Consider the following 116,196-nt stretch of genomic DNA (forward strand, 5'->3'; position numbering starts at 1 on the left):
CGCGAAATCGCGGGATTAAGTCGATTTCGACATATCGTGTTCTTTTGATGACATATTTCGCTTTTTTGCCCATTTCCCACGTGAAGATTCGTCATTAGTGACGACATGACACGCGTCGAAATGTTTGATGACTAAATATCAATTCAGGCACTGGACGCCGGAAATGGACTGATCAAAGATTGAATGCGGCATGAATATCAAACAAGTCTCAGGGATCGAAAATTTGTTTGATGTGCGCGTAATTCATTCACAGCTGAGAAGTCACCCTCATCTTTCAGGACTGTGAATTTGTTGATGGGGTTGGGCGGGCCAATCCAAAGTAACGAGAATGCCCGCGGGCTGGGAGCCGGTCACATGCCAGCTGATGTGGCCAACGAGCTACCATAACCACAGGGGCTGGTATCAGAGTTGCAGCTAATGTAAAAACGATAATCTGTTAATCCAATGTCTATAGTATAGAATACTATAGACAGTGTATTAGTAACAGATTATCGATAGCTGTTAATCCAATGTCTATAGTATTTTTCGGACATTGGACTGTGGTCGTAACAAAATCAAATTCCTTATTTTTGTACGTTATGAAACATTTACTTCATTTCATTCAATTTTTGCATGTTCTTATATACATTTCCGCGGCCTGGTTGTTGTTTTATCCTCATAAATAAAATAAATTGAATTTAGTACTTTCGAGGCCGCGTCCGGGAATTAGTGTGGCTGCTAGAAATATGGCTGCTAGAAATCCTGGATGCGATTTTGGTAAGATAATTTTTGCTGTATTCTTCTCCTTATCGCCGTCGAATGCATGCTTATTTTTCAATTTCGTACGAAGATATACGATCTGAGGCATATACTACGGTATACGATTCATGTCATTGGAATCTAAGCCTTCAAAACAGAAGGAACAAAACTATCCGGTCAAACATGTCAAACAAGACAAACTATTTACAGATGTATACAATTTCAGGCGTGAATATGTACTTTTCGGAACTTTGATGAAACTCATAGCCTGAAAATTCCTTTTTTTCTGTATGATTGTACAAAATGGGAGCGACTGTAGTTCAGGTTTCCCTAATGCCAATGGTTATGTAACTAACCTAACCATAACAGTAACACTGACCACGCAGTCGAAGGGTGACCTTTACTACTACTACACTGCGTCTGCAGTTAGACCACAAAATGTGTCATTGTGGAAGGCAATAAACAAACATGAATAAATTAATTGAGGAAGGCCCTATATACCTTACATTGAAATTTTCTATTTAGCTGCTATTTATTAAGTTGCGATAAATTTCTTGTTTAGATCCGACATGGTTCGAATCAGTAGATATAAATCTTCCTGCGGTGAAGAGAAGAGCGGCGACTCTCGGCACAAGAAGAACTGTTAAAAAACAGTGGCAGGTAGCTATAACACTGGGCCAGAATGGAATCTTCGAGGCGTTCTAGCAGTTTATTAACGAAAAGTGATATTTGGTGATATCTTGATATTTGGTTTGTATGTTTTGTTAGAAAATGCCATACTCTACAACTTTGCTATTTATATTGATTACAAAATATGCATAGGTAGCAATTGTGAATGTGCTCTCTAATTAGGTACAGGCCAATTCGCCTTTGTGTGATCCCAACTGGTAAAGAATATTCACATTTTAAAAATTTCATCGTGAACAAATGTGAAGTATGCAGGCTTTCTTCAGTGAAACAGGAGTGCAAGAAAAGAAATTTGAAAATGAGAAAATTGGACGATGCACCAATCTCACAACTGTTATTATTATTAGCATTGGTTGACGTCTATGACGTCATGCCAATGCTAGTAAAATGGATCGAAAATAGTAGTACGAAAAAATAGCGCCGACTCTTCTCATTTTCATAGTAACTTCAAATTGTCACTCCGTTCACGTAAAACATTAGAAACAGCTGAAAATGACTAAAAAAAATGTTTCAATTATTCCCCACAACATAGCGTCGCCAGATTTCTGATTTAATGGTCCAAAAAGTTATTCAATCGCATTTTTCTCGTTCATTATCTGGTAGATGAGAGCGGGTTAAACAATCGCGTAGCGATATGTCCGCATTGACATTGGCAGTAAAGATTGGGGAACAGCCTCTTCTGAATAGAAAAACTATTAAAAATTATGTACCTCCGGTTTATAAATATCACAGTGTTTGGATATCACTGTTATTCCAACTATCAGTATCCATGGGATCATTTGGGATTAATTCTCGTATGTGATCGTGCGGGAATGCCTTTACTAAAGTAAAAACCATTTCACGATGACACGAAACATCGAACGGTAAACGGTAGGCTACCACCATGATACGATATCACCAATAAAGAAAGATCATTTTATTCAATTTTACCAGAGTTGTTTATTGGAGGAAAATATCATTGTTAAGTACGCCGAGAACAACCATGTTGTATTATCAATCATTTGACTGACATAGTAAAATTTGATTCGGCAATATTCTAATATAAGTTTTCGTTTAGGACGCCCTACACGCCTGCTGCGCACTCATGAGGCGGTAGCACCCTCTTATGCACTCGGCAGAGATTCGCTTTGTAATGCGCGCCGGGAAAAAATACCTTTTATTATCTTGTCCATGCGTTAAACAACAGTGATTGAATTTACGCGTTGTTTGTCGTAAATTGCAATATTGCCATGGTTATTTGCCGCTGCTGTAGTTTTTTGGAATTAAATCGAGCGGCCTCTGTAGCTCAGTGAGATAAGGTGTGATGCTGTTGAATCCACTATCAATGCTCAGTTACAAGTGGGTTCGAGTCCTGCTTGCTGTGAACAGTGTGCGGGCATCACTTCAAAGGCCGTACCGTCGTGAGGTTAAATAAACAATCCAATAGGAATAGTATTGGGAAACCAAGATCCAAACGACGTACGTAAAGCCAAACAAACAAAAAGACAAACAAACAATCATCAGCCGGCCTCAGTGACACCAACGCCGGCATCGCTCTCTGTGACGTTTTGCATGCGTACATGCATCAGAGCTTGGAGCTCTAAGATCAGAGGGTCTTGCAATTGCATTCAGAAAAATCGTTCTGTTTTTGTTTTCATTATTCAGTGGGGCCTAACAGTTCATGCGTAAAAATGGGTTTTTGTATCCAAATCTTGAATGATATAAATATCTTGGCTGGGACATGATGGAAAACATCAGTTTAACTAGTTTCGTCTTTTTAACAGAATCGCATTAATGAGGTTTAACAGTACAAATAGCCTAGGCTAAATCGTTCGGCAGAAAATAAATTCATTTTCAGGAATAAAATCGTACTAGACAAATAGACCTTTAAGTCTGTGGTCCTCCCAATCAACATCGTCATAGAAGATTTGCCGGCAGATGTAAAACATTATAACCACTAAATACCACAGTATAATCTACCAATGCTTCAAGGCACATGGGCCTCTTGTTTCGATTGTTGCCCAGGCTCAAGGCCAAATTTGTGAAATTGAACCTTGTGAAATTGATAAGTTTTTCTAATAGTTGGTAAAAAATAATAATACTCCGGTAGTATTTATGAGGCTTGTGGCGTTACATCCAGCCAGGCTGCTCATAGGCACTCTACAGATATCCTTCCGTTGTATTTGATACCCAGCTGTATCTTTTAAACCCAACAGCCAACTCCCTGGGGAGAAGTAACTTGGGAGGTATCTATCAGGCCAGGTAGCCATTTAATCCTGTGTTTGGACAAGCAACGAGGAAAAGTGTCATGTGCTGTTAGGGTATTTGCCCGGGGACTCTATGGTGATGTACGCAATTTAAATGACCCAACGACCCTGCTTAAACGTTGTTTCGTTTCATTTTCAGACCGCTTGGCTGCTTCGCGCTGTTACGTGCATCGATCTCACGACCCTTTCTGGCGATGACACGTGCGCGAACGTACAACGACTTTGTTACAAAGCCAAACAGCCGATCAGAGAAGATCTACTCAAATCATTAGAAATGACGAACAAAGGTAAGATTTGACATTTAGCTCTGTGTTTGTGAATTATAGAACCACAAAGCTCCGGTGAAAGTTGTTTCCAATGAAACGGGCGCTATACCAATGTTTGACATTATTATCATCTGATGCAGCCATCGAATATATTTTCTTGATTAAGTGCAATCAGTTGTTCATCTTTAAATATATCCTATCCATCTTATGGGCTTGTCCAGGGAAGTCCTTTTTCATTCCTCGACCCACTGAATGCCACATAAGATATTTTATGTTCGGGGTTTCTTAGTTGTAATTTGAGGAGCGAGACGAGAAAAGGCCCTTCAACCATTAAACTCTGCCACCACCAGTATCCAGTATTCTATTGCATGAACCCTGCAGGCAGTGAAAGTCCGACATCGTAAACTCCTGGGCCCCTTAAAAGAGCACTCCTGGACCCATTTTTTGTTGTCCTTTAATTAAATTTCACTAATTTGTTAGTTTAGGATGTTAAGTTATCCACAATATGACCAGATCCACACTGGTAAACCCGGTGCCCATATCCAATTTTGGAATGTTTTCATATAGAAAAACTCACTAGCTGACTAATTATGCCCTACGAAATTAATGACTAGTGGATTTTTGAATTGAAATCATTTCATTTGATATCTCAATGTATGACGTCAACCGATGAGCACCGACAGGTTCCGTAATTATGGTACTGATGTTATATATATTACAAAAAACTCCAAAAGCATCAACTTATAGATTATAATCAAACTTATTCATGATTTGTAGGTATATCTTGTGGTGCGGTTTGCGTCTATCCAAATCGTGTACCCGAAGCCGTGAGATTTCTAAAAGAAGCCGGAGCTAGTCACATACCAGTTGCATCAGGTATCATTACCGTATTACGAGTATCGATCAAATCTACGAACCTGTATTCCAGGAAATTTATTCTGTCAAAGTTTGTTTTAACGACATCCTATCATTTACAATATATACCGATGCCTACTTTGGAGTGGCGTGGCCTAAAAGTTAAGGCGTTGGCTTCTCAATCGAGATGTCCAGTGTTCGAACCCCGGCTATGCTGTAGTGTCCTTAGGCAAGGCATTAATTCACACTTGCTACCGGCTGACGACGCCTGATCGTGATTTGCTGATCGGTGTTGTATCTCCCCAGGGAGAGTAAGACTGCTATGGAATGGTAACAGAAGCTGGGTAATAATAATCAGGTTTGACAGCGCAGCTGAACTTTGTACACAGGTACATGGAAAGAGGCGCTATCAAATTTGTGTTTATTATTACTTAGCACCAACATTTTTCCAAGAACTAAGTGCTACCTGACCTTACTGAAATTCAATAAAGATATCATTGTGCATACGTAATGCCTAGTTTCAACTATGGCTTTTTTATTGACTTCTAAGCTGTAGTTGTTACCATAGAAGTTACTAAGGGATTTTGATAACTGACTGAGTTGAGAAATGAAACAATTCACTCAGCAATTAGAAGGTGCTATGTTGTCTCCTAAGAATTAGTATACAAGAGCAACAGGTTTAAGAAGGTATGGTAATAAATCATATCACACGGTGCATCTTCTATCTTCAGTGGCAACTGGTTTTCCAGCCGGTCAAACTCCATTGCAGTGTCGTCTCGCCGAAATTCGCTGGGCCGTGGAGCACGGTGCTAAAGAGATCGATATCGTGATAAACAGGACGTATGCTTTGGCTGGTAACTGGAGAGGTAAGTCAGATGAATCAATTATGTATGAGTACTTTAACCCATCTAGTGTATTTTGTTGTTTCACTGATTAATGCGATGATCGAGTGGGTCCTGCCTGCCTGTGCAAGTTTATGGTGTTAATTTGAAGCCTGGACCCATCCCTTAAAACACTAAATACTTCTGACCATTTACAAGTTGTGCTCATGAAGGCTTCACTAGTGTTTGTTCCGGGAAACTAACTTGAAAACTAAGCTTCAATGGTATTATTGGAATTATGATTTTCGAATTGTAGAAGGCCATATACTATAGGACTCGGGGGTAGTGTATCTATATGGCCTTTTACAATTTGAAATTATGGATGTGGTCAGCATTCAAATTGTCCGAATATATTATGGATTTCATGACCTGGCATTTACATATTTATAGGAGTGTATATTGAGGTAAAACAAATGAGGGAAGCTTGTGGCGAGGCTCATATGAAGACAATACTTGCTACTGGTGAACTAGGTTCACTCACTAATGTTTACAAGGCTAGTATGGTGTGTATGCAAGCAGGTTAGTACCGTCTACTTACTGTATTCTTCCAAGTGGTTGAATTAAGAGAGTTCCTTTTTGCATCGTGAATATTTTATGTATTCAGGGGCCGGATCCATAGTCGAGACTTATCCAAAAGTGGTCTTAAATCTTAAGACTTGTCTTAAGTTGTTAGATTAGCTATAGAACGAAGATAGTCTTCGACTGGTCTTAAGTCTAAGCCATGACTATGGAACCAGCCCCAGTAAACTTTGCCCTACTCAGTAGCATTGGGACTGAATATATCACGGAGTCGATCAAATGAATTGCAAATCAGGCAATTGTTAAAAAATTTACAGATTTTACCAGTTTTCTGATCTTCTTAGCTGGTAAACAGATAAATTTTACCAGTCCAAAGATGGCTGCTTTCTTGAAATTTTATTTTCACTGTCCAATCATTCTTGAATAGAACTGTAGTAAGGTTGGGTATACTGCAGCTTGAGTAACATGTTACGGTAATGTAAATGAGTATTGAATGAATTTTTTGTCTCTTCAGGAGCTGACTTCATTAAAACATCAACAGGCAAGGAAGGCGTTAACGCTATTCTTCCAGTTGGAATTGTCATGGTTCGCGCAATTCGAGATTTCTTCCAAAGAACTGGATACAAGGTACATCTGAATTTATCGTAGTCCTTCCAGTCTTATCAGCAGTTTTCGTGGTCCAGTCATTCTAGCTCAAAATCGCCTTTACAATCCCATCCTCCCTTGCCGGGGATTCAAACTTCATGGTATCGAGGATTTCGTACCATTCACAGAATCATGATCGATGCTATCAGATTTGAATAGATTAGGTCCCCATAAACAAATTGCCTTTCACAAAAAGATCAGAACCCCAAGTGGAAAATGTCCTTCGCTGTTTTAGCTTTCATGAGCTGGATTTATGGATCGCAGTTTTAACATTTTACTTCGGTCAGCGATCAGACAATATTGCAGTTAGATAAACGCCGGGGTCAGTTTAAACTGGCTGATATTGCGAAACCAGCCCATGAGGCTTTAGCACCTCAGATATAGATATTTGTTCCGAGTACACTTTCGCCAGCTCGGCCTGTATTTACCGGTACGCTATTTTTACGCCGCATTTTTTAGATCGGGTTCAAACCAGCCGGTGGAATACGTTCGGCTAAAGACGCGTGCACGTGGCTGTCGATGATGAAAGAGGAATTAGGCGACGAATGGATGCGCAACGATCTGTTTCGAATCGGCGCCAGTTCGCTGTTGACGGACATCGAACGGCAGATATTTCATTGCGTTACCGGACGTTATGCGGCCGCTCATGAACTGGCGATGGCGTAACTTGCCCCGAAAAATACTAAGGCTGCGGTAACGTTGAATCCTGCTGTCTTCTATCATTTTATGCGATGTAAACTGTAGGGGTCAGTTTTATAGACTGGTATTAACTTTAACCCAGGGTTAACTCAATTGAAAATGAATTGAACCGTGTTCTGTACAATGATCTAACCCTGTCGCTGCGTGCGTGCTTGCACTGCCAGTGCGTATTACATTTTCATTAAGAAAATCCGAATTTACAATTTCGTTGCATACAAAAATTGTCTCACATGCGTTTCTAATCTTTGCTGTGTGCTCTATGCAGGTTAAACGTTACATTAACAAAATATTTGGTATCAGAAACGTAGAGTATGAAAGGCTTAGTTGCAGAGTGGTTTAATAAAGCCATCAGTTGTTGGTCTTGTCAATCCAAGGTTCATTGGTTCTAATCTCGGAGGCAACAGAGTCTCTTCTCTGGTCACTCGCCCCAAAAAGAAACATCGAACTCAGTAGACACTGATATTCCAAACGTACTCTAGGTCTATGTATTTTGTGTTGTTTGTTTGAATGCCGTATTCATTTTGTTTCCATCAAAAGGTTTGCAAAAAATGTTCTAGAATCTTTGTTCCAAATCACAGTCATCCCATGAGATACAAAAATAATTCATTGTAACCGCAGCCTTATAAGAGATTGGAATGGTTCTTGTTTTCTTGATTAATTATGTTACCCTTGCGAATATTGAATTGATTTGATTGATGCGAATGTTAAATTGACTTGATTGCTTCTTGGTAGAACTTTAATTCTGTCTTTTGTTGGGGGGAGGGGGTGTTTGTGGCGTGCCAAATCTTTGTCGTCATCTATTCTATAACACATGATTTGTTGTTACAATGATGAAAATTTTAAGCTAAATCTCAGTTCTTACTGCAGTAAACTCTCCCTTACTCTGTAGGGTTGGAAATAGAAGGCTTTTCTAAAAATATGTTAGTGAAATTCGCCGACTTGGTCCGTACCGAGTAAGGAGAAGTGTACTGACTGTACTAGCATGATGTGAGGTGGATGAACCGTTACTGGTTCCTGGTTTTACGTAATCCGTTAATTAGAGACAGTATTATTTTTACACAATTGTATGTGCTATATACATATCTATCTAATATCTTCTGGTATAATGAAATAAAGACGTATACATGTTAACCACGTTCAAAGTACGTATTTGCGTTATAACTTTCGTTGGAACAGATAAAGGTTGATCGTGTCCTGCTTCTCAAATCTCTTCTTTTCGCTGTTTGAACGTTCTCGGTATTTGCTTTATTACTACCGCTATTGCTGATCGAGATAAAGGCTGGTCGTGTTCCGCTTCTCAAAAATTTCTTCTTAGCACTGTTGGAACGTTCTCGCTCAAGTTCCTTATCACTCGATGGACCTTTAGATTTACCATCAAATGGATTGTAGATGCCACCCTATCCCGACACTCTGAATAGGCGATCGTCTAGACTTCACGCTACTTTGAATGTTTGAAGATGTTCCTGGGGATTGGTACTTGTACACATGTAAGTCGTGCTGCTATGTGATATTACATGTACATCTCATCGTAATACATGTGTATGTACTTCTAATCGTAAAAGGGTAGAATCGTGGCTTCTTTATAATGTTTTGGATTTGGTCCCAAAACGTATGTAGTAGGAGTACATGTAGTAGTTGTGTAGTAAATAACAGCAATGTAGTCTTACGTCTCCATCTTGTAGATTCGTCTGTTTATTTCTCGTGGCGTAAAAAACAGTTTTTGCAATGAAAAGTCTATTTCAACTGGACATCCTGTAATTGACCCGATATTGTAGTTCCTTTTAAGCGATTCCATATTAGTTCAATAATACTCTTCTTGCACGACGTACATTTAAATTACAGTAAACCTTGCCTAAGTCTGATCTTTTGGTACCAAGAAAAATCATCTGACTTAGAAAAAGTCCGAATTTGAATAAGTCAGATTTCCAGGCTTTTTCCGAAGGGAAAATCGGGAAAAAATCAACATTCATCGGATATGAGCGATTATCTGACTTTCACCGATCCGACTTAATACGCAAGGTTTACTGTACGTATTCGTGTATCCGATCACGAACCCTAACCACGCTGAGACCTACGAGCAATTATCTGTTCAGATAATTGCTCGTAGCTGAAACCACGTCGTAAGGTTTATAAATGCGGGTGCTGATTTCGTCTCAAATAATTTTTCATTTGAGAAAATTCTATGGCTTTCTTAAGTAGAAAGTTTGACAAACCATAGCAACCGCGAATTATAACGACTCTCTCTAATCACGTGGTATACCTTCTTGATTTTTTAAAAGGATTCTCACTATCCCTCGCTACTGCACATTAGTTTGGAGCATAATTCCGTTAATCGTCCATAAATCTTTCTAAGGGGCTGTAGTGCCATTACACGAACATCCGATGCATCGATAGAAAAAAATTATCAACAAATGGATCGCGATAAACGAACTATGAAATGCGACGAGTGCGATGCAGATCCGAATCGGTCTCAAACCCAGGAGCAACAAATTGCCGAATTGACACAAAGACTAAAACAAAACGAAGCCGAAGTTGTAAGTTTAAAGAAGCTTCAGACGGCTACTTGCGAGGACTTAACGGCAAAAATCGACACGAAAAATGTCGAGTTGGACTATTTCGTGAGCGAGAAGAATGAATTGTCCGATGAGATATCAAGTTTACAAGCGCTTATCAATGACAAGGACGAACTTATAGCTCTCATGGACGAACAAATAAATGAGTTAGAAGAAAGTAACGGTTAGTTCAAGCAGCTCAGGAAATATGGACATTTCGTCTTGTTTTGAGCCCAAAGAACTTCTGGTTAGGTGACACATATAGGCATGCAAACCTGGGTGAAAATGATTCCGTTTAAGCCCAACGCTTAAAAAAACGTTTTGCGAAATACGTTTTGTGAAAAACGTGTTTTCTGTTTCGGCGAAACAAATTTTTTGCCGTTTACGTTGGGCTTTAATGTTGCCTACGTCTGCATGTCGACCTTTTACCACGAACCGAGATATAGGCCCCTACTTCACCCAGTCCTGAAAGTGGCCGGTTCGCGGCGCTCCGTATAGGCCTACTGAGTGTTCTAAGAGCTCGCGTCGATAGCGATATACCACTAACACTAAGGTTCTCAAAGAAGCCTATACATGTACCAGGGTGGCCACCTACCTGGAAATCAGGAACAAGTCAGGGAATTTGTTGAGATTGTTATAGGCCTATAGAGCGCGCGTAAGATCAAACAGTTTCCGTCTAAGCCTTATGTATTTGACTGTGTTAATTGATCGGAAAACAATGTGCATGTCAGGGAATAGTCAGAGAAAAGTCAGGGGAAATAGCAAATCAAACTGGCCACACTGATGTATGCTAAAATTATATGACAAGAAAACATTTCCCTTATGTGCGCGTACTCGTTATTCCTGCTTTCACCGTTTCGGTTATGATCCACTCTTCTTCTATAGACGAGAAAGGACGAACGATTCGAGCTTTGGAGAAAGCGTCGAAGGAGCTGAAAAATTACAACGCTCAATTGAGTATCGACAGGAAAAATGTTTGCGAAGAAAATCGTAAAATGAGAGAAGAAATAGTCGGGATAAAACTCGAGAAAATGGAACAAGAGATAATAAACAAGAAACTAGCCGAAGAAGTGAACCGACTGACGGACAAAACCAGATCAAAGACGGGTGAAATCGCTATCCAGATTTTACGTATATTTGTAGCAGAATTTTTAGAATATTCTCATTGAAAACGTTTCATCTTGCAGGTAGATGTGGAGGCGTCGTCACCAGCGAGAGCGCGTCGTCTTGGAATACATGCTCCAGTTCGTCAACCGGATCTTCGTCATCACCGACGTTTTCATCGGCCGAGAACGTGTCCATCGAAGAAATGATCGCCTGCTGCAGCGAATCGGATAGCCCGGAACAATCCGTGTTCGAAGAATTGGAACGTTTGGTTTTCGAGGAAGACGCGTGCGGCGGTGATAACGACACGACCTCCGCGTACTCGAGTCTCACTTTGTCACGGACGCAATGTAATTCGGATGATGCCGAAGGTATTCCCGCATTCATGAACGAATACTACACTCACCGCACCGAAGAAGATACGGATTTGGATCTTGATACTTACGTGTTAGTAGATTCTGTCGAGTGCGATGTAGAAAAGCGATATGACGACGAAAACTCTGCATTATTCGATATTTCCTCGCCTAGAACGCCCGATTTTGGATGCGGTTGTTTTCCGAGTAACGAGGTAACGATACGGTATCAGTCGACGCGTAACCTTTCTAGCATTAACGCTGATTCAAGTGATAATGTCAGTCTCGGTGTTTTTGAATTGTCAACCGACGCAGAAATTGCCGCAGAAAATTCAAAAAGGGAAAAGTTGAGAAGGGTCATTAAATTTACCGATGGAATTTTGTCTGACGAGCTAAATTTTCTGATCTTCCACCGCAAATTAGACATCTCTGTATTTTGAATAAATAAAAATGTGATTCCTGCGATTCAGTTTCGGAAATGTCTTCTGTAGTTTTTCTCTAAATTTTGGGATCCTTCACCTTTACCTTTAGGCTAAAAAAATTGATACCTCGTTTCTCATTTCTGCTTAGCTTAGCTTAAACGTTGACCCGGCCGACCGCCTTTCTACCAGCATACATAAATGTTTTAAGACATTATCAATTTTACCATAACGGTCGCGGCAGCTATAGAAATGAACTGACTACAAATTTCATTGCATTTTACAAGATAGCTCGGACATTCATCCTCCTACGGCAGGGATTCAAACCTGATGGCATCGAGATTGCCACGGTTCGTGCCGTGGCTGAGTGTAGCGATGCCATCAGGTTCGAATCCCTGCCGTGGGAGGATGGGACGATTAGGCGCGAGAAACAACGTTTCATTTTATGTTAGCCTTAGGCTATATCTGTATTTCATGCTAAATCGACTGAATAACTGGATTTGTAATCTAATGAAAAGCGATTTCAAGAAAGAATACTTTTTTATAATGGCTTATATTTTCAACATGACTCCGCACAAAATAATCTAATGCGACTTATACTCGGCATTAATCGAAAAGTTTAATTTACAAAAATAAATCATATTCGGCGAGTGATGAAGTCGTTGAAAATGCGTCTAACGTCAGTACTGAAACGAAAGAAACAAACAATATGGGTTGTCGTGCAGAAAATGCATGAAAGGGGAACCTACGACCTGGTAGAATAGCCACAATGAAACATAGAAGACGATATAATAAAAAACAACTATTTACAAATTAAAAGTATTAAAAACCGATAATTTATTGAATGGAAAGATACAAAAGACACGACATTTCGATCCCATCCTAGAGATCATTCCTGACGATGATCGATAGCGTGAGATCGAAACGTCGTGTTTTTTTAATACATTTTTTTCTTTCAATAAATTATCGGTTTTTAATACTTTGGATCTATAAATAGTTGGTTTTTATTATACCTACGACCTCATGTAGCAATCGAGGATTCCGCTTATGGCAGGCGAGGAACCACCAGGTTCGCTAGTAGTTACTCGGTCTTCCGCGTTCAATTTCTTCTACATTTGAACTTTTTAGTAGATAAATCAATTATTAATGAAAATATACCGATATCTGAGTAGAAAAAATTAATTCATTGTATATTTGTAGGTCCTGTGATAATAGGCCTGTATGGATTCGGGATCCTAGAAATCCAGTTCAAAGTTTATTGAAAATAAACTAATATTGACAACGTTAGACTTATCGCTCGTCACGCCAGCTGATGGGATAGCTGAAGTAGTGGTCCCTTATTGCTTTCCATCACAAAGGTCACTTTGTGTACAGGTCCCAATAGCCCACTTAAAAAACAACAGTCCCGCGTGCTCCGCGAATTTGTTAAAGAGCATTCGTGCATAAGGGCTCTGGGAAATCAAAGATGGTCATTAATGTTAGCTCTTTTACTGGTTAATAATGCGACTATTTATTGTGCGACAGCTAACCGTTTTTTAGAGCATTCGTTTAAATTTGGCCCACTCCCGTGGGAGCAACGCTGTGTGGCAATAGCTCGACGTGGCTGGTATTTCGATATAGAAGTGCCTTGTGTGATCGTGTTTTAATAAACGTTGTTTGCTGTTGTGCAAAAGCGAAAAACGTGCCGCTTACAATTAATGACGTTATATTAAGTTCAGCGCGGGCCCTATACACATCGGCCGATAGCGGGACAACCGCGAACCTGATTATCGCTCGATGGTGTCAACTCATTTGGGACAGAAAAACACAGAGAGTAAAACACAAGATGCGATTACCATATATTCATGAACGTTAACGAAAAGTGACTGAAAAATTTGGGCTGTTGAATAAACGCCAACACTCGAATTACGTATCTGAAACGATGTTCCCCGCGTGCGGAATATTGTTTGCTTCACTGTAAGAGGATTTTGATAATTCAACAGTGTTGTGAGGCATAATCAGAATTTCCAAAAAATGACTCGTAGCATGAATTGAAACGTCAAAATCCTCTTACGGTCTTTATTCGCGTGTGTTTCCTATACCGGTACGATAGAATTTTGATATACGGAGAAATAAAGACATAGAATGTTAGACAGAAAAAAAAACAACATCGATTAAAAATGAATATCGACAACTTACGTCAGTTTATCACAAAGTTAGTCACAATACGTACGCATGCTATACATGTTAGGATGAAAATTATTGTTTTTCCTTCGATGACGAAGAAGCACATACATTTCTTGTCATTCGTTGATATTCGCGTGTAAAATTATATAAACAAATAAAAGATCGATGCAGCTATATATTACTTTTAATTCATTTGGACTACAGCGAAGGCGCGTGGTATATATGTATATATATTTGGTGACATCACGACACAAGAGGGAATTGAAGCTGTGAATTGACTCGCGCGCATTTTGGAATAGATTCCGATTTCTAAATCATCTACGTATACAAAAACGTTACAGTGTCGTAATTGAATGCATATACTTTGTGAATTATCATTTTTACCATGGGTTAATACACGGTGGTGGGCGTTACACGTACGGCAGCAACAATGAACAATTCATGACTAGCGTGCATACGTACCGTTAACGTAACCTTTGTCGGTGTGTTGAGCTACTTTTTACGTACCATGACGCATACACACATTCCATTTCCTGTCGGTCGACACAGAGGCGGACATCGATGCCCCTTTCTGGCTCTTTTCTCGACGAGATTCGCTATTTGGTTTTTCGCACGGTTTGGCTCGAGCGATTGTTCCCTCCAACCAGAAACTGCGCGGCGAATAGAAGAGCAAACATTATCGTTACCTATATTGTTGTAGGATTACCTCCATCTAACGCAATGTCTGTGTATAGAATCTGAGAGGTGTTGGGCATAAGTTGATAGAAGCCCAAGGATATGCCCGCAAAAAAACTGGTTTTAACGTAGCGTTAAAACGAAAAGTTGGTTTTAACGCAGCGTTAAAACGAAAAACTGATCCTGACGATAAAACGATAAAAGACCACATTATACCCAACAACTCGTTTTAATTGTGAAGTTAAAACGGAAATTTGGTTCTGACGTGGTGTTAAAACGAAAAGTGATAAATGTAGAATGAATTGGTGGAGATCGAGTGTCATATTTCTTTTCTGATGTTACTCGCCAGTCTATTTACTTGAATGATATATGTCAATAAAGTTTAGGTTATTTAAGAAATACGCACTCAGTTTTTTGATGCCCATCAATCTGGTTAAAAGATTGTTAAGTCGCGAAGTGGATTGATCAGATTTGACAGGATTATCAAAGCGGTTTAGGAATTGGTATTCGTCGTTCTGTAGTTCGTTGCTAGTTGTTCTTGAATCGCCATCGTCTGGCACCAACGGATAATCTATAAAGGATGAGAGAAATATTTCAAACATTTTGCAACTTAACGGGCCGTGCATAAAGTATGTACGGGCGTAGGGGAAGGAGTTTTAGAAATCCGTACAAACGCGCACAGGGGGAGGAGAGGGGTGAGCTCAAGGCGTACATGCTTTTCTTAGGGGGGGGGGGGATAAATGTTTATTGTAGGTAGTTTGTGCACGAAACACAATTTGATTTTTACAAATATCCCTTATATTTGTTGGGATTTCCTGGGAATTCCCCACTCTCGGTCTTTCACTTCGTCAATACGTACATCGTCGTCGGAGCTCTGATGAATGCTGGTGAATTTTACCTTTTTTAAATCATGGATCCTGAAAAGTTCATTTTTACAGGGAGGGGGTCAATCATGAAAGTATATTCGCAAGAGGGGGTTATAGAAACACGGAGAGAGAGTGTACATGGGGAGAGGGGGGTTTAAAATGCCCGGAAGTCAAGCGTCAGCACGGCCCCTTACTTTTCGTATCTGGACATGTTAATTTAGATATGATAGAATATGTATCATATGAACGTTGTAATCTTGATTGGTCTTGGTTGAATTTGGCGCCATTTTTGCGGAAGACCATATGACCATTTGTTATGAAGTCGAAATTTCGACTTTATAACTCGAAATCAAACTCTGAATTTTTACTTCGTAACTCGAAATTTTGACTTTAGACACATGCGCGCACGCTATATTGTAAAATTTACACTATAGCACAACGAGATAATTTTAGTCCTGATTTTGATTTGCTTTTTCAATTTAGATTTTCTTTTTCATATTCCCCGGTATTATCCAAGTGCACAAGGCTTTATTCCCTCTTTGTACAGTTAGTTTATGTATATCATGTCATATATGTTTATACCAACGTCGTATTAGAAATCCATCAGCGAAATGCCACCGCGACAGGCGGGCGGATATAAGGTCGACTCACCTCTACCTGCAACGCGACGCGATCGGTTGAAACCGGTGGTGGTAATGGGCGATTCGGTCGACTGCTAAGCGATCGTCAGCAACGGTTTGCGAACTAACAGTTTATATCAGTCGCAAGAGGAGCGTTAAGCGGCCCCGCACACTAGCGTCAAAGCCGCCACAACAAGTAAACCGGCGTTAAAATCACCTAGTGTGCGGGGGCAATTTTCAGGCGTTTTTGCCGCCGATATCTAACATGTTTGATATCTTTAGACGCGGTGCGGCAAAACGCATGGGTGTGCGCCTAATTCTCCGTCAGTGCCGCAGGATTTAGCCGAATTTAGCATGCGTCGAGATCATATTAACTGCGACTGAAAGAGATGGTCGCGTCGCGTCGTGTCGCAGGAATAGGACACTGTTATTATCATCATCATCATTATTTGTGACATGCCAATGAATTTGGCGTTGAACGTCGAATGTTATTTTGCTATTTGGAATGTTGTATAAAATTCGATGAGTACCTTTATGCCAACGTTAAGATACATTTAAGACACACAGAACATGACAGAAAAATCTTGTATTCGGAAACTTCCGAGCACTTTTTCTATTCCAATGAGCGAAGTATTGTGTCTGCAAAAATAGCTAACTCCATAGATTTCTAATATTTCTTTGACAAGACATTAAGACACACAGAACATGAGAAAAAAATCTTCTATTACAATGAGAAAAGTATTGAGTCTGTAGAAATAGCTAATTTTAATTTTCTAATATTTTATTGACAAGTATTTGTGAACGTCAAATGTCTTGTTTTTGTGAATGGGTATATATGTACTGTTCAATGCGGGTTTAAAGCTCGCCATTAACTGGAAAATGATAATAAGAGATGGATTACAGAAGCCAAAATAAAACACGATAAGGATGTTGCCGATAACGTGGTATCCAATGATCGTGGCGGAAGTTTCGTGGCAATAAAGCCATCATTTCTAGTCTATTTAATCAACTAATGTGAACATTGTGAAATGTTTAACCTTAACTCGCTTATAGCCTTGCATAATTCGTTTCTGCACTGCCTACAGAAAGGCCAGCGGGGCCAATTTCTTCGAGATTAATTTTCGTCGTTTTTCAACGAATTAGAAGATTGTCAATTTTTGCAACGACGGTAGATTCCACCTTCCTCGATTACGGACGAAAAGCACTCCTGTCAGTGAGTCTATACGCTAACCGAGTTGGTGGAGTCGACTCGTTTTCCATTTTTGGTATTTGCTCGCACAGTTGTTTAACGTAATCCGATGCAAAGATACGATGATTTCAGGAATTGCAGCCAAGTTATTTGATACTTGTTAACATTAAAAACACGAGAGATACCGGTATCACGTAGTAATACTGATTTTGATATATTTACATACGACAGGCGTTAAATGGCAGAGGAGATAAAGAAAGATGAAGCCTCTTTACTTTATCGATTAACTCAATGTCACAATTAGTAATGACAATCATAAGTGCGAAATTTGATTACAAGCGAAATTTACAAGGGAAAGAGAAAACCCAATAACTATAACACAATATTTTGATCGTTGGCGGTATACGTAAGAAGTAGTAAGTAGTAAGCGATGGATATCCAAGTCCAGTTTCACCAATTGGCTAATTTATGATCTTTCATCGACAACCTGCTCATTTTCGTTCAATGACTTCATCAATTGAGTTACTTTGTGATGATAATCTTGGTGAATATCAGACGCCGGAAAGATTAGAAATTGTGTAACTGAGTAACAAATTTTCCTGTTGCATTTGATTTGTGAATGTCGATGAAAATATGAATACGAAGAGAAGAAGCATTTCCACGTGGAAGAGATTGGCCGCGGAAAACACAAATGGCTCTGAATAGTTAACACGGCATTTGTTAGCGCATATACTCACCCAGGTCGCCGCATAAGCAGGAACTATGGTCAGTAACGTACTGACACGCTAATGGACAAGGCAATTCGCCTGAAATTAGGAATGACAACAAAAAATGTTCATTAGATAAACTACACGGCTTCCTTATTGCACAAACGCTTAATCTCCGGTCCTCGCGGAGCGCTCTGACAGCCGCAGAACTGCAACTAACCAATAAAGGAATTAACCGCATCCGCACCGGCGCAAAATTATGAACGTTCATTGGCGACCTTACAAAGCTTCTCGGTCGTTTATAATGATCACTTCGGATAAATCGTTATATAACGCGCGCTAACCTAACTTAATACAATCATCGCCGCCGTTGCGACGGTAGAATAGAGAAAAATGGTTTTATTTTTTTCGGCGGCGCGTTCGCTAATTTATATTTGTTTCATTTTCACGCATCCGTATAGAATTCTGATCAGATTCGCGATCTCCTAGATTTACGACATATTGATGATGTACGTTGTGACGCCTGACGTTCCGAGTAACGCATTTGTTCACTAATGCAGCTAAGTTTTATGGTCAAACAACTTCGAAATTTACATAGTTTATGGGCACGATAAATACAACGATAACAACCCGACATATGATGATAATATTATCATTTGATGACGATACCATCTAGATTTGCATATTTTGTTATTTTATCCATATAAACCGCGTCGGTGCTAATTTTGACTCGGCGATACCTGATGCATCGGAGTCATTTTACAAAATAGGAAAGCGACCCGAATTAGATTATCCGACAGGACAATTTCAGTTGTTATTCTAGAGAGCAATGCACGCCTGATGAAGGCTAATAGACTTTAACCGAAACGTGGCTCGAAATATATTTATCGAAAACTTTTCACCTTTGGCTGAATTTATTGCGCGATTTCTCTCTGATATCCATCTAACACGGATATATCTGTATACTATAGTAAGTTCTCTAACGCGTAATTCACTGAACATCTCACGTTTACCATGGGTCACGTCGGGGCCTATAACTTATCCACAAAATGCAAGAATGCATGAAGGGGTGTATCCGAAATCATCAGTGGGACCAGAAATTTGATCGATCGTTCGGCAATTCAATTTTCATTGTTCAACCTATTTTCATGGTTATTCATATCAAATAACTCCTTCTATTTTTTCATAGAACACATTGCCTATAATATTGTAATTACTGCATTCTTCGTATTCCACTCTTTATATCTACCCGTCCATTGGAAGGGTATTTGGCTAGTTGTGTATGTTCTTGACTCAAAATTCCAGATGTTGTTTAGTTTATGAATGGAATGAGAAACGCGGTAGAGTCTAATAGTCGCAATCATGGCAAAAACGCCTAGAAATCCACAGAACGCACGTATACAGTGTTTCGAAATTGTTAGTAAGCGTGGTAACATTTTCGGCCATGAATAATGCTCGAATTGAAGTCTCGAGTTCATGATTTGAAATCTAAGATCTCCTACGTTGATTCACGGACTATCGAAAGTTAATGGAATCAGAAATTCTTACCGACTTGAGACTAGACACTGCGTGACTAGCAAAAATGACAACTGTTTAATTCCAACCGCTAATTGACCATCCCGTTGCTTAATCTAATCATTTGGTCTCATCTCAGATCTAATGAAATAAGACCGGCCTAGTACCATAACGCCATAACTAAGGCTCAGTCCACACATGAGCCTGAAATGGACTTACGTAAGATAAGTTAAAAAACCTTGGTCTTGAAACTAGGGTCCGGTTGCACGGCCATATAGCTGCACTGGTCTTAGTTACATGCAAATGAAACCATAACGTCTGCCCAAATGGCCCGTGAATGATGAACCGCATCTGGGTCCCTTTCAGTGCTGACTTATTAATACCCTAAAGTGCTGGAGATAATTTGAAAATTTTTAAAAATTCCACCCTAGTGTGTTGAATAACGGGAATACCACTATAGTGCGTCTACACCGCGGCGGGGTGTATCGTTAGTTACTAGTATTTCACTATGTTTGACAGGTGCTGCCATTTTTCAATAGAGATAATTACTAATTACATCAATACACCGCAGTGCAGTGTACTAGCAAAATCCATCACCGATTCATACACCGCACTGCGGTGTAGAAGCACTGAAAGGGTTAACTTGAAGGCTTTTAGCTCGCTTGTTCGCTTTATAACGTTCTAGCCCAAATCCATCTGCACCCAGTTCCCCAGTCGCGAGTTAGAATTTACTCATAGTCGAAATTAGTTCATTTTCAATGAGCTTATGCTTGGCCAAATGTAACCCGGAACTATAGAACTGGGTCTTGATGGCAAGTCATTGTTTATAATTAAGCGTGGGCGTTGTTGTGGTAACACGCACTTGGTGACAACAACGAGCCATTTACCATTAATAAGCAAAACAGTTGAATTTCACTTAAACAAGTTAATTATCGGAAATGAAATGGGAAGCTGTCAGTCATCAACGCGCTTTGATACAGAATATATATCGTGGGATTTGTATATTTGATTGGAATACACAATCATAATTTGGTTCATAGAACTGCATAGTACTGGAATATTTAAATTCCACATCTATATTCAACAATTCACAAAATATGCAAAATATTGACACGTAGACATAAATTTATTGGGTTCAAGTGCTGGAATATGAAGTGATGGAAAAGGGTCGTTTTTTATACTAGTTGTGTGTCGAAATTATTGGGAAAACGTGACATTTCATTGTAAAAGCTACGTGCCCACACGACATACGTTGTGTTGATACAGACGATTCCCACTTTGGATCGTATTTCATATTTTTAAAAGCATAATATTCGCTTGCATTTCCATATTCATAATCAAATAAAACTCAACGGATTCAACATATATACAAGTATATCTGAACTCACGTGCCGAAGTTATTTCTATCAAACCTGAAATGAAAAACGAGATAGAAGTCGAATCATCATTTCAGTTTTGTGTTTTCTTAGAATGAAAGCGAAATCTTAACGAACATTCGTCAAATGAATAATTCAGATATCATATTTGGTCCGAGTGTATAAATTCCTATGAGAATTATCATATATGACTACCCGATAAAATGAGTATTGTCGGATACAAAAACTGGATTTCTCAGATCAGTTTCTTATACAATTCGGGTACTTTAAAGCCAGTCAATTACCCCATATCTTGAGAGATTCTGGTGACAAGACTTCGACAGAAAATATTATCGGGCATATACATTCAGATCTCTCCATAAAAGTGTCTATCATAGCCAGTGAATTATCATTATAATAGTAATTAACCTCACTTGAGGGTACTTCCGTAGTTTAAAACTTTTCCATTAATTATGCCGTTTGAAGTCAATAAGCTTTTTCTGTCGTAACGGTCTCAATTGCCACATGTAACTTACAACTTACTGTGTAACTAGATTATGAGGTAATTTCGTAAAAAAACTGATCGAAAAGTCTTTCGTTTTATCGTATTTATCAAAAATATTTGATGGAGTTGGACAATATCAACTGAATTGCACATTCCATTCAGTATATCGTTAAACGCTTATGAAAAAAATCAAGATATTTACGTACGTACCTATGAATACGATTGCTATAAGGCATCCAGCAGTTGTTTGTGTCCAAAATCCTCCTCGATTTAACAAATCGGATCGTCTAGCCGGTGAAAAACCACCAACCTTACGATGTTCTTTGGAACAGTCAATATTTGAACAGTTTCTGTCGGCAAGCATTTCAGCAATAATTTATTGTAAACTTATATTAGCGTCTGCTACCGGTGGCGGAAAGTATCGACAGTTATATCCTGACCGCGTATGATGCACCGCACACGCGTCAGCCAAGTTACTTACAACACCGTGGACCGATGACGTCACGTTATTGTTCTCGACGAGCTTCCGTTGTGTCTGCAGAGTTCCTCAAATCACGAATCGACATATGGCATTCGCGGTCAGATTCTGTCGTAATGAGCGACAATCTCAGAAAGTTCTTACACCGCTCAGCGAATACATAATATGTATTGATGATATACTTATGTTTCGTTTCGTAACAATCTAAAAGCAGGTTTTTTGGCGCCAGGGATAGGATTGTCGAGGAATGAAGTGGAATGAAGATGATCTCAAGAAATGCATACATCTATAAGAAATAGGGCTACAAAAGATACCTCTTTGTTTCTCCTAGTCGGCTGGTTCATTTTGTAAACTCCAATAAGGTTTTTAAACATTTCATTTCATTATAGCTGCTGGGTCAGTTATGGATAGCTTGATTATGATTTTTAAAAAGAGTCAGGGTAGATAGGTGGGCAGCCGGGTCAACTTTTTAGCTCAGCAGAATGTAGAAATAAGGTATCATTTTTCTTTAGCCTAATCATATTTTGTTACCCCATCGAAGATATTCGTAACGGTATTTATATGAATGATTAGTTATATTGATACATTTCTTATACTACGACTAATCGTCAACTCAATAACATTTCTGGGAATAGCAATAGAATTATCAATTCACGAAGTGTCGCACGCTCGCGCTGATGAGGTTTGTGACAGAAAAAGCTCGTTTGAAATCAGCAGGAGTTTCCAGTACGCGCAGTTACCGTACACATGCGGAAACTTCCGTTGTCCGTCCAGTGACTTTGGCAATTATCTTGACAAGTTATTTCCGAAGTCGGATTCTGAAGCTTACGTTCTCAATGGCGATGTACTCTAAATCTGAAACATTTGTACAATGGAAACCACTCAGGCCGAATAGTTATTTAGACGGGATCTAGGCTTTGAATTTGCGATGGGAAGTTATTTCACAAGCTTTCGATATACGCCATTGAGGGACCAGGAAATATTTCTTAGAAAACTTACGAAAACGATATCGAAATGGATACTATAATATATTTTGGGTTTCTCTCTGGGACTTGTTTTTAGAAAACTCTTTTATCACTTGTGTGAGCCTTTGTGGATATATGTCAGACAATTCTTTTCCAAAGTCCTAATCAAAGCTGCGCGAAATCTCGACAAATGTTTCATCTAATCCGCTGTTTTCCGTTTGCCATTCTCAATCATCATCGTTAATCACGCAGGCAGGTCGAAGTGTGAAGAATAAAAATCTACCTTTTTGACTAACGATCATTGGACATTTTGGGTCGTTAACGAACAATGGGGCATTTTGGATCGAAAGATGGTCAGTTTACATCGCAATTCTCCTATTTTGCGCAAAAGGCGTTAGAAGCCCTGATATGTAATGCCTAGTTTTTGAGTAGTCGAGATGTCATCATACTGAACGTAGAACAATAGAGATAGAAACCTTTTTTTTTTAAATCAGAATCGCCCAAATTAATTTCAGCAAAGCATTTCTCTTCCGTTCAGGATGTTGACCGATACTTACGAAAACATATGAGAAAACCTTCTTCAACAGCATCTGTTTCGTCCACCGAAATGTGTTGTTTACGCGCGGTGTTTTTCTTCCAGGAAATCACACCTCCCACCCACAACAATTTCCCTCCGATATCGGAAATCGTGATCAGCCATCGCCGTGCATTATATAACGTAGCTGATCGGCTAAGTAAGCATAAAATAGATTAACCGGTCAGTATAATAGTTATCATTTATTGCCCAGTATAATATAGTCAAGGCAAGAATGATGTATGGTATAAGGTGATGTAACTCGAAAAACGAAAAAAAAAACCCAAAATATTCCTGAAGATGACTTAGGATATAGACGAAACGTTGAATAAACTACTTGCTTAAAGAAACATTCTCGGACCTTATTTTTTCTCGTAATTATTGTGGGAATCGCTTTATGTAAACTGTAGCGAGGCTTCCGATTATGACCGTTCTGACCGACTGGCGCCGGGTGGTATCTCGTGAGACGTTCGGGGCCACTATAATTTGATCAGTCCAAAATTGGTCGGGAAATGAACGAGAATTGACGGCAAATGAATGACGCCGTTATATAGGCGCATGAGCTAATGCCGGCCAGTCGATTAATCAGCGATAAATAAAGATATTGCGTGGTGATAAAGCGATACGGTAACACGGCGTATAAACACTAACCGGCGTTTATGAAGTCGACAACTGACACCGCGGCCATCTTTATTTGACGGGTAACGCGTGACACATAGAAATCACGCAATTCACCCCTCGGATCGAGGATCATAATTAATCGGCCAGACTGGACACCCGTTTGCTGGCCGTCACATCGACGCGACAAAATTTGTCGTTTTTCATAGGAAAAACTCGAACCTTTCCAATCCGGGGTGGCCACTTTTCTTTTGACTGGCTTTTCCCTGACTATTCCCTGACAGGCACGTTGTTTTCCCTGATTTTATCTGCTAAAATTACCAATTAACACAGTCAAATACGTAAGATATAGACGGACACTGTTTGATTTTAGAAAAGATTCCCTGACTATTCCCTGACTTTTTTGAGAAAATTCCCTGCGTTTTCCCTGAATACCCAGATTTCCATGTAAGTGGCCACCCTGCAGCCTAATGCCGTTGTATTCGTTTTCCCACCTGGTGACTATTTAATAGGCTAAATGGGCAATGTTTTTACATTCTGGATCATACCCAAAATTCTCATTAATCCGTGATATGGTCACCGCAATATATACGTATTACGTGTTTTCAGCCGTAAGTCTACTCAAAGATAACGACCTAGGAAAAATCTGTGAGTGACTATATTTGTTTGACGGAAATGACGACCGATGCATGAATAAAAGATGACTTTCTATCGTATAATCTGTTCCCCTTTTACTCACTCTTGTCAGGCGATATCAATAACAGACGACGCATCTATCCTAAATTCAAGCAACTTCAGCATCATTTCCTCTACTGCAATAACATTTGCCTCAATTAAGTCAGAACTGTTAAGCTGGGTCCACACTGCACACCGCACTAGCGAGTTTCTTATCAATGGTTTTTATGGTTATTATCAAATCGAAAGTAAGTGTAGCTTGTTCAGTCACAAGATATTCGTAAAAATTAGATAAGTGTTTGAAGTGTTGAAGAGGACCTGCCTCTAGTGGAAAACTGAAACAATATCTAATTTTAGTTGCCGTATTCTTTTTAATATGTTAGTCTTAAGTGCTTTTTGATGCCGTAAAAACCTTTGAAATAATTTGTTGATACATTTATAACTACTATGCGTTATTCAAGAGTTTCTATCTGAGTCAATGTGCACTACGTCATCAGTCTTGGCGTACAAAATAAAGAAAGAATACAAATGTGATTAATGGCGTTCATTTTGCAATTAAATACATATGTTTCATGACTTGTATATTATATTGAATGAATTTGTATGCCTTTTTTATAATCGATTTTAATGATTTTCATGCGCCATCGATATTGGGGATGGCCTGGTTAGACTGGTTACCGGTCAATTGAATTCAATTGTCGATATGTTTAAATTCAAAATAGCTTTATTGATCCTTAATTTTATATCATGTTCATTCATTGTCAATTATATTAAGCAATATATCTATATACGTCCTATCTTCAAGACGTCAATTAACTTTCAAGTTAGTTTTCTTGTCTATGTATAGTAACCCACAGTTTAGTTTTCTAGTTTAAATCAGAGGCGTGACAAAATACGCCAACAACGACCGATATTAATCAATATTGCAGACGTGTTGACGATCCATTAATAAGATACAATTTAGTAGGAACTCCCTGTCCACAGAGAATGCTATGACAACAGTTTTCTTTTGTGATTTAAATATCATATAAACGTCCAAACTGTATTAAAAAAAACTGTCTCGAAAATTAATCGATAATGATGACAGTTAACTACATACAGTAGACTCCGCCCAAGTCGGAACCGATCAACTCGGATAATTTTTGAAATATTTCTTGTGACAATGAAATGTTTACGTAACGTCCAACTCGGGAACATTTTTACGGTCCCAAAAGTTTTGACTGAGCGAAGTCTACTGTATTTCTTTTAATATGACTTTTTAATAGTCTTATTTTTTGCTTTATTTTCTATTTCATTTCTATGTTTGGTTCTTTCGCATCGACAGTCGTAAATATCAATGAATACGATATGTCTCAATGACCGCAAAATTTGAAAACAGTCTACGAGGCGATGAATATTTGATTCTGTATTTTTCTGCAAGATGATATTTCATCGAGAAATCGAAAAGAAAAGATATTCAAAAAATGCCTACAATAAGCTTCCGTACGTATTGGACAAAGGCTTGTAACGAAGATGAATATCGCCGCCATTAGACCATCACTAGACTCTATAAATCGATATTCTCGGAAACTGAGTGAAACAACAATCATTCTTCCAAAACAGACATAAGTACCATATATATTATTGAAAAATCCCAAATCGTGTTAGAGCATGATATGAATATCATAATGAATCTGCTGCGCTGAGAGGGCATCGAGAATTTGACATGGATGGAAACGCAGTATACGTATTCGCTTAAATGTGTTTCCTTAAATATCTGTCAATATCATTCACACAGTTAGATATTCAAAAAGTTCAAAATATATTTCCTTAATTGTTGTGTTAAAGCTGTATATATGTCCACTTCATATTTCTCAAGTTTATTCATACTGTTACAAAAATGCATTTCCCTTTGTACATTCTAAAATAATATTTGTGTTGTTTTAAAGCTTTATCACTCTGGCAACCAATGAGGAACCGCAATATCTGTCTGTTGATTGTAAATGTTTCATATTTTTAAGTCTTCCTCCATGTACCATTGAGCTGGTTGAAATGTTAATAAAATCCTATTCTAATCCTTATGTTGTCACAACTCATTTTCAATTAACTTTGATCTGGATTTTTAAGCTCCCGAATCCATATATCATCACAGGACCCACGAAATATACAAAAAATCCATTTTTTCTACTCAGATATTGGTATAGTTTTCATAAATAATTGATTCGTATAAGAAAATGTTCATCCAGGCGAAGGCGAAGGCGGAAACTACTACAACGAAACTGGTGGATCCTCGCCTGCCATAGGTGGAATCCTCGAATGCCACAGGAAGTCGTATGTTCCCCATACTATGCTCTATAAATATTAAGGCGTATTAAACTAATTTCGAATTGAATTTGAATTTTGAGTTATCACCATTCAAGACCGTTCAATTCCGTAAATTTAGACCAGTGACTGTACATGCTTTATTCTATGAGCATAATTCAGGTAATTACGTCCTATGTTTGATGAGAAAATGAAAGATACAACGAATCGATCGTGTTTTGTCGAATGCAAACGTATGAAGGAAATTATTCGGTAAAACTTCTCTTTTTTTTATTCGTGAGTGGTAGTCTTCATGACGTACACATCTAAAACATATCTTGCGAAAACGATTGAATTAGATAAAGTGAATACGCTAGGTTGTATTTGTCTCCTCTATATCGGTTAGTAGATTGTTTGAATTATTTTCTACTGAAAATAGATCGAAAGATCTACATTGACACGTTGATAGAATTGATGCAAGCGGAGAAATGTATGTTCGTATTTTTAATTCGTATTGAATGGGGTACCGGCACCGCTACTGTGGCAATCGAGGATTCCACTCATGGCAGGCGAGGAGCCGCCAGGTTCGCTAGTGGTTACTCAGTTACCGCGCTTCAATTTCTTCTACATTTTAATCAAATTCGAATCAACTTTTCTCATCCGCAGATCTTTTTTCATTAAAACTATACCATACACTCATTGGGGACGCCAATCCTATATACATACTTGATGACTTGTTTGACAAAATTTCCATTTAGGAGCTAAAAATCCAGTGAAAAAGAACTAATTTTCACTATCTACAACCGAGTACATTGTTGCACCATCTGGTGTGTGCCGGTACCCCATTACTGAGTTACTGGAAAATCGTATATTTAATACGTGTAGACCCATTGCCTCTAGTCCACGGTAGACTTTATGACGGGGGCACTATACAAACACAAATTATCTAGTTACATTTGTTCAAGTTTTTATCTTCTTTGCTGATTACGGTGTTCAAGTAACTCGTGAACGCTCAATCAGATACCTTTTTGTTATTCTCTTTCATAGCAGATGCACTCCTTGTCGCTGATAGGAACACACAAATATTTCGACGGATCGCCAGAAACGATGCATTCTCGATAAGAAGGCTTCGCGTTTTTGCCTATGCCTTTCGAACCTGCTCCAAATATCGCCAATCGTCGGCCCGATTTGCATTCGCAAACTGTACGGCCATTTTCAGTTTTTACTCCAGTACAGTAGTTGGGGCATTCTGTGCGCGCTTCACGAAACCGGCGAAGTTTTCTCGGTCGTTCTATTGAAATAGAAAATGACAGATGACTAAGTATAATATAGAAATAAACCAGGTCGAAATACAGGTCTCAAATTATTCATCTTTCGAAGCACGTAAAAATCACCCTCCCTCGGTGGTGATTCGATCCTGATGGCATCGAGAGACTACGGCTGAGTCTCGCGATGTAGCATCAGGGTCAAAGCCCTGCCGAGCAAGGATGATAAAAACAAATGATTCTTAATAATGCTGCTAACTTAGTCAGGCTGTGAGTCATAACAACCAATAAAAAGACCCTGACATTCTCTTAAGAACCAATAGGGTTACACTGTTACTTGCAGTTGGGACGTAAAACTTTAAACTAAGCTGAACTGTGAATTAAACGTCATGAATACGGCTACATGTGTTACCGGCTAAGGTAAAATCTAGCAAGGAATTTACTTTAACCGATAGCTAAAAATGCGCAGCCGGCCTTACATCATAACTTCGGCACAATTTCAAATAGATAAAAACATATTGAGTAAAATTCCACAATATACAATCAAAAACAACAGCTATTGTTATATTCCTGACGTTTCTCTGACAAATACTTTTTTCAGATCTTTCAAAAGCCTTTTATTCACTTAATATAACTAAACTCTTAAAAATTTGCATTGTTATGGTATTAGAAGGATTTCACTCACGTGGTTTCGTAGTTACTTAGATAAAAGAAAGATGTACGTTAAACAGAATGGTGCGAAATCAAATATTTATTATATTGAGTATTGAATCCCGCAAGGTTCGGTCTTTGGACCACTTCTCTTTCTTTTATATACAAATGATCTTTGGAAATCACTTCTCTTAGATTTCTTTAATGTATTCTATTCGCTGATGAAATATACTACCATTAGTATTACTGGTAGAAATATGTGTACAATTCCCAAAGATGTAAATACTTATCTCAAAATACTCATTGGTTCTCCGGAAACTCACTCTAAATCTAATCATTAAACCTTTTCAATTCGATCTTACTGAAGCACAGCCTTCATACTTGTACTGTGTCCTTCATTATACTGCCTGTTACGTCATCACATCCGATTGTTTGGTTTATAAATTGTGTAATATTGTACCGATAAGTACGCCAGTAGTTTTATTTGTAAATTACCTCTGAAGTATAATGTAAACAAATTCACATTCAAATTCAACTCTGAAGATGGGTGGAAGTTAGTCGTCGAATAAACACTATAATCCGTGTACACTGTAGAAAAATGAAGAAATCCCACACTTCGAATTAAATTATACGATAGAATTTATCATTTTGAAACCGCAACGTTTCGGCTGTTGACTAACAGCCATCATCATTTGTAGCTGCAGCTGATTCGGGCCATAATAGAAAAGAATATGTGATTCATTCTCCACCACCAATTATGTTTGTTATTTTACACCAGACGAAAATCCGTCTTAAAGTCGTTTAGATAAAGTTTCTTTTAACGTATTTTTCGTGTCGTCTAACAATTATTGGATATTGAGGACTCGTATTTTCATAACAGGACCCCAATCAGCCACTCTGTAAAACTATGGATTCAGCAATAAACTACGTCATTGAAATTGCGAATCCTACGACATAGGTTTTCGCGTATTTCGAAAAATCATAACTTAAACGAAACACAAGTGTGTAAGTATTTGTGTAATAACGGAACGTTAGGTCAACATATTCTCCACGTTTCGTATGGTCGGTGAGAGGATTTTTACATACACCAATCTTGAAATCCAAGTCCTTAAAATTGCATACGTAGGTAATGGTAATAGTTACGCAGATTAGTGGGTATCGACGGTATCCAATGACTCGCATCCAGTTCGTGTGCCCCGAAGGGAATATCTAAATTTGAATGTTGAATGTGAATAATATTTATCCATTCGTATATGTATCGTATGACTTATGTTTTATACCAATGAAAATCAGGTTTAAGGTATTTATGTCGTTCTACAATCTCTGTTATCTAATCCAATAAATGAGGTTTTTTAAAGTCTGGTTCTTTTTATCTTTTCGGAGCCATTTTTCCACCCTCCTCGGGAATACCGGTAATCGTTTTAAAACCACTAACTGAGGAACCTTTTTATTAGAAACGATCCTCGCAAAAATCTCCTGACTATGTTTTAATTGCGAAATACGTCTAGCCGGCCGTCATATCTTAAAGGCTTGTGAAAGGCTGAAAAAATTGATACCTCGTTCCTCCTTTCTGCTGAGCTTAAAAGTTGACCCGGCCGGCCGCCTATCAACCCTGTACATAACCTTTTTTAATCATGATCAAGCTAACCATAACAGACCCGACAGTGATAGAAATGAACTGATTTCATTGATTTTCAAAATGACACGGCCGATTAGGAGAAACAAGGTATCCTTTCTGTTTAGCCTAAAGAGAATGTTAAAAAAGAAAGTATATTTTGTCAACGGTACACCAGACACTCGCATTATGATATCATATGATATGATATGTGTCACGCACCCTGCATTTTTCTCGTATGTGCTTAACAACCTGCGACCGCTTGCAACGCGATGCGATCGATTGCAAGGGTCGCAAATAGGAATCAGGGCGCTCTACAACTGGCAACTATCTAGAAGCGACGAATTCGATCAACTAGCAGCGATCGTCCGACAGATTTTTTCCAGTTGCGGTGACCTGAACACGTATTTACGACACGTTTGTAAGCGACAGCGACGGAAAAACCATCCGTCGCTCTTTAGCTGCTAACTTTTTCAGTAAAGCGTCATAGCGACCCTCCACTATAGCGCCGCGTTTTTGTCGACCTGAGCGCTGCAACCGATCGCAGCCGGATCGCGGCTAATCTACGATCACGTGATTGTTCAAAAAGGTAGTATCAGTTCGTATACCATACACCCTGGTTTAAATATAGTCATTTTCTATACGTCTCCAAGACAGATTTGAAAAATGACTATTTTTCCTTGTATTTAAAGGCAATCTGGACCTCTTACGTAGATTAGATACTTCTAGGAAATATGTTATTCACATTTTTCTGACTATATTCTGGAATACAGTGGAATATAGCTTGGATCCGCCCCTGAGTTTTTTTTGCGATATATGGTATAAACATAAATGAACTTGAATATATACTTCCCTTCAAGGGAAGTTGAAATAAAGATCTGTTTCGTAGACGAATCATTTTCTGGGTAGGACACTAAGCACAATGATTTGAAGTCGCTGTACGGTTTTTATTTATTTTTCTAATCATTTATCGAGATTGTTGGTATATCGTAACCGTTAATCGGTCAAATGATCAACGACTGTAGTTAGTGATAATGACGGTGACCTGCAACCGATCGCAACCAGTCACTGGCAGTCGCAAAGCTGACCTACACCAGCCTTGTTTCAGGAGTATATATGTCAAATAAAGAAACTATAACTTTTTTGATGAAATTCTATAGTATAAGTTCGAATACACATCTGAATTGATGACTCTTAGTCTATTCGTTTTCTTCGAACCAAATTCTGTACATTCTGAAATCAATAACTCTAAAGAAACGAACGCGTTTTGCAATGTCGTCTTGTACCGTCCAGAAATCTGTGCATGCCCGTGTCGCTGATTTTACATTGACGCCCATACTGTATTTCATCTGAACCTAAATCATCCTTTCAAAACGATTAAATAATTGAAATGAAAATTGACTCCTTCCTATAAGCTTTGAAAGATAAGCGCAAACTATGTGGTGGTACTTGTCATACAGTCGTTGCAGACCTCGCGTTACGATCGAAGGGAAGGTGGTTTGTGCGCGCGTGTAGATTTCATCTTCGAATATCTGGCGAAATCAACATACTTACTTTTCAATAGATACCCCGTACTTCTACGGGGGGTTATCAAGTCTTCGGAATCCACGTCTTCGTCGAGAAAACCGTTTATACGTTTGTCCATACCATCCGGATACTGCCGCCTCTCCACGTTTATATGTCGGCTAGCCTCGACCGGTTCCAAATCTAAAATTAGTTTTACATTAGAAATAAGGATTGCTGTCACTTCTAGATTTTGCTCCTTTTTTGTATAGACTTAATTATCAATACTATTTTAACCAAAAAAATTGTTTCATCTTTTATTTTACTTTACTTTATTTGACAAACTCTTGGTCTTAATATGAGTGATATATACAGTACATAAAAAAGATACATTATATGCGACGTACAGTAGGTGAAACCTTATCAGATATTGGTTTACATGCGAGTTATTTTTAAGGAAAAGTGAAAAATCTCATAATGTTACCAATAAAAATACACAATTTACGAAGTTCGGCTGTCTCTGGTTTGCATTAATAACTTATGTTTGAAAAAGGTTGGGGTTCGTATAAGATTTGCTGTCTAGATATAATTCCCTGCTATCATTTAAATATGTACAGTTAAAAAGGTAGTGAAATTCGTTGGGCGCTTATTTTTTAGCAGTTCGAAAACTTAATTATGAGGTTATTTGGAAGATCAGGGACTAGATTGTTTTCCAGGAGTAAATCAGTTTTGAAACTAGCAAGATATCAATGAAAATATATCTATCAATAATTCAATCCATCCAATTCTGAAACTATCACAATTCACTAGTTCGGTGAAGCTGATTGACCACATTTCAGTGTAACTAAACTCGGCTATATATTTGATCTCATTGGGTATATATGTATATTGGCTCGTTGATGACGAAGATGGATAGTTAAATCTATTTCAGCGCGTATTATATTTCATTACGGCGAAATGACAAAATTCAGTTTTCAGAGACAAGCAATAAATCCTATTCACATGCACAATGATGAACTGAAGTATGAATTTCGCCAAACAATAAATGCGTACATACACATACATACATACCTCTGGAACATTCACAAGAATCGCCATTTATCTTTTCAAAACAACCTAATGGACACAAACCTAGAAAAGGTATCGACATGCGATGTTGAAAAATGTTGTTTGAATATTCATACGTTAACCATGATCCACAGCGTTTCCACGATATACACCGAGTACAGTACATATGGGAACGCGGTCGGATTGTCAGTCGCCACGAATGTTGTGAAGATGATTTCGAAAGATAATAAAACCGTGCTTCGTCTTCATAACGCATGATTCCGGGCACAAGTTTTAAAGAATATTCATATTAAAAAAGAAAAAACATGCTCGAGTGCCAGAATGATCATCAACCCTGGCACTTCTAAAAATGAAACGATCTTCTCAATATTCAAATATGCATACATATCGGGCATGACACATTCTATTCTCAAAACGAAAACGCAGAAAAAAATGTCAACATGCTTGAACACTATACGGTACACGCGGAAAAAGTGATAAATCATGCTGGTGTCAATGATTCATTTTACGAAGGATTTTTCATTTTCACGCTCGCAGTGAGGATCATGCAAAATTTCAAAAATGTTTCAATATATTAAATGACCTATCCATTACAGTATTTTACCACCGAGTCACGAACACACACAAAAATAAGAAATTTGCACTTCCATTTGGTATGATCGGCATGGGATCGATATGACCAAAATGGAGTATTAGTACCATGGGAACGATGTTTCGTGCGTTATTGTTATTCATTTATTTATTTTATAGTGGCATGTTCATTACATATGAATATAATTAGAAAGTAGACATAGAAATAGTAGCCAGCCCTAATTCAGACTGATAAGTTACTTCATACGAAATGATTAAACAGAGTATGTACATTCAAAAAGAGTTTACCTACAGAATTAATGGCAGTTACACTATAGGAGATAAAGACGAATTTCTTTTTGACTACACAGCAATTAAGAAGTTGGAAAGTACGAGTTTTTTCATCTTTTTTTCAATATGTAATTTTGCTAAAATTTCTAATTTTCTGTCATACAAGTGTAGTAGACACTTTGATAAAGAATAAACAACTACTACATAATTCGCGTGATCGAATTGAAACTGTTTGTGAAGGTGATAGAAATGATCGGTAATTTTCAAACTGAGGACATTCCATGAAAAAATTAAATTCACTTTATAAGCACTCTGTATAAACAAGTTCGCCAGTAACAAAGTTGCCTGGTGAAAATGAGTCAATCGAATCAGTTCTCTAAATCTTGTCTTTCGGACTAATAAAGGCTTCCGATGCACTTCATAAAGTTATTCATAAATTTATTTTTTTCTGTGAACCTTTCCACTATACGGTGTGTTTGAGAGCATGACAATGAGAAAGAAGGTAATACTCAGACAATATCTATCAATACAGTTATAGCATCAGTAATAACAGAAATCTATCCTATCTTCAAAAGGTAGGATTTCTGCCTGATTCTTGATTGTATCTCGTATAACCTTTGTAACTATAGGATACGACTTCGTTCAAGCCTAATTAAGCTTCTCTCGGGTATTCGCAAAATGATAATTCTTTAATTTTGACCAGCTTTCAGAGTCTTTAAACGGTATTCCATAGAACGTTCGTATAAATCTTATTCATACGGAATCAACAGGGTTTTGGCATCACAACTGACACCGAATCTGTACGTGTTAAACGCCTACGGTCTGTTTTCACGCGTTATAGGAATCTTCACCAAATGATACGCATCATACGTAGGTCTATGCGTTTGGTCAGACAGAAAAAGAATTTTGATTTTGATAATGACACGAATATTTTAATGGAGAATGACTTCCGATTGCCCAGTGGTGAACTCCCCAATAGACACGGATGGATGATGTCCATTAAAGCGGTGTGTATCATCTCGTCAGAGTCACTTTCATTACTGATGAATTAATAATCAGAACGGCTACGTTAAAAGCATTGCCTCCGTTTATAATCACAATGTGGATGTAACGCTTAATTTGAAAGTTCATATTCACAACCGACGCGCATTAACTTTACACGCATCTTTTGCAAAATCCACTGCTGTATTTCCCTGAGGGCGCGCGTTGAAATTTATAAATCATCCGAATTCTGTATATGTTAAAAGTTACTGACAAGGCTAAAAACTGATCCCTTGTTTCTCATTTCTGCTGAGCTTAAGAGTTGACCCAGCCGGCCGCCTATCTACCCTGTACCTACTTTTTAAAAAATCTAATATATATGAACTAATTACTAATTCTATTGCAAAGTGACCCGACCGTTTGGGAGAAATAAGGTATCAATCGATTTCACTCTGGCCTAAAACATCAGCAGGGTACTCGTATGGACTAAGTAAAATACTCTTCTTCGGGGAGGTTCGAGTGCTACATTACATTAACGGACTATTTAATTGCTCGTGCGGGTGGTAATGTACCCGGTATACGAATTAAAAATTAATCAGCTCAAGCGCTTTTGCTGTCGGATTCAGAAGATTTTGCTTGAATAGATATGAATGCCTAATAGGCAAATCGATGCACGAATCTAGAATACTAGAACGTATTTTCAATGCGAATGCCTTATCCTAATAGATATATTCGAAACTAATTGAAGGGTTGCTTTTCGGTGAGAAACTATAAGAAAATGATTCAAATCGATCCATTTCGATTCATTTCGGTTAGTTCATAAAGATATGAAAATTTGAGAAAAACATTGTGGCAGCTTCTCTACGCAAGCCATCTTATCTTCTCTACGCAAACCTTATGCGCGGTCGTTAACAGAGTGAAAGAAATTAAAAACTAGACTGAAGTCGGATTGGGTTTAAGTATTTCAGTGTGGCATGAGCCCAAATGTCCTATATGCATCGTAACAGTTGCCTGATGCTGTATAACAATATGTGCATTATTTGTTACATTAAAGTGGGTTTTTAAGATATCAAAGATAGGTTTTTAATTTTTCGTTTCGGGCTATGTAAACTATATCAAAGGACTGTAGACATTACGCGAGTACGAAAAAACCTGAATCCGTGTATAAACAACGCGGAAATCCCCTAAAATAACCATCATTAAGTCCATATCAATTTTGATTAATCAACCAATGATGTCTTCGCTTTCCCGTCGAAATGAACAACCAACGCCTAATTTCATATACATACATGCATGAATGATATTTCGAGCTAATTGGTTCGGTATTTGTGTACGTTTCGCGCGTCGCGGTGGAACCGAAAAATGTGGCAACTAGGCAAAAGCAACCAAGTTCAAAGATCGTGACTGATAAAAAGGCGTGTCATTCATTGAAAATGAATTGTAATAAAGTAAGGAAAATTATCTTGGATCCCATTGATATTTCTTGAGAAAGAGTTAGCCCTATTTTAAAACAAATATACCCGAAATTTCGCATTAGAATCGGAGACGTTCTACAAACGGAACGAAGCAAGAACATGACCTTGAAAAAAACATTTCTCTGAAAATTCATTTCGTTGCTGTCGTGTTTTAAAGTCTTCTTTCCTGAAGTGACCGTTTGTCTTCATCTCAATACAAAATACTTGATAAATAGAAAATTTTCTAGTCTGGGTCATTAGCATATATAACACCAACTAATAAAACTATCTTACGATTTCTAAGTATGACAACCCCATCATTGCCCGTGATTGCTATAGCATAGCATATGCTTAAACCGGTAGACGGCAAACTTAAAAAGTATAATATGAATTGAAGAACTTATTCTTATCAACTGCTTTTACTTACATACGACTTTTCTTTATTCCATCGAGATTATGTTATCGTTATATTACACGGTATAGATTTTTGCCCCGTGGGTGTTTGGTTGAAATTGATAGGGGGTTCTAACGAACGATGTAGTGCATGGAGCACGAGCTTTGGGCTGGTTTTTTGTGTGTAAAATACTGCAATGGAGTATATATAAAAATAGGCAGGCAATCGGAATTGCTCAGACTTACCTGCATCTGTGCTTTGTAGGAAGACCGCGTAAACTGCAATTGAAAACGAATTTTGATAGACACATGACACAGGGATTTTACGTACAATATTTCAATTTCAATCAGCGACGTTTTAAAAAATATCCTGCCCCAAGGCTTATATCATGAATAATGCATCGGCAGAAGTGTCATAGACGGTTACAAATCAATCATTTTAAAGGAATTGCCCGTTTCTACTTGAAAGTTGCACTTTTTAACCACGGCTCAATGCGATCAAATACTTTTTAAAATGTACGTCATAAGCGAATAAATCATAGTATATTACTTATCAAAGCAAGTAAACTAACTTAAAAGTCTATTGGTGCCTTGAAAAATAAGCCATATATTGCTCAATATTGTCGACTATTAATGATATAGTATGAATATGATATTAAGGATCAATAAAGTTATATTGGATTTGAATATATCGATAATTGAATTGACCGGCAACCAGTCTAGCCCCGATACATTGATGACGTAGTGCACATCCTCTCAAAAATAATCATCAAAATTTATAAAAAAAATAAGAGTTACGGAATATATATACCTACAAAATAAACGCCTAAATTCATAGTTGTGATCGTTATTTTGAAACGCCAATATTGATGACGTAATGCACATCGACTCACACAGAACCCGTAAAATAACGCATACTAGGTATCAATGTATATAAACATTATTGTAACGGTTTTCACGGCGTCAAGAATAGATTAAAGTATAGATTAAGTTCAAATGTATGTATGTATGTATGTATGTATGTATGTATGTATGTATATGTATGGCAAATAAAATACATATACATACAGAGAGCGGGGATAAGATGATAAATCAAACTCGACCGTGGAGTAAAATATTGCCGGATTAATAAAATACCGGCTAATACGCGAATCCGTTTAGACCAAATCGCGAAACGTTTTTGATTGCAGGCTTTTATCAGCGCAGATACACCTGGTTAATGAACTATGGCAGATTCATGAAGCTTTAATGATATGACCATAAAATCGCAGCGTGCATTCTGTACATATTAACAAACAATTTAAACGTCAACTTTCAACCGTGATATGTATACTGCAGTGGATACATATACCCGAGAAATCAGAGAAAAAAGAAAATTATCACTTCATAAAAGGAAATTTCGGTTAACCTTTTATGCGGTATCGACGCCCAGTGAAAACTATTGTTTCATTACTCGACGTAACTTCAGTCATTTTACTCTCCGTTATTTTCTTACCGTACTTTCTGTCCCGTATTTATTTATGCATTTTTCGCTCTTTTTAAACTATTTGTGGTATAATTCTATAAGATATATTCAACCGGACCTTGGGTGGATTTATATACGTTTCATAATTTTCTAACCTCGTGAATACCTAAATTTCCAATTTTCGAGTTTTTCAACGATATATTCAACTTCTGCTATGTGCGTTATAAAAAATCAGGGTACGCGTGGAAAAAATGTTTTTCTTCAAAAGCAGTAAATGGTTATAAACTATTCTTGTAAAATGGCATTTTCTACAATTTACCTAAAATGCATCAATAGTTCTATCTGTTAAAATTGGGCTTATCTATTTGTCTTTTTCTTCTAAAAAATGAGTCTAAAAGTCTAAAAAAATCTCTCTTGTATCGCTAATTTCCAGAAAAAAACATAAATCGCATCTCATGAATTCCTTATTTCAGTCTTTAGAACCGGTCTCTAGGTTGTTTGTTCAATAAAGTTAATGCGAAAAATATAGATTACTTCGATATCGATCCGATAGTACTTACCAGATCAGATTTTACTTAACCATCCGAAAAGTTGGGGGAACGGGGGGGGCGTTTTGTGGTAGCTGATTAAGGATTCAAAGTTTACACGTCTTGGTAAAGTTTATAGAAGCTAACAATATTGACGTGGCATGTCTTAACTATTCAGGCCTAAAAATAAACTAAATAATTTGGTTTGTTTCCAAATGGCACGCACTTTAAAATGCAAATTATCTATATGTCCCGTATAGGTAAGCTTCCTCAATCAGCATCATCAATGTATGGAATATTATGTGATCGAATGAATTTTCGTGGATTAAAGATGTTAGGTATATATTGTAGAACAGTAAATTAATAATCGAATTCAATCTACAGGCCAACTCCAAGTTCACACATCGTAATTCTTCCTGATATAACTGTTCGAAGGTATTTTTGTTTTCAATCATGACAGGTTCGTGATGACGTTTATGATGACACTCAAGATGATGAATTTCATCGAATATCCTGAACACGAAAGAAAAACGATCGCAACTTAAACCTAGAAAGCCCTGCGCTCATTTTCACCCACGCTGAAAGAAGACACCGCCACGAATACCGATATTTACGCATTTTTCAGATATCGCCATAAAAAGAACTTTAGATTTTAACTTTTCAACAACGACATCAATTACAATTCTAAATCCTCTGTATAATTTGTATAACTCGTTATGATTTCTTCGTAAATAAATATCATATTATTATCATCATAAATGAAAGTAATCTTAACAATACACCCTACCCGACAGGTTGTTCTGTAATTGCTATGAAAATGCTTTCAAAAGTTTGAAAAAGTTTTTTTACGCGATCATGTTTAGCAAAAGACATCTTAAATGAATATATACGTAAACCCCCACCTAAATTACGACGCAACTACGTTTGGCATCTCTTACCCCAAACTAAGGCGAATCCAAAAATCCATAGTTGTCTGTGTCTTATCATGGCTGTGTAGTTGGATGCGATGTCACTCCGTGCTCTCGTGTTTGCACTAAGTCTGATTTCCGCTTTATACGATGATACCGTGGCTAAAAGTGGCTCCCCAGAGGTCGTCGATTAACGTGCGCAGTGACACCCACCACACAGTGTATTCTACATATTAATGACGGAATTAAAACCCAACCATAATAAGTGATATAAGTCCCTCTGTATCAGGTCGAGTAATCATATATATATATATATATATATATATATATATATATATATATATATATATATATATATATATATATATATATATATATATATATATATATATATATATATATATATATATATATATATATATATATATATATATATATATATATATATATATATATATATATATATATATATATATATATATATATATATATATATATATATATATATATATATATATATATATATATGTATATATATATATATATATATATATATATATATATATATATATATATATATATATATATATATATATATATATATATATATATATATATATATATATGATTACTCGACCTGATACAGAGGGACTTATATCACTTATTATGGTTGGGTTTTAATTCCGTCATTAATATGTAGAATACACTGTGTGGTGGGTGTCACTGCGCACGTTAATCGACGACCTATATATATATATATATATATATATATATATATATATATATATATATATATATATATATATATATATATATATATATATATATATATATATATATATATATATATATATATATATATATATAGAGAGAGACTCACCATTCAGTGGATCAGGGTTGATCGTCACAAACACTGTAAAATCCATTGTTGCTTCTAAGCACTTTGAGCGAAGGCTTTGTGGGTCCATTCCCGGGGTAACAAGATGGAGCCATTCAAGGAGCAGAATTTGCTAAATAAAATTGGTATTTATATATATATATATATATATATATATATATATATATATATATATAAATACCAATTTTATTTAGCAAATTCTGCTCCTTGAATGGCTCCATCTTGTTACCCCGGGAATGGACCCACAAAGCCTTCGCTCAAAAGTGCTTAGAAGCAACAATGGATTTTACAGTGTTTGTGACGATCAACCCTGATCCACTGAATGGTGAGTCTCTACACCATCAAAACTTAAAGATTATGAAATTACTATTTTGGCTGAAATTATATTCGTACTCAGGCATAGATGTATGGACATTCTGGTCATTTGTCAGCCCAATGATCCTTCGTTCCCGAAAAATGATCCGCGACGAAACCGATATTCAGGCTGACAAATTGGAATGAACAGAATCTTCGTCGTATACGCAACAAAAATTAAAACGCACCGATAAGAAATTATTCTTCCCGGCCAGACAAGATACGTCGGTAAATATTTAGTTTCTCACAGACGTACACCATTGCGTATACCGCGAAAGGATCTGATTTCTAAGGTAAGTTTCATTCGTCGTCGCACGCAATATTGATATCAATTTGATGATGATCTTACCCCGCGTACGGCGTGGTGCACGGGTCACGCGACTTTTTGCGTTCACTTGATACAGTTTGTTGGTATTTTCTTATTTTACCCCGATAGGAACGAAGTTGACGTGACGGTTGAATCCAATTATCGAATTTGAAATAATGAACGTCGTGGTTACGCGATGCAAAACAGAAAAATGGGGTTGGCCACATTCCCACACGGTGATGTGTAGTATTTGTTACGAGGCACAATATATTCAAATATTCAGATAAAATACAAACGTATATGGTAGAAAACTAAGAATGTATACACAAAATATCGGCTAGGCAAGATAACCCCCAGTTTTAAATCAAAGTTCCGCATTTCCTTCCGAATTTTGGTTTTTTCATATTCTGGAAATTTCCTGATATTTTTGCCTTAAGCTCCAGAAAACGCCCGTCTCAAGCTTCGAATATAAAAAGAATAAGACTATTTAAAAACTTTCAAGCAATTTCAAAGATTCAGAAATGCTCGTTTGCCTTCGGTGCTTGGCAGATATACGGTGCGAGGTATATATATATTTGGCAAGTTCCGCTTTCATTAGTTCTAACCCCCTCTAAAAAATCTTAGTGATGCCCTTGAATATAGCTTTCTGGGGATTCATTTGTATTGCGAACCTGATCGGTTAGTTACCAAGGTGGTATACATTTTGTACATCATACCCAATGCCAGTATCAAAATAAGAGACCGACGCCAAAAACTTTTACCCAAAGCTGCAGGCGAAAACATCCATAACCAGTTCTAATGCAGTATATGTATATGTATATGTTGTAAAGATTAAAGAGGTTTGATATTCTCCGATTCTTAATCTTAATTCATGAATGAATCTTTAACCGGTGATCCGTACTTAATGTTGTGGCTCCGAACACGTAAGCTCCGCGGTCATCTCCGTCATACGTTTTTGCGAATAAGGTTTCTTATTATAGAGATATATTCGGCTGATATATCGTTACATTGCACGTCCGAAAGAAATAAGACGAAAAAAATGTCTGCGTACTGGTCCTTACTCGGTATCAGTCAACTCAGTAAATAGTTTGGTCCCTGGCATTCTCATTCGTATTCTTATCATATCGTATTGTTTATTATATTTTTTAGATCGCAAATAAATTGCAATCACAATTACAATTTAAATCAGTGAATTATATTATACTATTAAAATTCATTTGGAAAATTTGAGCCTTCTATATTCTTTTACTTCCGTTCCCTCTCCGTATCTCGTATTACTCGGTACCCGCTCAACCAAAATATATACTGTCCCCAAGGGTACTGAGTAAAGATTCATTTCTATCGCGGACCTTCGTGGGAAGGTTTTTTAAAAGGTCTTGTTCAAATTGAATTCATCTTCATAACATCCTCCATAATATATTTCCTGATTTCACTATTTTTTCATTTCACTAAACATTTTGTGTTAGAAATATAGCCTCGATCACAAGAGCATTTTCTACCCGGGCTCAATTTGACCCGTGCCGAATTTGGCCTGTAACAACTGTTCACACGGGTGCCAAATGGACATGTACCTATATGGCCCGTGTCAAATTTGGTCTCACCAAAAACAAACCTGCGTTCAGTGAGTTAGGAAAAACTCCGTTTGGCAGATACTTTCTAAGCATATATATACATTTTTTTCTGTATAGCCGTAATTACCACAAGCCTTGATCCCATGGTGATGATTTGGCCCGGGCCAAATTGGCATGGATCATAATACCCCGAATCAAATTTTAGCACAGTCAAATCATTGTGTGTGAATGGGGTACCCGCAAAACCGCCTATCCCGCCAGGTCGTCCGTTGTCAAAATTAGTTCATTTCAAATGAACTTTGAACAGGATTTTTAGACTCCCGAGTCCATGTATTATCACAGCACCCACCAAATACACAATACTTTCATTCTTCTAATTGGATATCGGTATAGTTTTCTTAAATAATTGATTCATTCAAGAGAAGTCCATTTAGATTTAATTGAAATGTAGAAGAAATCGAACGCGGACGACCAAGTATCTACACTAGCGAACCTAGGCGGATCCTCGCCTGCCATAAGTAGAATCCTCGATTGCCACAGTAGCACTGCGGTTCCGGAAGCGATTCACTTCGCTTTGTTTGAGCATTGTTAATGATGAATAACTCAATGAACGCAGGTCGGACTTCGCACGTTTTTCCGATGCCGTCACCGATGGAGGATCCGCGAAGTTGATATTTTTTGCGAGACGACACACCGATGATCTGTGGCAATGGGGCTTTTGTTAATTTCATAATTGCTATTTGCGAATCCGCTCTGTGGGAACTCTTTGATCCCCAGTGTTTGCGGGAAACGATTAAAAACAAATATGAAACGGCACGATCTTTCGCAGCGTGCTGTGACGCTAGTACCCCCTAGAGGTCCATTAGTATGAAATATTGTGCGATTTTCGGCGTGGTAATTTTGAAAAGTAACATTTCGAAATTCAAAAATATACTCATGTTAATGCATTTCGCCATTATAAATGCCCGTATAGATGTAGAAAGTGGAAACGAATAGATTATTTTAAAAGTTTGTTTTTTAGGCAGTTTAATATTCGAAATCGACTAGCCATTACGAAACTATACTAAAAGCGGTGGGAGTATGTAATATCGAGTGCATGCCTCCGAATAAAACAAATTCGTAACACCTACAATTCTACGTTAGCCTATGGAAATTGGGGTACGGAATAGATGACTTCGACTATAGTAGATGTTGTTTTTTTTTCTTTTTATCCTATTCACGAGATTATTCATAACCACTATATCTTTGCCCGTATTATATGAAGTTTGCTGTAGTTGTTGATGTCATCGACTGGACAGCTCTATGAATATCGTGATGGCCTATGACAGATTGTCAGCTGGCATTTGTCATGATGCACGATCTGCAAAACAAAAATCCTCACGCGCATATTTAGTGCAAAAAGGGATTTAACCTTTCTGCAATAAAGGATTCAGTAATACCTTTTAGCTGTAAGCGAAGATCGAGTAACGGAAAATGATTACACAATTCAAGACAAGACTGTACAAAAGACTGAAAGAATTTTCGTTACAAAGCCAAAATGAGAAACAACTAAATCTTTTATTTCAGATATGCAAGTCATAAGACGATATCAGATAAAGTTACATTTTTAAAAGTTGAAAATACACAAATCCCATGTTTGGGACACGTATGCATGTGCATTCGATTAGAACATTGACAAAGATCCATGGATTTGGGTCGAAAGCTCTGGCCGAGTTTTCTAAAAAAAAAATTTAGAAAATCTATTTTCGACGTTTAAAATTCTAACTTTATTAGATAACAAACACAGATGGACATATTTCGATCAATGGTATCAGATGAAATACCAAAATAAGCAACGCAAATGTGTAACAATTTTCCGTATGAACAAAAAATAACGTAAGAACGCGAACGTCATTCAATGACTTAATAGGCCTGTCACAAAATCAGAAAGTTCAATGTACCCATACGCTTAGATTACAGACATCGAAGTCACAGTCGATGGCTTACGCATACAGGTATCAATTGATCTCCTCAAATTCGAATGGGTTCACCAACAGATGTATGAGGACCTCGTCGTCTCTCCTTTGAAACAGCATCTCGCCCTCGAAATCTATAAGTCGTTGTTTTCGCGCTCGCATCAACATACCGACGAGCTTATTCGATATTTTCGTGTACGTGTCGAACAGAGTTCCGAAACGGATACACCACGTCCCGTCTCGTTGGCGCTCCCCGACGTCAGAGATGATCTCGCACAGTTCTATGATTTCGCGGCTGATATGGCTCCCGGCCTGTTGCCCTCTCCGCTCGGTGGATGACCCGGCGACTGGTTTGCCGTAATCGGGATCGTCTTTGGACAGTTTGTCCCGGTGCGAAGCGCCCTGCCATTCCGAAAACGGGTTGATCAGTTGCTTTTGGTGGTGCTCGTCGGCTTTCTTGTTCCACTGCGAAATTCTACTCGTTACGCCTTTCGATTTGCCGAGGGCTCTTCGATCCCAGGAAGTCGGCGCCGCCATAGTTCGTGTGTATGTATACTAAAAATACAAAATCACCTGGGGGTAAAAACTGCGCAATTATATAAGACTTTCATGACAAGCTGAAATTGGGGGAATTCCGAATGCCACTAAATGCTCCGTGTGAGGTATCGCTTTATAATAGAATTTGCAAATTTGTGTCGTTAATGAAAGTTCTAGAATCTGATATCGGCTGTGAGTAGATACACCCTACCCTCTACGTACACAGAAAGATCGTTCATGGCAATATCAATTTCAGTACGGCTGATAATCGGTTTCCATCGTGATGGTATTTTTCGACGATTGCTTTGTCATCGCCGAAATTCATTAGGCGATAATTCAAAGAACCGCCGAGAGCCGAATGACAATAGCAACCGAATAATAAAAAATGACAATCTAAAATACACTTTCGTTGTCAGGCAATTTATGAAAGTTTAAACAGTGCTACTCCTCCGCCAGAGGAGGTTTTAAATGTATATCAAAAGGCGAAATAATGGAACTTGCAATTATTGAAACGAAAAGAAATATGGAAAAACAAAATATTTAGTGTCCCTAATCCAGTTCGTAGTTCCCTGTTAGTCTCAATTTAGGCGATAAGAAATATACATTTCGGGTACAAATCCAGAGTTAAGATTTGAGATAAGGCCAGCCCACTGTTTGGCAAAATAGATAGTTGAAACTAATGAATTCATCTAATTCCTCGTTTATTTAATTCCTAGTTTATGTTCGATGGGCTAAGGAATAAATTTCTTCGAAAAAAAAAACTGGGTCCCGACGACGGTCATTTTAATCTGATCACTAATCTAATATACAAATGAAGACCGGTCTTAATGAGCATATGCCATCGAAAGAAAATTCGAACCAGTAGCATATCATTGGATATTTGTGAATATATCACATTTCAAAATAACTTTTATACGATATTGTATTAAGATGGCATATGCCCTTCAAGATCCGCGTCGTCTACTTTTTTTGAATTAAAGTTTGGCTTGTTAGGCACGAGTACAACGCTTACGCTAGTACGAGCGAAATCGAAAAGTTGCAGTTGGCGAATAGAATCACGAATCGTATATAAACAACGACTTTTGTGTTCACAATTAGATGTCAGGCAAAACGTCACCCCGTCAACTTTATAACAAACACTGGTGTTTTTACGTTAATGGAACCGACTAATAGAATTACAGTTCACGCGTTGCTACTTGATAATGTGTAAATTTGCAGGATAAATCGTCATGGGGCAAACATGTGTCATCATTTTAACTGCATTAAAATGCCCGAATACGCGTACAGAACGTGTCAGCGTACGTGAAATAAGTACACTTTTCTACGAACGCAGATAATTTGCATTAAATACAGCGCGCAATTAACCGCGCAAGCGAAAATTGATCTTTCAGGATTGTTTTTACTATTTACATCCCAAAACCCATTCGTCTGACGCTCTGGCAATGCATCTTCAGGGGCGGATTCAAGGGGAGGTTCAGGAGGTGCGCACCCCTCCTAAAAGTGTCAAGTTGCCTTGAAATTTACAGGAAAATGAAAATATCAAATCGATACCGAAAAAAGTTTAAATTCATAAGCTTCTTCTCTGTGTTTTCAAAATAATCAGTTAATGCTTTCCGACGAGTTTCGGGGTGCCTTTTCTATCATATGCCTTGTTTTGGGGTCGCACCCCACCCTGAATCAGACCCTAGATCCGCCACTAATCTTTAGCTAATTGGAGAGCAATTGGAGAGCGCAAAATCCCTGAAATTGAGACTTCCGTTGACCATTCCCGATATTTCCTAGAAATGCGATAAAAACCTTGAGTTACGTTGTTCGAATGTAAAGTCAAAGGAGTATATATCGAATTATGTTTTCGGCATGACAGATTAACCTGAAAAGCATCTCTTAGTCAACGTACCTTATCATAAATTTCATTTCAAACAATAGCGTATAATTTTCGAAATGTATATTTACAGGTGAAACTACTTAGAAAGCACGCCAACACAAAGGCTATTCGACATGCCGCAAGCTTCGGTTCTTCAAATGCGTTCTTAGTATTTGATAACCTAAGAAAGGGTTTGTTTTCGCTCCTGGCATGTCTAAGCTATTCGGCGATTTAGAAGGTTCTGGAGTCGAAAATTCTTTTCGATAGTCGCCCCGCAGGATTTTCATATATATGTATATACAGATGAAGACAAGTCGAAGAGGCAATTACACTATCAACGAGCCACACCCTCTCTCATTTGTTTTTGAATCGAAATATCACTCTTTTAATTGCTTTTTGATTCGACCTTTGAATAATGAATGAAGTTATGTTGACATATGAATGTGCGGTTTGCGAGTCAATTTTACAGATAGTTGGCTAGTCTTGCAAGACCGAAATAATGCGTGGCCTGATTACAATAACAGCTTTTTAAACACAAGAATATATTCATTTTTCATTTAATTCATTTCCCCTGAAAGAACGGATCTACCTAATACATACAATTTTAAAAAGAAAAGACTATGTGCATCGCTACTGGAAGAAGATAGGCTTACACCCCACCAATTTCCATGCGTATTACCGAATGACGACGGGTTTCTTCGGCTATTTCCATTCACCGACGATCGATATTTGAATGTGACCTTATACAGGAGCGTGTGGTTTAAGTGGACCTATGAACTACATGAGCACTTGGTTAAAGTTTGGGGTGGATAGTAGCCTAGGTCATCTAATATCCCAGGTACTGTGTAAAATAGAAAAGGATGACAACTCGTAGTCAGACACTTCGGATTTAGATTGGATATAACTCATAAAATATTTAAAGGATTTCAGGGGAACCCTTTTCTATTTAGATGGTACCTGGGTTATCGGATGAGCTGGGCTACTCGCCCGCAAACTTCAAATACGAGCCCCTGTGCAATTTCAGGCTTCTCGGGAATTACCCTGGACCCGGTTCCACAGTTGCGAGTTCAGAGTTTACTCATTGAAAATGAACTAATTTCAACACGGAGTTAACTAACTCACGACGGTGGAACTGGATCCATGAATTGAGATACTACTAGTTGAAAAATGTCAACCTTGGCGCTTTTCTTGACGGTCATACATTCACTTTGGTATATTCTGATTTAGAAGCTAGTCATTAAACATACGTAGTACCGCAGTCGCGTATTTTATCAATGGCTAAGAATATATATATATATGGTCTATATTCAATGCATTCGTAATTCGTAGGAAAAAATAGCTATGGTTATATAGAGAAGGTGATGATTTTCCATGTAGAGACACGTACGAAAGGTATTAAATGGCTAATCAGCCTCCGCTTGTTGGCGAGTTCAATCACCAGCTACATCAGCAGATTTCCCAGCGATCATCAGCAGCTTACAGTATTGTCTACATATTTTTCTGAAATAATCGGGTACCAGTATAGTCGGGTATATTTGTCGATCTATTCGGGATTAGAGGTGACGTGCTCGAATACATGTAATCGAATACAGTATATACATGTCAGTGCACAACATTCAAACGAACTCCCGCTTTTTCGAGACTAGTAAGGGCTTGTTGGAGTGCGAAAGGTCGGGACATATAAACTCACTGACTGCATAGATTTCAAAGACTTGCATCCAATATGTACTTTTGCAAGTATTTTTCCAAAGAAGGATGCATAAAGCCTTATTCCACACCTTTGTAACACTTATGTAAGAAATCAAAAATTAAATTCATTATCTTAAATATGATATGTAGAGCAAGTTCAAACAAAAAACCTCAACTGCTGACTCCCGCGGCATCTTTAACATAGATGAACCCTCTGGTATTTTCAAGATGTGATTTATTTCTCAAGTGCTTTCGAAACGACCAGATTTTTAAACCCCAAGAAACTTGATAACAGCTAAACCCATTACCAAAAACGTGTATCACGCGTAGCCAAATTTTGGTACGTAGCAGGCCCGTACCAGGTACTCCTAAGAGTACCTGTACGCCTATTGGACCGGGAGTACGACACGCCCAAAATTACATTCGATTTCTGAAAATTCATTTTTCAAATGCGGACCTTTTCGGATTTTTCGGCGGTTCCTCGTAACCTAAAACCCCCTCTCGCTACGGGCCTGGTCGAAAGTACGGTACACGTAGTTAGTCTCGTCCGTCGTGGTTCCTGAATAGGCCGTTACTCAGATAGGCCGTGGAAATACGTTTTGCCTGGTCTTTCCAATGCCCAGCCGACATTATCACTATCACCAGTACTGCAGGTTTATTATTACGTACCTCAATGTATTTACCTTCGTATCTTAAACAGCGTATATGTAATCACCATATGCATTTCTAACTAGAAATACGGCGCTGTAAATCTGGCATGAACTGCCATCTGCCTGCAAACATCCATACATCAAAACGCGCAAGGTTAACGAGTCTGACAAAACGAAAGTGCAAAAACTACTCAAAAATATCGGGGTCTCCCCAAGTCAAATTCTTTATATTCGTATTGAAAGGTAATGCGAAGGCCAGGCGCGGATCCAGAGGGGGTTTCCAGGGGTTCTTGAAGGAGATGTACTCAAGACATAGCGGGCGAACAGTACTACGTACATATTCGTATGTTTGGCCAAACAATATGCCGTAAAGGCCCCGATGATTATATTGTTGGCTTCGCGTTGCGAGAGTTCCTTCTTATTAATTGACGAACGAAGTAAAAGAGCAACTAACTAAGTTATCGAGTACAGTATCCTATTTATTACCGATAATTAACATCTAAGACATTGAAAAATTTTTAACATATGAATACAGATCGCAGTCAATAAATAAAACTTATTTCAGCGTCATCTAGATTCAGTCCTGCGGTGAAAATCTCGTATAGATGTGTGATACAAAGGAATACCTCGCAAAACCTGCGACGTTCCATCAATTATCTGCAAAAAATGCATATTCATCAGTTGCACTTGAGAAATAATTCTTTGTGTAGACTTTTGAAAACATGAATTTTTTGTCACTTTTGATTTCAATTTTTTGATTTTCAGGGCCCAGTTTTATACAGGTATAAAACCCTGGGGTTAACTCAATTGAGAAAGAATTGAGTTTGCCCTTAGTTTGAAGTTACTACTGGTCTAGAAAACCAGTCCTAGTATTAAGTCAACTTTGTGGTCCCAACCTTTTGCCAAACAAAGGAGAGTCTACTGAAGACACTATTTAGAATTGGCTCAAAACGTAGTCCCATAGCTTTGGGACTCACAGTTTTAGAAATGGACTTAACGTACGTTCAAGTATTCTACCATGGAACTTCCAAGTTCAAAATTCTAAAAAATACTAACTTGAACAGCGACGTAATCTCCAGGTTTCATCGGTTTAAATTCATCGCAGTTTTCTAGCGACGGAATCGTCTTCTTTTGAAATATGACTTTCGTATTTGCATCGTTTCTACCGGCGAAATCTTCAATGGATCGTTTACTGTCCTGAAAATACAAAGAAATCATGGTGAAAATTCATGTAATCGCTCAGCAAACTACTGACTAGTGTTTTTTCAACACAACTGTCATTACTTATCGGCGCATTCTGAACAATGGCAAATACAAAGCCACCAATAATGAAGCCAATCTCCAGAATAGGTACAGTCAATATACTGATCCCGATATACTGCCCTCCCATATACTGCCACCCCCGCCTACCGCCAATGTACATCTCAATACAAATACAGAGTAAAACACCCCCAATACACTCCATACTGCTAATATCGTTCTGCACTGATGTGGGCGGTATATCGGGGGTTGACTGTAGTCCAGTAGATAATATATGGAAGCCCTGAAGAACCAGTCTGTAGTGTATGACAGCTTAAAACAGCTTTTTAGATTACCAAGCATACAAGACTAATTTGATTTAGCATACCCCTTCTATAAGCACTAATTGAACTTGTCCGATCTGACGCTGATTCACGATTGTTGCATTGTCCCTAAACACATTGATCAACTCCATGAATCGACGGTTTTTGACGTCTTGAGGAACATCATCAGAAAGCTTGTGATAGGCGTGCGTTTTCTATAACAAAGATAAGGAAACGTTAGTTTTGTAGTATGGATAGGAAAACCGTCCGAAGATAATTAGGATACAACATTAATTAGATTTGTAAGACTTACTCCTCTCATGCTGTATGGAAAACAAAAGGCAAAGTTATATTTGACTAGTTTGATCAGATCAACTGTTTCTTGATGAGCCTCTTCAGTTTCACCGCAAAAGCCAGATATAAAATCACTCGATAATGACACATCTGTAAATACATGTATACTAGAAATTACATTCAAATTGCAGAATGCAAATACATAACAATGTAGAGTAACTGTATATCAACTGTATATATGGCTCGAGTCAAAAGGCAATGTGATTAAATGACTTGTTTTTTTAACTAAAAGAATACTAAAGTAACTACATGCACAATGTAACTAGGGGTCCAGGGACACCATGCCCACTTGGGAAGTGGTTTCAAATGCTCAACAATCTAACAATTTCAATATTCAAAGCCCCCTGGTGACCATTTACAAAAACAAATGACCTTAAAACTCACCACAATCATAGAACATGTCAGCAGCTACGATTTTGTAATTGATTGTGATAACAAAATATGCCTCGTTACCAATTTAATATGGAAATACTAAGTCATTCTACTATTCAACGCCCCCTGGTGACCATATTCAAAACCCAATGACCTCGAAACTCACCACAATCATAGAACATGTCATGAACTACAACTTTGCAATTGATCATGGAAACAAAATATGCCTAGGTACCAATATAATAAGGAAATACTAAGTTATCTACTATTCAACGCCCCCTGGTGACCATATAGAAAAACTAATGTCCTTAAAACTCGCAACAATCATAGATGATGTCATGAGCTACAACTTTCCAATTGATTGTGGTTACAAAATATTCATAGGTACGAATATAATAAAGAAATGCTAAGATATTGTATTATTCAACGCCCCTGGTGGCCATATACGAATTCCAATTACCTTGAAACTCACCACAATCATAGAACACGTTATGAGCTACAACTTTCTAATTGATTGTGGTAGCAAAATACGCTTAGGTATCAATATAATGTGGAAAAACTTTTTCCCACTTACGAATTAGTACTGGTGACACCAAGATGGCCGCCAATTGCGTCATAATTGGCTGATGAAAAATACCTGTCTCAGGTATAAAATATCCCTTTCCAAAGAACACCCATCACAAATTGTAATGAGAAATGGCAAACCAGTAGGAAGCTACAGGACTCAGAATTCGGGCCAAAATTAACATTTTTGGGCACTAAAAAGGTCATAGGACGGCCATCTTGAGTCCGACCGACCCAATTTTTGTTATGTTGATGGGCCCTGGGGGGATTCACATATATCCGAAAGATCAAGGTAATTGATCAAAGCGTCTTCAAAATTTCCCTCAAAAAGTTCAAAAATGTGTAAAAAGTGCTGATTTTGGCGAACAACAATGTCGGCCATCTTGATTCTGACAGGGCCAGTTTTTGGGCTGAAGATGTGTCTAGGGTAGATACATGTCTTACCCAAATATCAAGACGTTACCTTGAAGCATCTTCAAAACTTCCCAAAATAACTGCATTCCGTCTACGGACGGACGAACGGACGGACGGACGACGGACGAAAAGTGAACGCAATAGCCCGCTGGGACTAAAGTCGACTAAAAACGACTCGTTTAAGTAGATCTAAATATTACAGTAACTAAACTACTTGATCAAAACAGCTCAAGAGGCACACTGCAATGTGATTAAAGGACTTTTAAAAGAACAACCACATTAAAGTTACTAGAAATACTAGTATAAACAAAAATTTCAGGTAAACAACAATGTGGACTTTGGTGATCTAAACTAGACATGATGTACAGGTACATTTTACTTTTAAGATCATATAGGCCTAATGCATTTTACACTATGTCGATTAAGGATCTCCAACAAACCAACTTGATATTGTTAATGCGTGGAAAACTCCATTTTATGTCCATGGCTAGTCCAAGTTCTCAAGGTTTACAGTTGGATAACGTGGAGGGATTAGAAATTAGTTGTTTTCCTGTCAACCAAGGGCATTACACGTATTACAAATTTGGTCCAATCACGGTGTATTTGAATTTAGATTAGTTTTTTATTGAGGTTATCTACGTCTCATTACCTGGCAAAATATTTCTAATATTTTTAACCAATTGCACGTACGCTTCGCGCGTATAGCCGCGTCTCATCGCATCCAGAACTTCATTATTACCACTCTGAGCCGGCAAGTGGATCTGATTACAAATATTTTGTCGTTCTTTGATTAAAAACAAGACCTACAGGACAATTGAAATAAAGTTATAAGCATATATTGGTAGATTTATCTCCGCCTCATTAGTAGAGGTTGAGTAATGAATTCCTTTCAATGTTTCTGCAGGGGCAGATCTAGATCAGATGTTTGGGGGCTTTGAACCCCCATAAATCCGAAGTACAGAAAGTATAGTAATCCACTCAACTCGGATAACCATTTCTCGGATGTTTCTTTTTTTAGATATTCTTGTGACACTGTATATGGATTAAATGATATCTAAAAAATATTGGTCCGACTTGAGCGGAATCTACTGTAGTGTTGCTATCAAATTTTCCATCATTTTTAGAATTTCTAAATAAAAAATCAATGAGCCTCGATATCATAATTCAAAATTATCAATGAAAAATCTATAACCCCTTCCTAGTACAGCTGCATACCTGTCCCTTATCAAATTCACCCAGTACTGAAAGTGGCCGGTTCGTGGCACTCCAATACTGGGTGTAATAAGAGCTTGCGTGAACCAAGGGTCACGATTGAGCGATGTACCACTTGCACTAAGGTTTTCAGTGAATTGAGCGAAATACCAATTGCACTAAGGTTTTCAGTGAATTGAGCGATATACCACTTGCGCTAAGGTTCTCAGTGAACTATCAAAAAATACAAACCTCATCAGGAAAATCTTTTGGATGCGGGGAAGTAAACCGTATCCTCATTTCAGGGTCGACTCTGGATACGCAGTCCAATAAGTCGGAAAAACGTCGTCCGCCTTTCTTCGTTTTGTAGATAGTCCTAAATCCTTTACTAAGGTGTGTTTGATCGCTGTTTGTGACGTTGAATGATTCTGATACGGATGTGTCTCGATAACTGTTTACATTTTGTCCAAGCAGTGTCACTTCTTTGATACCCTGAAATAAAGCATATAAATGAAAATTCAGAATTTCTACTTCTACTTTAGGATACTTCTACATTTGACTATGCAGACTATCACCATATTGCCTTGGCCTCAGTCTTGGGCTGAAAAATGTCTTTGAATCAGTTAATCCAGACAAATCAAAAATTATATACATCACATGAAAATCAGAGGGTTCCAAGAAATTTGGGATAGTCACACCCAGCATTAAAGTATGGAAGTATTTAACTTATCTTTAATCTTAGGTAGAGAGTTGCAATAGTAAGAAATCCATAAAAGTGTAAACGAGGCATCCTTAGTTTATGCTTTCGTTCGTTATAATAAAAAGCATACAGTATTCAGCATAAGTATACACATTTGAAAATGAAGTTTATCTAGTTTACACTTTCATCAATATTACTTTATCAAGTAATATTTCTTTAGATACTATTGGGTCTTCTTTCACATAAAGTAAAACTCAAATTTTCAGTCCATTTGCTATCAGATATATCGTATCCGGCATCTTCAATACAAACTAAAACAATTCAAAATTCAAACCACTGTAAGCTTACACTCTTATTAAAACAGAACCCTGTTATTTTCTAGCTTTTTAATCACCCTCATTGCCATCGTGGTATCTGCACAATGAAGTAGATAATTCACCTGGTCTGAAAGTTGCTTTACTTCATCGATGATAGAATCAATTGGTCGACTTCGTTCTCTGCCACGGGTGAACGGTACGATACAGTAACTACACATATTATCACAGCCTCTCATTATCGATCTAGAATGAAATAAAGATGCATCAACAACCTTAACAGAGTCCCTACAGATCAATCATTCCTGAGTATAAGGATTTTTAAAGGAGAAACTTTCACATTTCAAGGAAGCACCTGCATGACTTACATATCCCAATTACAAAAGACTCCTTCTAAATGACCTAAACTTACTCGGTTTCTACTTCGGTAACTGCCTAATACTACCTAATAGGGTTTAACAAAAAGAAGCTGGTTCCAACTGCAACTGATTTAGGCATAGTCTAATTAATGTACAACTTCTATAGTATCTACCGTAATTGCCTACCGGTATTTCTCAAGATTGAAGGAGTTTTAAAGGAGTTTCCGACATTTTGCTAAAATTAAAGGAGTTTCAAGCACCTTCAAAAGCATTTCCATTTAGTAGGAGTTTTTAAGGAATCAAGGAGTGGAAGGGACCCTGCTTAAGAAATTTTCAACATATTTTCTACATAGTCTTTCAATGTATTTGAAATCAACTTACACAAATGCAGTCCGCGAATTTTCATTCAAACGAACGGGCATAACATCTGCGTATGTTTCCTCCAGAGATAGCAGAACATTCACTGAAAATTAATTAATCTTACAATCTTAACTAACTTATCGGTATGTGATGATTTTCTTAACTCCAATTTTTCAAATTCGCATACTCCAACTCAAATCAGGCCATTCCTTTAACACTACACCTACGACGAGGTGATGGAGTATAAATTTTAAAATGGGAGAATGACTTTACAGAGCGCGGAATTGATAGGAAGATTATCAAATGATTGGTTGATTTTTCCTCCAATTTATTCATACTTACCAGCAGTTTGACCGGATTGCGTAATCGATAACATTCGTGGCAGATCTCTGTAAGCATCAGGACCGCAGACGAGGTCAACCATTTTCTCTTTTTCTAAAATCTTAGTTTTTAAACGTTCTGCCATGCAACCTGCAAATCAGATCAGTAAGAATGACTTAAATTGATGAGAAGCGTGATATTGCATTTGGTTGTTTTCAGTGTTTTCCACGAAGGGTTGAAAAGAACAACTACCCATGTCATTTTTTGCTCTGAAAATCAGCCAGCACTGATCTGATGCCCCTGCCAAAGAGATAATATAAATATCCCATTCCCTTGCCAATGTTCTGCTTACAGAGTGCCAAATTATTTGTAGAGGTTATGTGACAAACAGCAGTAGATTGCACCAAACTTCGCTTTGATCCCCCACCCCCCACCCAACAAAAAGCATTCAGTGTCTAAAAAGCTACACTAATGAATGAATGCAGCCACTCTTCCCACCATATGGAGAACACTGGTTGAAGATGATGAGCTAAAAATCATGAAGACATTGCCATTAGCGTTGATTACCTAAAATACCGATCTTCAATTCAGATTTTTTCTTGCTCTGTTGTCTCCTCTTTTTCAGAGATTTAAGAAATTGCAAACGCTTCCATATCTTTTGTTCTGCGCCTTCCCTTATCGCACAAGTCATCACAAGGATAACGTCACTCTTTAAATACCAGTAAAGAATAGAGAAAATGGAAATTCAAATTTATGTATTGTAATGTAGAAAAAATGAGATATTCAAAGTAGTAAAGAAATACATATTTTAAAACTTCAAAAATGTGTTAATAAAAGTGCTGCTTTGGCGAACAACAGTGGCCACCATTTGGCCATCTTGATTCTAAGTCATCATTTGGATAAGTCACTAACGTAATGATCTTCCCAATATGACAACTTAAGCAAGTTACAAAACATATACTCTGTACATGCGTATAAGGTAAGAGATATTGAGGGAACAATATTCATGGTTTAAACCAATTGACTGGTTTTGTCAAGCGCGAGTATCGGGATGACCTTAGTATTCTCTGAACTAATTGCCATAAATGGGAAAAAGAAACCTCAAATCTCAAAGGGATAGATGAATTAAAGGAAAAAGAATAGGATGGGGTTCATAGTGTCTCCATGACCAGTTTCATTTCAATGACTTTCAAGGACCCAATTCGAAGATCAAATTGACAATAGATCACAATTCTTATTCAATATTTCTAGTTATTTTCATCAGGAAACATCTTAATGAATAAGCCCAATAAAAGATAGATGGTATTTTTTATATAAATTGCTTTCACTTCTGATCTGGGGACCCAGCACATCACAGTACAAACACCAGTGACGCAGCGAAAGGGTTAATCTCGATCTTTATTAACACAAGATATCACTTGGAATGAAACATTTCATTAACTGATGCAGAGTAAGATGAATATTCAGGGGCGGATTTAGGGGGTGGTCTCGGCGGTCCAGACCCCTGTCTGTCCATTGGGGTTGCCCTTGGCTTTTCGTCAGGACAAAAATCATTGAAACCAGCAAATCTGAAACCCCTCCTCTTGGAAATTGCATATTTTCGGATGTATTTTTTCCAAAACACCTAACACTAAGGATGGGACCCGTTTAATAACCTATGACGCCTCGCTTTATCAGAAAAACTTCTAAGTCATTTCATCTTCCAATTTTCCTAGATCCACTCCTGAAATCATCAGCCTAAAATGGCAGCAATGGCTTATCCATCAGGTAGGCTGTCAAGAAGGGTGTGATAGTTTTTGCAATTGAAACATAAGTGTAAAGTCTCGGTATCACCATACTTGATGTAGCTAGGTCTTTTATGAATGGTTACAATTTTCTAATGCTTACGTCATTGATATTGAGAGTTCTATGGAATCCACTTTTTTCAAGAATCGACCACGCTATCTCTGTATCATTGACATTCATTTGACATCCATACGTTTCGAAATACACTGAAATAATCATTAAGAAAACAGATAAGAATTTCTAAAATCTAATGAATTTAAACAAAAATACATGAAGTATATTTTTATGCATTTTTGGTTTAAATAGTAGAAGATATAGGCTACTAAATAATCAGACTGCAGTTTAGATCACCTTCATGCTAAATGGCTAATGTTTAGGTTATTCAGTAACTAGACTGTGGTTTAGGTTCATGATTGTCATAAACTACATAGGTACCGTATACTCCAAAAGTGCCAGACTTATCCTGATTATCGATGGTAGATCCAGACAGGTTCTGGTCGTAATTTTCTGGTACTCTTCACAATGTACAGAGCTATGAACTCCACAAGCATTTTCACCACGATTTAGTGAGCCTGAAAACCTGTAGGCCTATAAATACCACATAGGCCTACATGTATGACTTGGATTTTCAAGATTTCTTAGGGTAGGACACTTATTGTGTCCCATTTACTATAAGCTGCCATACCCTTTTCAAAATCTGAGCTGCCCCTTTCATTGGGCAAAGTACTGTCTAAGTAATCCTTTTGATTTCACGGAAGTCTCAATACCAGACAATCTTGAAACAAGTTAAAAACGTTATTATTTTAGGAAACAGGGCTATTTAGCACACTCCTAGGACTATCTAACTGCAATTAGACGGGACCTAGTCAGATATACAGGTTCCCATCACAGGAACGACAGCTAATTAGCCACAGTAATAGCTACCAAATTTCGGGACGTCATGTATGAAATCGCTACCAAATTTTCAACACAATTACAAACAGGTACCTTTCCTTCCAAAACCACGAGATACTAGACTTTCATCAATATACGGGATGTGCTCATAGCCACGGTATATGGAATCACTCTTAGTGCCGGTATCCCCCATCATGAAATCTTTCAGAGATGGTTGCGTTTTCGTATCCACCAATTTTAATTTTTGGTCATTATTGTCGTGTGGATCACTTGGCTTTATTGTTGTACTGTCACTGACGACACTGTTTTTTGTCGTTGTTGAATAGAAGGCCCTGGGCCTAGAAAAGGTCTTGTTTTCATTATTGGGAACAGAAATGTCAACAGCTATACGACATATTTTTCCGAGTTTCAGACATGCATATTCTCTGATGGGTGTCACTGAACCTTTCGTGCATTTGTATTGGCGTAAATTGAAAATATTTGATGAGAAAGTCCCGAAAATTTTCGATGATTTCAAACTCATGGGCGCTGCCATCTTGAAAGTAGCACTAAAATGCGTACTAGGATTGTTTGGGAGCCACCCTCCTATATATTAAAAGGTGTCTTATTTCTGTCCCAATCATGTGGCAATTCTCACAAATGAGGACAATCCACATGCTGTAGGCTTTTAAGACAAAGTATGTCAAAGAACATTGACAAACACCCAAGTAACGCGGCTTCAGTGGGGTTCGAACCTACCGAGCCATGAGTAGTAACTAAACTAAAATACGAAACGTCAGACACGATTTTAACATTGTAATTCAAGCATATTGTTTTTTCATGTCGTACTACAAGTAGAATATGTAATTATATTTGTTAGAATGTTTATACGTTTTCATTTAATTCCTTATTTAAAACATACGTAGAATTTGCATCTCCACACTTTCCTGCGAATGGTTTTACTTTTACAGTGACGTGTCACCCTTGCAGAAAGCCGGCAACAGAAATGGACAGGATTGATTGTATTCTTGTCTTAATTTGCTTCCTAGCGTCGCCGTACAGTGCGGAGGAGTCATGTCAACGTTTTCCCGGTGGAAAAGTAAACAAGGCTCAAAGTAAGAACTGTGTTTTTTCGTTGACACACAGTACTTATGCGTGATTTTTATGTTGGAATCTGTCGCCCCAATTTTCCTTCTTCCAATTTGGGGGGACCTTGCTGCTAGTCTGAATACCAGTCGTTACGGTTGTTTGTAGAACGACGGCTAGGTACTAGATCTAGACTACCTTGCTGTTTGCAGCATTGCCATTAGGTTGCAAAAGGGGCGGATTTAGACCGTGTCGCCCGACACGGTCGGAATTTTGAAGTGCCTTTTTATTTCTCTGTATCAAAATATGCCGTTGTAACCACCTGAGATACACAATAGATATTTTTCCTAAATATATGCGCAGTGGATATTCTACTGTATACGGCTGAGTATTTATTTCCACTATTTTACCGTACACCGTTGCTGATTGGCTGATTTAAGCCGCGCATGCGCACAGAGGCGCGCGACTTAGAAAATTCAAGGAAAGTGTGGAGAACAGAGTTATAGAAAATAGAACAGACAGAGCGAGACTCGTACGGCCAGTAAATTACTAGCGCAACGAGTTCGCTGAAAACCAACCGAATGTTTTAACTATCTATAGTACCTCACCTTACCCTAATCCTATCCCTAGGGGTAAAACGGAACCCTCTGGACCCTCACCCTCTCGACACTAGCCCTATCGAAACCCCAACCCTAAATCCAATATAATGATTTTATTGTTACTTTTATTAGTTAATTACTTTTATTAGTTATATATATATATGCTCACAACATGCCCCTGGATCCGCCCCTGTGCAATAATACATTATTAATTCTAAAGGCGTACATTCTGTTCCCAGTTTCACAAGGGTTAAGATCCAAATCGATTAGGGGATGAACTGAAATGATTAAATTGAAGAGTCCATTTCAGTCCCAGACTTTGAAAAAGTGTGTAAGTTAATAAGTAGACAAAATTTTAAGTTTGAATTGGACGTATTGGTTGTCCTCCATGTCCATGACTCGTTAAAAACAAATTGCCTAAACCACAAATTTGATATAAATTCTAAAACTGATTCCTGTCCTTTTAAAGCTTACTTAAGTTTCATGTATTTTTTTGTTTCAGTATCTGCCCCAGCCCCGGAATGGAAGGGTACTGCAGTTATGGATGGAGCTTTCAAGGAAATGCAATTATCTGATTTCAAAGGAAAATATTTAGTGTTTTTCTTTTACCCGCTTGACTTGTAAGTCGTGAAGTTTCTAAAGAATGTTCTGTATTCCTTCACAAGCCAGACACTTGTGTACAGATCATGCTTATGATTAAAGAGAGAAAATCAAGATTTACTGATCTAGTTTATCTGAGTGCAATAGGGCCTGCCCTATGCCTATAGCATTTTAGACCTGGTTCTACAGTTACCGGTTGGAATATGACAATAGGTTTTAAGTTAACATTGGAAATGAAGTAATTTTAACTCCCCTAGCCAGTCAAACTAGAAATCGTCCGTGGGGCCCTGTTTTATAGTTGTGACTTTAGAGTTAAAATCAGTCCATTTTCAATGTTTAAACTCTTAGAGTGAAATTTAACTCAGAACTGTGGAACTGGATCCAGGTTGATAGCTTGTACATGTTTTGATGGTTGAAACCATGTTAGGGCCTATTAAATCAATAGATACCTTGTGGCGATATATTTATATCTTAGCATTAATGTTGATATTTTTTTTCTTTCCTTTATTGTAGTACGTTTGTTTGTCCAACTGAAATCATCGCGTTCAGTGATAGAATTGCTGAATTCCACAAGATAAATGCTGAAGTCGTCGCTGCTTCAGTTGACTCGCAATTCACACATTTAGCATGGTAAGTGCTATCTTTGCCCGTCAAGGGATTCGAACTCACTAAGCTAAAGCCGTTCCCCGAACCCCTTAACCTCACGAGTTGTTGGAGTCTTTACTAGCCGACCAGAATCCGGTTGTACCAATCACAGCGCTTGTAACAAACGACATTAAGGTTGTGTTGGATTTCCCATTAAATGGACCAATCAGCGAACATTTTAGTGAACAAGGGAGTATTTCGCAAGTTGATATATGACAGTCAATCGCAAAATGTCAGTAATGAAATCACGCCTCGTGGGGCCAGGGGGCTGGTGGAAGCAAGTTCGGTAAGCGATACGGGACCCCTGGCTGGCAAGGATGGGTAAGTTCTTAATGATGGCCAGAAGTTTAGATCCTATCATCTTCACAACCAACAGGAGACATTTTGATGCCAATTTCTAGGTTGTCTGGGTTAATGTCCATGTAGTTTCATACTAGTGCCCATTCTTATGGACTGCTAGCCTATTCACTTAAACCTGTTAACTCAATTTGGTCTGAAATGAGTTAAAAGTTTGTCAGCAAATAAAGGTCTCTAAAATGGTAAAACGAATAAAGGTATTATTGATATTAACTTCTTGATTATCATTTCAGGATTAACACTCCTCGCGCTCAAGGTGGTTTAGGAAAGATGAATATCCCTCTGCTCTCGGATCTGACTCACAAAATCTCGGAAGATTACGGAGTCTACTTGGAAAATGCTGGCCACACTTTGAGGTAATTATATTTCCCCTTCAGGAAACTGGAAATGGTCTTTATCTAAGCCAAGGCAGTGCATCTGGCCCTTTATTAGTGGTCCGGATTAGGTCGATATGATTGGTATTCTTAAAAAAGCAAGCGCGATTGTTTTGTGTCATTTCAGAGGACTGTTCATCATTGACGATAAAGGCATCTTGCGTCAGATCACTATTAATGATTTGCCTGTCGGACGATCGGTCGACGAAACTCTGCGATTGGTACAAGCTTTCCAGTACACCGATACACATGGTGAAGTGTGTCCTGTAGGCTGGAAACCAGGCAGTGATACCGTGAGTACTTTGTATTATAAAAGAAGTAACTCCTATGAAAATTGAGAATTTTATCTTTTTGTTCGTTTGAAATTCTGGCTCCACAACATGTCAGAGTAAAAGTAGTTGATAAGGTTTTAGTAAAATGTAACATTTTGCTTATTACCCCTTATTTTGAGAATTGTATCTTTTGTTCATTTGAAATTCTGGTTAAAGCTAAGTTAGTAAATTTAAAATTTTGCTTATTTTCTACAAAACCGGCAAATTTTTCAAGCCGATTCACAGAATCTGATATTGTCCAAAAAATAAAACTGATCCAAACTAAACGGCTCGGCAGGTTTACCTACAAGTGTTATTCAGGGCATTTCTGCGGGCAACTGATATACCGTGGTGACAAGGTGTTGTTACTATACCATTAACCAATGTTGAATGATCAAATTTTTGAGCAATTGTTTTTCAGTTGCTTTAAATCAACAAAATAATCTTTCATCTTCTAATTTCAGATCATTCCAAATCCAGCTGACAAGATTAAATATTTCAAGAAACATGGTATGTAAGAGTGAAATCGCATAAATTCAACACCTTCCCGTCAACAATTTCACTACATTCGTAATTTATCTGTTCTTTTAGCGCGTGATGAAATGTAACTACCAAATATGTTCTAGAAAAAGGGAAGCAGCTGAGTTAGTGTCATTTGAATCGTTTTCACTTTTTGTAAGGCCTTATAGTGTGTGTCGTTTTGAAAATAACGTACAACGAAATGTCTCGAATGTTTGTTTTATCGATGCAAATAAGTTATTCAAGTATTATCTATGTTTGAATGAGAAAATTCATTCTTTATCTTCTCTCTTGCATCTTTTATCTGTGTTTCTTCTTTTGTGCTGTCATTTTATTTTCTGGTGGTTGCATTTCGTTCTTTATGGCGCTAATTGTCCATATCAAATTATTGTAAAACATTTTTATGCGTACGTGTATTTGTCTGTATTAACCAAGAAAAAGGAAAATCTCGAAAAAAAGTTTCAACTCTGTATGAATTCTATAACCTGTGTTTATTTCAAATTTGTCTAATCCATACATAAATATAACAATGATGTTCAAACCAAATTTCTACCAGAATTGCCGGTATTTTTTGGTCTCAACTGATTCAGATCAAGTGGGTATAACTATGATGTTGTAGTCCAGGGGATGTGGCATCAATTTCTTTGCTTAAAGTGCTTCATTACCTGGTGAGAAGCTTAGTGTTTACGTTGCAATTGATGGTTTTAAATCAGATATGTACGGAATTCAATTTCAAAGGTAGATGAACTTCTTGATGTAGTGAATAATCTGAACTGCGTTGCAATAAACCAGTGTTCAATTCTAAGACTGTTATCTTTGGTTGATAATTACTTATATAGACAGATTGTATACAGTAATCTCCTCACTCTGTACTGGTCGGTCACTCAATCCGGTGAATTTTACATTAAGAACTTTTTTTGCGAAGACTGAATTTTTCTCGTGTTGAAAAATATTTACAGCCCCACGCCACCGAGTAAGGTGTGCTTCGTTGTATATGCATGTTCTCTTGGTGATATTGTATGTTGGATGAATGGTTCACATTTTCTTCTGGATCTCTTTATCGAATCAGGTGCTTCATAGGTTGAATGGGTTGCTAGCTTCGTCATAAAATTCACTCTTCTCTTCTTGGTATCATTAACTCTTCTTCCTGTCATACTTCCAAAGTCAGTTATTGAGATTCATTGAAATTTTGAAATGTTACTTAAGCATGTTAATCTTGCCCCAAAAATTAAGCCCATTTGTATCATGAATTACACATGTGTGGTCTTCTCTATGAACAGTTCAAATGCATTACCTTGGAATAGACATCAAGAAAGAACCTGCATGTATTGTAATTAAATCAGTTAATACGAACATTTTGATTTGTCTATAGCTGCGTTCACACTAGATTCGGCGCTTACGAAGTACCGTACTTCACTTGTGCCGAATTCACCAAAATACGGCGCTTACACAGCCATTTACGTTCACACTACGAGTCGGCAATTCGGCGCTAAGTAAGCCTAGTATAGTAGTCACCCAGTGTGCCGATAGAGGGGAGTGTAATTAGTGTTTTGTACTACGAGGATGTAAATATGTGGCTAGCCAAGCGCCGAATCTGCGTTCACACTACAGAAAATACGCGGCCAGCTCGGTTCCGTACTGAGATCGGGTTTTCGGCGCGGAATCACATTCCGCGCTTAATAAGCTGCGTATTTCAGTACGGAACTGAATTAGCCGCGAATAGGCCTCGACTAATTACCTAGTGTGAACGCTTAGTGCAGTACTAAAATCCTAGTGTGAACGCAGCTTATCTCGAGATGGATTCTAGAATTCTGAGGTATGCATAGTACAGTAGACTCCACGCGAGTAGGATCCGATCATCTCGGATAACCGTTCAACTCGGATATTTTTCAAAATATTTGGACACTGTTTATGAAATACATGTACATAACATTCAAGTCAGACACATTTTTACGGTCTCAAAAGATCCGACTTTAGCGAAGTCTACTGTATATTGTATTTTTAAGAGAGTGACATATGGATATATATTGTATCTATTAGCTATAGTATAATCACGCATGAACATTAAAAAATGCAACAATCAAAGATACGTTCATCTCATCCTGTCACTCTGAAGTTGAGGTGTTTGGATGCCAATATACTGTGTATGCAAATACAGTCATAGTCTGGTTAAGTAGTCATCAGATTTGTCGTTACATTACTTTTAGTTAGTCATCTCCAAATTTGTATTTCCATTTCAACTTAACGATGTTTAAGTCATTTGGAGAGCTTAAGCGAGTAGGACTACTTTATAGACAATGGCAATATACATCTGTAATTTACTGAGCGTCAATATAATCTAATATATGCAAACTACGGGAAAATGAAAACACCATTATATGCTGGAGATACAATGAATTGTAAAATGCTACCGATTTTTTGAAAATAAATAGTAATTTATTTTATAGATTCATAAACATTGTACATGTATATTTTTACATAGCTTTGCATCTTATTTTGGATAGAAGCTTCATAAGCCCGCAGCACTGCACAAATATCATTAAACCATGTATTTATGCAAGTCTCAATAGGCTGCCTGGATCTGCCCCTCGGACATTGGATTCACCATTCTTCAGCAAAATTTATCGTCCAGACACTTTCAAATGATAAATGAACTATAATGGAACCTCGTTATAACAAACTAAGATACAACGATTCATCGGATACGACAAATATAGAATTTTTTACTAAGTAAGAAAATGCAATTAATTTCATACGGGATATAACAAACTATCGGTTATGACAAACATATTTTCTGGTCCAGTGAAGTTCGCTGTAAACGAGGTTCCACTGTATTACAGTTAAAAACGCCAGTTATTTTGAATATCGTCACACCAAAAAAAGTATTCATCAAGGCTTTACATATCGACGCTGCAAAGGGGTCAGTTCCAGGTTGCAAATTGATACCTGCATTAAACTTGCTAAGCAAGGACAAGTTGAGACCACAGATTATTTTGTGTCTTTAAGAGAAGCCGGTGGTTATGATTTATAAGTGGAATGTAATAAAATAATTTTAAGGTAATAGTAAGGAAGGTTTATTGAAGTAAAATCTTGTATAAAAATGTAACATAACGTAGGGAGAAAAATATAATTATGTGATTATCAAGGTCTAAAACTAGCGGTCATCCGTTTATCATGCATACACTTCTTGCTCCCTGGTATATTTTTGAACTCTTGAGTTTCCTCCGGAGCTACATTGTCATTTTTCACATCCTATTCCTATGTTTTTGTCATTTTTCATATCCTATTCCTGTTTTTGCCCTAAATTCAATCCCAGATTATCTACAGCCATTGACAGACCATACTCTCTAGGTAAGGATTTGAACCTGATGGATCGCTACACTCAGCCACGGCACGAACCCCTGCCGCACTAGACCAGGGGCACAAGTACATGCGCAGAATTACTGCGCAAAAACTTGTGGTACCAATCAGATTGCTTGTATAATCGCGGAGGCAAACCGCACGGAAGAACTATAGATGGGAAAACCCAGGCTAAAATGGGATATCTGATTGCTAATAATGACATCATCTAAGCTGCGCGTGTGGCTGCATACTCGGCCTAATGTGGCAGGGTTTCGTACTGTGGCAATCTCGATGCCATCAGGTTCGAATGCCTGCCGAGGGAGGATGATGACGGACCCACCGTGTCAATTTGTCACGGCTAAAAACAATTCAGATCACTATGTCAACTAGGGGTCCAGGGACACCATGCCCACTTGGGAAGTGGTTTCAAATGCTCAACAATCTAACAATTTCAACATTCAACGCCCCCTGGTGACCATTTACAAAAACCAATGACCTTGAAACTCACCACAATCATAGAACATGTCAGCAGCTACGATTTTGTAATTGATTGTGATAACAAAATATGCCTCGTTACCAATTTAATATGGAAATACTAAGTCATTCTACTATTCAACGCCCCCTGGTGACCATATTCAAAACCCAATGACCTCGAAACTCACCACAATCATAGAACATGTCATGACCTACAACTTTGCAATTGACCATGGTAACAAAATATGCCTAGGTACCAATATAATAAGGAAATACTAATTTATTCTACTATTCAACGCCCCCTGGTGACCATATAGAAAAACTTATGTCCTTAAAACTCGCAACAATCATAGATGATGTCATGAGCTACAACTTTCCAATTGATTGTGGTTACAAAATATGCATAGGTACGAATATAATAAAGAAATGCTAAGATATTGTATTATTCAACGCCCCCTGGTGGCCATATACGAAATCCAATTACCTTGAAACTCACCACAATCATAGAACACGTTATGAGTTACAACTTTCTAATTGATTGTGGTAGCAAAATATAGGTTATCAATAGGTTATAAATATAGGTTATCTTAGGTATCAATATAATGTGGAAAAACTTTTTCCCACTTACGAATGAGTACTGGTGACACCAAGATGGCTGCCAATTGCGTCATAATTGGCTGATGAAAAATACCTGTCTCAGGTATAAAACATCCCTTTCCAAAGAATACCCATCACAAAAAGTAATGAGAAATGGCAAACCAGTAGGAAGCTACAGGACTCAGAATTCGGGCCAAAATTAACATTTTTGGGCACTAAAAAGGTCATAGGACGGCCATCTTGAGTCCGACCGACCCAATTTTTGGTACGTTGATGGGCCCTGGGGGGATTCATATATATCCGAAAGCTCAAGGTAATTGATCAAAGCGTCTTCAAAATTTCCCTCAAAAAGTTAAAAAATGTGTAAAAAGTGCTGATTTTGGCGAAAAACAATGGCTGCCAGTCGGCCATCTTGATTCTGACAGGGCCAGTTTTTGGGCTGAAGATGTGTCTAGGGTAGATACATGTGTAACCCAAATATCAAGACATTACCTTGAAGCGTCTTCAAAACTTCCCAAAATAACTGGATTCCATCTACGGACGGACGACGGACGAAAAGTGAATGCAATAGCCCGCTGGGACTAAAGTCCCAAGTGGGCTAAAAAGTACACGGAAATAAATATATAACCACTGGTATTTCATACAACTCAATCTCTGCATGCGTAAAAAAACCCCTCAGATATCACAGATCCATTGAGTATTAATCAGTTTCACAGCTTAAGCCACGCTCAACACCAATGATGAGCCTGCTTACATTTCCCTACGAACCAACGGTAGATAAGCTTATTATAATTTCGTAATCTACGATAAAATCTGTCATTCGCTGGTGTCCATTTAGCAGCCCATTCCGTACTCTATATATAGAAATAAAAGATCTACTATTGATTCCACGTGCGCGAAAAATACATGTAAAAAGCGAACATATGTGCATTTCATGTAACACGTACCATTACTGGCGGAAAAACTCGTCCCATATTGCGTCTAGTCAGATGTTCCAAGTAAGCGTACTTCAAAGTCTGTCTTTGTTCCGAAGTGAGGCATGTATTACATACTTGGCATTTCTGTAAGAAGAGAACCGAGTAATTACATAGAAATACAGTTACTAAGCCCCTCTAATAATCTAGATGCATTAAGACCAATAATCTGGTCCATGAGAAATTCAGATTAAAAATTATAAGATATATATTTTTCTGTGTAGGCCATATGAATGATGTCCACGACGTGGTTTCATAGTTTTTGTTAACTTTTAACTCGAGGTTAAATTCCCAAACTCGAGTTTCTGATTCAGTCAAAAACTAAGAGTCAAATTTAACCAAGAACTGTGAAACCAGGTCCAGATTAAGCCTGTTAGAAGCAGACATGCGATCTATCGGGTAACAACACTTGAGAAGGATCGGATAGATGCGTCTATTGCGACATACCTCTAAGTTACAATTGTCGCTACAATCCGGGCTGCTACAAATATCACTGAAAACATGAATATCTTTATCCGACACTTGCATCTCGGCTTCATCGGGAGAACTGAAACCAGAAGACATCATTGTGAGATGAGGAATCATTCAATTTCTTGCGATAGTTAAATTGGTCCGAACTCAATTAATTCATTGTCAGTTAATTCACTCATCACATTACTAAAGTCGTCACTATTATTGAGTTCAAATATGTGTTTCCAATGCAATTTACAAAGTTGTAAGTCATCATTTTTGATAAGCCATCAACGTTATGATTATCCCAACAACAACAACAACCTTAAGCGAGTTAGACCATACCTACCTCCTGAAAATATCTCTTTGCAATGGTCGCACAATTCCTACCAAACTGAATAGATTGTGCAAGACTTGTTCGTAAAGCAATCGATTCGGTTTGAAGTGCAAGGAAGACAGGTTTGGAGACATGTTAGCCTAGAAGGTAAGCGAGATGGATAGATGATGATCGGGGAAATTTTCATTAAGGTTCGAAACACCAAAGACGCCCGTCAATTCATACTTTTATACACCAGCAAATTGCCCTCAACCTATGACAGACGAGATGAAGGTTATTCCTCATAGAGCATCGCGCTGTGCGGCGCGGTTATGCGCAAATAGCGGGTTTATATAAATCGCTTATGAAACGAGGGATAAAAGCTGGATGGAAAATCTAGTCCGTTTTCAACCCCATGCAAATCAAAGTAGAGTACGGTAGGTAAATAGGATGAATAGAAAAGATTAACTTACTTCCATCAAATAAACATTTAGATTTTCATCCAATACGAAGTCAAATCGAACCATCTCAAAAAAGTTTCTGAAATTGAGTATATCATGCCGTTATTCACTAAACCAACAGTTTTCTAAGATGGTGCAAGAACACATACCGGTAGTACATATGTAAAATAACTGAATATGAACGTATTGTTAACAGTCAAACTGTTTTAATCTAAGGCTTTAATCTAACTAATTTGACAGCATATTTCGTTTTTACCTGGATGATTTATATTTTGCTGCGCTCGATATGAGATAAGGTTCTTTTTCTAGGTAGACGTTACGTATCGTATCCTTTATATCTAACCACACTTGCGTGTCATTTTTACCTGTCGAAAAATGACCGCATGATTTTCATTCAATTACGAAAAAAAATTCAAAACGCTAGGGAGAGAAAAATCGCGAAGAGTACCTAGTTTTCGTATGTAGGTGTTTAATGATTCTCGGTGAGTGAAATTCAGGTCTGCGTAATAGTGCTTCAATGAAGGGATCTGAAACGTACGGAGAATTATCAAGCGCTTATATTAGAAACGCCTCACATGATATCAAGAAACTGTTTCATCTGTCTCGATCAGTTTATTCAGTATGAATTTGAGTACCGACGTAAAAAAGACCATTTCACACATAGATCATATACAGTGGCCAGGTAAAAAGATTCTTACTTGAATATTCTGTATTATCTTGTTAAATGAGGACTAAAAGTCCCCATGTTTTATATGATAGATTTTTACAATACATATTGTATCAGTAGGTACCCTACTACCTACAATACAAATCTATAGAGAATTTCATCAATTCACATATTCACATGGGGCCAGTTGCTAAAAAATTGATGAAAGTTAACAGGTGAATAAATGCCAAGGTAGCAATTGATATTAAGCAACTTTTAAGCAAATGATCTCTGTACAATAGATGGATATGGATTTTTGTCAAATTGTAACTTAAATTCATCAAATAACAAGCTATAAAGAATACAAGATTTTGTAACATCGCCTGTAAGTTGTCTATCGGTATGTCTATTGAAGATAAGCAGAATTGTTCAAGAGATCGATTTTATCCAAATCTGGATCATCAGATTACACACAAAAACGAATACTATACTGCTATAAACGAATTGATCAATGAACAATCTAAACACTAAAAGCACATGCCTGCCAAGTGGGCGTGTAGTCGTCCCCAACCACATATTTGTCAATATCTGAAGCATCAAATGGGTGATAATCTTTCGGGCAGAATCTGAAAAATGTCCATTTTGATATTCTTTAAGTATAGGAAGAACTGGCACCTTATGCATAATGCAAGATGCCATGTAGGTGGTGGGGGGGAAGAGGGGGACATTGTGGAAAATATCTTATACATGTACATGCATACGCATGTGCCATGGATAGTACAAGACAATCAAAGCTGTTGACTTCTAAGTCTAGGCCTATAAATATAGGAAATGTGGAGAAAATTTAACTTAATCCAGATCAATTGGGATTACAGCATCATAAATGATATTCATACATCCACGTCATTTCCAGAACAACAAACTAATGATGCCTCGATCTAAATCTGGATTACTGGCAAATTGACTGGTCACATATACAGATATGGGTTAGTTATCAAAGTTTATTCAAAGTAAGAAATCCTTAAGCTAGATAATGACGTATATGAGTTACTCATCACTTCATGGTGATCAAGGTGAGATCTAGTATCAAATGTACCCTGCATTGTCTTCTTATCGGAGATACTGAATTTTACATGTTCCATTACCAATCAAATTCACCCCTTCTCCCACTAAGTTTGACAAGACCCAGTGATAACTTGCAGTAACAGAATTTTGAAGTGGCCCCAATTGCAGTCATAACTTCAGTCTAAAAGCTGACTTGTATCTTAAGAATAGTTTTAAGCTGTTGGATGAGCTATACATGTACATGGAAACCATAGGCCGGGTCTTAAATCTAAGTCTTGAAGTATTTCCTAGTCTACGTATGAAACAGGATGGAATCTCCTCTACGACATCAAGCTGAGCACTGATGTCAAGTACATAACATGTACTAAACAATACTAATGGTACCTATAAACAATGTACATGTACATGTGAAATATAAAGACTCTACGTAGGCCTAGCTAACAAGTCTAGCTTACCTTAGTAGTACTTCAGCATCCATAGTGTAAACCCTCAGTGGATTAATAGATGTTAAGACCGTATAAACGCCGATATCAAATTTCCTGAAATATTTTGCAAATTATTTTTTGATTGACAGACAGTGGGTATTCGATGACATAGATAGTAAAACATGTTTAACCACGATATTTTCAATCCAAAAAACATTAAAATGGAGCACAGCTTTTTCTAAATGAAAACCATTAAGGTTGAAATGGTGTTAGGATTCAAAAGTTGTGTTAATTGGAAACAAAGGTATACACAACTTTTGCTCATTTTCAGTCCCTTCGGCCATGTAAGCAATATCAAGCATCGTGTATAGAGATTTAGCCAATTTTGAACCCCTTTGCCCAAAGATGTACCGTATAGGGCCTACATACCGGTACTTGATGAATTTCCTAGAAATCCAAGTATTTCTTCATTACACTGTTACATGAATCTGTGGCCTGCAAGAATGTCCAGACCTAACTAAAATCTTGATCAATGAAAAAATACTTGGATTTCTCGGAAGAATTCATTGAAGCCCATAAAAACCAGTTATGTTCCAATGAGTTGATCGTACATACTCACCTTCCATCAACCAGAAATGGCCGATCAATATATTCTTGAATGAATGTACTTTCAGCAGTGAAGTCTAACTCTGCAAAAAAAAGAAAAATTTGTTCTACCGCATGAACATTAATATGCTCGGCCCAGTCTAGAAATATCAATCATGCAGTTGGCTGCTACTACATGTACAATGATTGCCAAAGAGCACAGATCTAACAATCAGCTATAAGATAACTTGTAGTGGCAATGGCAGCAGAAATGGAAGTACCAAATATCTCATATTTGGCAGTAAGTATATTGAGCGCATTTATTCTTGGGATAGAGCCTAAAAAATTTTAACAAATATATTTTCGGGCTCGTGTCTCAGCTGCTGTACTGAGTGCAGAGATCCCGCTAAACCCATTTTGGTCCGATCACCAAATGTAATAAATATTTCACTACTACTGACATTTTTTTCTGATGTTAATATAGAAGCAAATGATGGAAACAAGCCCTGAACCAATCATGGCTATGATTACAGAGTCTAATGTACATGTAAGTCAATTGGGTAGTCATTACATAACTATTCTCACTGGTATAATTTTAACCAACTTTTTATGTAACACTACATACAGAATGATACGAAAATAAATAAATACCTTTCATTGATTTGATTTTTATTCCTCGGTGTGTGTTACTTTTTTGAACCCACATTTTCTTTGGGAATTTTGCCGCCTAAAATATAGAATGCAGAAATTAAGGGTCCACGGACACCATACCCACTTGGAGAAATGCTTCACAATCTGACAGTATAAACATTTACAAATACAGTAATCAATAAATTTTTTTTAAAAATTCAAAAATTTTTTAAAAATCGACTGTTATGTTTAAGGTCCCTTTCCAAAGCGCATACCAATCACAGATTTCAATGAAAAATGGCAAACCATTAGGAAACAATAGATCCCGGAATTCAGGCCAAAAATGACTATTTTGGACATTAACAAGGTCATAGGATGGCTATCTTGTGTCTGGTCTATCCAATTTTTCTTGATGATGATGGACCTTAAGGAAATAAATACACATCCCGGTACATATAAAACATCAAGATAACTGATTGAAGCATCTTTCCTCGGAAATTTACAAAATGTGAAAAAAAGGGCAAACCTTGAATCTGATCAATCCAGTTTTTGGGGCTAAAGAAATGTGTCAAGAGTAGAGACGTATATAAATAAAATATCAAGACAATTGATTCAAATGTCGTAAAAACTTTCCAAAATAACTGGATTCCATCTTGGATGGACGGACAGATGACATATTTAAAATGAACACTGGCCTAGGTGGGCCAAAAATGGTGATGCATGACAAAGCAGAATGCCACAAAAGAACTACATTTGACTCGCCTCAGATCATTGTCTTGCTCAGATTAAGTAACAAAGAATTGTTGAAATCAGTTAATTCAAAAATCTCATACCTCATATTAGACAGTCCCAGAAATCCGAGTTACCTGAAGTCTACTAGGCCAATACTGATTTCATATAAGCATAATATACAACTTACATATTTCTTGAAGTCATCAGCTTGATGCGGTAATCTAAAAGCTTTTGGAATGCCATGTATTTTAGTAACTGCCAGGCTGTTTTTATTGGTTACGTACCCAGTGCCAGGAAAATGGTTCACCTAAAAAGATAATCGATACATCGATACAACAACAAATAGGCCAATATTTTTCCAGATCATGCATCGTGTGCAGAAAGCTCTGATATCGGTAAACAACAATAGCCAGCAGTCGGCCATCTTGATTCAGCTCTTTTGGGCTGCTGGCGTGCCAAGGGCATGTATAGATCCAACATCAAGACAAATTTATCAAAGCCTTTTCAAAACAACTTGATTTTATCTACAAATAGATGAATAATGGGCAAACAGTGAACACAATAGCCCTGGGGCTAAGCTCCATGTATGCTAAGAACTGATGCAGATTAAGAGAGTTCAATAACCTAAAGACTACAACATTTACCTTTTGATGCACAGCTAAGTTGCGAAGTCGTTTTTCTAAATCGCCTCCATCAGCGAACGGATATTCATGCGACCACAAGACATCCCATCTCGTTTTCAAAGAACCACGAATGTAGCCCGACCTTTGAAACAAATTCAACACGTGGTCGAGGTATCCCGAATCAGGCTGGAATGAGAATGAAATATTGTGATTATCGTAAATTAATTTAAAAAGAGTTGAATCTCCTCTAATTTCTACATTTGTCAATGTATACTCATGATGTATGTAACACATAGCTTTCGGATACCTGTCTGAACTAAAGCGCTATGGATCATCTCAACAAACGAGGAAACTGGCCAATGAAATGTTTATCATATTTACCCGAGCAGCTACGATCGTAAAGACGGGTTGATTTTTAGGCGGTATCGATAGTTTAGGTTCATCGTATTCGTGCGCTCTGATGAAATCGTTTGTAAAATGGTCGCTCTGCAAGCGCCGTAGTTCGTAAACGTTGAGAATCGTCAAAACCAGACCGAATATGAGCACACCCAAAACAATATATGTGAACCTCGAGCTGACCCCGCTCTGATGAGTCGGCGCTTGCGTCATCTGAAATTAGATGCAGACACTTGAATTAATCGTTTTTAATCACTTAAAAAAGGCCCAACGCCATTTTCAAAAAGACATCTTTCATAAATAATAATTGACATTTATATAGCGCAGGTGAGCAAGTTCAGATGTGCTTTAATTTGGTATCATTATCCCCAGCCTATAACTCTATTCCATGCTTCAATGTTTCATGTATACAGAACTCTTTTAACAGTTACGGTAGCTGCCATCATGATCCTTCGCAGTTGTAAGCCTACAACTACGGGCGGATTTAGTAAAATGATTCTAAGGCCGGGGTCCAGAAGAAAAGAAAAGGCATTCTCGAATAAAGCAGCCATGTCGAAGCCCCTTAGTGGAGTCCCTCAAGGGTTTGATATAGTTATGAAGTCCACCCGAAAAGATGCAATTTCCAAGAGGATCAGTGTTGAATTTATAGGTTTTAACGATCTCTGTCGTTATGAAAAAGGCAACCACAAAGGGAAGGCTCCAACACCACCACTAAATCCGCTGATAAAAGTTTTGATAGGACCTGAATGGACTGGCAGTTGAACTAAAACATCATTTTTTAATCCATTCAACACTGTATTGAAAGATTGCAAAAAAGTCTTCATCGAAACGGGTTCATGATATAAAAGAGACCATTTTCTTGAAAGAATAAAGGTTTAACAATATGCTTCCATGCCTACCAACAGAAGTTTGGTATGTAGGCATGGAAAAACATTGTTAAACATTCAAATCATCGAGTCACTTTTCTTTATTCAACCCCTTTCAATTAAGACTTTTTGGCAACCCTTCAATACAGTGTAATATGTATTAAAAGTCAATGTTTTAGATCAACTGCCATCCAATTCTGGTCCTATGAAGACTAAATAAGGCACGTACCACCAAAACTGATGGAGCTAGGCCACATGATGTCCTCTCAAGTCAGGTTGAAATAGACACCTTGTAGTTGTGAGGAGCAAACCTCGTAGTTTGTAGCAAACATGCCGAGACAACCGCCTTGATTTTCACTGCACGCAAAGATAATAATAATTAACCTTATTCAGAAAACTTACATAATAAGGCAATCCCGACTTCGTCAAATTTTCATCTCGGCGTAATCCTATTCATCAAAAACAAATATAATACATAATATTTAGAAAGAGTTAGTGTATAGGCCTAGGGTCTACTTACTTTTTGATTAAGTTTTTCCCTTTTAATCAATATCATCACTTACCACATTTCAAATGTTCGGGTTTGTCATACAGCCTCTTCATGTCGAGTTCGCACTGCAACGAATGAACAATAATTTGTAAGTGATTGACATTTTCTGATTGCGCATTGTGTAACCAATTCTATTCTCATCGATGTTATTGATTTTGTGTACTGTATAAGTATCAATAACAGCAGCAAAAATCAATATAATCAATATTTATTTTTCATTATTCAGTAGCCTTCATCCATTCTATGGCTATCATGATGGGAATTTGTGACAAAAAGTCATAACAACAAGAGCGGTGATTTCAAATCATCTAAAATCATGGTCACCGTCCGTAGACGTAAAAATGGTAGGCATGGAAGGACATCTTCTATTTGAATAATTTTAAATGATAGGCATGGATACATATAAAATTGATTTAGTTTTTGATTTTTCATAATGATTTAGTTCATAACATGGCAATCCTTGAACACAGTGCGAAATGAATTAAAATGATGGCTCAGACTACAGGTTTCACACTACACTGACACTGTCACTGGTCATGTACAAAAGATTAAGAGAAGTAGCCCCAAAAATCGATCCGAGACAAAATATTGACTGTAGTATCTATGTTCGGGGTGACCCAGTGCAGTGTTTTCGTCTGCATTCAGCTCACTACCTACTCTTACTCTGAGAAGGCTAACGATTTCTTAAAACTAAGCTTCTAAAAAAAAAATCGAAATTGAATTTGCGGTCATTTAATTACTTCCGCATCCACACGACCTTGACTCGTAAAACGCGGATCTCTAATTCGGACTCAAACGTGGACTTGCGGAGCGCGTAAATTCTTACCCTTTTATTGGATAGCAGTGAACCAATCAGCGACCGGCAATTGATGGGATTCGCGCGTTTATGCTACAAGGCAAAAACTTATTCGCCTAAAAGTTCAACAGTCAATTCAATTACCTGCAACAAGCTTGTGTTCGTCTCCGTTCAACAACTACACCTGATGAAAAATTTAAATCCTTCTAAGTCTTGTTGTATTGTATTTTGTTGGAAGGAAGAATTTCAAATTAATCCGTTCAATTTTAATAATTAATCTTTTTTTTCAATGTAGAAATACAGATCCTACGGCCACTTTTGCTTTGGTGTTTATACTTGTAGGCCCTTCTTTCTAATCATAATTATTATGTAAGCATAAGTATGTATTATTACTATATATTTGCTGAAACGATATCGAATGGTCGAGTGGATGATGTCATTTTAGTTTTTTTCTCATATCGGGAACAATTAGTTTTCGGAGAAATTCAGTTCATTCAATCTGCGACTGGTGCTCTTTGTACCTGACCTTCATGTCTGTTTATTTTTTTTTCAACATGGCAATTTAAATTAGGCTGTATAAGAGAAAGAAGAATATGTTGACGATCCAAAAAGCAAAGTTGGGACTGGTAACTAGGACTCCTGGTAACCGGTGTAACATATTGTATTTGAAGGCAATACATGGAACGATCGCCCGACTAGAATTTTCGTTTATTAAAACACTTCCAACGAACATTCGACGCGCTATTTGAGCATGATGTACAATATTTGCCTACTATATACTGACTTATATCATAATAAGTCGTCGATAGTTGGATTATAATACTCCTCAAAAGCCTTTCGGTGGTATGAGTCATCGCGACGCCGCCGCCAGCGTGTTCAATATTAGAGCGCATGTCTCGCCGCGCGTGTGCTGCCAGTACTGTGTTGTTACTCCGTCGTCACAGTTTTTTGACCAATAACGAGCGCTGTAATTCAACGCTCGCGATTAACAGCCATTCATAAGTAATCGAACGTTTGTTGTGAACGCTGAAAACCACGTGTACCGGTTACGTCTGTTTCTATTTATAGCTATAGACAGCGGCGGACTGAACGAAATGATCGTTAGTATTGCACCACAACCTGGCGTAGAGTCAGCGAGATAAACGGTGACCCCGGACTTTACCGGGGTTTATCAACAAAATATATACGGATTATCAGATAAAGAAAGAAAGAGAAGATTACCGCATGGTCAATAAAAAACGGATTAATTGTCACCCTGTTATTCATTCAACGGTAAGCGAAATATTTGTCATCAAATGCAACTTGTTTGGTATCTTGTAATCGGTAGCGGCAATCGGGTCAGCGACGGGGTCTGCTCCCAGTGAGTTGTAACAGACTTGAAATAACATTCCTTAAACGTGTTGAAATGTGATTGTTTTATAGCATATCGTATGAGCAATTTTACGTGTTATAGCTATGCATTCATAACGAGAAAACATAAATGAAAGTTATAACAAGAAAATGTAAATGGAAGTGTCGCGTTTTATATTATATTCCGGGTGAATAATTCTAAGTCTCACGCAAAGCTTTTTACCGGCAGTCCTATATTTACGAGGTTTATTTACGACCCTAGTTTTATTTTCACAGCGATATATCGCGCAACTTCAAATTGTATAAGATACATAGATGTTTGAATGTTTCCCATGTTCTACGATACCGATAGAAACCATCGGGAATACAATATTGTATTTTGGAATGTCACTTGGGGTTGTTAATTTTAGGATAGTTCTAACCCTGGACGGTTCTTGGTTGCGCGGTGCGATCGCTACGACGGGTTCTCGTTAGCCTCTTGATTTAAAGCTGGAACAAGCATTCGGTTCACATCTGCCACTTGCCACAGCCATCAATCACAACTACCAGCTATTAGATCGATAAGGCTATTGTTGGAGTTGAATTCTTTACCACAACGGGGAAATTCATCCATCCATTGTCATTTTCAATATTTCCGAAAAAGCGCACTCAAATCAGCGATCAATCGGGAACGAAACCGCTGCCACGCTTTTGTATCATATATCCACACACCGAATGAATAAATGCCAGAAAAATTCATCTAAACTGGAGACCTTTTTAGAGATATCGTACTCTAGTTGTGAAGTGATTATCACACCGCTCGCCGTCGTAGATTAGCTCGTATATAGATTACACATTTTACTAATTTGAATAGGTTATCAGTATTTAGATTTTTTTTCTATGAAAGAGGTCAGACATTTTCAATGACTTGTACAACCTGGTAGTAACAACTAACGTCATAGCGCTACAGGTGAGTAACACACAAATAGGGGGCGCTCAAACTGGACACAACCCAATCAGTATCGACCTGACAAATCGGATCGCAAGATTCGGCCAATCGTGCCTTCATTTTATAGATAAATAGACCTTGAGTAATATCGCACGTGTGATGATATATATTAACCGAGCGCTAAGTGTGTTTTGATTTATTATCAATTCGTAATGCGATTCGGAAAGGACACTCCTGGACTGGTGGATACCACCAAACCACAAGTTGCTTTAATGCAGCAACGGAAGCAAGTGTACGTTTGCAAACGAAAAAAAGTTTTTCATTACTGCTAGAGTAATCCATCGAAATACGTTTATATGAAACGAAGAAAAAATTCAATAAAGTGACGTGGAATCATGTTCATTTTAACGTATTTGATTATAGATTAGATACTTCTTGATATTTTTCTTACGCGTCGATGTTGAATGTATATTTTCAGAGACGCGACGATGTTGAGCGCGACGAGAAAACGACCGTATAATTCGATGTCCTCCGAAGACTCGGACGTACCGCCGTCTCCGGCTTCCAGCGTCGGTAGTCTCGAGGCCGAAGTCGATTTGCGTTTAGCTACGGCCACTATGGCCGTAGCGACGTCGGGATCGCTAACCCCGTTGCTGAAAGAAGAAATACGCGCCGCGATTCAATACAAAAGACTACAGCGCGGAGAGAGCGAACTGGTTGTTGAGTACAAGGAAAAGCAAAAAAGCGAGGTAAATCTTACCACCAAGATCATCTCAGATTATCATCTTAGCTTAAACCGCCAAAATGCAATTTCACCTATCTCAGTCAATCATAAATAATCGATTTGAAATGCATATTCTGAACTCGTGTTTTAGGAAATGACAAATGAAGAAGTTGGAAAAAGGACGATCCGGCGAGAGAGAAATAAGGTAGCTGCGCAGAAATGTCGCATGAAAAAGAAAAGAGATGCCGACACTTTAGAAAAAGTAAGTAGAGTATATTGCACCTATGCTAATTACGTAGTCCCTGAGCTATGAATCAAGCGTCTTTTGAAGCTCAAAACGTAAACCTATATACTAAACGGCTCGTAATTTTTTAAACGAATAAATTTCAGAAATTTTTGAAAGAAAATGAATTTTCAAGATTGAATACTATAACAAATTTTGGATCGTAATTCATTTATTCAGTAGCATTGGGTATACTTCACCATTTGACCGGATAACAAATAAAGAATCAGGGAAATTAAGTCTCAAAACACGCATCGGTTGAGATGACATTCACCGATTAAGCCGTTTACGTGTTAACGGGGATCGAGTATAGAGAAATTTTCTAACAGAAATGCATCGAATTATTAGCATAAACGGCTTGTCTAAAACGTGACCGTTTTATTTCTTCAGCGCAAAGAAGAACTGGAATTAAGCCAGGAGAAGCTGAAAACCGAAGTACAAAAATTAGAGCAAGAACGCGAGAATTTGTTTCATATGTTACAATGCCATCAGCAAGTATGCCCGCTTCACAATATGACTTCAGCGACAGTGACCCAACAACTAAACCCGCCGCCGCAGCCGCCGACAAACCGAACAATATCTGAGAGCAGCGGTTTCAGCGAAATGAGTTATTTCAGCGAATCTCCCAGCCAGCAAAGCAACGATTCGTCGTTCGCTTTTCTAACAAGTGATTCGGATGACGATCTGAAAATGTTACTTAGTTTGAACTCCAACTAGGATGCGCGAATTAAAAACGTCTCAACCAACCGCTGTCAAATAGTAGCTTTTGTGTTGGGTTCAATCAAAACGTCGTTCTTTTCACTCAACACCTATAACGAGTCTCGGGACCAAGTTTGGCGAAAACAAAAAACATCGACGTTAATCCGTTGAGAATTTCTGAATCGATTGTTGTTCAGATTTTTCCGTTTAAGTTTCCGATTACGAGAGACGTATATGAAAAACGTTGATGTTTCTAGAAGCGATCCAATTGAGTCAACGCGGTACGTATTCGGTATATTAGATACTTTTATTTTTGTAAAATCGTTGTTATCATGATGAATACTAAAAAATCATTGTGAATATTGACCAAAAAAAACATTACCATCAGATTGTTGTTAAGAGAGAGCTAGGAAACTTTCTGCTCAAAAATTCATCGTTTATATATATACAATCACGGAAATCTTTATACAATTTCTGATCATCAAAACACCATCGCATGAAGTTCATATTCGCTCACTAGGCAGACGGTTCGCACGCGATTTCAGAAAATCGTACTTCGTAGCCCGTATCGTCCGCACTAAAGAATTATTCATTTCCGAGAACAAAACAAATAGAGGATCGGCAGATATTGGGCTGGAAATATTTTGTAAATTCCTTTGATATAACGACAGCGATTGTAGCTGACATTCAAATAGCGCGAGAAAAGATTCGTTTCGCAGATTAAGAGTTCGCATTTAAGATGCGTATTCTGGGTTGCAAACAATAATGCAAAATGTCAACGTTTCACCAATACCGGTACTGTATATTTTATAGCCCAAAATCTGTCTATTTTCGACACCTATTTTCGCGTTCCTGAACACAGGAGTTATACTGAGGTAGGTTTTTGTGAAATCGTGCGCGCGAGCTGTCTGAACAATTTACTGGGAACATAACGGATTTTGATGCGTAGGAAAATCGCGAGACAAACGTACAAAATAATACAAGGCTTGTTGTGATGGAAAAACCGGGTCTGTTGTATAGTGTAAATATGGTATAAAAAGAAAGGGCATTTTGAAAAAAAACGGGGCAATGTTTATCAGGGTATACACAGTCTTGTTAAACAGAAAAAGGTATACGCCTATTGGTTTGTTTGCTTACAACGGCGAGTGGTACATGTAAAAAGAAACCGTGTAAATATCTGTTATAAAAGACAAATTTGTAGGCGACAAATGAATTATATGTTAATTTAGTAATTAACATTGAACATCAAACATGCAAATCATAAAGGCAGCATATACAATCTCAAGCAGGCCATTCTACCGAAATAATATGCACGACAACTGTATCCACCATGTTTGATAAATAAATATATGTTTGTGTGAATAAAGACTGGTAAGATCTATAGCATCACCTGTAAATATTGTATACTACAACACTGTACATAAAACGAGTGGCAAAAAACTGACAAGTAACTCGGGGGCGGATCGAAGGGCAGGGTGCAGGGGGGATTTTAAAGGAATATGAAAAGAACTATAAAACATCAACTGATACTTTAAAAGTTTAAATTCATAAGCGTGTTCTCTGTACTTCCAAAAATGAGGTAATAGTTTTCGATGATCGGGTGCACTATTGATTATATTAATTCAAATTCTTTATTGACACTAATAAATTTTACAATAAAACATTTTAGAAATACGTCAACAAAGTTAAACAACACAAAGAAATGAATAAAGTGATATGCCCTGTTTTGGGGAGCAGCCCTACCTGAAACAGACCCTAGATCCACCCCTGTAAATAGTTATACCTGTGCGTTTGTTTGTTTGTTCTGGACAGATATTTTTGTTCAAATTTCTAAAGCAAAAAAAAATGTATTTGGAAGTATACTGAACTGAAGATGTATATAGTAAAAGTGAATACTGTAAATATACGGGTATATGGGCTCTTTCGAATCATATAAAACGGAGTTGTAGACGAGGTCAGTGATTTGGCTTGGCGGGTATTTTTGTTTCCTTTTATAAACGTACATGTATACGGGGCCTATATGTATACATGCATACATGTCGACGATGTCATTTTCTTGACACTTTTAGTTACGACGTTTTCAGCACGAATTATCAACTGCATATACATTCCGTATCCTATATTCCGGATATTTCGTCTAGCCTAAATGTCTTTTCGTAGAAAATCCCTAGAATTTTTTTTTCTTCACGATTGCGCGGCCAATTCGGGTGAAATGATAATATACGGTATATCTATTTACGTTTTTTTGACTTGCCACTTTAAATTGAACAATATATATTATTCTCGGACGTGCCGAGACTCCGACTATTATAGCGTCAGAATTATTTCAAAAGTTAGGCTGTGTATGATGGAAACATGATGTCTGTATCTGTAACAAAAGTGTATTAATCTATATATGTGATAAAATACTATTATGAAACTTCTTGAGATGTATATGTTGTAAATATATGTATGTTGACGTATTCATTAACTAAGATTCTTAAACTGTTTAGGGAATGAATGAATTAATGATGTAATTCCTTGTTGTACGCGTAAAAATAAGAAATATTTGGGCTCATGGTGTGCTTTCCTGTTTATGTGTTGTTGCCGTAAGTACATATTTTAACTCAAACTTCGCTGCGCGTCCTGCGGCCGCTCTCTCGATGATGCTAGCATTTCGCGATTATACGTTACATTCATGGATAATTCTATAATATTTGTTAATAAAAATAGTATATACGATATTATGTAAATTCGCAGAGTTTATTAAATATAGATAAATATATATATACATACATATGCGTGGTCTTTCAACTAATTATACCAGATAGACAAACTCAATTGCAAATTCAATCGCGCTCAAAACGTGTGTTTTGTTTATAAATTGTTATTGAGTGAAAACCCACAAAATAAATCTAGAACAATTCCAATTGTTTTATTCCTAACGTTTCGGGTGGAATACTTCCACCGGAAACGTATAGAAAAAAATAATTTCTGTTTTTTTTTTCAGATTTATATTGTGGGTTTTCACTCGATTACATTCAAGACATTCATGGAAAAAGTCTCAACTACATGTATAGATTGAGTATGTCTATCGAAATGTTTTATCCAATGTGATTTGATTTCTTTTAAATAGAAATATCGGCGTTAATTTGAAATAGATCTAGCTGCTTGGGTATATATACATTTGACTACTATATCTATATGTCTCTCGGAATGCTTAGAAATTCACGTTTCTTTTCGATGCATTATGAAAGCAATATAGATCAGAATCCAGTGTTGTATATATCTACAAACAGTGTTCAGGTATAAATTTCATTTCTTTTGGCAATAAGTGATATGTATATTGAATACGCTGTACTTATTTCTCATTCTGCTAAAATGTGAATATATAAATATTTGCGTCGATATCGTGTGAAAATGAATATCTATCGAAAAATGTTAAGAAATAAAATAAATAAATGTGACGGAAAAATATTTGTGCATTTTTTGTGAAAGAATTTAGAATCTCATCCTCGGAATTCGGTGTTGGTCGAGCGTCATAAGTGGACGATTTTCACGGAATTGGAAAAGTCTCCATTCGAACTTACTGACACGATAAAATAACCTTCGCCTCCCCTCAGTCCTACTCTGTCTGCATATATTTTTCCGGCGTCGAATGATTGAAGCTTTTTCTTCGTTTGGTAGAATTCACCGACGTACAGGCAGTTCACAGAGCAAAGAGGAGTCCACCATAATATCATAAATATCATAACTGATGAGAAACTAATACTATACGGAAATTCGGTTGGTTCGTTTTCCTTCATGTTTTTCATTTCATTCTATCGATTTTCGATTTTTGCCTTGATGCCCGAAGGTGAGATATGAACGTTACATGTATACATCTCGCAAAAATGAACGATTCTACTAGACGAACTAATGCCGCACAAAAATATACGACGACAAATCGTGTTTGAAATGCGCTTGATTAAATTTCAATCTGAAAAATGCGTACGATTTTGATTCAATATCGAGAACAATAGATTATCGTCTATATCTATCGTGTACTCGGTGGCTGGAATATTGGCCAGTGCTAGTGACGTCAACAACAAAATAAATTCATCACTTACTAGTTGTATAAAATGAGCGTAATAGAAATAAATTCATATCCATACACGTTCACATAATAATTCAAAGCAGTACGAATCTGTTTCATATATATATATGTGATTGCAGTGCATATAGATTTCTGACATCATTCGCTGAAAATAAGATATTGTCTCATCTATGGCGTATACCTGTTCCAGGCAGTGTCAGACACTTATAGCCTATATTTACTTCTATTTTCTAAATCATAGACTCTAATGCGGTATGATGTATAGATATGTCTTTATTTTACGTTTGAAGTTTAAATTCATTAAGTCTTTAATCAAAACAAGTATATTGTAACTATATTACACATTTTGAAATATCAAATTACGGCATTTATTCATTAATATATCAATTTTAAACGATCCAAAAATGCCTACATTTCGGTTTAGAAATCAGATTGTACAGTGTTATCACAAAAAAAGGATTTACTTGATATAAATGCATTTTCGTGGGAACAAATGGATACGTCTAGTTGATTCAAAATGAAGTCATGGGCGGTAAGTCATTTTCTAATCCTCCGTATCAACATTATCTGCGAAGAAAATGCATGTAATGAAACCTATATCGCAATCAAATCAAACCAATAGTTATGACGGTACTTGAAATTGTTTTGATGAATGAATGAATCCATTTATTTTGCATTTTAAGATTACATCATATTATAGAAAAATCAACAGGGTTTCGTATCAATTTTATTACGATAAAGAGTAATAATGAAAATACCGATGATCATTGCAAAGTAGGACCCGGTTTCATGGTCGTGAGTTAGATTCAGCTCTTGAGTCAAATCAGTTCATTACCAGTTACTATATCTCTTGGGTCAAAACTAACACACAACTGTGGAACTAGGGTTAGGGTGGAGTCCAGATCTTTCTCTTATTCGCCAATTCGATGCATTGCTTAAAAGTCGCGTGGACTTTTCCGACGGAGACTTGAAATAAAAATTCACTTTTAGTGCAGTTTTAGTTTATCGTGTTTAGCGCAGTTTTCCGTAAAATACAATAAGATACGTGACCTAATATCGTTGTGACACGTCTTCGAGTAGACTTTGGCTCCTTACCCCCATAAACCTTTGAATATAACGGCGTTCTAACCTGACAACGAATTGAGAAAAAAATATCGCGTTTTATTCAGTCGTCTGTCCGTCAAAATAATGCGCAAAGGGATGGGCGATGATACAAAAATATAGTTCAAGACATTTTTTACAATATACAGATCTATAATAACTCTGAATTTTTCTAGGCTAATTCCAGTCTCGATGCAACCATGAAAACAAACCTTCATTTTTAACGATATCCTGTTATTGTCGACTGTAACGGGTCAAACACAAACAGCCGATTTTAGGGATAGGCTCGATCGCGGAGTGGGCATAATAGTGTAAACCGTCGACACTATAACTGGGCCATCCCCTCCTCCTCGCCGGCGAAAACAACATTCAATTCATTCGGATTACATAGAATTGGAAAATAACAAGGTTGGGCGTCGTCGGATGGCCTTAACTAAAATTTGTGCGTCTTTAGCTTTTAATTTGTAAATATGAACAGCTTTACGTACAAAATCATAAAAATGTGATACAGAGAGATGATTTGAATAGATAGAAATAGTAGTTAATTTTACTCTATATCCTAATAACTTTATACAATATTCATATTCATCATGTGTATTGATTTTATATTTTTAACCGACACTGGACAGTCCATATAAGGTACTTGACCATTGATCAGTGCCGGACTGGCCACTGGCATGTCAGTGCCATAAACTCTTATACTCTTCCATCCCGCTCTCTCTCTCATCTGGACATACAGAATAAAGATCTATCATCATATTCATGCTGCAATTATAGTTAGAGTCATTTTTTTAATACATCTGAGCTGGAAACCTCGTTATCAAATACAATCTTGCTGTTAGGATTTTGTACGTGAGGAGTTAAATCACGGCGACGGAAAAACATATACGTAGTGGGCTTAGCATATACCATAGTATTATAGTATGCATATTAAGTATGTATTGATGAGCCCTTGCGGGCTAAGTTGGGATCACCGCCAGGCAGGCCCGTAGCGTGAGGAATATGCGGGTGGGTTGGTTTTTGATTTGATTGGAACTGTAGGGGGTCAGCAGTGAGTTAATGCTGCCCTCCCCCAAGAAGATTTTGAAAATTGTATGCTGAAATTGGGCCTCTCGGAGATTTCCGTTGATATAATGAAGGTGTATATGAATAAATGAACAAATTCTTAACTACAAATGTATTACTACGTTGCAATGTAAGTGTAACGTTTTTGTTTAACATTTACTTTAAGATTTTTCGCGCCACGTCGGACGGGCCTGTGGGCTACAAAAAGAATCGTATCGCTTGAACCCCATAACCAAGAGTTAACCAGAAAATTACGATATTTTTAGGCTAGTTGAATGAAAACTGCCAATAGTCCATACAATCTAGAGAAATTGTTGGCGCAATTACAGAAAATGCCTTTTGCCGCCTAAAAAGATGAGCTAATACGAAGGTAGCACGTCATCATTTTTTTGTCTTATTCCATTGTTTGTATTTTTTGCGAATGACACAACCAGCGACAGGGGAATCAGTCCAAAAGACGGGTCCCGATCAAACGTTCACAATGCTTATTCTTCACTATACGCGAAATGCTTGAAAGTTCAAGGGATCCTACTTCAAGCTCCCACGGCGAACCTATTGTATTGACCGCACAAAGAATCGGATATTCTTCAAAGGTATCCGACAGAAATTAAAAATTCTTATCGAAACTCCAAAGGTGTCTGAATATTTTGAATATACAATCAACGTTGATGGCGATCGTTGTTGCATATTGCATTTACAGTGTGGTTGCCGCCGACTCTTGAGAGAGAGAGAGAGAGCTTTTAGACATATTACATTATAATCAATACTTAACAAGGTTTTCGTATAACGGAATGTAATCTTTTGAAGTTTATTCTGTAAAACACCGATTTCGTTATTTATACCACCCACCGGTTTTGTTAAACGGTACATAATTGCCGTTGTCCGACCACAAATTTACATGCTCGATGTCAACGTGTCAGTGAAGTTTTAACTGGAAAAAAATACCGGCCACACACGTCGAAATTTAGGCAGGTTATACCTATATCACTGGTGGCGATATACCACCCAGAATTTACAGAAAACCTGGACGTCGTAATTCAACCGTAGGTTCTCACCTGTCAAAATCGAAACAGTTCCTCCTCTCCTCTCAGTGTCCCGTTTGCTTGTTTGTTAGTTTCTCGTTGATTGCACGTAGCTTTTTCGACCTATGAGTTTTTTGACCACACAAAATTCAGCTCAGTTTAAATCAGGTTAGCTATATAGCGAACATCTATGAATTAAAAAGCGACGTATCGCTTCGCCGATGAAAGGGAAGAAAATAGCTGCCAAGGGGGTGGGGGGGCTCGCGAACGAACCCCCTTAAATGTTCATAGTGCCCTTCAATAAGTCAGTGTAAAAAAATTTTGGCCAAGGTTTTTCGAAATTTGGATACAATTTTCATGTTTTTTTTTGTGGAGAATGTTCATGTTTTTGTAAAAATGAAAATTCATCCATTCTAAGATTATTTACTCAGATACCCGGGCACTTCAGATTAGCCCTTTTCCACGGTGAAAGTGCCATCATTCACGATGAAAGTTCCCTTTTTCTTAGAATGGAACTGTCCCTCCAAAAAGCTCGGCACAGGCCTGATGCGAATTGAATTAGTTTTGATGTACATGCTTCAATTTCAATCGGGTTTAGTAAGGTAATTTAATGATAACTTAATTCTAAGATTATGCGGAAATGCTGACATTATGGGAATCTAATACTACGTGTATATTTATCACGATTTATCGGACATATAATATACAGTAAACCTGGCATACATATCGGACAAACTGGGACCGGTAAAATCATCGGTCCGAGGTAAGGATCAGAAGATACGTCAGGAAATCAGAAAATGATTTGTGTGGTTCGAGTAGGTCATGTCTCAGCAAGGCGAGGTTTAATCGGGTACACATAAGCCGCGATCACACGAGCGTATTTGGCCCGGGCTAAATTCGGCCCAGAACAACTGTTCTCGCGATGCCTGTTTAGCCCGGTCCAGATTTGGCCCGACCAAAAACGTCGGACCAGGCCCGCACCAAGTTTTAACACGATGCAAATGACGGAAATAACTCACTTCGCTTTGTTTAATGTTTAGTATCGAGTGAGCAGTTTACATGTGAACGCACTCTCTAATTAGGCACGGGCCAAATTTAAACTGGGCCTGATCCATGCCAATTTGGACAGTCTCCGTGTGGCCGCGGCCATAACTAATTTGGACCTATGATAAAATCTGATAAGGCTAAAATGAAACTATACTTTGCTTCTCCTTATAGGCTGGGTCACTTTAGTTAACTACGATAAAATTTGTTATCAGTTCATTTCTATATAGCTGCCGGGTCTAATACTAAGTTGAACATGATTTGTAAAGGGTAGATATGCGGCCGGCCGGGTCAATGAGAAACAAGTTACCAATTTTTTAGTCTTACATTTATTTTCTTTGAATGACTTAAGCCACGGAGATGCACAACTCCTCGATATGACCGATTTTCTAGCCTCCGTGAAGTTTCCGTTAAGTTCGCAACTCGGCGCGCGCGCGGTTGCGCCAAGTACATCTACTTAAAAAACACGTCCAGGGTTTCATATCATCTAAAGTAGACTTGTCAGAACGTACATTTATCAAAATATTGCTAGTATTTCTTTTTATTGCAGTTTAGAGATACCAGGTGTAGACACACATACACGTCTAAGGTCGACCCGCGGGATTGATTCCCACGGCACACACAGCCAGTGTAGATGAATGATTCATCTTTACCCCTTCCTTCAGTCGGTTTTACCGGTAAAATCCACCACCACCACCAGCACCGTGATCTAATGAGGTCTTAGTCAGAGGTTTTCGTTCCAGCGCGCCGCTGCGGCAACTTGATGATTCCGCGCCGATCCACAAGTGAACGCAGATTTATCACAATTCTGATCAGACGTTCACTTTCGCGAAGCGCTAACTCGCGGGATTAGTCACAATCTTATATCATTCTCGGCGCTACGCAATAATATATCTTCTAATACACACGGTACATGTCCTGAAAAGCCACGTCGATGACCGTAATCATATTTGGCAATCACGCGACGGAATTATTTTCAATAAGATAACTAAGCAGAAAGGGTTATTATTTTCATTTTAGATTGCAACTTTCCTTATATCAACAACAGTCAGCAATGGTGTCGTCGTAGGCCTATGTCACCGGCTTTCTGGCGTACAGTCAGTCGAATATGCACTTTCGTTGAAACCGAGAAAAATCAATTTGAAATTCTGAACTTATTTCTCGCCCTCATTTCCGGATCTTCATCTATCTCGGATATTAAGTTACAGTAAGCTGACCTGTGTCCCTTATTAAACGAGCAAATGCCAAAGATGACTGATACTTACCAATATTTTTGAACTGAAAAAAGGGGTCGCCATACTCGACGAGGTCCAGAAAAACATTCGAGATGCAATGACCATATTCGATGGTTCACCAAAAATATAATCGATTTACATTTCGCTCTATAATAATTCATTCTCCATGTTCAAGGGAATATATGCCCATATATGGATATTCGACGCTAAACCATATTCATTAACATAGCTAACCTCACCTACCTCGGACAAACTGGGACTGGCAAAATTTGGTCCGAGGTAACCGAAATCCGAGTTAAGGATATGAAAATACGTTAGGAAGTCGGAAAATGGTTTCGTTTTTGTCGACTTAGTCAAACGTCCGAGTTAGCCGTGTCCTAGTGCATGGCAAGGTTTACTGTAATTGATTAGCCCGAATAATTAGCAGAGCGTTCGTTATCACATTTGCAGAAATGAAACTTGGTGATTTTAATATGGAATATTCAGCTCATTTTCGACATAAATTGCATATTCGACGGTTCACCAGCCAGCAATATATTGAAACGTAGCGGCAATTCACAATTGCGTAGTGTTGTCTATTGTCGAATACTGAAGTCTTTTCCAACTGGGCCAGTTCCTAAGTCATACGATACATTTTCAGAGATTTAACTGAATGAGAAAAAAGTCTTTCCGCACAAACCATAAACGACGGAAAGGAAATAAAGAAGACAAAGAATTCCGACGAAAATAATTGTAAAATACACGTTATTTATGTTGTGTTCATTCACAAAATGTGATTTAATATTAGTTGAAATGTTGAAGCATAACATACATCATACGTGACACGTTTTATCGTACAATTAGCACAATGATAATTTTTCACAAAGAAAAAAGAACGAACGATTCAAAAACTGCGGTAAACCGTATACATCGTCTAAATTGGCTGAGCAGTGTTACGGTGACATTTTCAAACTAATCGAAATGTAAAGCAGCACCTACAGTAAGGCATTAAGTTCTCCGTATTAAACTGGGTCAGATATGGCTTTAAGACCTAGGCTCGGTTTCAGGTTGAGTATTAGCATAAAATGGTTAAGTCGTTTGGAAGTATAGATCTTATTGAAAACATAACCCAAAAATTTTTTTCCGTAATGAAACTGGACATGGATTGGCCACAGGCGACCTGCAGGCTGAACTGATTTCTGCGCAAAAACCAGTTTAATGAAGTTAATTCTTTTCTAAATGATTCAAAATCTATGAAATGCCCACCCATACAGAGATCGCTATAAGATGCATCTAAATCTGAGAGAATATTTCGCGTGAGTCTCAAATTCAACACATACACCATATTATCATTACAACACTCATAAACAGGGGCGTTGAAAGCAACTTTTGATTGCCGCGGCCAAATGCCGATTTTGGACAGGTTCTAAATATTGCCGCGGCGAATATACTTAATTTCTTCAAAAACGTGGTATTCAAAGGAAAAAAAAACGTCATTCCGTATATTATCGCTGCAGTCGCTGCACTTCCAACGCCACTGATAAAGCTAGAGATCTCGAAGGTATCGTAGAAAGGACTGGTTCGACAACCTAGCATAGACTCTTCCAGAAAACAAGACCACCACCGTAAAATCGCTTAGCAATATAACCAACAGTTACGGTTATGATAATCATTCGATAGGTCCCGTAGCGATCAGAGATTTACAGTCAGTTGATCAGGGGCTGGAGCAGGAAAACCGTGGTCAGCAAACTGTGATTAGGCATTAACGGGCGCAGTAAAATGCTGTTAGCTAAGCGCCGTGTTCTTGCGAGCTCTCATCTTAAGCTGCTTAGCCTAACCATGGATAAGCCACTGACCACGGTTAGGCTGATAAGGTTTTCCTGCATCCACCCCCCGGAGGCCAGTTGCTCAAAATTTAGTTTCCGATGAAAAAAGTTCGGGTTGATACTACGATATTTATCCACCGGTTATCTTAAAGCAACTTTTCGGCAACCAGCCTCGCGTTTCTAATTAATCCAGTACAGACAACTTCTTCAAATAAGAATCGTAACAAAAAAAAACAAAACGAAATCCGCAAAATTTCAACAATTAGATGAGTCAAACTTGGTTTATCTTTTCACTACTGGCTTATATATTTTGATATCGCAGGGGCGCGCACGAAAATCCGCATTTAAAGTCGATCGAAGAGTCCGACTAAACATAAACACGAACATGTTACGCACAGGCTGCACAAGTCGTTTTACCGGAATCGCTTCCTCCTCAAAGAGTATATATATACTACATATTTGGAACAGCCGCGTGATACAAATATACAGAACAGAGAATCATTCAATCGGAGTTTAAAGTACATTCAGCAACACCTTTGAATCCATTATCAAATTTTTTTTATCTCGAAATAAAACGAGTACAATGGACTTCAGATTATCTGTTGGTTGATAATCGAGGCTAGGGCACAACTGGGGCAAGTTACTCGAAACTTGGTTCAAAACCAACAGATAAATACCGTAGTAACAATGAACTTACAATTGTCGCTATGTCAACTTTATCCACAACAGCCAGGTTATCCAGGTTAACAGCGACCAACTTTCGAGCTACCTACCCCTGAATGTAATATCGATCGATGAACGATTATTTTTCGTAATCAGCGATTCGTAAAGCATTGACCGAAAACTGACCGTAGCGGATAATCGAGTATAGTCATCATCGTTCCTACGAGTGGAAATAAACATATCTTAGCACAACATAAAAATATGAAGATATATACCCCGCGTGTAGTCGGTGCAGCGAACACGGGGTTATATTGTATTGTTTCTTTTTTTTTACACGGTATATTCTACAATCAACAAAAAGCACCAACTTTTGACTAAATTACACAATCACAAAAATATTTTGTTTATTAACAACGCGCGCGCGCGCACTCACTTCCCTTGTCTTCGCATCCAACGGGAAAAAAAATGAAACGAAATAAACCTAAGATAGTTAAAAAGGAATGAAAAGCTGTTCACGCTGATCTCTAACAGCGGCTCACAACACCAAAAATTCATCATAGCGAGAACAGTTCAACAGTTGGTAATAGTTTTAATCGTCCAGTAATAAATAGTTACCATCATCAATCGTCAATTTGATGGATTAGATTTTTGTTATTTTCTTATTCCGTCACCCGAGAGATTAGTAGTACGTAGACTTCTACATATAATTTATCGTTATTACATAAACGTATGCCGTATTCTAAGAGAAAGCTCGTGTCGTATTCTTTATTATTATATGGCGTCGATGTCGAAGTCCTCCTCTTCGTCGTCGTCATTACTCGCTTGGATCTTGGTCGCGGCCGGAACTGCTGGCTTAATCGTTTTCGTTTCGATTTGTCGCGCGTCTTTGCTGTAGACGACCTACAAAATACATCGAAAATCAAATTATTCATCAAGCGTGTCGATAATCAGTTTGATCGCCATTAAATATGCGGCATGTCATAGGGGTGGATATAGGGTCTGCTTCAGGGAGGAATGCACCCCCAAAATAGGGCACGTCATATAATTACAAGTAGGGCACTCAGAAAGAAAGCTCGTCCAAAAACGTAACTCATTTTTGGAAATAAGCTTATGAAATGAAACTTTTGTAGTTAGCAATTTCATTTTCTCGTTAAGTTCAGGGGGGTGCATTCCCTGCACCATCCCCTTTGCTTTTGTGCCTCTTAGCAGGTCTGCATCATTGCAAGGGGTTGTACAATTTTGGGGTTTCTGAGAGATGCCTTCCACCGAAAAAATATCTGTCAAAAGGTGAATTATCTCATCGAAGGGGGGTGTATAGGGTAATAAAGAAGTTTCCAGTTTCTAGGCGCCATTTTGTGGCGGTCCCGCAAGGTCCCCATTGTTGCAATAATTTGCGCTCATTTTTAAAACATAAGTTTAGATTGAATATCATATAGTTCTGCAGTCCCTTGCTCGACGAAATCAATTTACACACCATTTTAAAGGAAATGAAATGCAGATATTTGCTGGCGATTCTTGGAATTTTTGAACGCAACAATTGAGAACAGTGACAACGTGAAACCAAGGACCGCATATCTAGACCGTGCGTAAAAGAAATCGCAATATTTATTAATTTTAAAATATCTAAGTATCTCTTCAAGCTATATTTCCTATTTTCACAGAGGTTAAAGAGGGTTATTGGCAGTTTAAGCCTGCGTTAAAATCTTTTGAATATCTTACCTGACGACTGATCTGTACCCGCTTGAGTTTGAGATTACGCGCAAAAGGAGTCTCCCACTGCGCATTGCAATTTCACTGAACTTTGAGATTTGCGACAAGAAATTTTTAAATGCAATTTGATTTCTTCACATTTTCCATGGGGATATTTTGAGATGATAATCCATATCTTCTTTGTACCGTATTTTGGCGGGGGCAATTCGTTAATCTGGTTTCGGGATCCGGTTTGAAGTGTGAACGGCCCAGTTGAGGAATTGTCGTCCAGCCTAGCGCCGATTTTGTGTTCGGTGATATCAAACGTTTTAGAGTCGATGGTGAAATGTGCCAGTCAATTTAAACGCTTAGGGCATATTTAACACATATCTCTCTCTGGTAATCCCTCATTCTACGATCATACAATTTAATGAATCTCAACCTTCTTGCTGGAAAACATCTACCAGAAAACCTTACTGATATAAAATTCCAATATAATATTTAAAGGGGTTCATATCTGTCCCCCATTTGATATTCTGTTTTAGGGGGTCAACGTCCAGTTTGGCAACTTTCAGCTGCGCCGCATATTCAAAAATATAAAAAAACTTAGATTTTTTTTCTAGTGTCCAACCATGAGTGGTACATTCGGTTGAAACGCAAATTAGGTTCTCAACTAGGCCACATTTGCAACCAACACAGAAAGTCCCCACTCTTACAAGAAATCCTTTAATTTCCCAACGCTACAAAACTCGAATTCATCAAAACACTCAAAGTCCATTTTCAACCATACGAAAATAAAGGTAATATATAACCATCAGAAGCAATATTGATGATTACAAACCAGTATATAATTTTATTTTTGCGATTTCTTTTCACAAATCTCAATGTTCAGTGAAATGGCGGTGCGCAGTGGGGAGACCCCTTTTGCGCGTAATCTCAAACTCAAGCGGGTACAGATCAGTCGTCAGGAAAGATATTTTAAAAAATTCAACGCAGGCTTAAACTGCAAATAACCCTCTTTAACCTCTGTGAAAACAGGAAATATAGCTTTAAGAGATACTTAGATATTTTAAAATTAATAAATATTGCGATTTCTTTTACGCACGGTCTAGATATGCGGTCCTTGGTTTCACATCGTCACTGTTCTCAATTGTTGCGTTCAAAAATTCCAAGAATCGCCAGCAAATATCTGCATTTCATCTCCTTTAAAATGGTGTATAAATTGATTTCGTCGAGCAAGGGACTGCAGAACTATATGATATTCAATCTAAACTTATGTTTTAAAATTGAGCGCAAATTATCGCAACAATAGGGACCTCGAGGGACCGCCACAAAATGGCGCCTAGAAACTGGAAACTTCTTTATTCTATCCATGTTTCAAGCAATAACCTTACCAACTAATCTAGCCCCCTTCTATTTTGGGACCCTTTTTCATTTCCCGAAACAGAATATAAAATTTTCTTGCAAGAACATTTCATCTATAATTTCATATACTATACGTCGAACAGCTATAAAAAAATATCGACCATCGAAAGCTAAAACAGGGAGGGCAAACCCTTACTTGCTACGAAACGCGGGCTAACAAATGCATTACAAACAAATCACCAATAAGATATTGACTATAGAGTGATAACCCACCGATAGGCTCCCGGACATGTTTAAAGCGGAAACTTGTTAAAAGAAGACATTTCAGGTCCGCTGAAGTTTGCTTTTGATAAACTGACTCCCACACGTAGAAATGAATGAGGAGCAGCAGCAGAACAATATTACCATTTCGATCATATATTAATAGTTTCCATCCGAAAATAAGATCATTGACACACAAACTAAAAGCCAGTTTATCGGGTTATAAATCATCGTAGTATACTTCACTTGTTGAAACAGGATATGAATGTCACACCCACGCATGATATTCTTTTTTTTCTTCAAAATGAGGTCAAATTAAATTTATTACATCAAGCGCGGCGTTATCGGAGAAGCCCTTTCCCCTTTGTTGCGGAAACAAATATACTAAGTTATCTCGTAGTAGAATTCAGGAAAATAAGGGCGGGCGGTTGGTCAGTCAAAATTTCATTCCCAGGTAAAATCATCTCTAAGAGTCAAACTAAGCTTTCTAACTGCAAACATGGTTGTCACAATTACATGAATTGAAAAATTCCCAAGTTTTTCCCAGGTATTTCATAAGTGTTTTTTTCAATTTTTCCTAATGGAAAATGGGGCCTTTGTAAAAACGAACAGAAATTATCATACTGAGAAAGTGCTGAAGGAAGTTCCCCTCGGCAAACGCAATACGCGAAATGTAAATGAATTTCCCAAACATTTCCCTGATTAGGAGAAAATCTCTTAAATTCCCAAATATTTCCAAACTGGGAATATTATTTCAAAATGAGATTGCTTCGAAGTTGCTGTAAAAAACTGTTACAATAATGTTTATATACATTGATACCTAGTATGCGTTATCAAAAGGGAAATTAAGCGTTTATTTTTGTGAATTTGGGCATTCATTTTGTAATCAAATATATTTCCTAGTTTCATTTTTGATAATTATTTGCTTGAGGATGTGCACGGCATCGGGCAATTCAACTCAATATTCAAATCCAATATTACTTTATTGATATTGTATTCAATATTATACATGTATCATTTATTTTCGACAATATTCAGCGATATACACGCTATTTTTCAAGGTGCCAATGAACGTTCGAGTTAGTTTTTCTCATTTAAGCTATGCGCAAAACCTTTCACCAGTTATGGGATGATTAAACTTCCATTCTAATTATTGAACACCGAACAATTAAAACGCCGAAATACAACACACAAATTCGATCATAACACTATTAGTCACCCACAGACAAACTTCATAACAAATACCGTTGGAATCAAGCCAGCCAGCCACCGTGGATGATGTGGTTTTCAATGACCGAAACTTGAAATGTTTTCATGATTCATACTAAAGTGTAAGCTGTCAACAATCTATGTCAAGCTATGTATTTTGTTTGTATGGCACGGCATTGTACCTATGGTGACAATGAGTAATTGATAATTGGCATTACAATTTATCAGTCCACTTCAAATACTTCAAATGTCTTATCTTCAAAACAAACCGAAGATACACACGAATGCCGCGCAAAAAATTCATCTATTTCATCAAACGAAATAAATGACATTTAAAAAAAACTACAAGATTGGAATGTTTCATCAAACTTCACTTATTGAAATACATCCTTTCGGAGAAAAAATGCTGTATACTATGTATTTTCTTAATCATATATAACTTGAAGAAACTTGAACGAAACAACTGAACCGGAATGACAAAAACCGCAGATATCAACTCAAGGTCGAACGAAGAAATAATCTACAACAACGTCTGCAGGTTGCGTTCCGAGAATTTGAATGTTCCCAACGTGCCAGCCAGATTTCCGGGCCAGCTGCTTATACGATCGTTTACAGGTGTTCCGATTTTTTTTCCCAACTATCTCTATAATCTATTTATTATTCACGCAATAGATTATCCCCTTAAAATCTTAATCTTTAAACAACTCCTAAGAGAATTTCGAGAGATAGAGAGCGAGTTGAAGAAACATCTCTCTGTTCCGCGGTGGTGATTATCGTCGCGCGCATATGGTTACGATAGCTTGCAGGTGCAAAACAGAGCTGCCGTTTTTTTCCCTCGACAGCGCGGGGGAAAAGTTGATCCAGATTTCGATATAAACACCTGCGCACGATGATGATTATCGTTATCTTTCAGCCGATGATAACGTCCGTCGCATTCTTTTCGCAAAACTTCGAACCTATCCGCACGTGCAACAAGTAGCCATGAACTTCCTAAAATAAAGGCATCTCAAGTTCCGTCAAAAATCAAGTTCAGAATGCACCAACAACAAGCGAAAGGAAGCCACATCGTCAACCATTTCGACTCAACTCTTTAGAGTTCCGAACCTCGACAACTGTGAATTGTAGCCACAAACTGAACTGCCAGCCTATCAATAACCATATCAGGGACAAAAAAGTAAATTTTTTTAGGGAGATAACTTTAGGGGGACAGTAGAAACTGTTTCAAGAAACAGATTTTCAAAAGCTTAAAAAAAAAAAACTTAAGGGGGGCACTCAGTCACATCACATGGGATAAAAAAGTAAATTTTCAGGGTGACAAGGAAAACTGAAGAATGAAAACAACTTTTGAGGGGAACGGTAGAAATTGTTTCAATAGATGGCAATAGATTATGAGCGGCATTAAAAAAAAAAGAAGCAGGGGCAGTTAGGCACTTCTAAGAACTGTCACCGACAATCAGGGACAGTTGGCAGCTCGTAGTTCTAAAAATCTGTAGTGAAAATTTCCGACCTTCGGTCGTAGACAAAAGTAGCGACGTCCTTAATGGTATATCGATTGTCAAGCAATAAAACTACTGCCCTTGTTCCACGATAGCGAAATCCTTTTCCGAGAAAAAGAATCAAATGTCAAAAAGATCTACATCTACTGCGCTCTGTAATAGATTTTTACTATTATGTGTGATACGTTTTTCCCCGATGGACTATTTATAGCTCGCAGCGAACGAGGACAACCACGATACTTCACCGCTGAACATTTATAAGTCATTCTATATAAACTGCACGTGAATAGCAAGGACAAAATGATTCATAACGCAGTCGTCTGGTTCGCGAAAACGCTATTGTGCCAAACAAGGATTTTTTCTTCAACTAGAGATATTTTTAACTAAGAAAAGGGGGCAGCAAGTTCGGCAATAGGGGAAACGCTAATTCGCCTACAGTATATATATATATATATATATATATATATATATATATATATATATATATATATATATATATATATATATATATATATATATATACTCCTCATTGCTATCGTCGTAAAAAGTAATTTTCGTTTGCGAGTAGCAGCAGCGAAATTTACAACGGTAATATTTGTAAAGCTACCGATAATTCCGCCCGGAAGGCAATGGTGACTCATAGGTATAGTAGAGGCGGTTGTTAGATGCGGCTCGAGTTACATTACAAACCACAGGCAAAATATATAGATATACATATATATATATATATACGTATCTATCTATAATTGTGTCTCTGCCCGATGAACTTCGATTGACATAACGATAAATTAATAACAATAAGAGGTTTCCATTCGTCTAGACTTGTGAAAAAAGCATTCGATGTGACGTTGTAAGTTATAAAGCTTGTTTCTACGTCGAGCTGAAAGATTTCGCGAACGCTGGATTCTTTTTTCTTCAAAAGTCAATGATCAGAATCGGGATACTTCAATCAACCTCCAGTGTTTTCCATAACAGGTTTTTTTTCAGAGGGGCGGTCAGCCATTTCAATTCTACATCCGTCCCTCCTGAGAATCGGCCGTCCCTTATAAAGTATCTTCTGCCCTACCAGAGTGGATATCAACATTCTATCAATGCTGATATTTGCTTTGAAATATATTGAGCTTTGAAATATATTGAGCTAATGTGAAATGTAGAAGATTTTACACCAAAATTGTTAGCTTAAATGTTCTGAATTTTTGGGTGGGGATCGAAAGCCTGGCTACCTCAGCAGCCATGATGTCCTAATGCAGCCCCTTAAAATTCCAGCATACAGAGAACAATGATCTCCTTGAACAGCCACTCAACAATATAGTTTTTGAATTCATAAAGGGAAAATTTTAATGTGTAACTTAAAAGAAATTGTCCAAATTGAAATACACCAAACAGTCGCAACTAAGACAACATGAATGGGTATACTTTCGACTTAATTAGTTGTCAGAAATCGTACAAAACTGTGAATTAATTCGACAGAAGACGACTGGAGTCTTCGCGGTTACTCGAGGGAGACAGAACGTCCAAAACAAACCGATAAAACAAACGGTAATCTGTTTATACAGCTGAGCCACAATAACCAAACTACAGACATTGACTAATTCTGTTCGCAGATTTGAAACACGCGATGATTTACGGCGCAGTTTCGTGGCAGGTAGTAGTAGACTTCGGGCGCGCGATACGACAGGCAGACAGACTGACTATTGGCTGATCGGGAGCAGACAGACGGCTTCGGCGGGGGCGTCAGGAAGCACGTAAAATAAAATTAAAACTTAGAAGCCAGCCGCTGCGTAGGCTAGGCTTGCAGACGGCAAACGTATCATCGTACAGGTGCCACTCGGCGGACACAGACAAAACCTTATAATCAACGAGGCACCGAGGGCTACGCGAGTTCGACGAAAAGCTTTACGAGGTGGCGCGTGGAAAAAACCAACTGGGTAAATTTTCTGTTGTCGATCGAACATCATAACGAGGAGATCGAGTCACCTGGCAATTTGCCGCCGCAATAACCAGTACGCACACCTGTACCGCGAACCCCAGGCCGGGAAAATGCGAAGAACGCCGGGAATTCTCTCACGTTCGGTTCTAGTAACGAATTCCGGGTTAAATAAAAGACCTGTCGACGTTCGACCAGGAATGCTAACTAGAGGTAATTCGAAAAGATAATATACCCATTTCATCAAAAGTATGCTACATTTTTCGCGCGCGAAAGCTTCCTACTCAACATAGCGCACGTTCACTCGACAAGTGGTTGTTTCAGCATGACCACAATTCGACCTTGATTTACTTCGATACTCGAACCAAACATAACCGAACGATGGCGAAATGAACACAAACGTTGCGCCACCACCACTGCTCAGATACTCCAGGAATGTTTACCACGTCACCGCGAAAAAAATGGCCTAAACTCACTTGCCGGACGACCCAATTTCACACGGCGCAAAGTTATCGAAAAATATATAAGCCAGACACAAAACGCGTAGGCGTCAATGAATTCAACAACCAATTCAACCACCTGTTACTGAGCAATCGCGTATCTAGTCAAAAACTTGTTCGGGTTCATGTTTGATGTTAGGTAATACAAATACCGATACAAACACCACAGATAACATAGCTCAGCAATAACGAGCCTGAGAATTCGCCCCATTTTGCGAATAAATATCGACGCAAAATCCATTTTTGTTGTATCGAAAATGTTAACGGGTTGACTGCAAGTATTTCCGCCGTTCAGGGAGCGGGATTCAAACTTGGCAGTTACCATGTACTACGTTACCAAGGATGAATCGCAATCCACAGTCGTTCCGGACCCGTCACAGTCCCGTGTTCAGCTTTATAGATTTAGCTATTAAGTTTAAAAACTCTGATTTAAACTCCACTTCACGATTTAACTCAAGGATTCAAATACTAGTACCTGACAACTGAAGTCCTGACTGTTAGTTGAGAATGAATTGAAAATCAGCTAAAATTGCCAATGTTTTAACGTAGGAATCAAAACTTTATAGAACTAAGAACTTCTACCGGTGATGAGTTTTATAAGGCGCACGTTTGAAAATTAGAATAACTCTCATCTAAACCGAACTCAAACTAAACCTGCAAGAGTGGAACTGGACATGGTTGACATCCACAACTGCTTGTACAGTACCAATGTTCTTCGCAACAGGTTTTATAGAAAAGCGGCCACCCCTTTTATTTCTATATCCACCCTTCTGAATATCAGCCACCCCTAATAGAATATCTGCTGCCCCTACCAGAGTGGACGCCAATATTCTACCAATGCTGATAATTTCTTAGCTAATGTGAAAAATAGGAGATTATACCAAAATTGAGCTTAATTGTCTGTATCTTTTTTTTTGGGGGGGGGGGGGGGGTGGATTGAAAGCCTTGCCAAGTCATACAGTTAACAATGAATGCATCCCCTTAAAAATCCCAGTATACGGAGGACACCAAGTACCCTTCAGTAGGAAGAACCACCCTTTCTCGACTTTCTCTTATCGGCCTACGAACTACGACCTTAGAATGATAATAATAACATTAATATCACGAGGACAAACGCGCACACGGCACTACCACCGCACCGTGGCAGATAGAATGAGTCATCCACTCTGAAATGATCCGATCAATAAAGGTGTTACGATAAACCTGCTTACAACAACCAACTGACGGCAACCGATCAAAAGAGAATCAGAGAGAGAGAGAGAGCGTTGACTCATCACCGGGTGAAAAACAGTACTACGTGTTGCTTCGGCATAATATAATTGTATCACTTAAAGGCTGGCGCGCGCGCGCGAGTGGAGCCATAAAAATCATGTTACAAATATAAATGCGCGTTAAGTGTATCTGGTTGCGATAAATGAACGAACCTACAAATAAGGTACTAACATCCGTTTATTGTAACAACCTGCAACCGAAGCGACGATACTTCCTTGGTTGCCTGATTTTAACATAATCATAATCAACTTCCAATATGTACAACTAGTGAACTTTTCTGATACGCTCACCCGGGCATCGGACTCTTTGCGCGATATTCTTATCGTCGCGAAATTAAACTAGACAAAGTTAAACTATCAAACGAAGAATATGCCGTCCTGATGCCCAGTTCCATTAGCTCGGTTGATGATGTCTCGAATTCATAACGTCTACACTCACAGGGATCAAGAAGGGTATGAAACTTTACCGTTAAAGTTGTCCTGCTCGAGTACTGTATATATTCAGTAATCATGTACAACGATTATTATACATATATGTTATGTATACACATTTGAGAAAATATAAATTCATTCAGTCACGCGAGGCACCGTGTTAAATTTTTAACACCGTATTTTCTGCTCAATAAGCCCATTTTTTCTAGCCCTAAATTTCTACCCAAAAATATCATGACCGGCTTATTGGACAGATACGATCTGAACCTAAAAAATCATACCCCAATCTATGTCACTCCAATGTTCCCGGAGACCTCGAAATCGAGAAGAGTGGTCCATATCAATTTGAGGTCATTTTGAGCTTCCACAACTGTTGATACCCAGGTTCTATGATTTGTCATGTATTTTGACTGTACATATTTCATCTAATTAATGAATCAATTCTATTTGCCAATGTGCGAAGACGTCTGCGTTCATTGTTATCCATTCAGTTTCTTTTGAACACGAACCGAATCGATGGCAATTAATTAATCAATTAATCAAATATCCTCGAGAAATTAACGACTACCTCGTTATCTAGTATTTCATATCATACAATATTTTACAAATAGGTATCGATTTTAAAGAGTGAAAAACGTAACACCCTCGGCTAGCGTTACGCGAAACACGGTCACGAGAACCTCGGATTGATTTGGGTGTGTAATCATATTCATATCAACAGAAAGCGACGAGGGCTTAATAGGGCGAAACCGTCGCCATCTCGTCACTCGGAAAAAACACCTAGACAAACCCCGGCGACACGGTACTGACACCAACTCGCGCGAGCCGCTATCGACAACAATTTCAGTCCGAATGCCTTCATTGCGCGTCATAGGAACTTCTCCGGGAACAAAACCAGACAGCAACCAATACTCATTAATCTGTCTTCACTAATATGTATCGACTAGGGGGGATTGATTCGGAGATATCAGCGTTACATGTCAACAATTATAGTATTAATAAAACACCAATGTAGAGGGAGAATCTCCCAATAGTGTAGTTCACTAATTTACTCAAGGGAGTCGTCTTCGAAATGGAAGTAATACGGCTGATGTTTTTATTTCATCATGATATGATTTTCTTTTACTAAATTTGAAGCCTTCTCGTAATCGTTCACATTTTGAAAACTCCGCTAAAAACCTTTCCGCGGTTGTTTAGAACTGGAAACAATTGTCACCTCAACATGAAACACCCCACCTTATAACCGTGATGTGTGTCCACCAAAAAACCTCCTGCCTATTTATATAGTTATCTATCTAGATTATAAAAAAGTCCAACAGTAGAAATGAAATTTTGTTTCGTCTTCGTTCAGACCACAACTAACCAACGCGACATTCCACTGGACGATGGCTACTAGAAGTAAGCCAGTCTCAAAATGAAGACATCCTCATTGTGTATCATTAAGCTCGTTATATCATCGCTCTTTCCGATAATATCTATTCTAATGATGGATGGACGTCCAACGACTACGAAATATTCTTCAATATTCTTTTGAAGTACACGAATGATGAATTACAACGGGCGGACGAGGACGAAAATATACCGCGCAACGCGGACACATTTGATGTAACGGGTATGCTTTATGATTGAAGACCGTGGCACTTCTGTGGCGGCACTTCTTCTCAATGGAATATTATATATCTCTTTATGAGTCATCAGCCCCTAGGAAGGAGGCAACAGTCGGGCAGAAAACAATACTTGTTTTTATACAGCCGGTAGCCAGTTGCCAATAGCTCGTGTCGCCGCGATAATCTATAAATCGGTGTCCTCAGTTGACTTGTGGGCGGTGCCTTTCTTCGTAAGTCAATAAAGAGGTCCTCTAACTGCCATTAGAATTCCGATACGTCTAACCTAACCGGGAGAGATGGGAAGAAAATTGACTGACACCTGTTAGTCGACAACCAGGCATGAGGCGCTACCGAAGATGACTCATCGTCAGTCGGACAGAGCCATCTGCCAATAAGTGCTAGAACTATAATAACATGACGCTATTGTCATGAATTAAAAACAAGTGGATGATTGCATTAAACACAGGGCTAATGAAACCCCCCTCATCAATGTATCCTATTCTATACTAAAGACAGATCTCTAATTCAAAGTATCACAGTAGTAGCAATCTAATCAATCCAACTTTTAAAGTCTGACTGAATGACTTTAAAAGCTTTTCTCCTGTCCTGAGCAAATATTCCGAATGAACAAAAATGATTAGTTTTTCTTACAGGGGCAGAGGAAAGGAAAAACTTTTTAAAAATTAAATTCCAATTATCAACCTGAAATGGCAAAATGCAAGCACTAAAAGCAATAAAAGCACATAATCACCAAGAGGGGTGTGATCGTCCTAGAAAATTCACATGTAATTTTCTTACAATATGAAAGTTCTGGAATGAATTCTTTGATTATTTTTCAATCTGGGTTTTTCAAAATAATTTTGTGAAAACATTGCTAACTAATGTATTCGACTGCACACAAGAATTCAACCTTGAAATACCGCCCCTGATAAACCACCATTCCTGTCAACGCCAGGTATGCTCTGAGGAACATCTCCATTTAGTCTTGAAGTCAAAATCATCCCCCGATATAGCCTACTGCCATACTCTCTAAATGGAAAGAATCCTATATCACTGACGTACCCGGTAGGTGGTATTGGGGTTGACTGTATATCGCCAGCATTTTACTTAGCACATCATATATCATGAATTTTTAGGAATCCTTTATATTCGATAACTCCTGAAACGCCAAAGTCCATAGACTGAAGACCAGAGAAAACTCTCGTCTATGTCAACATGGGATGACATCATAATCTACAGGGTCTTTACCCTGACCAAGGTCAATGAGAATATAATATAATGAGAATAAGCCTCACGATTTTGACCGAATGTTTAAAACCTTTTCAACGTTTTTCTACCCAAACAGGAAGAGGGAGTAGCCATGAATAGGTTGCCGCACAAGGCTAGGTGGAGTAACTTCAATCGTACTGGCTAGGGATGTCTATTTGGAGGGAATGCCGACAAAATTCCAACTGATATTCTTTGAAGCAGTATTTCGCTTACCGGTAACTTTAAATTAGCCGACATAAACAAATTGAAATCAGACAAAGAGCAAATAATGTAGTATGTGCATACCTCAACACCATCCTCGGCATCATCATCATCTTCATCCGAGTCGCTGTCTTCTTCCTCTTCAGCTTCTTTCAACCACTTAATAAACGGGGAAGCTTTATCTCGTATCTCCTGCGACACAGCCTTTGGCACATAACGCTTGGAAACCTGTAATGTATACGGCAAATCTTGCACATTTCATTGAAAGGAAAGATACATATAGCTTAGCTAAAGCCAAGATTTATCACAGTACAATACAATTTAAATAATGTTTTCTTTATTTGTATGGAATGGTGTTTCAAAAAACACATGTACATGCACATGTACAATATCTAACGCATTGAAGGTATTTAATTTTTCTGAAAAGGAAAAAGCCCAAAAGCGGCGTGATGCTGGCTGCCGTCTAAAAAAAATTGACTTAATGAAAATAATACAAGAACCCACTGGGTTGCTATAAACAGCTCGTCGAATATAGAAATCCGTCACTCAAAAACCCATAACCACAGTCAAGTAAAAAACCTTTTCACTGTGTTTACTTCGCAGTGTTAACTTCACAGTACGATGTAATTGTTAATTAGTTAAAACCTCTATCAAAAGATGGAGGCACCTGTCAAGAATTGTCAAATATAAGTACCGGTAACTAACAATATAATGCACTGCAGGTTAGACGCTTTGCAGTGGTTCATCCATTACTTATATTAATTTTCAAGTTTCCATTTTCACTGGAAATTTATTGAGGGAATCTGCCAGTAGTGAAAGGGTTAGAGTAATTCCAAAATAAATTTTCCCATTTAGTACCCGGTATATACATAATACTCCAATTAGAAATGTTATCCTCAGAAAGTATCGGGTATAATCAATAAACCAAAACACCCACAGTCGGTTTTAATGAAAAAAATCTGCGAAAAAATCCGCCGAAAAACTCGGAAAAATAAATTCACAAGACGTATTCAACCGAACTGCAGTGAGCTGGTTGATTCAGCCCAAATGCCTTCAGTGCACATCATAGGATCGTTTGAAAACCAATACTCATCGTCAACGAAATAATTCTTACTCAACAAGCCGTTATCAAAAAACGCGCGTCAAGATTAGAGTCAAGTTCAGATTTTTCTTTAAGAGGAATCGTCAGAAGAACTTTCTATCAAAACGAAGAAGTAGTCCAACCCAAAAGCAACAAAGAATCAATTTGGTTTTCAGCCCAAAAATGCCTTCACTGCATATTTTAAGATCACAGTTCAACTCATGATTTGAATTATATGAGTTAAGCCAGGTAAATCACAATATCAAATTTGAAACAGTTGGTCTAGAACAACCGGTCTTCTGTATTTGTAAAGACCAACAACAAAAAATTAAAGTCGCCCTAAAAATGGTTGCACTTTCCCAGGACGGAATCCTCAGAAAGATTCAGAATAATCACTTAACCAAATCTTGTCTAACCAAATTATACGGACCTGTTCCAAAAACATCAACAGAAAAACTCTTAATTCAATTTTAGGAACAGATCCAATTCAGCAGCGAAGAATTGATTAAATCAGCCCAAATGCCTTCAGTGCACATCATCGGATTCAAGTGTCTAACCGCTCGTTTTCTTTTTAACGTACAATAGGTTTATTAGTGAAATAAAGCTAGTGGGGTACTTTTTCAAATATCCGATGGGAACTAAGAAAACTCAAGTCGATTCAAATCGTCTAGCCTTTCAGGACAGACTCACTGGTACCGTCGGAATCCTCAGAATGATTCGGAATAATCACTTAACCAAATCTTTTCTCGCCGAATTATACAGACATGTCCCGAAAAAATCACCAGAAAGACTCTGACTCAATTTTAAGAACTGATCCAATTCAGCAGCTAAGACTTGATTAAATCAGCCCAAATGCCTTCAGTGCACATCATAGGATTCGAGTTTCGACATGGCCATTTTTCTGACCAACATTCAATAGGTGTATACAACTGAAATTTGAATTATCGGTAAGCGGAAGAAAGAACCACTTGTCAATAAACTATCTGATGAGAATTATTAAGAATACTAGGTCATCTAGCCTTTCGGGACAGACTCACTGGTACCGTCGGAATCCTCAGAATGATTTGGAATAATCACTAAACCAAATCTTGTCTAACCAAATTATATGGACGAGTCCCAAAAAAAATCACCAGAAAGACTCTGACTCAATTCTTTTAGGAACAGATCCAATTCAGCAGCCAAGAATTGATTAAATCAGCCCAAATGCCTTCAGTGCACATCATCGGATTGAGCAGGATGGACCACATGATCTGTTTACATGAAAATATTGTGCATTACGAAAATACTTTTCGAACAAATATTAATTACCTTTGAGGCCCAATCCAAAATGACCTCCTCTTCAACAATATCCAAATCATAGAACGTTTTCAGAATATGCGGCACCTTCGGCAGCAACGTGCTGCTGTATTTCACACCGGCCAACTGTTCCAGACCGTGAAGCAGATACCGTTGGGCTTTCGGGTTTTCATTTGTGAACTGCAAAACGAAACATAATTCATACATCACAACTAAACCGACTTAATACTCTCCTTACAACATCTAGTCTACTTGCATCGAATCTATCATTATCCGCAGGTTCAATTACTCATCCGTCGCGAAATAGACAGAATGACCTAAATTGTCATTAGCAATAACGCAATATTGATGTTAATTAAGTTCCAACTCTTGGTCTTATCATGGAAATTTGACATCGCACTTAAAATGGCATCAAGGTACATTGCATCAGGTAAAGTTTAATTTAAAATCCATTAGCCGTGGACTCATTTCTTGCAATAATTCATTTCAAGTTGTTCATAGAATAACTATATTTGGAATGGAAGCGGTTGGTAGTGCCTTAGCAGTTAAATGGGTTTAGCTCTGTAAAATTCTATACGATAGCCAATGACTAATGTTAATTCATGAGCATACTACATATAAAATCTAGTTTTCTATTCCAAAGTATTGGCCCTGAATTCCAGCGAGACAAAATTCAGGAATTTGACTGACTTTGGGTGGTGAAACAAACTCCCTGAACTGTACGAAGAAACAAACGCTCACCCGAAGGAAAATCTTTCGGTATTCTTTCACTTCCACGAGCACCTTTTCGGACAACAAAAGCTCCACTAACACCATCGTCGCTTTTTCTTTGACTTCGAGACGGTCGGCTTCGCCGAGAATATCCTTGTCGGCGTTAGCGACATTTCCTTGGCTCATTTTCGTCTGAAATAGATAATTGCACGATCGTATAATTGCCACCTTCAATGCATTATTGATCGTTCTCGAAATCAATGTATTCAAAATGTAACTGTAAGGTTCCAAATGCAAAGCAACCAGCTCCAATTCAGCGTAGCCGCTATACAGATCCAAAACTTGATTTATTTCCCAAAGCTTTGGCCCTGAATGTCAATGATTAATATCATCCAGGAATTTGACTGACTTTGGTATTCAGATTGTTTCTGGTTGAAGTCCCGACGTCCGAAGACCCTTTTTGATTTGGCCTTATTCTATGTTATTAACTAACAAATGACAATTAAACGGACTTCATTTTTAAAGCAAGTTTAAAACATGAATTGGGATGATTTGTAAATCCGCCCTTATCAGTACTAAATATTGGTTAAGGCAGAATGACGAATCCTTCTTCTAAGAAGGGCACTGCTGGCAAACCTGTTAAGACAAATGTATTCCAAAAAAAACCTTCTATTTTACTTTGACGAAATATTTGCAGCCCGAATGCAACCAAGTTTAGCGAAGGTTACCATATTATCAATCATAAATTCGTTGTTGCTCTCACCTTCACGAAGTTGTAGAATATCTCCATTCTTTCTTCAGATGATTTCTCCAGATCGTCGTCAATGGCCAGTTTCTGGGCGGCCGACGATAATTCGTTCATTCGAGCTTTAACGGCCGACTCATCTAGATCACCCCAATCATCATCATCCTCCTCATCGGCGTGGTTATTATTCTGTAAACGGCGAAAAGCAACTCGTCAATATCTAAAATATTCACGGTTCAACAAATTTGCTGTTTTGTATAGCGGCGATTCCATGAAAATGTTCAAAAGCACGCTTTACACTACCTAAAGTTGGTTTCTAATCAGGGGAAGAAAAATCCAGGTCCTAACTGTATCAATTTAGGGGTAGTGTACTGTACAACAACAACAAACTAGACAAAAATTTCTTATTGCCCATTTCTCTAAATCGAAGGAGTTTTGAGCATTGCGTTCAAAAGAAATGAGTTTCAAGAGCTTTTAAGGAGTTTTCAATGAATTTTCAAGGAGTTTTCAATGAATCGGCTAATCGTATGGACCCTGTGCAAGTATGGAGGGATATCAATGCTGAAAATGCTCACCAAAGCTGGCGCTTCAACTTTTTCAGGTTCCTCTTTGGTTTCGTGGTGACCATTGGCCTCGGGACTACTTCGACTATCTTTCTCCTTGCGTTTTCCTTTCTTGAGGTCCTTCTTAGAAGGCGTAGCTCCACCAACCTGTAACGATACGGTAAAATGTCTTTACGGGCATTTTCTTTCATTAAATAAGACGCCCGATTTCTAGAGCTAATTCCATCATATTGAGTATGAAATCGGCCTTCAAGCGTATACAACAAACTGAAGTAAAAAGTTGGTCAACTGGTGAACCTTGTGACACTGGTGAACAAAAAATTGATTCAATTTACCTGTTCACTGCCAGGAGGATTACGGATGATGTAAGTTGTCAATTTGTGTCTCAGCTCTAATTGTCCGTGGTAGCCGCAAGCCATACAATGCTGCTTGATTGTTTGCGCTTTCGTGTTAACATTCTGCAACAAATTTTTCAAGTTCATGTATCCGATCGATTACTGCATCAGTTATACTAACGACGCGCTAGATGTCTGTCAAAAATCAAATTAATCGGGATCGTTGATTTTTGTTAAATGATTCTTGGAGTTTACATGATGGAAATTCAATTCATGCAATGGCAATGAATTTATAAGATTTGTGCTTGAGTTAATGAACTTTGTATTTCGGCTTCTAAGCATTCATGTTGAGTTAAAACAGAATATATTTAAATGTATATTTTTACATATCTATTGGATGGATGGCAACTATCATCTGGAATCAGTTGCATAGCCCAATTTCAACTGAGGGCTCAGCTTTCTAATTTTGAACTAACCCTTGGTTAAAAGTCGAAACTTATTACTTTTTACCAATAACTATAACGTTTCCATTTAATGCGGCATTGTTTATCCAATATTAACACCTAGTCAACCGAGTTGGATTAAAACACTTATTTACTGATAAAGGTATCAGTCCAAAAGGAGCCCAATTCACACCCATACATGAAATATAAACACTTACTAAGCTCGTTTCGGGATTTTCACAATTTGGACACAATACGAATTTATTGATAAAAATATGAAGGAGTTCTTGGAGTTTAGCCGAGTCGTGAGACCCGTTCACGATGAAACGTTCATTTTTCAAGTCGAACTGAGTCTGAGCACCTAATTCACAGCCAAAAAATTTGGTGGGATCTGAAAATGAAGTATAACACAGGATGAAATAGAGATCACTTGGAAATTTATCATAGCATGTCTGATAGTTAGATTCTGAAGAACAATTAACAAAGTACAAGGCTCTTCATTTCGAGCTACCTGATGCCCGAATTTCCCCCATTGAATACAACTTCATGATTTTTCCCAATAAGCATATTCAAGGTTTCTTTTCCATTATTATTCTTATTGATGTAACTTAGAAACTTTATTGTAAACTCATGATGCCTGGGGCCATTTGAACAGTCATGACTTCAGTGCGAAAGTCGTCTTAAATCTTAAAAGTAGCTGCTTCATTGGCTTTAGAACTAAGATGGTCTTAAAAAATCTAAGCCATGAATGACTGTGCAATTGACCCCTGTATTAATGAGAGCAATGATTCTAAAACGGCTTAAACCACTCCGCCTCTCACAACCAGACAACCTCATCGTACATACTTAGTATTATCTAGAGGGAGTGATCACCAAAGCCATGTTTCAGGAAGCTAGAACTGAAAATACAATAAACCAAAACTCAAAATACAATATCATCGATATACTTACATGTTGGGGGACGCGACAGAGATTTCGCTACCTCCACCATATTAACGATTACAGTTTTTATCCCATTTCCCTTGCCTTCGACCTGAAAATGATGAAAAGGCCGATTTTGAAATAACAAATCATGTGTACCGGCAACACTTTAAAATCACTGTTGTGTGTCGTATATTGGGGGTCGACTGCACTTAATTATGAGCAAACTTAGCAGGCACTGGCATTGAAATCAAGCAGCACCTCGTTATTCAAGCCACTATTTCCAGGGCCTGGTTTTATTGACTGGTATTAACAATAACCCAGGGGCTAACTTAATTCATTGCTAAACCTGCCACAGAGTTTTGTGCATGTACACATGGCTTTCAGATTTAAATGAGACAAGGGGACCAGGCAGTTCAGTTTCAACAATTAACCACACAGAATAGGCAGTTTATTTTATTTTGAATAATGGCAATTCATTTCAATCAATTTTCCTTAGTCTGACGCACGGCGATACATCAGCGCAATATCTGAGCGATGTTTACGGCGGCTTACCTTAGCTATCAGCTTGGGCATTTTGTAGCGATAAAACTGGTCGTTGACATTTCTGTTAACGTTGAGAGACATGATGACGATGAATTGTACCGTTTGTGTTTTCTATGATTCAATGATGTTCCGCTAGTCGATTTATGATCACACTTGCAGTTATTCATACAAAAACTTGGTAATGTTGAGTGTTGTTCAAGTTCACCTATGAGGTGCGATATATCCGGCCGACCGCGCAGCAACTCTGCAACGTAAAATCAACAAAATTGATAAAATTGTTTCTTATCAACAATTGTTAAACTTGTTTGAAACAGTCACACATGCTTTAAGTCATCGTAGTTCAAGTTGGGACATATGTTGAGGACTTTTCCACAAGATAACTTTCACTTGGCATATTAATTCCAAATACAAATTGGGACTCAAAAATTGAAGAGTAAATTCATAGATTTTCTTATTTATGCTTCTTCGAACTGACGTCATATGTCATTATATTATCAAGTAGACTAGTGGGTCTAAATGATTTCACCTAAGAGATGGACACAGTCCTACCATCTCTTGATTTTGCATCAAACACCAATCTACAAAGCCATGTGGATGGGGTAGCTTAAAACTGGGCCAAAACCTTATACCGAATGGCTATAACATGTACTTAAGTAAAACGAACAATGCAGTATTAACTGGATTTTGCCCACATCATTATCGTCTGTCCAGTGAAAATAAACAAGTCCAAGTTACAGGTTATCGAAGATGAATAAATAAGTCATGTACAGTATGGCGAGATCCTATTTATGCCAGAATTAAATTTGAAGACTTTTCAAGCTAATATTCAAGGATAGTTTACAATGGTAGTATCGAGTATTCTGATTCACACCAACAGTTACATTTCCTCTATAAGAACCAGGCCAGTAGCAAATCCACTTATAAAACCGAGGGTGGGGGATGGGGGTGTTAGGGTATGGTAAAAGGGTACGAGATATTCAGGATATTAACGCATATAAGTATCCATATGATAGCACTTTTCCAGGCTTCTGACAAATATGTGTTTTAATCTGAGAAATACGAGGTATCTTTGGAAACAGTCAATCAGGATTTTCTAAGGCTAAACATGTAAAAATTTAGGAGCTACCCTGGAATCCCCAAGGCCCTTCAACCTGCCGTTGCATTGATGTTTTCTTCTGTTTGGCTCCACCATAAAGACTCCCTTCAAAACCCGTGCAAGATAGGTCTTCTGCTAGTTCAACTATATCTGTACTTTCCGATTTCAAAATCAAACCCCCAGCGTTCCATACCAACAAGTGGAAGCAACATATTCCTAACCATATGATAACCTTGATAATAATAATGACAGCAGCGCATAGTGGCTGGAGACCTAAACTGCTGCTGCTAGAAAAATCTCTGAGATATTAAAAGAATTGGCCATATTGCACGGACTCTATGTCTGTGCTCATAATAGCGTACAGGAAGGGATTGTGGGCTCGTTACATAACTGTGGAGGACCAATATCAAAAATTTACAACAGTAATCTTTCCTGTTACCACCAATTAACAATGATAAAGGTACTTTTATTCCTAGCATAAAATTCCTTGATTTTGTACCCCCAGCTTCATGTCAAGCCCCTGTGAGTGTGAAATTTTCCATACATACATCTTAAAAATCTATCTAAGTCCATCGCTTAACAAACAGTCCCGTAAGTGCAGGATTTCAGAACATGATGAAACATGTGGTGTGACTAATTAATCCAATTTATTAATTTTTAAGGATTTATTACTTTTTGTAGGTAGATTAAGAATTATTCAGGAGTAAATTGTGCAGGACATGAAACTAATAGCCACAATTTGAAGGCACAATTGTTTAATAATTACCGTTTCGACACGATAAAGTCATAAAAACGCTGACCAGAATAGGACGTCTGAAAACGTGAGAGCGTAATGGCGGCGATCAGGGCGTCCCAGCCAGACAGCGGGAGAAGAGGCAGAGAACTAAAACGGGCGACGAGCGTCTCTAAAACGACCACAATCTGTAAATATAGAAACGATTAAACATCAGCAACGATTAGAAAGCAAACTTATCCGCGAAAGAAGTCGAGTTACCGCTTTTCTAGCGTGAAATATGGAGAGAAATTATGCTAATCAGATATAGACACGCACACAGTCTAGCTGCTAGGGATTCGGTATTCGTTCGCAAACGCGATCGTCAATGACGTCACTTGGCTACGTAGCAGTCACTTCAACTAAATTGGAATTGACTCAAATCTGTACCTCATATTGACAATTTGGAAACACGAAATGATAGAAAAAAGTCTAAAGGTAACAAATATTCTTTATAACATAGATGTGCGAGGTGAAAGATCATGCAGGGTTATTTGAATTGCATCTGGGTAACAATAATCAGTGACGTCATTGATGCTCAGGCCTAAGATCTAATGATGACCTTTGTGGAATATTCGACGCTGTACTAACAATTATTTGATAAAAAAAATTCACGATTCGATAGTTTAGTGTTGAAGATTCGAAGCTTTGCATATTTTTCAAAGAAGGTAAAATTAACCTTGAATTGTATCAGCAAAAGATAATGTCAACAGTTAATAAAAGAAAAGCACGAAGGTGGCAGCACTGGACGGTAGCGGTTTCATTTGATGCCTTCAGCGTTCAGCGGGCTTTTGGGTGAACTCTAGAGCCGCCGGGTAATTTTCACTTGAACCGGATAATGAATAACGTCAAAGTGGAGGCATTGTGGAAACGACAGTGTTATGAATTCTGCGCCGTTCAGCAACCAGTCTAATCACTTAATGTAGGGTGACATTACTGGTGCAGACCGGTGACCACGTGCCCGGATCCGAGTGGCACGCCGCTCGGCGGGTCTGCTCTGAAAATGATTAGTTCAAACCGTTTTGATTAACATGGTCTAGAGGAGTCAGTGGTAGTCATATCAGTTGTACCATCCAGAATGTTTGTGGAGGACAAGACCCAAAATTTGACCATTTATTTATCGCCGGCGTAGGGGCGCGCTGGTGCCGATGGCCGAAACCCGGTTCATTACGGCGACTAGCGACAGGTGTATTGAAATACCACATGGTAT

The 116,196-nt window shown here is 37.9% G+C and overlaps 8 protein-coding genes across 18 annotated transcripts; 3 read left to right on the forward strand and 5 right to left on the reverse strand.

Annotated features, from left to right (window-relative positions):
* The first annotated feature begins 719 nt into the window (after positions 1–719).
* Positions 720–8,667, forward strand: LOC141903044 (deoxyribose-phosphate aldolase-like). Its single transcript, XM_074790931.1, has 8 exons — positions 720–756; positions 1,301–1,398; positions 3,811–3,958; positions 4,715–4,813; positions 5,524–5,658; positions 6,064–6,192; positions 6,707–6,819; positions 7,297–8,667. The coding sequence occupies exons 1-8, from the start codon at positions 726–728 to the stop codon at positions 7,501–7,503; spliced, it is 960 nt and encodes a 319-aa protein (XP_074647032.1). The 5' UTR covers positions 720–725; the 3' UTR covers positions 7,504–8,667.
* Positions 8,668–26,683: 18,016 nt separating this feature from the next.
* Positions 26,684–39,947, reverse strand: LOC141914926 (uncharacterized). 2 transcript variants are annotated; one of them, XM_074806266.1, is made up of 5 exons: positions 39,874–39,946; positions 37,190–37,222; positions 33,258–33,317; positions 32,238–32,390; positions 26,684–28,443 (listed from the first exon to the last, which is right to left on the reverse strand). In XM_074806266.1, exons 1-5 carry the CDS (start codon positions 39,920–39,922, stop codon positions 28,184–28,186), a joined length of 555 nt encoding a protein of 184 aa, XP_074662367.1. In that variant the 5' UTR covers positions 39,923–39,946; the 3' UTR covers positions 26,684–28,183. The 2 variants fall into 2 exon arrangements, with proteins under 2 accessions (XP_074662367.1, XP_074662368.1); XM_074806267.1 differs by lacking the exon at positions 33,258–33,317 and having other exon boundaries at positions 39,874–39,947.
* Positions 39,948–44,569: 4,622 nt separating this feature from the next.
* On the reverse strand, positions 44,570–49,816 carry LOC141914567 (actin-binding Rho-activating protein-like). 2 transcript variants are annotated; one of them, XM_074805804.1, is made up of 2 exons: positions 49,702–49,816; positions 44,570–45,483 (listed from the first exon to the last, which is right to left on the reverse strand). In XM_074805804.1, exon 2 carries the CDS (start codon positions 45,463–45,465, stop codon positions 44,971–44,973), a length of 495 nt encoding a protein of 164 aa, XP_074661905.1. In that variant the 5' UTR covers positions 45,466–45,483; positions 49,702–49,816; the 3' UTR covers positions 44,570–44,970. The 2 variants fall into 2 exon arrangements, with proteins under 2 accessions (XP_074661905.1, XP_074661901.1); XM_074805800.1 differs by having other exon boundaries at positions 44,571–45,483; positions 49,688–49,816.
* Positions 49,817–50,136: 320 nt separating this feature from the next.
* On the reverse strand, positions 50,137–59,389 carry LOC141910075 (mitochondrial tRNA methylthiotransferase CDK5RAP1-like). Of its 4 annotated transcripts, none has more exons than XM_074800811.1 (13): positions 59,303–59,389; positions 58,650–58,739; positions 58,067–58,170; positions 56,747–56,888; positions 56,201–56,329; positions 55,880–55,961; positions 55,265–55,385; positions 54,378–54,617; positions 53,584–53,737; positions 51,544–51,674; positions 51,296–51,445; positions 50,725–50,865; positions 50,137–50,325 (listed from the first exon to the last, which is right to left on the reverse strand). In XM_074800811.1, exons 3-13 carry the CDS (start codon positions 58,142–58,144, stop codon positions 50,236–50,238), a joined length of 1,458 nt encoding a protein of 485 aa, XP_074656912.1. In that variant the 5' UTR covers positions 58,145–58,170; positions 58,650–58,739; positions 59,303–59,389; the 3' UTR covers positions 50,137–50,235. The 4 variants fall into 4 exon arrangements, with proteins under 4 accessions (XP_074656912.1, XP_074656899.1, XP_074656906.1 ...); XM_074800798.1 differs by having other exon boundaries at positions 58,952–59,386; XM_074800805.1 differs by lacking the exon at positions 58,650–58,739 and adding an exon at positions 58,400–58,552 and having other exon boundaries at positions 59,303–59,350.
* Positions 59,390–59,683: 294 nt separating this feature from the next.
* LOC141910120 (peroxiredoxin-2-like) lies at positions 59,684–66,448 on the forward strand. Its single transcript, XM_074800838.1, has 8 exons — positions 59,684–59,700; positions 59,809–59,952; positions 61,025–61,142; positions 61,636–61,752; positions 62,358–62,480; positions 62,626–62,791; positions 63,274–63,319; positions 63,401–66,448. Exons 2-8 carry the CDS (start codon positions 59,844–59,846, stop codon positions 63,415–63,417), a joined length of 696 nt encoding a protein of 231 aa, XP_074656939.1. The 5' UTR covers positions 59,684–59,700; positions 59,809–59,843; the 3' UTR covers positions 63,418–66,448.
* Positions 66,449–66,469: 21 nt separating this feature from the next.
* Positions 66,470–76,321, reverse strand: LOC141910104 (putative tubulin polyglutamylase ttll-15). 2 transcript variants are annotated; one of them, XM_074800821.1, is made up of 15 exons: positions 76,313–76,321; positions 75,030–75,257; positions 74,670–74,834; positions 74,213–74,332; positions 73,315–73,390; positions 72,698–72,767; positions 72,109–72,192; positions 71,130–71,214; positions 70,391–70,469; positions 70,199–70,307; positions 69,955–70,021; positions 69,515–69,642; positions 69,163–69,262; positions 68,689–68,802; positions 66,470–68,595 (listed from the first exon to the last, which is right to left on the reverse strand). In XM_074800821.1, the coding sequence occupies exons 2-15, from the start codon at positions 75,255–75,257 to the stop codon at positions 68,470–68,472; spliced, it is 1,551 nt and encodes a 516-aa protein (XP_074656922.1). In that variant the 5' UTR covers positions 76,313–76,321; the 3' UTR covers positions 66,470–68,469. The 2 variants fall into 2 exon arrangements, with proteins under 2 accessions (XP_074656922.1, XP_074656929.1); XM_074800828.1 differs by lacking the exon at positions 76,313–76,321 and adding an exon at positions 76,140–76,173.
* Positions 76,322–78,302: 1,981 nt separating this feature from the next.
* Positions 78,303–84,591, forward strand: LOC141905026 (cyclic AMP-dependent transcription factor ATF-3-like). Of its 4 annotated transcripts, XR_012619238.1 has the most exons (6): positions 78,303–78,528; positions 80,013–80,283; positions 80,410–80,520; positions 80,932–81,521; positions 83,733–83,828; positions 84,230–84,591. XR_012619238.1 is itself a non-coding variant. In XM_074793738.1 (4 exons), exons 2-4 carry the CDS (start codon positions 80,023–80,025, stop codon positions 81,256–81,258), a joined length of 699 nt encoding a protein of 232 aa, XP_074649839.1. In that variant the 5' UTR covers positions 78,303–78,528; positions 80,013–80,022; the 3' UTR covers positions 81,259–84,591. The 4 variants fall into 4 exon arrangements, 1 of the variants encoding a protein (XP_074649839.1); XR_012619236.1 differs by having other exon boundaries at positions 80,932–83,828; XR_012619237.1 differs by having other exon boundaries at positions 83,733–84,591.
* Positions 84,592–91,540: 6,949 nt separating this feature from the next.
* LOC141902439 (eukaryotic translation initiation factor 5-like) lies at positions 91,541–115,280 on the reverse strand. 2 transcript variants are annotated; one of them, XM_074790170.1, is made up of 12 exons: positions 115,266–115,280; positions 114,981–115,135; positions 113,128–113,362; positions 112,603–112,684; positions 111,870–112,042; positions 111,209–111,331; positions 110,886–111,020; positions 110,329–110,499; positions 109,596–109,757; positions 108,867–109,034; positions 106,562–106,705; positions 91,541–94,150 (listed from the first exon to the last, which is right to left on the reverse strand). In XM_074790170.1, the coding sequence occupies exons 3-12, from the start codon at positions 113,197–113,199 to the stop codon at positions 94,022–94,024; spliced, it is 1,359 nt and encodes a 452-aa protein (XP_074646271.1). In that variant the 5' UTR covers positions 113,200–113,362; positions 114,981–115,135; positions 115,266–115,280; the 3' UTR covers positions 91,541–94,021. The 2 variants fall into 2 exon arrangements, with proteins under 2 accessions (XP_074646271.1, XP_074646262.1); XM_074790161.1 differs by lacking the exon at positions 115,266–115,280 and adding an exon at positions 115,209–115,264.
* Between the last annotated feature and the right edge of the window lie 916 nt (positions 115,281–116,196).

The sequence above is a fragment of the Tubulanus polymorphus genome, chromosome 1, assembly GCF_964204645.1.
Source record: "Tubulanus polymorphus chromosome 1, tnTubPoly1.2, whole genome shotgun sequence".
NCBI classification, from domain to species: Eukaryota; Metazoa; Nemertea; class Palaeonemertea; order Tubulaniformes; family Tubulanidae; genus Tubulanus; species Tubulanus polymorphus.

Coding starts and splice junctions, on each gene's coding strand:
- LOC141910120 (XM_074800838.1), top strand. CDS start 59,844: ATGGACAGGATTGATTGTATTCTTGTCTTAATTTGCTTCCTAGCGTCG. Junction 61,143..61,635: donor TTCTTTTACCCGCTTGACTT/GTAAGTCGTGAA, acceptor CCTTTATTGTAG/TACGTTTGTTTGTCCAACTG. Junction 62,792..63,273: donor GGAAACCAGGCAGTGATACC/GTGAGTACTTTG, acceptor TTCTAATTTCAG/ATCATTCCAAATCCAGCTGA.
- LOC141903044 (XM_074790931.1), top strand. CDS start 726: ATGGCTGCTAGAAATCCTGGATGCGATTTTG. Junction 757..1,300: donor AAATCCTGGATGCGATTTTG/GTAAGATAATTT, acceptor TTTCTTGTTTAG/ATCCGACATGGTTCGAATCA. Junction 4,814..5,523: donor TCACATACCAGTTGCATCAG/GTATCATTACCG, acceptor TTCTATCTTCAG/TGGCAACTGGTTTTCCAGCC.
- LOC141902439 (XM_074790170.1), bottom strand. CDS start 113,199: ATGTCTCTCAACGTTAACAGAAATGTCAACGACCAGTTTTATCGCTAC. Junction 111,332..111,869: donor AAAATCCCGAAACGAGCTTA/GTAAGTGTTTAT, acceptor AATTTGTTGCAG/AATGTTAACACGAAAGCGCA. Junction 110,500..110,885: donor AAGTTGAAGCGCCAGCTTTG/GTGAGCATTTTC, acceptor CGCCGTTTACAG/AATAATAACCACGCCGATGA.
- LOC141905026 (XM_074793738.1), top strand. CDS start 80,023: ATGTTGAGCGCGACGAGAAAACGACCGTATAATTCGATGTCCTCCGAA. Junction 80,284..80,409: donor AGGAAAAGCAAAAAAGCGAG/GTAAATCTTACC, acceptor CTCGTGTTTTAG/GAAATGACAAATGAAGAAGT. Junction 80,521..80,931: donor ATGCCGACACTTTAGAAAAA/GTAAGTAGAGTA, acceptor TTATTTCTTCAG/CGCAAAGAAGAACTGGAATT.
- LOC141910075 (XM_074800793.1), bottom strand. CDS start 59,381: ATGAGTTTGAAATCATCGAAAATTTTCGGGACTTTCTCATCAAATATT. Junction 58,171..58,951: donor TCGTGGTTTTGGAAGGAAAG/GTACCTGTTTGT, acceptor TGATTATTTCAG/TGTATTTCGAAACGTATGGA. Junction 56,889..58,066: donor GAACTCTCAATATCAATGAC/GTAAGCATTAGA, acceptor TGGTATTTAAAG/AGTGACGTTATCCTTGTGAT.
- LOC141914926 (XM_074806266.1), bottom strand. CDS start 39,922: ATGATAAGACACAGACAACTATGGATTTTTGGATTCGCCTTAGTTTGG. Junction 37,223..39,873: donor TGGATTCGCCTTAGTTTGGG/GTAAGAGATGCC, acceptor TTTCAATTGCAG/TTTACGCGGTCTTCCTACAA. Junction 28,444..32,237: donor TACGGGGTATCTATTGAAAA/GTAAGTATGTTG, acceptor CTATTTCAATAG/AACGACCGAGAAAACTTCGC.
- LOC141910104 (XM_074800821.1), bottom strand. CDS start 75,257: ATGACGCAAGCGCCGACTCATCAGAGCGGGGTCAGCTCGAGGTTCACA. Junction 73,391..74,212: donor CTGATGACTTCAAGAAATAT/GTAAGTTGTATA, acceptor TCTATATTTTAG/GCGGCAAAATTCCCAAAGAA. Junction 70,022..70,198: donor GCAAAATATAAATCATCCAG/GTAAAAACGAAA, acceptor ACTCAATTTCAG/AAACTTTTTTGAGATGGTTC.
- LOC141914567 (XM_074805804.1), bottom strand. CDS start 45,465: ATGGCGGCGCCGACTTCCTGGGATCGAAGAGCCCTCGGCAAATCGAAA.